The 144,179-nt window shown below is 32.9% G+C and overlaps 3 protein-coding genes across 7 annotated transcripts in view; 2 read left to right on the plus strand and 1 right to left on the minus strand.

Annotated features, from left to right (window-relative positions):
- LOC111064293 (basic-leucine zipper transcription factor A) overlaps positions 1–16,522 on the minus strand; it is a 58,531-nt gene extending 42,009 nt beyond the window's left edge. For 2 of the 5 annotated variants that reach the window (XM_022352004.2, XM_039441750.1), the window contains exons 1-6: positions 7,745–8,303; positions 6,060–6,178; positions 5,220–5,293; positions 4,513–4,603; positions 3,792–3,964; positions 2,660–2,770 (exon numbers count right to left, since the gene is read on the minus strand). The gene's annotated coding sequence lies outside the window, so the exon portion shown is untranslated. Of the gene's footprint in view, positions 1–2,659; positions 2,771–3,791; positions 3,965–4,512; positions 4,604–5,219; positions 5,294–6,059; positions 6,179–7,744; positions 8,309–9,500; positions 9,650–10,311; positions 10,448–16,124 lie in introns of those variants that run through there. The other 3 variants (XM_039441751.1, XM_039441752.1, XM_039441753.1) reach the window with 3 other exon arrangements.
- Positions 16,523–22,704: 6,182 nt separating this feature from the next.
- On the plus strand, positions 22,705–30,238 carry LOC111064292 (ubiquitin-conjugating enzyme E2 L3). Its single transcript, XM_022352003.2, has 4 exons — positions 22,705–23,120; positions 24,869–24,964; positions 26,373–26,559; positions 28,503–30,238. Exons 1-4 carry the CDS (start codon positions 23,094–23,096, stop codon positions 28,655–28,657), a joined length of 465 nt encoding a protein of 154 aa, XP_022207695.1. The 5' UTR covers positions 22,705–23,093; the 3' UTR covers positions 28,658–30,238.
- An 8,713-nt stretch (positions 30,239–38,951) lies between these two features.
- Positions 38,952–102,761, plus strand: LOC111064287. Its single transcript, XM_039441754.1, has 10 exons — positions 38,952–39,278; positions 46,567–46,632; positions 59,236–59,397; positions 66,470–66,616; positions 71,370–71,540; positions 89,811–90,008; positions 90,210–90,280; positions 94,540–94,712; positions 96,200–96,383; positions 98,170–102,761. Exons 1-10 carry the CDS (start codon positions 39,162–39,164, stop codon positions 98,312–98,314), a joined length of 1,434 nt encoding a protein of 477 aa, XP_039297688.1. The 5' UTR covers positions 38,952–39,161; the 3' UTR covers positions 98,315–102,761.
- Positions 102,762–144,179: the final 41,418 nt, after the last annotated feature.

Genomic DNA, 144,179 nt, shown 5'->3' on the forward strand with positions numbered 1-144,179 from the left:
GACACTTAAATCTAATGGACCATTGAGTATACGTTAAATATATAGAAACGTTACTGATCATACGTTATACGTTAAGTCTATAATTATAGAAATCTCATAAGCAGTATTTACTACTACTTAGGACAAAATTACTTGCTTATAATTGAATCTAAATTTCAATTGAGTGAATACTTCAAATTCATTATCAAAATGTTGCATGATTAATAAAGCTATATTAATGTTTTTGTAGTCATGGCAATCATTGTTTTATTATATTGTGTCAAAATATTCTTCTTAGATACGCTTATTAGCTTGTATTTCAGTTCTAAAAATAGGATGTGTATTAATAATGGACTGAATCAATCATAATATCACGAATCTTTACAATATCACGATCACAATATTACTAAATCACGATTTATTATAATCAAGACTTAGTTTAATTAAAATGTGCAACATACTTTGAAAAATGCACATCTAATCATCAACATACTCAATCCTAGAGCCGCTGAGGGCATCGTCAGCAAAACGTAAATAGGTGAGCTCCTGTCGCTTAAAGACACATTCCCACAGATCAGTATCAGTGAACGTGTCAGATACAGTGAAAATATTCTCCCCATGGATTCATACTCGCTCGGCCGGGCTCAACTAATGGCAATTATATTTTCACTGTACTAGTCACTGACTCTACCACCGTCAAACCTTGCTTGTATTGTACACCAAATCTCTTAACAGACAGTGCAGAGAATGACAAAAAATTATTGTTCGATAAAATATTGATATAATTTGTTCAATCAATTTGAATGAGCATATTCATAATCATCTTGAATTCATCAACTAGGAAAAGCACAGACCTGACTCCGAATACATTAAATATTATGTCGATCGTATGGTTGTGTATTATATCAAAACAGAGTGTGTGTATACAGAGAGCGGTCAGGCGTTCCAAGTCAGGTTGTCCAGTTCTTCGACACGATTTTCCTGACAGTCAATTAAAGAAAAAGTAAACTGGTAAATTTTAGTTTGAGACACAATACGGTTGAACCGTATTTATACATAGGTGACGAATGTGTTAGCAATACTGACTCTGTTAAATTGCTTGGCTTACACTTTGAATCCAAGATTATGTGGGATGTGCATGTGGATTCACTAGTTACTAGGCTGAGTAAGGATCTATTTGTTATAAAAAAATCGTGAAATTTGTGCCATTATCGGTGTCAAAAATGGTATATTATGCTCTTTTCTACTCCCATGTTGTGGGGAGGCACCGCTGATTTTCATTTCCAAAGGGTTTTTAAACTGCAAAAGATAGCTGTACGATACATGGCTGGTCTCAAGTATAATGAGTCTTGTAGAGAGACATTTGTTTCTTTGAATGTTCTCACCTTACCTTCTATTTACATATACAAATTATTATTTTTCACCCATAAACATATCTCGGAACTGGTCACGAATGCAGAAGAACACGATCATAAAACTAGAAGTAGGAACAATATAGCTTTAAGAAAGCATAGGTTGAAACTGTATGTGAAAATACCTTCTTACATTGGTGCTAAAGTATACAACAAATTGCCTGCCGATTTGAAATCTTAAGGTGCGTACAGACTTTCGCTCTGCTCCGCAACCGAACGTCACTCGAGCAGATCGATTGATGATCGACCGGGGAGCAAGAGTGGAACGCGAGAAGAGCTAACATCTCCCGTAACGTTCATGATCGGTGCGACTGCAGAGCGGGGGCGGAGCGTGCGCAGAGCGGGTTGGAGGCGCGTATATCTGTACGCAGCTTAAGTCAATAAGCATTTTCAAAAGTAGTTTATACAGCTTTCTTGCTGCAAAGGCCTACTATAGAGTTATAGATTTCTGTGATAGCTAGTAGATATTGGCACTTACAAGTTGTATATTAGCACTTACAAATTATTGTATAAATACAAGTATAAACGCATTGCATTAATTATATCGGTATAATTTTCTACAATTTTCATATTTAATTGTTGTATGGTTTCTTTCTGTATCTTATTTCAAATTAATCTCTATGACGATGTCCAATTGTTTATTGTATTACATGTATGATAAACTGTGTTGATAAATTGATATCTTATCTTAAGTTCCAGCGGTCTTAGAAGGGTATGTATTTTGAACTTGAAATTAATGACCTTTTGCTTTAAATAATGTTAAAACCAATAATAATTCCAATCACCCGTAGCTTTCAAGCTTATGTACGGTATAATTACAATATTCTATTGTAAACTATTGACTTAATAATATTTTAAATTATAATGAAAACAGTAATTGTTAGATAATATACGACTTCATTTTAGATTATAACAAAACTTGTCAATTTGATGTTGCTCATAACATGTATGTAAAATATTTTAAGTTTTTAAAATGTTTTAACAAAAGGGTACTACAAGTGTTTATATTGTTTTTATTAATTTGAATGAAGTAGCCCATATAAGTGAAGTGATTTTCAATTCTTAAAATGTATGAATTGTATGAACGTACAATGTATGAATTCATTTTTATTTTTTATTATATTTAATTATTTATGAATATACATTTGATTCTACAATAGAAATTTCTCTAGGAGTTTTTATTTTATTTTTATTTATCCTAAAAATTTAATATACTTCCTCGCCCATCATAAAACATTGAGAAATGAAATATTGTTAAAAGCACTCACATTTGGTTCCTATCACTATCCCCATCACGGAAATCCCACATCGGATCTCTGGCCATAATCCTCCCACTACCGATGCGGCGAACTCCCACATCACGACCAGTGTACGATTCTCTGTTCAAAAATATAATGTGATTAGTCATATATTAAAATAAAAATAACAGTTGATTGAAAAAATATAATGTTACTTGTCTTATATTAAGATAAAAATAATAAGTCTGATTCAAATCTATTCACTCAACATTAATTTCCTATTCAGATGGATTGGATTTGTAAAAAATTAATATAATACAAAAGCTCAAACCAGATAAAAATTGATACAATAATCATTTTTAAGTTGTAAATTATTCACCTTTTATAAATTCTTGGTTATAATATCGAGTGACCAGACTGGCTCAGGTCTGGTGTCAGAGTTTTCAGGTCGCAACTGATCAATTTCAGGGCCTCTGACATGACCTAATGACTGCTTTTTAGGCAGCCGGGACCGACGGCTTAGCGTGTCCATACATTATCAACCATTCTTGGTGTTGATTATGATTCTATTTTTTATTAGTTTTATTCTCCATCAACTATTTCAAGTCAATAAGAGATACAACTGGAATGTCACATCAACTATAGTGAGGTCCACAAAATAATGGCAGTGTTTGATTAGCAATTGTATTGCTATCCTTGTCTATCATCCAACAAAGCGGATAGTGCTATCTCTTTCTCACTTAGCTCTGTTGACAGATCGTCTTTTAACAATGCAGAATAAATAATTAACAAAATTAGACTAAATACAAAAAAGACAATTTCATAGTATTTTTATTTAATTTAATATTTACAAAATATTTCATCTTGATTATGAAAATTCATTATTAAAATATTGAATAATAATTTCTTGCTTGATAAAATATAATTGATTATTTTAAACGATAATGAACAGTGAATATTAGATCAATAAACCTGTATCAGCTACCTTCTATAGAAGGCATTGACAAGACTGAGAATCGGCAACGTTGTTCTCCTATCTTTCTACACTGCCATTAAAACGTGGACTTGACTATAGAACGTATTGCAATAGATAGTAGGCCTATATTCAAGAATGTTTAAATATATCTAGGATTCCATTCCCAGATTGAATATAAAGAGAAACCTTTCTTTTGGCAGTGTTGGACTTCCTGTGCGAGAGGATTTAGTATTGTCACTAGAAGTCGAATTCCGATTTTGTGATGGATTTGAACTGACATAGCAACCAGAATTGAAACTTTTTCTCTGTGGACATAGGACTACTTCTTGCTCTTTCTTCGCTTTATCTGCACCTTTCTTCTGCAACAAAAATTAAATTAAACATAATTTTTGATTATTTTTGAAGTTATACATTTCAGACTGTCTTGAAAAATAGTCTGCAAAAAATTCGAAATTTTTGTAGGTTTCATTTTCAAGGTGATTTGTAAATTGAACCGTCTTAAATAAATTTTAAAAATTTGAGTTGAGATGAAATAGGTTAAAAGTATCGAACGGGAAAATAGGTTAAAATTGCATCAACTGCAGTGCAGGAATGTATTGAATTTTCATCAGATTTTTTATCAAAGTGAAAAACCTTTGAAACAGCGCAGTTAATATAGAAGATCAAAACAGAGAACTGTAGCTTCTTTGATAAATTTTAGCAATTTGTGTCAAGATGAAGTAGGTTATGAGCCACGAACAAGTGACCAGGAAAACTTTGAAAGATACTTTGGTATTTTATTAACTGTATTAACTGGATTGAATTACTCTGATCCATTTTAATAATGTGTTTAAAAAATATTGTTATTCATGTTCAAATGGTATTTAATGTGAATAATATCATACACAATTCTAGAAATTAAACTTACCTTATGATTTTCACCGTTTTTCTCATCTTCCGTGTGTGAGTCACTACTCTGTTCCCAATTTCCATTTTTATTCCGATTACACGCAATTGATCTAGAAGTATCAATTTATAAGATTTATTAGAAAGAGTATACAAATAATGATAATATAAGTTCTTGAACTGAACTGTTCAACTTTCTCATTTTAATAAAGTCTCAGAATAATCAACGTTTATACATTATTATTGAGTTAATAGTTTAATTGAATCATACTATATCTATAAATTCAGTTTATTTAATAATCGTATAATTTTTTAGATTATTAATTATAATTTATTCATATCAAATTCCTCAAAACTGTTACATGGAAATACTGGTGACTTAGTAAGATGAGCACAATATAAAATAGATATGAACATTTGATAAAACCGTAATCAATGTTTCATAATAATCGTCAAACACATTGACCACGTACAAAATTATGATTACTCATCGTCAACACAAAACCGTTTCGAAATAGAAAATGCACAAAATAATGAGTCACGTCATATAAGTCCCATTATGAAAATTCATAACACATGTTTTTGACAGTAAAGAAAATAAGAATGGAGAAAATATTGAGTTAATATGCACTTTTACACTACAGTATTTAAAGAAAAAAATTATAGAAAAGTGTTTCAAATTATTATACGTTAGATGAAAGTTTTAATGAATGAGACAATGAAAATTACCTTAAAGAAGACGAATCCAAGCATTTTGGCTTTTTCTTCGATAATGGATGATTCATCAACTCGACTAGTATCTCCTGTAGGATAACAATAGTTAATTGTTTGAATATTAAATATCTAATTGCAATATTTCATTGTCAAAAAAACATTATCAGTGGAAATATTCAAAGCTCATTCTCAACATGTGAGTAAATCTGAACAGAATAAAATCAATATTTAAAAAAAAAATAAAATGTTGAAAAATACTTAATATTTCAACTTGACTGAAAAGAATTATTCATATAAGCTATGCTCCTTTAGGACGGACTTACTGAGCAGATAATTATTGAGAACAAAATTGCTGCTTGTGCAAAGTTCAATATTATGATTAAATAAATCAATTCTGGAATAGATTTAAAAGATTATCTTTCATAAAATTAAAGAGCTGATCTAAAAGATATGAGTAGATTATAGCCGTTAATGAATTATCTTTTAAACTATAAAAATTCGTTGATAAATTGAAAATGGGTTGCTACAAACTTGTATGTTACAAAAAATCCATAAATTCTGTACATGTATGAGAAAATTATCGTAAGAATTTATTGAACACATCCATCTCTTTTTCACATTTGACACTTCAATAGTGTTTTATCTATGAGCTTTCAAAAATACAATTTTTTATAAATTCGAACTTCTTAATCCAGGAATTGAAGATAAATTTATAAGAGTAACTTGAATAAGTTTTTAAACTTCCTAGACATATATAAAAAGCACATATTGGAATAATTATACTCTGATATAATGGTGAATGAAAAGTGGTGGAACTAATTACTGTATGTTGAAAACAGGAAATAATATTCTTACCCTTGAGTATTGTAGTTCAGGTTTTGATTTGGCCATTGGTAGACAATCAAGCCTCTCTTTCGACAAAGCAGTCACCTTCCTGAACAGGGCATTTATTGTAATCCCTCCATCATTGCCAACTGTAAAAATAAATAAAATAGGATTAAAATTTATGACTTTCGAATAATTGAAGCTCAAACAACATAATTACATAAATTACTAAAATAATAAATCAATTTTACATCATTCATCATAATTTCTTATATTATATTTCATTATCAGAATAATTTATGAATCATTCACAATGAAAATCGGAAATTTTAATTGGTACATCATATTTGATTTTAAAAAACACACACGTTTCATCAAGTTATAACACCTATTGTAAAAACATGTTTCCAGCTCGGTTTCACTTCAATACTGCAGAAACTGAAAAGTTTATGAATTTGTTTTAAATAGATAAAAAATAATTTTAAGAATAATAGTAGAATGAAATTTTCCAAGATCATAAAATGTTAATATATTTATTTTTTAGGAAAATTACATTTACATTTATAATAAATGGATGAAAAAATTAATAAATGGGGACAAGTGAACAAGTCTCCTTAACACAATGCACTTTACAATAAAATTAAACGTAGGCCTATCAACAGATGTAATGAGCTGGAAATACAATGACTCTATGTTAATTTATTATAGAAAAAATAAGCGATAGAATTCACTAAGAAATTTATTATGAATTTGCTAAGCATAAATAATATTGTTTTTTTTATAATTTCACTATAGTTTCTTCAAATTCTGCTCCGTATTTTTCGCCCACTAACACTATGAATTTAGAGCTCAACACTTAGCGATTTGAATCGAAGTTTGAAATAAGGGTATAGAAAATCAGGGGTTATAAGACAAGGGTATATCAAATCATAGTATAGAAAACTCTCAAATTCTAAGTTGACATGCTTACTAAAAACATAAGAACGATCATTCATCTACTAATTCATAAGCTTCTACTTACAGGAATCAACTTGATATGTAGACAGGTTACAAAATGATTTACACAATAATTGAAATTATAATGAGCTAAAAATATAGACTAAGTTCATTTACTATTAAAGAATTGGAGGTGGGATTCATTAAGCATTTTTTAATGAATTCACTAAGCATGAATTATATTATTTTCTATATCGCTATAGTTTTTTCAAGTTCTGCTTTGTATTTTTTGCCCACTAACACTGTGAATTTAGAGCTTATCACTTAGCGAGTTAAAACAAAGTTTCAAGGAAGGGTATAGAAAATCAGGGTTGGAATGCTCACTAAGAACGATCATTCATCCTTTAATTCATAAGCTTCTACTTACAGGAATCAACTTGATATGTAGGCAGATTACACAATTATTCATACAATAATTAAAGATAATCGTCAAATTATGGAAGTCGCTTGATCAAAAAGAGTTTTTTAAAATAATGAATTAAATATAAGAGAACAAAAATTAATCAAAATCATGGGACCACGAGGCAGTTTATCAATTTGGAACAACTTTAGACATGTTGGACTGGCCATGTGACTGACTGGAAAAAAATTATTGCTGCTTCTTGAAAATATTATTATGATAATTAGATTACGATGAGAATAAACTAAAAAAATAAAGATATTAATCATTATAAAGAGAATAATGAAAGATGAAAAATATTTGTATAAAATCAGCTCACCATTATTCTTTCTCGAATTTGATCCCCTCCATTTCTTTCCAAAAAACGTATTTACAGATTTTCCTTTAGAGCTGAAGAAGCTATCTCCCATGTTAAACCACAAAAATCCAATATTAAAAATCAAACCAGAGCGTTTTTCGATGAAAGCTTAAATAATGAAACTATTAAGCAACGGAAAAGGCTTTATTTTATTAACAACACGTCAATTTGAGTAGTCTATTTTATTTAATTAAAATTAAGAGTTAAAAATGTAATAATGACTTGAGTAGTAAAATTTGAAGTAAGATTCGATACAACTGAAAAAGTAATAACTTTTTCTTTTTACCCAGGCAAACCGAAAATTAGGATTCTATTAATTCTATTAATATATTAGCTAGATTCTTTTCTAAAAGAATGTCCGATATTCAAAAAAATTAAATCTATTAATTCCCAAACCGAATAACACAAATGTTAACGTTTTCAATTTAAAATTGAACGCGAAGCCTTGAAAGCAAATCTACACAAATCACAGTCAACGAATAAACTTCTTCCTACTCCTTGAACGGCAGAAAGAATGAGATTCAGCCCAGGCAAGGCAGGAGAGCACACCTCGCTCGACACCTTATCAGATAGAGATTACAGTAATCCTGACAGTGCTTGACAAAAATTTGAACCTCTGTCAAAATTCACTAGTCAGGCTTCAATTGCTATCACTGATAGAACCGTTAGTTTGATATCAAGACCGGGATGCTCAGAGAATATGCCTTTGAACAAACAACCCAATCAATTTCATCAATCCAAAACTATACTTGTTAATCATCGAAATATTTCTTCAGGGATACAAGAATGTGGTTGCGAGTCTCCTCATTTCTCAATGTTCCTCACTCCATTTCTAAATGTTCTTCATTTCCACCAATAATTAGATAATATTTTATTAGATTCACACCAGAATAAATAATTATTCAACTAAAACTCAGAAAGCAACTTAACTAATTGGAGCAACTTTGAAAAATTCAGCTATTCAAGTAAACAGCTCAACAACTTGAAAAAAGTTCTACTTCTACTTCTAAAATATAAAATACAAATAACGACTGGTAAAGGAATGTGATTTCACAAACTTCTTAAATTGAAAAAATATAATATTTTTTGAACTATTGTTCCTCATAAGATATCGACTCAATTCTGGAAGAGGAGCTGAATTTTAAATGGCTTAAATCATCATGAAATATTCAAAGTGAATGGATATAGCTCAAGTACATCGGATCGCATTCTGAATCTAAGTTGAGGGCCAACTATAATTATTACTTACAAAGGGAATCATGTCTCATATAGACTACACTTCTGTGTACAACATTTATAGCCTACTCTTCTGTGCCTTAACATAACAACAAAAATTTATACTGTGATAGCCTACCAATAATAATATGAATGAGTTGAATTGTCTCTTCCACTGGCATAATATTTTTTTCATTGATTAATCATTTATTAATTGTGAGCTAAGGTGGATTCCACATATCAGAATCAGTTGGTAAAAATGTTATTCACATAAGTCCTAATGGAACTATTCATACTGGTTCGGTCGAGCTGAGTAGGAATAGTCCCATTAGAACTCATGTGGATAATATTTTCACTGTACATAACCCTTACACTGATATTGATGTGTGGCAATCCGCCTCAAGTAAGCAAGGTTTTGAACATTTAAGATAAAATCCAGGTATTATTTGATGAAACAATATTGTACTGTACTACATACGTAAAATATAGTTCTAATACTCACTAATACAATATATTACACTCAATAATGAGTATAAATCATGGACTTTGAAGATTAGCTCGGAATTCAAGAACACTAAATTGATTCAGTCTTCTTAATGACGAAATCAAACGCACTGTCTCTCACTCTTCATTTATGCATCGTTTCTTATACTGGAATAAAATAAAATTGTGGATAGTTGGAAAATTAAAGCTAACACTAACGCATTGAGAACACATAAAGTCTTTCAAATCCAATCTATATTACACTTAATAAAATATTATGGACATTCTTTTTCGATTTGATGTAGGTTACTTATTTTTCCAAAGCATAACGGACTCTCTTACACAACGACTAAACTTCAACTCACAAGTCATTCAGTTGTAATGTTAAATTAATTCTATTGGAATCACAATTAATTGGTTATTTTTTATGCTGTTTTACATCTTTGATTGAAAGTTTTCACATTTATTTACTGTTTGTATAAAAGGAATATTTAAGAATAGGCTACAGTAATTTTCTCAGAATAAAAAATGTCCAATCACATTTGTTCGCAATAATCATGATAAATGACAATGGATGAATGGATAAATTTCTCTGTGATTCTAAACAGCATACATATTTGGTAGAATTGATTTTTTCAAAGAAGATGAAGTCTTGTTTCACGCTATGAAGTATTAAGCTATTTGGGCATAATTGGATTATCTATCCAATAGCAGGAATAGATGGAATACGAATTTTATTCAATGGAAGAAAACTCGTCAAGCTCCAGATTGCAAGGTTTTTCATAAAATAAAGCAATAAATTCCATAGGAATATAATGATTTTAACTCACGAGTTTCAAATCGTGAAATAATGTCCGAATGGTAATAATTGACATGCTTCCTACTTGCACCTGCCTCAATTTTCCGTATCAAAGCCATAGCATAAAATAATTCATAGATGCAATCAGTTCATTGGTTGTAGTTGGCCTGAAATATTCCAAAGTGTCAGTATGCGTATTGTATAGCATCAAAAGCTATAGCAGTAGTTGAAATAACAGGAAATTCAATATCCATTTGGCATTCCTACTGCTAATTGTTGTTTGAGAACTAAAATTGTAGTTCAAACATATAGAATATGATTCCATGTGATTGAGTGAGAGCTGAGTTACTAAATAATGTTCCATTTTTAATTATTAGCATGCCATGTTTCAAATCACAAGATTCTAAGTTGAAATTACTCTCTCTAAATGGACTTAATTGTTTCAGTTTAGCTGTCTTCAGTATGTCTTCTTGCTTAGCTGCTATGTTTTTGTATAATTTTAGTTTAGTCTAAAGTGTAAAGTATTTCTTGTAATAAATATTGAAATGTTAAACATCTCTCCATCAAATACATTTCATACTCTTGCTTATTAATTTATCCAGACTGAAATGAACTGAGAATACACAAGGCTTATGCCTCATAATAACCTATACTGTAATCACTTTTAAATCCTCTAGTTTTGGATTTTTAGTTCAGATTCATAGTTCACTGAGAACTATGAATGACTCGCAATACAGAGAAGCTTTTTTGAACCAAAGGAATATTCCTTTACGGAGTTCTTAATTCTTTACAATGATTGAATTGAAAAATCTTTATTCATTAAACATGTACAAATACATAATGAATAGTGCCACAGAATTTTATGTAGCCTAAATACTAATTACAAACAAATGTCATACACATCTATTATTATTACTATTATCAAACTCTTGTAACGAATACAGTGATAAGCCTACCAAATATTCCTTTAACTTGATACCAAACTTATAAATATTTTCTAAAAATTTTAAATTGTTTGGCAACTTTGTAAAAAATGACCTTCCCCTGAAAACTGTTTTCTTCTGGAATAGATCCAATCTATGTCTCACAGCAATTCTGCCATAACGGGTGTATAGCAATTGTGAGTAGGATTTCTCATTTCTGAAGTGGTCTTCCTAAAAAAACATGATGACATCAAATATATATTGTCAAAATCCCAAGCTGAGAGAAAAACAATCTTACTGCTTCTTTTTTTGCTTGTACTGCCATAAATACAAAGACCATGTGCCAAATGTGCATGAATTACCGCATGATATACATGCATTTGCCTTAAAGCATAAAAACCAGGGGATATCTTTCTCATAACATGGCAAACATGATTATTTATCCCATGTGAGATCACAATCTACTAATACGCCCAAAAACGTTGTACTATCTTCTGTTGCTAAAATTTCATTATTCAATGACACCCTAGGATATAGATTTTGGTTTCTACTCTGTTTTGTCATAAATGGAATGGAATTAGATAAACTAGATAATTTTGTAATAACTTATACTATTGGCAGTATAATGACTTGTAGCATTTAGTCATTATTTTGATTAAAAAAAATGCATCCATCAGCTCAGGCTAGTTACATACACATTGAGTTTTGGACGACTGATTTTTTGCCGATTCTATTGGATTGAACATAGATTGCCACATCTATGTATCTGCACACATCATGAGTTTATTGCCAAGTTCCGTTCAATCTGGTAGAATTTATAAGGATGGCAAAAAATCGGACGTCCAATATGTGTGCAACTAGACTCAATGAAAATTCATTGAGGTGAAGATCCATTCTTTTTCCTTCTGATTAAATGTAAAACGAAATACTATAACTGTTAACTATGAACTGTCGGGTGCGTGACGATCGTTTTGAAGATGAAATCAGATGAGTGAGCACACAGTAATAAAACTCTCTTCAAAGGTATAAACTGCCGGTTTAAGTAGGAAAAGTTGTTCATTGTTAGGAGTCATTTAGATGAAACAGAGCTGATCAGACTCAAATATAATCTAGTCGGAAAATAGTTAATTCACAATTAAAATAATGACTACAGACTGTAATATGGAGTAAAAAAACATTGATGAGTGATGACTATGGAATCAGTTATGATATAATAAGTAATTAAATTCATAATTACATTATTAGAGCTGTACTAAATTTTTCTATAACAACGTGTCAAGGCTATTTCAAGTGTAAACGCTATACACACTCAACATTTACAGATTCAATAGACTGTAAGGAATTTATTGATACATAACTATAAGGAGCAAGCTATGTTTTTTGTAAACTGAATAAAAGAGTAATACCAAGCCACCACCATTTCCAAGAATATAATTTATAACAGTGGAGGCTGGTAATTGCCAGAGTAGTATAATGTTTTGGATGAAATAGTAAGATTGGTTTTTAGTGTATATTCTATGAGGTACCAAATAAATAAGACAGACTTAGATTCCATGTGTGAGACAAATTATTAATTGTTGGCGTTTTATTTGAAGTTATGTTATAGAAGTGTGCGTTATTATTTCAACGTATCAACGTGTTTCTGTATCAAAATATGACCACCTTCCCATTTAAAAAATGAAGTTGGATTCAGAATGGCGGTTCCAAGATGGCGGACCAGAATTTTGATGCGACAGAAAAGTAACAAGAGTAATTAAGGAAAATCCCCAGTATAGTTTAAATGACCAGATTCATTTCAACCAGTACAACACTACGAATTTAGTTTTATCATAAACATGTAAGCATGCATTAGTCAATAGTTTTTCCATTTACATATTTATTTTATTATCTTTCACATTTGTTTTCTTGGTTCTTATTTTGTACTGAAAGTAAATTTTATTATCATGGCGATTCTGTTGCTTAAGCCGCCATTTTGTCACACCGTGTAGGAGGAGGAGACTGTCTAGCTAGGCCAATGGCAGGCGTTCATGCCCTCGACCAATAGCAGTACTCGCCTACTAGTATAAATTCTGCTGCTCTTGTATTTAGTTTTAGTTTATCAGAGATTGACAATGGTGTAATAACCGAAACCGGTCTTTCTAATTATCAATAAATCAGTGGTTTTTTGACAATTTCTTAGTCTTTTTCATTCGACAGAAAAGTAGTTTTTTTATTTAAATAGGATCCTCAATCACACAATCGTCAAATTTCACTTTTATACGAAGTGTTCGGCTGTTCCATACTTTTCACCAACTCTGTATATAGCATAGATATGGAAAAGAAGATATAGATAGAAGAATGAGAAGATAGAAAATGAAACCGTTGAATACACTATTTTATCATCTAAGACCATAAGACCACACTCAAGCAAAGTATAACAAACAGGAAGCATGAAATGCAATTAAATACTTGACAAACTGAAACGTTGACGTAATAAAATATTGTCGAATTGAAAATAGGCAGCCTATAACCATCCTCGGTAAATCAAGAATCTATACGGTATGCAAGATTTCAAGTTAATCAGTTCAGTAGCTCAGTAAGCCAATTCTTTCCTTATTATATTATTAGTATAGGTTATGCACATTTTTCATTCATACATATTTTATTCCCCCCAATCACAAATTATGCAATGTGACCTACGTTTGCACGATCTTATTTATTGTCAATGTTGCAGGGTGCATTAGTCAGAGTGTAGTTTTATTCTTGTATGTGAATATCAGAAGTGTCAGTCTATCACTTATCGATTTAATCAGAGTAAAGATGATTTTTCAACAATAAAAGCTATGGATAGCATGCCACTCTCTACCAATTTTTTTCTGTTAGTTCCACTCTTAAAAATTCTGAAGTAATTTTAGTTCATGGTACCGTTTTCAGGGAATCTTGTCTCCTGTACTGTTAGTATTTGGATTTTTTGTTTCTTAAATTGCTGTAAATGTAAGTAAATTTGCCGGCTGTAATGCCTGAATGTTTACATTTGCAATGAAAGATTTGTTTGGCGTTCACAGTGCTCCGATTCGTTTTAGCAGCGTGCAGGCTGTATGCCCGGTTCCTTTCTATTGGTGAGTGCATTTTACCACCTGCGGTCATTTTGTCATAACATACACAATGCATGATTTTGCTTGAATTTGTATCTGTTATGACGATATTGTATCGTTGTTATTATGAATTAATATTTAATATTTTTTTCTAAAATTATTAGATTTTCAGAATTTAAATTTCATTCCGAATATATTTCGCCACAATCCTTGCAGACAGCGCCTTTGCCAAGGAGAAAAAACATATGAATGTTATCACTGTTTTTTATGTAGTTAAATTTTTGTAAAAGTTGATCAAAGATTATTTTTCATTATTATTTATTGTACAAGATTGATAGGATGCCTGCAATGAAGTTTTCCTATAGTGATATCCACATTATAACTTAATATCAGTATTTGATTAACATTAGTGTTGCTATCTTTGTCTATCATTCGACTTGGAATAGTCACTTATGTTAATCATTCTTATTATTTTAGTGTGAGATATCAATGAACTTGAGAGTCGTTACTATAGTGAGATCCACGTTATAATGGTGGCATTTCATTAACATTGGTTTTGCTATCCTTGTCTATCATTCGACAGAGCAGATGACTCTATCCATCTCTACCTCCGCAACGTTGCTTGATTGTGTTTTAGCAATGTAGAAATGTAATAATAAATCAACAAAATATTTAATCTCTAATTAATCATTGAGAAATATATTTTCTTAAATAAAATATAATTTATTATTTTAAACAATAATGGACAGTTAGTATTACACGAGATATACCGGTATCAGCTATCCTTTAGAAGGCAACGCTGTTTTCCTATCTTTCGCCATTATAACGTGAACCTCACTATAGCATTTCTATCATTATAATGCACCATATTGAAATGACTGGCATAAATAATTTTTGAGTCAAGTAGTGAATGTTCATAATTGTTTCTTTAATATTTGCATAGAATTCGAGAAACTTAATCATGAAGAAAATTATTGTTCAACCTTAACTCTACATAAAGTGTATAATAATTTACACACTCCTTGAATTCTCTTGTACAGTTCTCTACTACGGTACGATATCAAGATGTTTTGATAGCAATCAAACTGGATTATTATTTTTCATGATTAAGGAGTTTCACTCACCACAAAAATTTGTAATTCAACTGTTGAGTTAGAAGGTTGAGTTCAACAGTTCACACCTCTATTACGAAATGAGCATTAGACACTTTTGCTACTCAAGAAAGTTTTCAGGATTATTAATTTTTTATAATATCATTTTTCCGACAAAACCTTAGTAAACCGCTATGCTAGTCGCCGTAATTTGACAGTAATTTGAATTTTCCATTCATAATATTTCAAACTTGAAATGAGTGAGCTGCTATTCTGACAGAGAAGCTTTTACTTTCACATCAGAGTTGACACATCTTACTGAATGAATCATTTGTTTTAATCAAGAATATTTATGCGTCAAATTTTTGTTTGTGACAAGAGAATAACGGGTTTAAAATGAAACCGAAGTGAATGACACACATAGATCATTCAACTTATAGATAGGAAACTAGATTGATTGAACTAGTTGTAATTTTTTTAGTAGTTCATTAGGTCTCAATACTTTAAAATATGTTGTTGGCTTGGGTATATTTATATTATATAGACAATAATAATTTTATCGTTCAGGTAGCTCAGGTCAGCTCCATTACAGCTGATATAAATAAAATCCCTGGTGACTGACATTATTTGAATGACCTCAAAGCTTTACTAATATTTGAATTTCCTGCTAACGTTTACAGCTCATCAGAAATCAATCGAAAATAAATCTTAATAAAATGTGTGTAAAGATAGGCTAAGTTATAAGACTGAACTCACCAAAAATAATACCTGTAGGCTAGTATGGTAAGTCAATTGTTGTTGAGTTTCAAGCTGGCGACACTCAGGTTTTAAAATAATCACGTAGCAACGGATTATTCGATTTTTTTACAATAGACTTAACTATTCTGGTGATTCTCGATATGAAATTGAATGTGAATAAGGTTTTGAATAATTTGATCAAGTGATTGAGAGATTATATACGGTAGGTAAACACTGAATCGGGATAGTTCAATTCTAGATAAAACAAAACTCCAAACAGCAAAAACTTGCTGCATTCGAAATACAATTTGATAGTATTTTTTAATAGAAATAATTTGGTGATCTACTTTATAATTATTTACAATTTCTATCATAAAATTGGCATTCAACCCCAACCCTTACCCAATACAAACACAAATGACAACTGAACTGATACTGAGAGGATGGAAGCTTTCTCCAGTTCAGGTTCAGCAGACTTTCAGATGTTCCGTCGTCTGTATCTGTATCCTTGATTTTTATTGAAAAATATTTTGTGTTTGGAACTTTTTCTTCATCATGTATGTAATCAGTATATTCTAAATATTTCAATGACAAAGAAATGCGTTTCTAAATAATAATAATATCATCGTTTCATTTGACATTGAATCAATACAATAAATCTGCATAGTCATTTAAAGAAATAAAAAATTATATTGTTCGATTATAGATTGAATTATTTTCATCAAAATCATAGATAAAACATTATATTTCTATAAGAAATAATAATACCCATCACTGAATTGTTGGATAACGTTAAAATCAGAAAGGCAGTGCAGAAATGGAAGGAGATTACTCTGGTGTAAAAGTGGATAACTTGCTGAGGGGTACTTGACAATGTTAAGGTACGTTTACATTAGTCAAGTTTACTTGATTTTTTTAATTAATAATTGTAAATATTTTGCAAACTTGATGTCACGTTTACAAAAGCAGGAACTTGATGATGTTGAATCCTTTAACGCTCGATGCACACTTGCGTCATTTCTAGTCGCGGTTTTACGACCAGGGCGAAAACTAGCTTACTGGCGTTCTAAAAGTTGTTATGGTGAGGTTCACGTTATTATGGCAGTGAAGAAAGATAAGAGAAAAACGTTGCCAAGTCTCTCCATTTTGTCACTGACTGTACACAGCTGTTACTCAATTCATCCCATTAAATTTAATCTGATAATAATTATCATTTCCTTGATAAAATAATCAATTTAATGTCAAATTGATCAAGAAAATATAATTTTCATAATTTTATTCAAAAATTTGCTTTGATGACTGAGATCAGATTTTTATTTTTATACAAACCTGAAATGGCGGCTAATTTAAAAAGCTGTGATACAACAATCTGAATTTTAAAACAACAGAAATTGAGTTATTTGGTGGGTATTCTATTCCAATTTCCTTTAAAAATAATAGAAAAATGGAAATCCTATTTAAAAATAAGTAATTTTAATGGATTAATTCTGAAAAAACTTTTCAATATTATTTATACTGTTACGAGTAGGTCTAACCTAAACTTGTGGGCTAACTGAAGGATAAAGTCTAGGATGGTTAGTTATCAACTTTTAAAATGTTATTTCAGGTATTTTAATTTGTGTTTCTCATACGGTAATTTCTAAAAATTATTTCATTGTTTCAAAAATACATTTTAAATCAATTATATGACTTGTGTACCAAAGTATTTTGATAGAATGAAGAAAAAAATGGCAGCTGAGAATATGGTTTGTTCAGTTTTGTACAGTCACTGTCAAAAGTAAATATAAAATATTCTGGCAAATAGACAACACTGCAAAGCGAGAGAGAGATAGTGCTATCTGTTTTGTTGTATGATAGAAAAGGACAGCAACAGTATTGTCAATCGTACACTGCCATTATAATGTGGACATCACTATAGAAGTATATGGGTTCCGGTTCTTTACATCACAGCGGACAATCATGGTGGGCAAGCTGCGTTTCATTCTCTACTTCAAAAACCTAAAACGTGTAAAAATGGTGATAGAGAAATTGTGATTTCAGATTCGGATTCAGCACTTCCAAATTAGTCAAGTGGCCTCGTGGCTATCAAAAATAATCATGATTGAAGAAGTTTTGGTTCTACTGGATATTAAGCCATTCTATATGTACAGTACTCAATATTTTTCGATTTTTTTTTTTTTTTGTCAGAGATTGATGAAAATCTATGAGAAGTTATATTTTTTAGAAGCTTAATACAATAACATACTTTGTTATTGCATTGAGGTGAAAGAAATGGTCCAAGAATAATTGTACTATTATTACAGTACTTGTTGATCAACATCTTGCTCTGAATTAAATTCTAAGAACTATTATTCATGATCTGTATGTGGGTTCAAATAATCCAGCTGAACTCCAAGTAGTTTCCCATGATTTTTTATGTTCTCATTGTTAACTTCGTTCTTCCATTCATACTTTGACTTTCTGTTTCCTCTGATCATTATCATTATTATTATTAAATATAGGAGCTTTAATCTAAAGACTAATTGGAACAATAGATCGTTTGAAATAATATATATGGTAAATATGTACCTATAAGAATGTCAGCTTGCAGTCGGCTAGATTGATGTTTACGTTGAAATCCAACACTTCTTGGTAATGTATGTCATACTATATAATAGGATATGGTATTATTATTCAACACAATAGTCTAGCTCTTTGAAGTAGCAATATTCGACATCGATGTAAAATGAAAGAATGTAATGTAAACAAAAAAGAATGTATTTGCGACACAGTATTCAAAGTAATTTTTATGATTGTTCTGCCAGTTCTTAAAATTATTGGTGTTCTTTCATCTCATGTTCTGAAGGCAAATACAATACTTATTCTATATACTGTATATACTGTTAACGTACTGTATATATGTACTGTTAATTAATAAATATAGAACTGGAATAGTACTGTACCATTTTTCAAACAAACAATATGGCTTTTTGAATTATTATAGAACAATTGGCAATTGATGATTTAAAGCACTATACATTTCAGGACTTTTTTCTGTCCCATCTTCAGGTACATAAGATGTCATATCTTCCTTGTAGTTGTCTTTTTGAATTCATCATTTGCTTGTAATTTTGTTACTTTGTCTTGTCATTTTTAAAGATTGAGATGTGACCTAGTCTCCGCAATTTCATTTATTTTAGTGGTTTGAATAAGCTCTATTTTCTTTCTATTGACTTGTTTGCAGTACCTAGTAGTTCGAACTCACTGCCGGTGCACAAGTAGTATGCTGGTAGTGCCATTATGTAAGTTAGAATATTTATTTTATTGATCTGTATTATGTTGTGGCAAAATAAAATGAATTTGAATCAGTATTGACTAATTCAATATTATTAAAACAATGTCTATCAATTTGTTGATTATAAAAATATAATATAAGGTTTTTAATGTTTTGAATACTAAGTCAACACTGATGTTTATTCATTTAGAATTTTCACCTGGAGATGAGAGTAAGTGCTTTCAAATTATTTTAATGGTTTTATAATTTTGAGGTTTATTGTATTAAAAGAAGTAAAAGGTCTTTTTTAAAATTCTCTACTATTTCTTCTACATTTGTTTTATCTCTGTATTCTAGTTATTAACCAATAAATTCATTGATTACTACCAACAAATAATTGATTCCATCAATAATTGTGATTTTTATAATAATTGCTGACATCCAGTATCACAAAAAACTTTGAAAATTCGAAATCAGAACTTTCCTATCACAATTAATGGCCAAGTTGCCAACAGAGAGTCGCTGCACTCGTAAAAACGCTACTGGCTACTCTCACAAATGTGCATCAAGCCTAAGAGTTTTGTTGTTTCAAGTACGGTAGATATTGAATATGTTTGACTTGTGGATTTAACTTGAATCTTGAAGGTACAATCCAACCTACAAATGGGAGATGAGATAAAAGATAAAACAGTTGTCAATCATTATGGAATGTAGAAAAACAACTAGTAATAGAAAAGTATGATGCAAGAAGAGTAAAAAGAAAACTTTGAAATTCATTAGATTTTCTAAATCATAATTATATAAGCCTACTATTATTATAAATATAAAACATAGTTATATAACTATTTTGAAGCTACGAAAACTTAAATTCAAAATAGGCATTCAAATTTAGACTTTGAAACTTGAATTCAAGGAAACTTGGCTAATCCAAACCCCACCTCAAGGTATAATCACATTGGAAGCATGAATGTTCAAGTGCATGTCCGACCATGCATGAGGTTGGGAAAGAGAAGTGTCATTGAACACAATCTGTTGATCCTCACACTGAATGCATCATGCAACCAGCTGTGCAAGCATTCAATGAGGCACTGAATACATACAGAATAGAAACTCGGCTAGTACTCTGTCACAAAATCCGCCATCTTGGAAGAAAGTTCAGCATTGTAATATAGTGAGGTCCACGTTATAATGGCAGTGAAGAAAGATAGGAGAAAAACGTTGCCAAGTCTCTCCATTTTGCTACTGAGTGTACACAGCTGTTACTCAATTCATCCCATTGAATTTGATCTAATAATTATCATTTTGTTAGTAAAATAATCAATTTAATGTCAAATTAATCAAGAAAATATATTTTTTCATAATATACTTCCATAACTGAGATCAGATTTTTATTTTCATACAAACCTGAAATGGTGGCTAATTTGAAAAGCTGTGATACACCAATCTGAATTTCAAAACAACAGAAATTAAGTTATTTGGTGGGTATTCTATTTCAATTTATTTCAAAAATGATAGAAAAATAGAAATTTTTTAAAATAGGTAATTTCATTGGAAACAATTCTGAAATAACCTTTCAATTAATATTTTTACTGTTACGAGTAGGTCTAATCTAAACTTGTGGGCTAACCGAAGGATAAAGTCTAGGATGGTTAGTTATCAACTTTTAAAATGTTATTTCAGGTATTTTAATTTGTGTTTCTCATATGGTAATGTCTAAAAATTATTCAATTGTTTCAAAAATACATTTTAAATCAATTATATGACTTGTGTACCAAAGTATTTTGATAGAATGAAGAAAAAAAATGGTGGCTAAGAATAATTGTTAGTCTACTTTTGTACAGTCACTGTCAAAAGTAAAAATGAAATATTCTGGCAAACTGACAACATTGCAAAGCTAGAGAGAGATAGTGCTATCTGTTTTGTTGTATGATAGAAAAGGACAGCAACAATATTGTCAACTGTACACTGCCATTATAACGTGGACCTCACTATAGTATAGATGGGAGGTTCGGATCACTTTACTGATCTGGGTCAATTGGTCTCGTTCACGCCGTGAGCAAATCAAAAGATCAGGATTTTAATTTCTAACAAGATGGCGCAGTCATGTGACGTGTCTTGGTGCACTCAAGTATTTGTGACATGTAAAAAGCATTGGTTGGATAGGCGTTTGATTGATAGTTCCCATTCTGTAAGTAAGATCCACGTTATAATGGTAATGGAGAAAGATAGGAGAACAATGTTGCCGAACTTCAGTCTTGCCAATGCAGAGTCGAGGCATCTGGTCATCTCTGGATTCGCCGTCCGGTCATCTCTGGATTCGCCAATGACTGGACAGAAATTGATATGTAATGTTTATATTATCAAATTGAAAATAATTAAAATAAATACAAAAAAGATGAAGAAAGAGAAACTTTTTTCGAGCGCGCCAAGCTTGAATAAAGTAGACTACTGCATCATCATTTCCATCCATTCAATGTGCTTCTCAAAAATATGCGATTCCAGTAATGCTATTTAGCATTGGTTACCACCACTCTTCTGCATCATCACTCTCCCTGTCCCCGTAAACGATGGTGGAGTAAACGCTCAAAGACATGGCTATTTTCATCGCTATTTTCTGCATATCCACTGTTCTGCGCCAGTGTTGCAAACCGTACAATAATTATTTTGTTTGCAATTTATTGATAATAATTATTATTATTCTTTCTTCTATGTTCAGTTTTTTAAAATTTAGTGAAGTGAACAACTACAAGACTTAACCTATTTTGGACTATGTATAATCTTATTTAAATTTGGGAAAAGAATAGCTTAAGGTTACCTTATTTTTTCTCTCCCTGTCATTTCCGATGATGTACTTGTTGTATGAATCAATAAAGAATAAAGAATTTCATTTCAATTTTTTTTTAAATTTGAGGGTTAGTTTCCGAGTTTGAGATTTAGCCAAGTTCTAGTCTTTTCAACTCTAGGATTTTGAATAGTAAGCCTATCTTATACTACATGTCATCTTTCTCGATAAATAATCATCCAAAATTAAACATGATCTTCAAATTGGGGGAGGGGGTGCAGCTTTCATTCAGACTTTCAACTGAATTGTTCCTGGAGATGACTGAGCCAAAAAGTCACGCCTCGCCCCTGTGCCAATGCCTTCTATAAACGGTAGCTGATACACATTTATTAATGTAATATCAACTATTTTAAATAATCAATTATATTTTATCAAGCAATAAATCATATTTTCATAATCAAGATAAAATATTTTGTTAATCACAGTCACATCAGTAGTTGACATAATGCCCACCCGCAGCTCTGCTAAAATTGTGATGTACAGTGTGTACTATTGTAGTTGCAGTGGCAGTCGTCGTGTCGTAAAGCTGGTAACGCCAACTGAATTTTGCCACTATTTTATTCTTCGTTCTCTTCTAGTGATCAGAATTATAAGATAATCAGTAAATTTTTTTTAAATCGTTCTTCTGTAATCTTCTCCAATATTATGTGTCAGGATCTCCTATGTAATCAATAATATTGACTCTCTTGTAGTGTAATTAGTGCAATAACACAAGTGATTTTATAAACGATAAAGGTTAGTTTTGTAGAGCCCTTGTCCTCTTGTGTCTACGTTCGTTCATTGCACATTTTGCGGTGGATGGTTTCTCTTAATCATTCAGCAAGATCTTAGTTTCATTTTCAATCAATTTATTGCTGATTCGTCGTTTCTTTTACTTATTCTAGCTTCGAAAATGACTGCATCAAGACGCTTACAAAAGGTAATTGAATTTTTATCTCTATTACTTAATCTAATTTCTCAATGCCAAGTAATAGTTCGGTTGTGAGGAATGACAAATTCATGAATTGAAATTTTTCCTTATTATCTCGAATTAAACCTGTTTGTGAAATATCGTTTATACTAATATACTGTATGCTTTATTTATTTTTAATTACGAACAAGATGACTTTTAGATTCTCTATGAGATTTGTGGACCTTGACTTTCATGGACTGCTCAAGATTCAAGTACTGTAACTGGAATTTAATTTGTAATTCATTTTTCAGCCATTATCAAAATATTCATTTATTATCTGTGTGCATTAATTAATTGTAACGAAAAATCTAGTTTGAAATTATAGGTTAATGAATCCAAACAAGGAACAAAGAACTTTGCTTCCTGATCTCAATAATTTTACTACTACCGTATATACATATAATCAACTTTGCAGCCAATTTTTTTCAATCTAATTCCGATTTGGATCTTATTTTAATCAAAAGTACATTTTATTTAGAACACAACATAACCTCTATTTGCATAGAATTTTTTTCTTGGAATACTAGCGGTTCAGATTGCAATGAGTCATTATTCATTCCTAATCAGCATTTGACTAGCATTTATAATGAATGGTTTCTTCCAGTAATAGTAATTAATTTGTAACTTATTGTTATTTTTTCTTTTGTTTTTTCATTTACATTAGATAATTTATTCTCAAATATCATACAGGATGCTTTACTAATGTAATAAACTAACCTAGCTTGAAAGTATTTCTGGTTATAAGCGTCCTACTACAACCATTCTGGAATACTAATAAAAGGGAATAGATGTAATTTAGGCTACTGTATTATTTAATTCATAATAATTATTCAATTACTCCCTAAAGAATATACAGTTTGACTTTATTCGAAAAGGGGCTTATGTGATTTTACACAAATGATCTCTTAGTGTTAAGTAAGTTAACTTTGTTCTTTGTTGTCTAAACAAACTTGAAAAATTATGAATGGTATTGAAGTTATGATTCTACATTAGGCTATTTGAACTCTGAATGAGAATAAATTCGTATTTCTCCTTTTTTACGCGATAGGCTATAGGGTGTTGTTTGTGGGTTAAAAAGAGACTATTAACTTGAGTCTAGACCGGCCTTAAGGTATGGAAAACTTATCAAGTTTGGGAGTCTTCTTGTTGAATTTTAGTAGTATTTTACACTATATTTATAATTTTGGCGCTCAGTAAACTTTCTATTTAATATTTTTTAGTTCTCATTGTTATCTTCATCATTGATGGCTTCACTCAATTTTTGGGCAATCCATGCCAACCATTCAACTTTTTGTTGTAGAATATTTTTATTTTATATATTGTTTTCTATTGTTCGACGGTTATTCTTTTCAATGAGTGTCTTATTTGTCTAGTTTTTACGGTAAAGTAATCTTTAAATTTCTTGTGAACGTCCTTGATTCCATGCACTTTAGATCATTGGGTAGCAGATCTTTGAATGTACTTGTATTAATTTGGGCAAATCTTATCTCAGTTGAATTGAAGTTCTCTAAAAATTTGAACCTCCCACTATTTAAGCCGAATCGCAATAATTATATCATCCGAGATTGTATGGGTTTGATAGTGCCAATACTAGCCAATTTGTTTTTTTTACAAATATTCCTTTGGTTTATGATACTTATATTCCTTTCGTTTATGGCCCTTATCAATTCTTATATAAATTATTGTTTATTTGAAAAAATGTGTTATTCTTACAGGAACTCATCGACATTCGTGCATCAGGAATGAAATCATTCCGGGATATTCAGGTCGATGAATCAAACGTGCTTTCCTGGCAAGGACTGATTGTGCCAGTAAGATCTTTTTAAATTATTACCTATATTTATAATAGATTTCGCATGTGCTCTAATTCTCATCTTTTGGTTTGGGTAGCAGTTTTATGTTTCATCCAATGAGAATAGTAACATCTCCATGTTACTATTCAATAATGTTATTAATGATGTTTTTTCAAGGGCTACTCAATATATTTCTTTTATTGGATCATAGAGTACCCTTTTATTTTCATTTTGAAGGCACGACATGTTTCGGCTTTGCCAAGATTATTTGTTTATTTCCTTATTATTTTATTTGACACTTGAAAATGGTATCATAGCCGAAACATTACCTCATGTGGGCACTATTCGCAATAAAAAATCGGGCTAAATGTTCCAGAAAGTCAACAATATTAATTGAATTTACTTGATAGGCTAAACTACGCAGCTATCTGGACAGGAAGATGATACTGTTTATTATACATCCAATTCAACGATCAATAAACTCTCTTGATAATAAAGACACTCTTGATGATATAGACAACAGCTATCGTTGATAGTACAAGTAAAAATAAAATAATTTATCAATGTGAAGCATTTCATTCGAAATCACTTGTTAATGTTTTCTTGTTGATAGTTGCATTGAAAATCGGTTGAAGGTAATCTGAAATGAACTTTTTATTGTTATAATCTCATCAAATTCTGGCATATTTCAACTTGTTAGTGCTTGAACATATTCAATCTTTGAACATATTGATTCGTGATGCACACGAGGAATCATGAAAACATATTCACTTTAGTTTTGCTATGGATTCGACGAAAAACATGCTATTATCTTGTGGTTTAGTTGGTTAAGAAAGGAGTGAGAAACTGAAGTTCTGGATACGTCCCTTAATCAGAGATCGGCAGTACAATAATTGTAAGCGTATTACTGGCATGATGACCCCGATAAATTCAAGGATTTCTTAGAATAGCAAAGCTGTTCTAAAAATTGAGCATACAATATTTTACTGCCGATCCCGCACCAAAAGATAAACCAAGCACTTCCTTTTCTCACCTCTTTTTTTAACCACTACAACAATTTCATGGATGGAATCCATCGTGATATCGTGAAACTGGAGTAAGTTTTTCTTCAGTGTGCATGCGTTCCATGAAACGCGTTTCCTCTGTGTGCATCGCAACTTACTTTCTACAAATATTGATAAATTTACTTATTCATTCTTTAGAAATTCATTTATTTATTTTTGTAATATATAGGACTTGTTCTTAATGAATATTTTTGTTTTGTTTCACAATATTCTCAATCATGATCTGTTGAGATGTACAATCATCCAAACGAATATTATCTCATTGGACTAGTACAATATCATCTCTAATCATATTTCATTGAACAATGTACTTACGTACGATTCGTAGACAAGTAACAAGTTGCATTTTCAATTAATTACAGGATAATCCTCCATTCAACAAGGGTGCGTTCAGAATTGAGATAACTTTCCCGGCTGAGTATCCGTTCAAGCCACCCAGGATAAACTTCAAGACAAAGATTTACCATCCGAACATCGATGAAAAAGGCCAAGTCTGCTTGCCGATCATAAGTGCTGAGAATTGGAAGCCTGCTACTAAAACTGATCAAGGTTGGTGGCTGATTTCAATATATTCCATAGATTATATAGAATTTAAATTTATATTTATTCTTGTAATTTTTTTGAGGTACGGTAGGTATTGTTAGTTATAGGACCTTCGGTGCAACTATGAAGATAATTGATGATATAGAAGAGGAGTGATCATATCTGGCTCTTCTAGTCGTTAAAAAGTACGGATCGTAGGATTCACAATGTTCTAAAACTTGGCAGAATTTTTTATTGTACTTTACAGTATAATAAACATTGAATCTAGAAAAGACTGATTAGAATATTATACTGTACACGATAGTATAACAAACTTTGTTAAAAGAATAATTTGTAATTAACATCTTAATTATTGTGAAAGAATTTGTAAAACACATCTCACACCAAGTATTACTTTGATGCTGAGCTAGTTGCATCCCTTAAGTCCGATGCACACAGGGACTATAGTGGCGTCCACTAGACCTGGCCATTAGTGACGGCTACTCAAATTGCGACTATTTTTCCTGTGAGATGTGGTTCGGACGCTATTAATGTCCTTGTTTGATGGCGTTTTGACACTTCTGTCATCTACTATAGTACGCCTCTAGTGTCCCTGTGTTCAGAGGGCTTTAAAACATAGTAGAGTGGTAAAGGTTGATTGTAGCTCCGCTTCAAGCTAGGATATTCTTCCAGATTGCTTGGGGTCACAGTTGTGTGTGTAAGCTATTATGACTAAATAATTGAGCAGAGAGGCTATAGTGGGATTCATTAGTGAGTAATAGTCAGTGGAAATGATGGTAACTACAGAGTTACAAATAATTGGTAATAGAAAATTCTTCTTCGTTTAACTGCCTTCTATATTAGATAGCTGTGATTCAAGTTAGTCAGAAAATTATAGTAACTACAGAGTTACCAATAATTTATTGTATTATTCTCTGTGGTACACCGCCTTCTATATTAGATAGCCGTGATTCAAATTATTCCAGTATATCTGATTTAATATTAATTGAAGTCTATCTCAAATATAATGTGTTATTCGTCAAGGAAATATTTTTTCCTACAGTTACGTTGAAAAGTGGCCATTGCTGCACTGATTACAGAACGCAAAGAATCACTTTTCCGCTCTAGTGCGGGAAAATTTTTTCCTGCACTCCAGATTTGCAACATGGCAACGCAAAATACTTAGTAGGTTATATGGAGCAACAGTGCAGCAAAATCAAAATGAAGTTGGTAAGAGTGACTGGGCTGCTAATAGTGAGCAGAGGTGCAACGAAGCACAACGAGCAAATTATTAATTAGATATTATAACCAAGGACAACGAGGACTTTGGGATTTTAGGATTAAGGTTTTTATCAATAATAAAATTACACAGAAAAACATTTGATGGATTTCAGGCAATTTTACCCATAATTACCCACTTCTCATATTCAATGGTAACTATAGGAAAAATTTAATGTGAAATACGTGCGCAAAGTTCCTCTGCTGCACTCAACCAACCATTCCGCCCTCGCCTACGGCTCGGGCGTAAACGTTTCTTTCGGTGCAGCAAACTGTTACTTTGCGCACTAGTTGCACAAATAACTATTACCTATGATTTGATAATAAATGTTCATAATTGATAAGATATATTTTGGTAGTTGATTATGTTTCTTCTTAGTCAACAATCGATTTGGCAACACATTTGAGGTAGAGAAGTATAGAGCTTTCTGCTTTGTTCAATGACAGACAAGGATAGCAACACCGATGTTAACCAGATGCAGACTTTTATAACTATAGGTTGTCTAGTGAGACCAACTTTCTGCTCTTCCTACCCGCTCAGCTAGGCTGTCATTAACAACATTTATCAACTTATGAAAGGAAAATATTAACAATAATTTCAGTTTATACCATGTATGTTCTGTTCATAATAAAATATATGTTCTTCTGCTAGCTGAATAGTTTCTTTAGTAAAATAATGATTTGGTTTGCAGTTATTCAGGCACTTGTGGCCTTGGTTAACGATCCGGAGCCAGAACACCCTCTGAGAGCTGAACTGGCCGAAGAATATTTGAAGGACCGTAAGAAGTTTGTCAAAAATGCGGAGGATTTCACAAAAAAGCACAGTGAGAAGAGGCCGTCTGATTAGTATGCAATTGAAAGAGCATTTGAACTGAGCTTATCTCACCTTAAAAAAATTGTGTATATTCTCATCATTACTCTCTTACATTTTAGTTTATGATGTTCGAAATAGTTCATTATGGGGTGATTTTTACTTTGTTAGTAGGCTCGAGTTCAAATTATATCCTGATGATTTTACATAATCATACTCATGATGATCATCATCATATTTTACTAATGTGCAGTGCTTTTAATCTAAATTTACTGATCCAGTCATCTGCATTGTTTTATCATCAAATAATTATAATTCTTGGAAAAACTTTCTATAATCATTTTCTACCTGTTAAGCGTGTATTTTTCAGTTTATCAGAATCAGAAGGAAAATACTATAAAGTTTGAAGATATTTATAAATTAGGTGTGCTCTATAAAGACTTTCAGACTATGAGTTGTAAAAAATATAAACATTTCAAACGGTTTTATATGACTTTCCAAGTTCCTCTATGATTGCACACATAAATCATTTCAAGCAAATTAATTCAATAAGTTACAGAGTTCCTTGAAGATTGTTACTGAGCTTATTTTGAATTGAGTGTTGATTATTTTTGATTTCCAATTATTCCTATACCATTTTCAATTTTGACATTTCTCAGCATTACAGTTCAAACCTCCATGCAAATAACTTCATTAATCTTCTTTTTTAATTCATTAATTTCTTTAAACTTTGTCATCAAACATTTCTCAGACGAGCTTTGAGCAAGCTATTATGTCGGGCATTCAGTGAATTTTCTTGAAAAATGTAATCAAGTTTGAAGATATTTATAAATTAGGTGTGCTCTATAAAGTATTTTTATCCTTTTATTCTGTAAAATGAATACATTTTTTCAGTCAGTTTCATCACTCTCCCATTTGATGTAATATCCTAATTTGAGATGTTTAATACTTACTACTAATTTGAGCCTACTATTTTCTTGATTATAGTAAACATTCTTGATATTTTCGCATTGAAAAGTTTTCGAATAAGCATTTCTTATATTAAGTTTAACATCGTTCATTATATCTAGATAATATCTTAAATATACATTTTTTTAGAACTATGATTTCTTGAAACTAATACATTTTCATGTGCAAGGTCACAATAATTGATATTAAAAGAATTATGTTTGATATTTGAGTTGATGTTATAGAATTATTGATGGCTGAGCAATATAGCTCCATTTCATAATCTACTATTAAAAAGTTTTGTACGAAAATGTATGGAAATATGATAATTAAATAATCCAAGCAAGTTGTTTTAGTTGATAAGGGCCTCTTCAACCTCAATAGAGTAATTGACCAATCAGGTGAGATAAGTTCCAATTATTTGTTGAAAAAGTGTAAAATAATCATGAATAAAAATTCATAAATCCGCGGTTACTATTATCATTCTTTGAATACTGGAAACAATATTGTATATGAGTTGGTACATAAATTCTTACTTATCAAAATATATTCATGATATTGTATTTTTTCAGAGATTTGATTTCCTTCGATTGTGTAACGATAACTCAAGATTGAATTGTTCAAGTTTTGTGTACCATGTTATTTAAAATAAATGTTTAAAATATTGTACTTGGATTCTATTCATTGAATTTTGACTCTAAGGTTTGTGTGAATTATGACTCCTCTCCCAAGTCGTTTTGTTCTCAAATTATTTAGTACGGTACTCAATAATTTAATGGAAAATATTTTAGAAAATACATTGAAATGGTATAAAAAAGTATTATATTAAGAATTATTTATAGTGTAGCATTACTGATGCAATTTCTGTAGTGGAATTCAACAAGTGGGATGTAGTTTTATCTAATCGACAGTTTTATAAATTCCATTGCTGAATCAGAAGCTCGTATTTTTCTTTGTATTGCGCAACATTAACTCTATTATTCTTTGTTCAAAATTCATACCTTACGTTTATATCATACCTTGAGTAAAATTTGTACTTCTGGTGATATGCCAATACGCCACCTATTCAATTCCTGATATAATTGCTTAAATGCTAGGGTTCATTTTTATGCTTCCATCGAAGCAAATTGTTGTAAATTAATCTTTTTCGTTTTAAAGATTTCATTAGTTTTAGTCGTTCAAGTATACTACTAGCTCACTAGTCGCCGAGTTAGGAAAGTGAATTTTTTTCTTTGTCACATATTTCTTGTTTTAAGAACTATGTTATTGGCAGTTATCACACTTACCGATTGTCACTCAGAGAGAACTATCCTGGGAATTAATAGCCAATTGGAGGCTAATTAAGTAGTAACTCCGATTTCACACGCATTCATCAAATCGTACCTGATTCACATCCAACTCGCTTGGTATTGCCGAGTAGCTAGATGCAAATTATTCACAGATGGAAATTAATTTGGATTTTCGTCTAATAATCATTGCATATTATTTGTTTGAGCTTTTCAACAAAACATTCTATATCAAATAAAGAAAAACTCGCATGCTGAAACATCTGGGGAAGGCACGTCACATAATTCGAGGTATGATGGGAATGGGAGTCGACAGTAAAATTGTATAATTTTGCAATCAAGGGAATAGTTATTATTATAAATTATTGATAGGCATAACGACTTAGAAATTGTAAATTAATAATTTAGCAAGATATAGTTTTTTTAAATCTTTCAGAAAACGTTTCTTGCTAGTTATGGTATGTTATAACAGAACTATCTTGAAACTGTTTAATGTTGTCCCAAGTACATTGCGTTAGGTTTGGAAAAATAATAGAACTCGAAACTAAATTTGGGCCAAATCAGGATAGTTTCAGTACCGTTACAATTCACCTGAACATTAATTCTCTCACTTATATTCTTTACTGTGATTCCCATATTATTACAAAACTTTGAAGCAATATAAAGTTCCCAACAGTTTATTTCATAGAGAGAGAGAGAGAGAGACATGGTGCGGCGTTATGCCTGTTATGGAACATGGTGGAGCGGTGAAGGTAGCTTCAATATAGAGAGGGTTGAATATAATGCATGTATTTCAATGGTTCGAAACATGACTTCACGATTCGTCATCATTGAATTGCATGCATTACAATGCAACACTTTCTATCTTGAAGCAACTTTCGCCGCTCCACCATGTTTCAATTTCAACTCTTGTGATCATTGATTATTCATATAGAAAGGTTTCAACTGAGCTAGCCAGAAGTTCTCATTGAATCGAAGTTTCTGAGAGCTGTTTGTTGCTGATAAAGTTCAATATGCTGTAAACATGGAGCAACGAATCATTTATCCAAGTAGGTATACTTCATTAACTCGATCAGCATCATCAGTGCAACAGTGTTAGGTTATATTCTATAATTTACAGTTTCCAGTGGAAGAACAGAAGTACTGTAGCAGAACTTATCGTAAGCACAGTAATGGTATAATATACAGTAATTTAAACATGCTTTCAGTAGTGTTTACGGGTTATAAGCAGAAAAGGAAAAACTCTAGCAGCAGAAATGTAGCTTATGAGAAATTTCAATGAATTAACAAGGTTGGAAATTATAGGGGATTTCGTTATTTTAAATCCAAAAAATTTAGGGTAAACTAAAAGGAGAACAATTATTTATTCAACAGGTAGGTTTCTGCCTATAGTAACTGTAGCCAAGGTGAGCACCCATTCACAATGTACAGTCATTGTTCATCACATACAAAGAGATTCAAAATCATCATTACCTATATGATGTTTCTGTTGTAATTTCTTGCAAAAAAATAATAAATTAACTCTTCACAAAAGCAACTTTATTTTATTGAATCGAAAACATGAGTGAGAACAAACTTGATTACAACAACTGACTATTGAAATTCTAATACCCTTTCTCAATGGACACAAATTAGTCCAAACCAATCGATTTTCTTAGTTCTCAAACCTTTAAAAACTTTAAAGTTTCGCCAACATTTTTTCCGTTGTCGGGAAATATTTGATCTCCAATTCATCCATGTCCTCAAGATTTTTTATGAACCTGAATCTGACATCTATGTGCTTTGTTCTTGTATTCACTCTATCTTGTCTTAATAATTTTATAAAACTTTGATTGTCGTCAAACAGGATCGGTTTGCCGCATTGAATAGAAAAATCATTTCTTAAATGCATAACCCATAATATGGGTTATATGTTTATGGGTTACTTATATTATAAAGTTGTCGATGAAAGCGATGCTTGCCCAGGAAACAGTACCACCTCCAAAACGGAATAAAATACCACTCGTTGACTTTCTATCCTTTTTATTAGCCCAATCAGCATCTGCATACCCAATCAAATGTGTTAAGTCTGCATTCACTTCACCTATAGTTTCAGTTTGACATTCCTCGTTCCTTTCAGATAACGTAAAGCTCTTTAAACTTCAGTCCAGTCGTTCTGGGTTGGGTTGCTTACTTGTCTTGCCAAAATTTAAATAGCCAGTGAAATGTCTGGTCTTATAATATTGGCAAGATACAATAATAAGCCTATTGCTTCTCGGTAATGATTAGGTAAAATTCTCAGTAGATGGATTAATATTTGATTTACAGGTTGCGCTTAGAAATGGAAGAAGCTCAAACGCTCATGAGGGGCTTTACAAATGTTCAAGGAATACAACAGTAATTTTATTAAATATTTGCAACATTAAATCATTACGATTTTCCAGAACTCTTGTTTGCTTTTTCCAACTTTTTCTCATTTATTAAATTATGGAAACAAACATGATTTCACCCAAAAATTGCATCGATAACACAATAATTACAATTATTCATTATAAATAAGTAGAATACAAAAAAGTAGGAATATAAAATTGAAACGCTATTAAGATTTAGAATATTATACAAAAAAATGTGGAATATGACTACAATACTATGAAAAAATCAAATAAAAGACATATTACTCCATAGTACCTAAAAAATTCTTAATTATTTCCAAGATTATATAATAACATAATATAATTAATAACAAAAAAGAAGGGGGGAAATGAACAAAGAATCAGTATTAGTCAAGCCCTCGAGGACCTGTACAAAAGTGGTTTCAATAAACTTTTGTTAAACTTAAAATTTATTACACAGGTCAACCTGAGTAATTTTTGTGCAGAATTTCGCAAACGCCCCCAAATTACGACTCAATTTTCTTGAGTAGGCTAAATTATACAATGTCCCACCAAGGTTGTAACAGCCGTTGACCATAGATTCTTCACAACATTTCTGACAAAAAATGTTCAGTAAACTTTATTCCTATCGAACTTAGTTTTCGAGATATATCGATTTTTCGATATTTTCAGAATATGACTACTTCCGGGCATTAAATACTCGATAACTCGAAAACTATTGGTCAAATTTCAATTTCAAGGGTATTGTTGGGAAGAGAAAAACATTTCTCAAGGGTATTGTTGGGAAGAGAAAAACATTTCTCACAAGATAAATGAAATTTTATTCGCTGTTAGATATTTTGTAGTTTTTTATTAGGGCTTAAACTTGAAAAATGTTATTCTTCAAATTCAAAGTCAAATTTCAAACAGTTTTTTCTCGATTTTTCGCCTGGTAATTATAGAAGTTTCAATATTTCAAAAAACTTTTCCTTTTCATAAGCTTTCGAATGAGTATAAATTCGAAAAGGTAAGTTCCATGATAAAGTGTTCAAAACTGCTAATATCTGGAACGAGCACCTTCAAAATGAGGAAATTCACAAACAGCATATGCATCAAGTGGTGATCCTAAGGGTGAAATCACCTGATTTCTCTCTGACAATATTCATAAGTTTCAATCAAAATTTCAACATTCTACAATGATATGACTTTTTCAATAACTTACATTATTTCCTGTACCATAAATCCTGAATAAAATAACAAGAAGTGTATATTTCAGCCTATCTTCAGTATAGTTTACAGTGTGCTTTCCAGTTAATTGGCATGATATGTGTCAACTTTGGCTAGTAGAGAAGTGTTCGTGTTCATTATCATGAAATTTACCTTGATTCAGTACTTGAACATGTTATTGGTGTATGGAGAGTGTGGATGCAATTCAGGAGAGGCAGAGAGTGTATACAGGAGACGTTTTCCTGACCGAAAACACCAATCTCATAACACGTCTTTAAGATTGACGAAATGACGATGTCAAGATGGTGAGGGTCTAGGATCAGTTTCAAGGTAGGAAAGGCCAGTCTTAATTTCTGAAGCTTTTGAGAATGAATATAATGTAATAAATACTTATTTTAAAGTATTTCGAGCAGAATCCTTGATCCTGCATCCGGCGGTCAGCTGGGATTGGATGTTTCAAGAATGATATGTTCAAAGAATATTGAAGAACAATAGCTTCCGACCATTTCATGATACCCCAGTTCAAGAGTTGAATGAACCTGATACTGTTTTAAGGATGCAGTTTTGCCGTTGGCTCTTAGCACAAGATTGTGTTTCAAAAATTTTATAGACGGATCACATATAAAAGAACATTCATGAGAACTGGTGCTGTAAATTTCCACAATACACATATACATGGACCTTTCATTTTCCCTGCAAGAATAAATGGTGAAGTTTTTATGGACTTTCTGGCCAATGAGCTTCACGAATTGATGAAAGGCGTGCCTCTCAATTTGAGGCAGAATATGTGGCTCTAGTTGGATGGCTGCCTCCCTCATTATGCTAGAAACGTTTGTGGGTGGCTTGATAACAATTATGCTGGGTGGTGAATTGGCCGAGGTGGAGCCGTAAGTTGGCCAACACGCTCACCTGATCTTGCTGCAATTGTCTTCTACTTCTGTGGGGTTGTGGAAAGTGAAGTTTACAGAGAACCTGTAGAGACCACAGAAAGGAACTGATTCTCAGAACTCAGAATTCGATTGACGTTTAAAGTAATGAAGACATGGCCCAACGAAGTGAGACGGGCAACTCGAAGCTTGATGAACGGCAGCAAAAGATGCATAAACAGTAATGGAGGCTATTTTGAATTCCTGTAAGCAGTGAGCATAATATGTAACTAGATTACCATCTGAATGATTGTCATCAATTTTTTTGATTGTCATTCATCTACTTTGAATTATTATGAATAAATGTTGTTGGATCTTGTAAAAGTGTCGTATGATTAATATATAGGATTTAGGCTATATACTACAGAAAATAATGCAATAATCAGGTGATTTCACCCTTTGGATCATCACTTGATGCATGCTGTTTGTGAATTTCCTCATTTTGAAGGTTTTCATCCCATATATTAGAAGTTTTGAACACTTTATCATGGAACTTACCTTTTCGAATTTATACTCATTCAAAAGCTTATGAAATGGACAAGTTTTTGAAATATTGAAACCTTTATAATCACCCGGAGAAAAACGGTTTGAAATTTGACTTTGAATTTGAAGAATAGCATTTTTTCAAGTTCAAGCCCTAATAAAAAACTACAAAATATATAACAACAAATTAAATTAGGTACATTAATCTTGTTAGAAATGTTTTTATCTTTCCAACAATACCCTTGAAATTGAAATTCGACCAGTAGTTTTCGAGTTATTGAGTATAATGAGTTTAATGACCGGAAGTAGGCATATTCTGAAAATATCTCGAAAACTAAGGTCGATAGTAAAAAAGTTTACTGAACATTTTTCGTCAGAAATTTCGAGCATAATCTATGGTCAACGGCTGTTACAACCTTGGTGGGACACTCTGTATATGATTAGATTACTACTATATCAGATATAGTACTCTGTACTATATATTTCATGAAAATGTACCTCGATCATGACACGTATCTGGAGACTGATTAACAGGTTATAGCAACATGAGTAGTCTACAGTACAGTGTACTGTGTACACGGTAGCCTACGATATAAAGAATTAATGAATTGATAAATTAAAAAAAAACTATTCAAAAAGGATTTGTTTTTCCTGCACCACAAAGTATCTTATTGTTAGTTGAGTGGGGGGTGGGGGTGAGACAAATATTTTTCAAGTCTCTCAAAATCTACAAGCTATTTACACAAAAACCTAAACACTAGCCTATAGGGAAGATTAGGAGTTATAAAGCAGCTTATACTCTGATGGAAGAATTGTGTAGACTATCACTTTTTGTGTAGTTGAGAAGTTGATATTGTGGTAATTATTCATATTAAATAAAAAGACAAAGAAATTGTCAAAAACCACAGATTTATTGATAGTTAGAAAGACCGGTTTCGGTTGTTACACCATTGTCAATCTCGGATCAAATCATTGTCAATCTTTGATCCGAGATTGACAATTTTGTAACAACCGAAACAGGTATTTCTAACTATCAATAAATCTGTGGTTCTTGACAATTTCTTAGTCTTTTTATTTAATTGTAGACTATATAAAAAAATGGTACGGATTTAAATTGGATGTAGATTATTCAATATGATGAATATATTGATATTGAAGCTGATATATAGTGCCGTAATTTTATAAAATATAATTTTAAATATATTTTAATGATATTTACTGGATTCTATAAACATTGATTATTTACCCAAAAAACATACTATATTCTATTCTCTGAATGTAAAAAATATAAGACTTATTAAAAATTCATGAGATTGGTAAAACCTACTGTAAAGTTATCGCTATAATCAATGTTGTTCTATTGAGATTTGTAATGAGGAGAAGTTGTTTCTTGAGCTATTGAATAGGTAATACATGAGTAATAAAGGTACCGGTAAGACGGAGTGACTTATTTGTACCAATCTTTTTGGGAGTTAAAATTTTAAATAGCTTGCAATCAATATCAAAGTTTAAAGAAATCACTAGAAATATTTTTTATTGTAGCGTACTCTGCAATGTTTGAAGTGTATTTTTGATTATAAAAAGTTAATTTTTTTCTTCACTTAAATACAGATATATTTATTTGAAAATAAGAGACAATGTCAACCAGGGGTTGAGGTGACTTTGTCTCCTACTTTGAAAAATATATGGATTCAAATTTCATTTTCAAGAGTTAGACTCAAAGTGAAACAAACTGTTAACTTTCAAAACAAATCAAATCCACTTCAAAAAATCACGAATTATTTATTAAAACATATTATTTCAGTTGCTGCTGCCCAAAGATCTATTGTAGCGTCGAGGCATGTTGGCTGCAGCTGCATAATCTGCTACAAATGTATATTCAGAACGTATATTAATTTTAAGCAGGGTGTATATTTCGTTTTATTGGATAGAATACATAATATTTATCATATTCTGCATTTTGCATAATAATAAGTCTATAATAATTTTATAAAAAATGTTATCATAAATTTTACTGTGACAAAGTAGCCCCAAGTTAAACCTAAAATAGTGACATTATTGTATTTAACTTTTAAAAATATATCAATTGAAAAAATATTGATTGTATTGAAATACAATAGAAAGGTAAAAAAAGAGTACCGTACTCACTGATATAGTCTTTTAGAAATGGGTTTGGGTTTTCCAATTTGAAGTTTTCTGACAACGAAATCACAGAATGCAACAGGAAGATTGGTTTTATGTTGATAGTTCAACTAATATATCGAGAGTCGACAAGATATCGATGCAGAACCTCGATAATGCTTAGGACTACTATACTGTACGTATTGATGTTGAACATCGATTTCGGATAACAGAGGTGGAACAAAGTCACCTCGCGGTAGGAAATTATTATCTCAATAGTGAAAATGAATTTAATTATGCGGAATATATTATATATTACCTGTATATATGAGGAATATATTATAAATTTAAAGTAAGTAAAGAATGAGGAATACACAGTAGGCTATTATCGTACCTGAAAAGTGAAAATGAATATATTATGAAATAATAATTATGCGGTTTGAGGATTGTGGATTAATATTGATTACAAAATTTTTACATACAATGTGGATATTTATCCTACAGAAATGATTCTACATAATATTTATCTTTCTCCAGATTCCAATAGGCCTACATGAAAAACAGTTTTTTACATAATATCAACCTCTTGGATCAATGAAGAAATGATTATTCATCATGATTATTTTTCATTAGAATAACATAAGCATCAAAACTGAGGATATTGAAACGAATAAAATAAGTGGACTTCTTCTTTGAATAATTCAGCAGACCTTATTGCTGAATATTAAATTTGCACTTCATCTCAGTTTGAATAAGCCGCTCTACAGGTCTGCCACTACAAAAATGATCGGTGCAAAAATACATTGTCAATATGTTTATTTGACCTCAAAAGTGGTTCACTTTGATAAAATCTGTTCGGATTTGACTTCATTCATCAATATATCGAGTTATTGCAGAATTTCATTCCAGATAAATAAATAGCCTTCAGGTTGGCTGCAATCTCTTTTCTGAGAACTTCTCTTCCGATCAGCTTGGAGCTTTCAGTGCTTTCATCTTCACTTCTTCATCTTCACTCTTCAGTAATACCAGCACCATCAACTAGGGTTACTCCTCTTGTCCCATGTTCCCTGTGCCTATGCCTCAGCTTATCTTCCTTTAGTTTTAAATTCAGATTTTACTCAAGATAGGAAAGCTTTCAAAATAATATGATCTTTTAGAATTTCCGTATCCAAAACTCGAATCAATATAAATCTTCAGAATGGGAATATCACACAGTACCAACAACAGTCGTGGTAGTGCAATGAAGACAACCTCAAATCGTCTGCAGGTTAAGGCAACGGAACTCGAGCTTTCTCCAACAGACATGTTGACAAAAGTGAGTATAATTTAAAATTACTTCAAAGTATTAAGTTAGATGACACTTTCAATTTTCACTTTAATAGAATAATTTTGTTCATGAACTGACAGTTGAAAGACACTTGAGTCTTACAAGCGTTCCAGCTTGAGACGAATCTGCCAATTTTTGAATTAAATGTTCCATCCAATTTCTTGAGTAAGAGATAAATAGATTGAAAAAATTACATTATGAAAAGCATTTGAAATTGGAGTGCTTGTACCATCATAGCTCAATCTTTAAGGTTGAAAATGATCGTTCTTGTGTCATTGGGTACTTACTGAATGAACATTCCCTACTCATAGCAATCAATCCAGTCAAACTTGGCTGACCAGTGGAAATCGTGTTTAATAAATAAATGTATTCTTGATTTTGCTGTTGATTTTTACATTGCCATAAGGTTTTATGGTAAAGTTACTGGTGACTGCCATAGCGTGCCATCCCAGCACTCACAGTTTTCCTCTCTTTGGATTCATCATCGTTCCAAAGCTTACCTGAGAGTGCCAATTGAGGGCATTTGTAAGACGCTATCAAGAGTCACATAATATTAAGGAAGTTGACACAGTTTGTGAGCAGGTCCTACATACTAGTGGTGTAGTGGTCTCATGCTCTTTCCCAAAGCATCCTGAGCTATGGGGGACTGCTGCTGTGGGGTCATGCTTCTGCATGTGAAGATATGTTTGTACTTATGATAGTTCGTATTATCACCCTCAGGTGTGACTTGTGTCATTGCAGACCTCTCTTCCAGTCTACAGATACAATGACCATACATACATTATAATATAGTACGGTACTTGTGTGCTGTGTTTATGCGAGAAAATCTTAGAATCTTTAATACAATGAATGGCTTCCGTGGTCAGAACACTACAAACCGAGGTCTTCAAGATGTGCCGTACGGTACCGCCGTTTGACAGACAAATACCCTAGAAGACCCGTGATGCATTTCCAACATTGACCTAGCGGATTCGCAATACAATACCTGAGGATTTGAAAAGGTTGCACCAACCAGCATTCAACTGAATAATCAAGTTCAAGGGACTTCAAGGGGCTTAAGGGAAGACCATTTTATTCCATTCAAGAATATTTTTTGGACGATTTGGTAGTTGCCCATTCTGCCTTCTCTATAATATTGATAACGTAAAAAATGAAAAATCAAATCAATTTTATTGTTCACTTCATTTGTAACATAAAAATCATCAGTAAAAGAAATTTTCATCAGTAATAAAATTTGATGTAAAATACAGATGACTTCCACCATGAAAAATTAGTTATAACTTGAATATTGAAAATGCTGCTGATGATGTCAAGAAATGAGAAACTCTTTAAATCTCGACCCTGCAGGTATTGTTATAGAGGAATTTAATTAAAGGTAATTCAAGATCCATTGTTGCCCTATTGGGGTTTATTATAACATTAATACAGCTTACGGAGAATTGGCTTACAGTGAAATTAACGTTATAAAGTCTCTAGTATGAATTTGTTTTCGGACGAAATTGATTGTAGATCTAAACACGTTGCAGCAAATTGCTTTCAGCTCAACTAGAACATCACCTAAATTATTTGAAAAGGTTGGTGAAAATTACCATGATAGAGCTTATAACACAGGTTTATCATTTTATATTGAGGCTTTGCAACAGGAAAAAATACTTTTTACTGGTGAAATTCTTCATAATTTTTCGAATTGTATACTATCTAGCTATCAAAATGAAAATGTTTTCTCAGGAAAACATTTTTCCGATCATTAATTTTTGAGGTATCAGTGCCTGAAGTTTAAATTTTTGGGACAGATAATTTCAAATTCAGTTAGAGATAAATTCATGAAATTATGAGGATGAATTCTTCATGGTATTTTCGATTGAATAAAACGAAAATTTTCTGAAAATATAATTTTTTGAATAAGTTATTCCATTTACAAAAAATAACCAAGAAAACTTTTAGTTGAGTTATTTTTGTAAATGGAATAACTTTTACAAAAATTGATATTTTTAGGAAATTTTGGCTTTATTCAATCCATATCATGAAGAATTTATTCTCAAAACTTCTCTTTCTCTCTTACCAAATTTGAAATGATCTGTCCCAAAAATTTATACTTTTGGCATTCATCTCAAAAAGTAATGATCGGAAAAAATCCTGAAAAAACAATTTTGTTTTGATAGCATGATAGTATACAAATAGAAAAACTTGTAAAAATATCACAAGTAAAAAGTTGTTTTAAGCTTGTTGCACAGCCATTCCATTCCAATGATTGGATGTATGAATGGAGAACGTGATGGTGAATTCTCCCAGCTGCATTGTGTCATAGAGCGATGCGTAATGTAGGTTTAGTACTCTAATACTAATGTACTAAAGTATGAATGTAGGTTTTATACTTGGAAATGATGACTTATTTGAGCAGCTGTGTCATCGTGGCTGAATATGAATACACAGATTATGATTAAGTTGACTTTGATTATGATTATGACCTACCTGAGTCAGCCAGGTCACTCGATATTATTATATAAGTTGATATTTTAACCCTTCAACTGCGTAAAAGTTCACAGTTCAAGCTGTACCAACCGTGCGTATCTAATAAGATCTCTAAAGCACTTCCCTTGGATATGGCCGTATGTGACCAGTTTCCCATATACACTTTCAAATTCAAATTATTTATTCAACAAAACAAACATATAAATTACAAACGTTTGTTAATCGCCCATATGGACCTCGAGGGTCTGTATTTGGGTCGACGAATCAGTATTCGATCAGAGACGTCTCAATGCTATTCTGATATTCTAAAGTACCTAGCCTGTAGGTCCTGAAATCGACGTTGTCTGGTGATTTATTTTTATTTCGCATATGAAAAACATTATCAAAATCTGTTACAGCCTGTTGACTTTTTTCCTGTGCTGTGTTTCAATAGCATAATAATGTTTGCTTCAAATGCAGTTGATTTCAGATCAAGAGAAGTTTGGGCCTATTTATTGTTATATATAACATAGCTATGTTATGTCTATGATTGATTGATTGATTGATTGATTGATTGACTGCCTTTATTAAAAAACCTAGGAGGGCGAAGTTAGGGCGCAGCCGGCCCTCTCTTACACTTAACCCTCCAATACAATTCTAAGTAAAACTAAAACACTGTACAACAAAGATTATAAGATAAAAAAAAAAAAAAAAACTAATTTTACAAAATAATAAAAAACTTCCAAATAGCGAATGAAAGAAAGAAAACAAAATTAAAATTTCTTTCTAATTTGAATCAGTGAAAAGAATACAATAAGAAGAAAGAAGAAAGTGGAAAGTGAAAACGGAAGAAACGTCAGTTCAAAATCCATAGATCATTTCGATAGAAGTAGAAAAGAGGAAAGAGAGGAATAAATTAAAGAAGGAAGAAAGGACACACATACACACACACACACACACACACACACACACACACACACACACAACACACACGTTAAGGTTCAGTGAACATTCCAGCCGAGTCCACCAGCTCTGATCCACCGCAAGACAGCCGCGCCGAACCGACGATGTCCCTCAACAAGCCTTAGCTCAGCAGGCAGAGAATTCCACAAACTACAGGCTGTCACAAGGAACGACTTGTTGTACATAACAGTCCTATGTGTTGGGACAGCCAGCAGATGGGATCCATGCCGCGTTCCTCCACGACCAAAATCACCCAAGTAACGGTACTCTACTGCCAGATACTTAGGGGTTCTAGTTTTCAATATCTTAAAGAGGAAGCACAAAGCATGATGTGATCTACTCTCACGCAGCTTCATGAGTTCAAGTCTGTTAAAATATTCAGTTACATGGTCGTCACGTCTCAGGTTAAAGATAAAGCGAACACAGTAATTATGTGCACGCTGCATCCTCTGCAGAAGTTGAACGGTCATGTCAAGAGTCACAATGTCACAGTAGTTGAAGATCGGGAAGATCAGAGTCTTGACCAACATAACCTTCGTTGAAAAGGGAATGAAGTCAGAGATCCTCTTCAATGTCATGATCCCCCCAATTACCCTGTTACAAGTCTCAGTCACGTGGCTGGTCCAGTCAAGAGTCCTTGTCATTGTAAGTCCTAGATTTTTCACGTCAGAACTGTATTGCAATTGTATGTTATTCAATTTTATAAATGGTCCGTTAGTTATGTCAAGTGTGTTTAAAAGTCTTGAATAACCTATCACTATTGATTTTGATTTAGTCTCGTTAATTTTTAGTCCATTATTCTCAGTCCATCGTACCAAACGAGTCAAGTCAGCATTAACTTCATCAACTGCGATGTCGAAGTCATTTTTCTTGCAGTGCCGGTATATTTGCAAGTCGTCGGCATACAGGTGATGTCTGGTCGTAAGTAGAGTGCTTGTCACGTCACTTATGTAGATGCTGAACAGCAGAGGACCCAATACCGAACCCTGAGGAACTCCTCTGTTCACTTCACGCCACCGTGAAGAGGCATCCCCGACTCTCACACACTGACACCGACCTTGGAGATAGGACCTCACCCATGCCACAGTGGAGTTGGAAAAACCTAAGTTTCTGAGTTTATAAAGTAAAGTAGGATGGAAAATGCTATCGAATGCCTTACTAAAATCTATTAGGACTAGAACTGTTAACTCTCTACCATCCATAGCCCTACGAATGTCGTCAGTGACTCTCAGGAGTGCAGAGGTGGTGCTATGACCACTACGGAACCCCGATTGAAAGTCACCAATCAATCCAGAACCATGGATAAATGAGCTTAATTGGGAGTGAACGATAATTTCCAGAACCTTGGACAAAACGGACAATAAGCTTATAGGCCTGTAATCAGATGGAGAGAGAGGGTTAGGGATCTTGTTCAAGGGAATCACTATGGATAGCTTCCAGTCATTAGGAAAAACGGACGTTAAAAGTGAGGTATTGATCAAATGGGTGAGAAATGGGAGAATAAAAGGAAGGATAATTTTGATGAACTTGATTGGGATACCGTCTGCACCAACAGCGTTACTCTTCACTCGATGAACAGCCAAGAAGACCTCTTGCTCCGTGACATTGGAGAAGTAGAAGTCCTCATTGCCTCTATGCCATGAATGATAGAACGTTTTAAATGTTATTAAATTGACCGCAGTCTTCGAATCGTTCGAAAAATCAAATACATTTTTTATAAATGGAGATATTAGATATTTTTCTTTCTTCATCTTCATTTCTGTTGAAACAAACAATCCATCCTGAGCAGTAAGATTGTTTCCCCCTGAAACAATACAGTAAATGTATAGTAGGCTACAGTATGAAATAATGTGAGTAATACTGAAATATGTTTGTAAAACAGACTTATAATTTCCTTTTTTCTCTTACTTTCTGTTCCATATATCATGGAAACTGAACAGAATATCATTATTCTGTGAAGAAACACTGCAATATTCAATAAAATTATCTTGTATAACAATGATAATTTACTATTTTTATAGATTAGAGCGGTGAGCTATGTTTGAAAAATTGGAAAGAGATGGGAATAAAAAGGCTGGAGCACTGAATTAAGGAATAGGTTATAGTGTGGTTTAACCGCCTTCATAGAATCAATTATTAATTATTGAAAAAACACTGTACAGTATCAGTCTGTGTCAATCAAATCCATGGCAAATCCACTTTCATCAACCTAATTGGACGACTTCAATTTCGTGTTGAATCCAACAGGTACATCCTCACCTTTACTCACCCGTCCTTTCATTCATCAGTATAGCTGAAGATGTGTTGGTTTGAACACTCCTGCAATTAGATTCATAAAAGTGGATTTGCCAACTTGAATTGTGTTTTTCAATTATTTAGAAGTTCCTATAGTTTATATAGAAGTATAGAAGTTATTATAACATCAATTTGTATTCAACTAATTATTAATTGATGAAGCACAATCTTATTTTGTTCTCTTACTATTCAGTGTAGTCATAATCTTAAAATTAACCACTCATGTACCTTCTTTTGAAATAATCACCGGAGAAAAGGCATAGTTCATCCAAGTCAAGCTCAATATTTTTTTGTATTTGTGTAGAAAAAATTATAATATTGTTTCCTAAGATGTGCTTATCAATCATATTGACCAACTTAAAAACTCATTCCACTATTGTTCTGTTCGGTTCTGTTTTTGGATCTTCCATTGACATTCTGGACCAGAAGTGTCTAGATAAACCAGATAGACTCTTGATTTTTATCATCATCACTTCAACTTCAATAAAAACCATTTAGTGTATAGATCTCTCAATTTGAGAGATAAGATGTGAATCATGGATTAAATATTTGCCTGCTGTGATGATGATTGAAGAAAACTTTGTTTAGTCTAGCCGTCATCCATGTGTCAATTCTCATATCTATTCTCCCATATCTGGGTTTATATTATAGAGTTTTGTTCATCAATGAAATTCATTTATTGATTATACGGTTTTATTGGGAAGAAATCAAATTTTTTACAACATTAATGTGTACTTTTAATAATATTAATAGTATTTATATTCAAACAATGCTTGTGTTGTTCACGCGGGGCGTGAAAGAAAACTGTGATAAGGAAAAACAGTTTCTATTTAAATTTATAAAGGTACCGTTACACTGAGTTTCCGCGCTGCGCTGCGTATTTGCGAGCACTCGCAAATGGGTGTTACACTACGCCCGTTTCTGAGTTACCATACTGAGGCCCTGTTGCTCAAAAGCTGGTTAAATTTTATTCGAGATTAATTTCACGAGAACCAATCAGAATGCTTTCCCGAAAATAAGGCTTCTCTGATTGGTTCTTGTGTGTAAAGATTTACGCGTACGGTACCTAGAGTAAAAATTTATGTAGAACGTTTAGAAAGTATGTCAATTCATTCTCTCATTTATTTTCAAGCGAAGCTTGTGTCGAGGGATGGTATGTGCTTGTACCTTGTATTATATCTGTTTAAAGTGGATACAAGTGAACAAAACTTTGAAATTTGAAAAACACAATCATTTCATTCATATTATAGAACTGCAACATACTCATATTATAGAATGAAAATTATGTCTATGTTCTATGAAAATTATGTTCTTCTCATGAATGATCTCATGTCATATTAACTTGAAAAATGTCTGTATACAATAATTGTTGGATTTAAAAGGCAAATACAGATCTGTGAAATTTATTAAAATTAATAAATATTCAATATTTTAATAATATTTAATATTATAATATTTCAATATTAATTGAAATATTCTTCAAATTCTTATCTATAAAAATATTTGGGTAATTCGAATTGTAATAGGAATGATACAATAACATGAATATTTATGGTGATTTTTTCAGGCTCTTATGCAAAAAACATCTGACGAGGAAGGACTACCCAGTGGTATTTCAAGCGGTACGTTCAATGTAAGTATCATTTGAAACAATGGAAATCATAATATAAGAAATTCTTCTTTGGAACATTAACATGTTAACAACTTGTTAGATTTACACAGCTATTAATCTTTCTTTTCTTATTACGTCTTGAAGACTATGAAAAGCAAGTACTCAATAATATACATCCCAATTTTAAACACACATAGATACAGAGTTTAAAGGAATTCCAGTTCTAATCTGAAAGGAACCTTGTACTATAAAAGGTTTTATTATGCATAAGGTTTTCTCGGGCCACTCCCGTGTTTCGGATGGACACGTTAAGCCGTCGGTCCCGGCTGCCTAAAAAGCAGTCGTTAGGTCATGTCAGAGGCCCTGAAATTGATCAATTGCGACCTGAAAACTCTGACACCAGACCTGAGCCAGCCATGTCACTCGATATTATTATTATTATTATTATTATTATTATTATTATTATTATTATTATTATTGTTATTATTATTATTATTATTATTATATTATTATTATTATTATTATTATGCATCAAGTATTTGATAGTCTTATTAGTATTGACTTAGTATTAGGCAAAGTAGCCTATAAATCCAATAATAAATCATGTACAAGTACTCAATTTACTGTATAATTAATAGTATAAAAGTATATAGTCTATTTATTGTATTAATAGAATAAGAAAGTATTTTTATTTGCTTTAAGTATTTCATTTACTGCTTTATTAATTTATTTTACGAATATATTGTTGATTAATATTATCGGTGGACTAGAACCAAAATTTTAATTCTAGGCGCTCATTCATAAATATGTTATTGTGGACTGCTTGCCAGCTCTGGACCAATTGAGTAGTATTGAGTGATTGATGACCCAAAATGCATACAAAAGTATTATGGATTCTAGATTAAGTTTAGGTCAATTCATCTCTCATTATCATCCGTCTCATTACCCACGCACAAGCATAGAGCTCATGTGGGCATCACACTCAGAAAAAAAGTTTCGAATTTGAAAAATATTTTCCTTAGAATCGTTCGACGATTGACTTATCGTTTGACTTATGTCGATCGTTCTTTTTGATTCAATCTTATTATTTTAGTGTGTAATATCAATATTAACTTGAGAGTCGTTAGTATAGTGAGGTCCAGGTTATAATGGTGGTACTTGATTAATTTTGGTATTGCTATCCTTTCGGCAAAGGCCCATTGAAGGCTTAAATCATATGTTCAGGCGAGGTGGAACTTCCGTCTGGAACTCCCCACCAATAAAAGCCGTACGATATGAATATACTATTCGACAAAGCGAATAGCACTTTCTTTTTCTAGCTCCGCAAAGTTGCCAGATCGTTTGTCAATAATGTAGAAATATAATCAAAATATTTGATCTGAATTATGTAAATTTTTCATTTCATCATTGAAAAATATATTTTCTTGGCGAATAAAATACAATTTTTTATTTTGAATAAGTATGATCAGTTAATATTACATCAGATATACCGGTATCAGCTATTTTGCATAGAAGGCAGTGGAAATGCATATAATCGGCAACGGTGTTCTTCCATCTTTCTCCACTGCCATTATAACGTGGACCTCACTATAGCTTGCTTTTCAGCAAGCACAGGGTTTATATTTCTACAAGTTTCTACATTGTACATCTGGAGCACATAATAAATCTGATCTATTGTAATCTACATAAGAATCTATTAGGCTCATTCATAAAAACCAATATCATCAAGATCACAAAACTTGAATTTTATACCTTATTTTAAAATTTAAAATTTTATTTCAAATACAAATCAGTAATGCATGTCTGTCAAATCACCAATTGCGTTTTATTTGGTTGAATACCAATGGTATATTCACTCATCGTGATCTTGATGATATTGGTTTTTATGAATGAGCCTAATAGATTATTATGTAGATTACAATAGATCAGATTTATTATGTGCTCCAGATGTACAATGTAGAAACTTGTAGAAATATAAACATGTATTTCAGGTTTATTAATTATTTGTTTTCAATGGAATAAAAAATATTACTGTAGGTCTGTTTTTAATGAGATTTTTATCGAATTCCAAATGTTGAAACTTTTAATATTGTCTTTGCTCTTTGCTAAATGGGGTTTTATATGACCCTCTAAATTCCATCTGTCCTATCTTTAAATTAATTATATATTTGTTCTTCTTTTATTGTATAAAGTAATGACTCTTGCAAAGAAAGTTGTAGGTTCTTTGCAAGTGTCAATACTTTCAATAGATAGGCTAATAACTGTAATCGCTTCAAGTTGGTATTTTTCACTTAGTTCGTCTTTATTTTCTACTAACATATTTAACTGACTATTATTATCAGCTGCAAAGTGTACTTGAGTTGAATTTAATTTGAAACCCACTTCCATTATCACTATTTCTATAACACACGCAAGGACTGTTTTGGCAGGCCACAAATTACAAAAACTGTATTTTAATGTTTAGTGTTTTACTATGTACTGTATTTTTAAACAGGCTGATATTCTGATCAGAATAATCTTTAAAATAGGGTCCGTATCACAGAGACAAGCTCTCACAGAGACAAGTGTCACAGAACAAGTTTCTTAGGAACAAGTACTTCTATAAATGGCATTCTCACAGGAACAAGTTCCCACAGAGACAAGCTGAGTCTCACAGAGACAAGTAGAGTCTCACTGGAACAAGTAGAGAAGAAAAGTCTCATTCGAACAAGTAGTGTCACTGGAACAAGTAGATGGATAAAGTCCCATTCGAACAAGTGGGAGCGTTACAGAGACAAGACAAGGTCAGTCTTACAGGAACAAGTTGGTGTGGTGTGTTGCCTACACATGAAGATGAAGGCATTCCATTTGTTCTAATAAATATTGGATGTCATCTGTTTTTTAATATATATATATATATATATATATATTAAAAAACAGATGACATCCAATATTTATTAGAACAAAAGGTATATATATATATACCTATGAGTGTCGCGAGTGTCGCATAAGGGGACAAATAATGATAATGATCTGAAACGCAGATTTCGGTTTTTGACACTAATATTATGCTTTAGTTAGATCAATAATGTTTCAATAGCCATCTGGAAATTACTGAGATATTGCAATCATTCAAATGCTGATGAATTTATTATTAATTAAACGAAAATCCAAATTAGATGCTGTAATTCACCCCGAAGACTTAAATATTGACAACAGGGATTTAATTTGATCTATAATTTATTATTGATATTTAGTTTGGATTTTCGATTAATAATAATAATTAATTCATTAGCCTAAGAAATTGTCAAAAAACACAGATTTATTGATACTAAATTGTATACTTTTTCTAAGTATCAATAAATGTGTGGTTTTTTGACAATTTCTTAGTCTTTTTCATCCAATATGAATAATTACCACAATATCAACTTCTCAACTACACAACAAAAAATTCATTAGCATTTGAATAATTGCAATATCTCAGTAATTTCCATCTGTAGACTGGCTGGCCACTATGGATTTGTATAAAATGAGCGCTGCTATCCAGAGATTGTCAGTTTGGTGTAAGGGTAAGCATTCCTGACCGGCAATTAGGAGGTACTGGGTTCGATTCCCGGGCTGACAAATTTTTTTTTTTGAATAGTAGCGCTCATCGAATTTTCATCAAGCTGTTTACCCTGTTGTCAATATTTGCAGTAGCAGAAGTCTTCGGGGTGAATTACAGCATTTAATTTGGATTTTCGTTTAATAATAATAATTAATTCATTAGCATTTGAACTAGTAGTTCTGTGAACAGTAGAACTCGCGCAGTTATAAAGCGCAGCCTCCTCTTATACTGTCCATCAGAGTAAATCCTGTCTGTATGTCGTGTCGGCGAGATATCGGTGTGAAAACGGCTAATCCCTGTTGGGGATGGTGTATCAAAAATGCTAACATCAAAAGCTAATCTCCTTCAAGACTTACTGGGAACAGGACAGCCCGAGAAATTTCAAAGCAGAGAAATTTCGAGAGACAATACTATGTTATTTTAGTTATTAATTGCTTGCGTTATTGCACGCAATCAATAGTTCATTTAATAATGCATTCAATGAGGTATGCAATTAATAGTCTACACAGCTGCTGATTTTTTACCAAGTTACATTGAGATATTGAATTGCATGCGTCATGGCATGCAATTTATAATCCACTCGACAGCTGATTTATGATGAATAATTCTATAGTCTGATTTTACGTTAATATTGGCGTATGAAGGAGGCTCCTTTTCCCTTTTATATTATTCTTGAAATTCAAAATTTCCATAAACCTTGTATATTTAAAAAGGAACATACCTGTCAAATTTCATGAAAATCTATTACCGCATTTCACCGTGAATGCGTAACATATAAACATATAAACATTTTTTGAAAAACATACATTATCCTTATATTCTATCTCTCTCTCTCTCTCTCTCTCTCTCTCTCTCTCTCTCTCTCTCTCTCTCTCTCTCTCTCTATATATATATATATATAATATATATATATATATATATATATATATATATATATATATGTATGGTATGCATTTGTATGTGTAGGCCTATACATGCATATGTGTACATATATGTGTATGTTTATTTTTCTTCTTAAAAATAATAATAAACTATTACACGGTGCAGTACTTGATCAAAATCCAATGCAACTCGGTCCCCGCGCACAGGCACAGCCCATGCGGGGACCTTCCTCCTATTTAACAGTTATTTGTGTTAACAGCAATAATAACTATCAATGTTTATTAATTTAACAGTCACAGTTTTGTTGATCATGGTCATGTATTTTTAGAAATTATATTTTATATACATTATAATATCAACATAGGCTACTAGGCTCATAGTCATGTTATAATTCTGTGTATATTTTGAGTTTTATTGCTGCTATAACATGTATTGTGTTTTTGTTTTTCAGGAATAAACAGTTTGATTTTGATTTTTTTCAATTACGTGCGTATTCTAGGAAAATTGAAACCCCTTTCTTAGCTGGCGTCTAGAAATAAGAAACATATTGACCGATAAATACAAACTATAGATTAGGCGATTAGGCCTTGTCTAAAGAATTCAGCTTATAGTCTGTTATGCAATAAATTAGCGATTCAATTCATAACATCTTAGTAGTTATTTTATGAATAGTGTAATCATTCATCAAATCAGTCTTATTAAGTCATAATATTATCATCACCCATTACAACTGAATAAATCAAGTCATACATTGAAAAAAAACATAAATTATTTATAAACTTACAGCACTGAATATCACATATTTTCAATTTGAAAATGAATTCACGGAATAATTCTTCATTCAGAATAAGATTTACTGCGTTTTTTGATTTATTTAGAGGCAAGTTTCTTATAATATAAGGTGGCAGATTATTGAACATGGAGTACACTAAATAGGAATAAATTTCAAGCTCTTACTCAATCTGACATTAGGAGTTACAATACTCTAGTAGTCCAGATAACAGTAGACCTCATTGAACATCCTTTGCAATGTGGTAACGAGAATATTCAGCCATCTACTAGAAATGCTATCTGCTAGAGATAAAGTCATTGTTATAATATCAGGGCTTTTTTAAAATGTTTGCCAATGGCCCCACTAAGAAATCTGATCAGGCTGGTTGGAGACTTCCAATCAACCATACGATCACATTTCATTACATTACCAGGGCTACCAGACATCGTTTTGCAGTCGTCGTCAATATACTATATCATAATGGAAAAAGTAGAACTTTGATATGAAAGTAATGAACTTACTTCGTTAAAAATAAAATCTATAGGTGTGCTAATCTAAATGTTGCACTACTTCAATCCTATAAAAATGAATACAGTTATAATACTTATTCTGAATTGATGGAATCCCATTCCCATTGCGCTTATGATAATTTTAAATGTTACTTTAGTAACTCAGTAAGTTCAGAAAGTTATTGCTCAGTTGAATCAGAGCTACGATTAAAAAGATGATTTGAGAATTATCAAGTGGCACTTTTCGTTTCCCTCTGGGATTTTCATTTTGTAACATGTAGAAACGCTTGTAGAAAAACAAACTGTTAAAATTTTTGTAGGAAAGATTTCATGAGGAAAACGAAGTTTTTCATTGACATTATTCTTCGTAACTCGGAACTCCATTATAAATCTTGGCATCTAAAGCTGCGTTTACACCAAAGTTATTAACAAAATGTTAATAACTTAATCCTTACAGATTCTTATAGATTGAACGGCACTTGAAAAACACATATGTTCATCATGTGTATGATAAGTTATGTTCAATCTAATAGAATTTATAGAATCTATTGGTGTTGACGCAGCTTTACTCTGTGACTGCCTAAAGTTAATACTATCAATTTGAATTTACAATTCGAGACCGCAGCTCGGAAAAAGAAGACGATGATTAGCTTATATATAATAAGATAATAATTATTTTTCAGGTGGTTATTGGTTGCTATGGAGATATTTGGATGTTTATCAAATAAATTTATAATAATTAATTATCATTCAAGATTGTTATTCCAGCTATCAAGTCTTTTCGGTTTTGATTCGGTTTTTCGGTAAGAATGGAGTGTGGAGAGTGAATAACTGTGATAATCGTGTTTTAATAATGGAGTGTATAGTGAGTAATGTGTAATATTTTTCAACCATGAGAATAAATAAAGTATTTTCTTCATTTGCAATACTCAAAGACCCACCAAACGTAGGTAACAATAAATGTGGGGACTTTGAACTGGAAAGGATTTTTTTGTAACATGTAATGTAATTAAAAGAACAATCAGTTGACATTTTTGGAAGTAGAAACTTATTTTTCGATAAAGTGCAAACTTGCAAAAGCAATGGATTGGGCTCCAAAGACTTCATTACAGTGGACTACAGTACAGTAAAGACTACATTAGACTACATTACAGTCTGGAGTCTAGATGTATTTCTACATTACAGACACTCAACTGAACAAAAAATCCATATTTCAACCTTTGGCTAGGAATTCGAAATACACCTATTTCGGACGTATTTTTGGTATAATTTAAAAACCATTCCTTAGCACACATCCAAGGCATCAACTGACCATTTTTACCAAATTTGAAAAACCGTTTTGGCCATGTGGTTTTTAAGAAGCGGTGATGAATAGGTCAGTGGTAGGCTATTTGGCTTTTATATATTCCATTTCATATTCATATTGATTATTCTTTCGGGTTGAAGGTCTAATATATACTCATTAGATATATTGGAATAGTTATCTTGGAGTTTGGTAGAAATATATTACATTTACATAGAACTCAATTTATTTATTTAAGTTATCTTCATAATTTTATCTATCTTCTAATTCTAATAGGTTACCAACCTATTAAAAAACAGCAGACTTTCAATTTACTAGAACAAATAATAATGGAATGCCTTCATGTTCAGATGTAGGCAACACGCCTAACTTCTTCCTACATTCGCTAACTTGTCTCTACGACACTGTACTGCTTGTGTGAGCGAGAACTTGCTTCGGTAACACTGCCATTTAAAGAGCTACTAGTTTGGACGGAGACTTGTCTCTATGAAACTGCTTGTCTCTGTGGGAACTTTTTCCTGTGAGACTGGCATTTATAAAAGTACTTGTTCCTATGAAAATTGTCTCTGTGACACTAATATCGTACAAAAACACTACTTGTCTCTGTGAAACATCCCCTTAAAATATTTCAATATCATATCCAGTAGCTAGAGGGAAGAATGCTTTTTTGGAGCGTCCCATTGAAATTAATTAGTACTAAGCTTCAATAAACCATTAATATTTATTTGAATATAATTTGCTTGTAGCTTGTAACCATTAGTCTTCTAGGAGAATTATCGTTTATATTCATTATGAGTGAGCTAGTGGTTTTATTATGATTAAACATTTTCACTGTTCATTCAATATTATTCAAGATTTTATCTGCTTACTTGTGTCCAAACACATTACAAGCAAAACGAAAAACGATTAGATATGATCTTAAAACTTATTGCAGTAGGCTTCTTCCATTACAAGGATTGTTTTAATATTTCTTTTCATATTCTAAATTCTAAATTTCTTTGACATTATTTCGGTATCAAATCCAAGATTTCGGGGTGCTTTCAAGAAACTGATGAATGATTGTAAAATTTCAAACTATAGATTAAAAATATTGAATTAATATAGTTGAAATCTTACTTTCAACACTAATAATCACCACTTCCAGGGATTTGCACAAATCACTTCATTCTTTGAAAAATATTACTGTGCCATAATAATTTAACCGTACTATAAATTTTTTTGAGGTTCCTAGCTATCCTAAAAATTATGATCTCTGATCTGCATTGTATTTTCCGGTATTAGAATGTACAATATTCACTGCAGGCCGAAAGCTTCAATAATAATAATGATAATAATCCGTTATAAATAATAATTTATAGTGAAATATCTGTTTAAATAGTTATAATTTAGGGATAATATTAATCATCATAATACAAGAAATAGACATCACATTGATTTTCCCCATAACATAATTAGGATTAGTTCAAAATTAATCTCTCAGGATATATTCAACGAGCTTCCCCTTCATGTGAGAACATTGATGATAAATTAGTGGTGCTTCAAAAGTAGATTGGAATATCCACTGACAGAAAATCCTCTATTCATTATATAGAGTATTTGAATAAAATACTCTATTATAAATTATATAGATTTGAATAAAATACTTAGTTGAATACCTGAGTATTTTAACTAAAGAAAAATCCAAATTCTCTCATTTCTAGCTAATAAGGAAATAGTGTGCAATTATTTGTATTTATAAATATCATATTTCTTATTGAATATGAAAATAAAAAATAATATTTGTTGGTAGAATTTCAGGAATTGACATTTGTAATTTAGTTTAGATCATCATTTATCTGCAATTTCCAACTGTACTGTCTATGATGTTTACTAAAAGGAATAAACTCTATTCTAAATTTCATACTATCTAATAATCTCTTAATAGTGTATCATGATTTACATACAGGGTGGGTGAAAAGTCCGAGACCGGCTTAATATCTTATACACAAAGATAATTTGACGGTGGGAATGATTGGAGATCAAATTGAAAAAAGTACTTTTTAATGACTTTAAAAATCTGGTCCGCCATATTGAATGCAACTCAATTTTTTTAAATAGGAAGGTGGTCGTGCGATACATGATTTCGATAGGGAATTTCAAGAAAAAATGAATGGTGGAACCGAATATCGATATCTCAAACCGTTTCGGAAATATTCACATTATTAATCAATGCTATTCTAAGCAGAAAAGAGAGAACAAAGTCTGAGAACGGCTTAGTATCTCATAATAAGAAGTGATCACAAGGTGGGTGAGATTAGTGATGTTACTCGAATTGAAAATACTACTTTACTATGACTTTAAAAATCTGGTCCGCCATCTTGGATCCGCCATTTTGAATGCAACTCTATTTTTAAATGGGAAGGTGGTCATGAGATACATGATTTCGATACGGAATTTCAAGGAAAAATGAATGGTGAAAACTGCACATCGATTTCGCAAACCGTTCAGAAGATATTTACATTATCAATCAGTACCATGCAAATCAGAAATTAAATACATGAGTGGTATTGATGAATAGTGTGAATATCTTCTAAACGGTTTGAGATATCGCTGTGCGGTTTTCGCCATTCATTTTTTCTTGAAATTCTGTATCGAAATCATGTATCACATGACCACCTTCCTGTTTAAAAAAATGAAGTTGCATTCAATATGGCGGATCCAAGATGGCGGACCAGATTTTTAAAGTCTTTGTAAAGTAGTTTTTTTCAATTTGAGTAGGATCCCCAATCACACCCACCGTCAAATTACCTTTGTGTATGAAATATTAAGCTCTGTATAGACCTAACATTATACTTTGTTGGATTCAACTGTATAAATTAATAAAAAATAAAAATCGATAAAAGCTTTAATTAAAAATTGATGAATTTGAATAAAACTTTAATTAATAATTTAAAAATAATAAAAGCTGCAGCAACATCCTCTTTTGAGCTCTTCTTTGCTACTGAATGCTGTATAGGGTCTGTTGCGAAAACAGGAAAACTCTGCAGTGAAACTTATTCGATTAACTTTGCTGGTAAGAATTCAGTGAAACTATTAGATAAGTTTCTCTGGAACTCCCCAGTGGAAGCAGTTGGTGACAGTGACTCATAAGATGTACAATACACTAAATATTAATTTTATAAATTAAAATATTAAAAAAAAAATATTTTAAATTATTTATCTAAAATTATTAAATTATTAATTGATAATTAATTTTATATTAATTTTAATTAATTATTATTAATTATTAAATTATTAAAAACTATTATTTATTTTTATTTTTAAATTTAAATGTTAATTTTATAAATTTAAATATTTTTATATAAGCACCCTTGGGCCCCTTGACTTTTTGTTTATTGTTCTAGTCTTCAGTTCACCCTGTTGAAACGTTATTCGGAATTTTTGTTGTTGGTTTTATCCTTCAAGGCTTTATTAAAATGGAAACATTGGCCAACTAATACTAGAGCCTGTTCTAACGGTTGATACCTTGCAGTTTATTGAAAAGTTGATGGATAAAGATCTACAGTGATATTGCGAATCTATTGATAATAGCTTGAAATATTGATACTAATAATTACTACTAAATAAAATTGTGCTTTTAAATTGAAGTAAAACTTTACTGGAAATCGTGAACAGATCTTTAAAAAATAAGCCGATGATTTCAATTCTCAGATCTGACGAGTGTGGTTTTATTGGTTCCAACGTTCCATAGCTGCAACACACTCCAAACAATGTTATTCTGTGATGAGAATTACTTACGTACCGTATCCGTAATAAATTCAAGCTATGATATACTATCTTGGTGGATGATAAACAATGTTGTTTTTGTCTTATTCTGCTTGAAATGGCTGAAAAGATTATTAAACAATGAGGTCGAGCTATGGAAATTTGATTGTAGAAATTGAATTGAACTTACATGAATTTAAATAAAGGCTTGAAACTGTGGTAATGTATTATTATGCTACTATCAAGCAAAGCAAAGTTGAAATGAATTTATTTTTCAAGTTTTCGAGAACGAGTCTTCTATTTGTCTGATTAATGGTTTCAAATCTAACATAAAATTCAATATGGAAATTTGTTATTTTACTGTATGTTGAAGATGAGTCTAATATTAGTATTGTAATCTTCTAACTCATTAACTCATAATTCATATAAACAAATAAAAAAAATCTTATATGATTTATCTATAAATTAACTAATATTACTCTCTATATTTTCATTTATCCAATACTTGGTTTAATTTTTTCACGTGTCTCTAATATTTCAGTTTATGAGGTTTGATTATAAAACTAATTAGGATGTAATGACAAATCTTCATTAATAATGATGTATTAATTGATTTACAGCAACCAAGATTATATCCAAATTGTGAATAAGGGACTCAATGAAGATTCAATATTGAAGATTGCAGTACCTGACCTTCACCCCCATAAAAAGAGTATTATCAATAATCGATTAAAACATTGTAACTTGAATATCATAAATTGCAACTGTGTTGATGTAGAAGCCTAAATATTCTGGTGTAATTCTAAAGAATTTCAATTATTACAAAATTTAAACTTTTTCTTATTTTCAATTCTTTCTATACGAATATAATGCTCTTCCCTAATCATCATTCTTATTAAAAAACGTTGCGTTTAAAATGATTGTTTGAATAGATTAATAAGTCAGACCAAAAATGAATAAATAGATTTTCATCCTTCCTTACTTACTTTGCTAGATATGTTCTACTCATTCGTTGCGTCTTGAATTCGCTTGATATAGTTCGGTTCAGTCAAATCGTTTAATTTCAAGTACCAAAAACCACAAGTATAGTGTTCTCTAGTAAACTATCGGAAATTTTTATGTAAAGAGAAAAAAAATTTTTTTGCCTTCACAGATAACATATCTAAAATATTTAAAAAAATCAAATTCAAATTTCTTTATACAAAACAAATCAAGCATATTGTTTACAAGAATTTTAACTACTAGCCTTTATGGACCTCAAGGGTCTGTAGGCATATTTGGGTCGACAAATCAGTACAGACACATTTTGACAAATTGGTCAGTAATATAATAAACTAATATTAGTTACAAAATATCAATAATATAGATTATGCACTACAAAAAATCAGTAATATAAATAATAAAATACAACAAAAACAATAGAATAAAACGTTTAATACATAACTACTAAGAAATTATATTATTAATGGAAGCATGAAAGTAGCTTTAATTAACTGATGAAAGTATAAGTATGTTGGATTAAATTTTTTTATAAATTGAATAAAAAAATATTTACATAAGAATAATAATATGAATTATCATTTAGAATGGTTATGTGTTTCTATACAGGAGTAAGAAATTACAAAGCGATTGCAGGAAGAAATATTGATCATTGCAATAGACAACTAAATGTTGTCTACTACTTTTCAATTTTTCAACTTTTATAAAATAACAGTTTCTTGACATACTCAAAAACATCACTCACAATCTTAATAATTATAACTATGATGTTCTTCCGTTTTTATTCTTCATTCCATATTTAATATATATTACTCTTTCAATTTTTCAGAAGTACCTTTTTCCACACTATCCGGAGTTAGGAGTCAAACTTTTCAATTACATTGCTGGAAAACCAAATTCAAAAATTACTACCTGTAGCAATTTCAAAAGGGAAATAGAAAAATTTCTTTCAATCCTATCTGATGATCAACAGAGACAAATCTATCTAGCGGTAAGTTGAAATTTGTTTTGCATTCTTGCCAGGATTGGTGAGTCATCATTAATACTGTTGTTTTACTCAGTGTTTTTTCAATCAGTAATAGTCTTATGTAGTGTTTTTATAATTTGATGAATTTTTTAAAAATTAATTCAGGTCAACTCTCAGATAACCGGTATGAGAAATAACTTTTTTAGAATTTTAGGTGATCATGATGGAGATTGGCCTCATAGTGTTGCGCGAAATATGATTTGCACACATGAATTCTTTCTCTCACAATAAATTCAGTCTCCTTCATCCAAAATATTTGGAATTGGTCGCATTCAAATTGAACCAAATACGAAGCAGCATTGCTTTTTTCAAGTATTTCCTGATTGCTTGATATTACTGTTAATTTTGAAAATTTATTCAACTATAATGTCCAAAACATAACATTGTTATACTTACTGTCTAAATTATACAACATTACTGTCCAAACTTCATAACATAAAAAAATTAATACTACTTTATGTTATACAGGGTGATTCATAATTATGGTAAAATAATTTAATACGTGATAGTAGAGGTAAAAATGAGAAAAAAAGTTCCTATAAACATATATCCATAGACGCTTCATTAGCGAGCTATACAGGGTGACAGATTTCGCCCGGAATTCAGTTCCTCTGGTGAAATACACCAATGCTGAATTGTTTGGGGACTAGTTTTTGAAAAACTTATGCTGGATTCATATGGAAAAATATCTGAAAAATTGAATAAAACTAGTCTGGAATCTGTAGTGTGAGTAGTTTTTGATAAAAAAGTTGAAATATGCAAAAAATCTAAGTAGAAAAACACAGATTTCTAAGTTTGATGCCCAATAACTTTCTTTAATGACCAGTAAACAAATAATTTTTCGCAATAAAAATTGTAGAGAATTTAATTCTGAAAAAATGATGTAAGCTGTGTGAAATAAGTAAACTCTTCATTTGTAGAGCTTTAATCAAATAAAATTGAACATGACTTTCTACTAGTAACGGATCAACAACATTTGATATTTATGAATGAATCAATGACAACGAAAACATATGGTTTATCATATCATTCTACCCGGCTAGATTTTCGTGTTATCTTAGGGGCAAGATGACGGAGCGACACAGTGGACTCTTGTCCATCAGGGCGACGAATGTGAGCATACTCTGGGTTTGCCTCAATCAATTCAACTTCTTCTACTGATGAATCTTGCTTTGAATTTCGGTTCATTTTCTTCAGCCAAACTGGTCCTGGGCTCATTAGCCAAGATGGTAGTGACTGTCCATTTGTTGAGGATCTCATGTGTAAGAACATTCGTTCATGAGGGGTGCAATTTGTTGTAGTACACAAAAGAGATCGAATAGAGTGAAGTGCATCAGGCAACACTTCCTCCCATCGATTTGAATCAAGTCCTCGTGATCTTAGAGCTAGTGTTATTGCTTTCCATATAATTCCATTATATCGCTCTACTTGACCATTCCCTCTCGGATTGTAAGGCGTTGATCTACTAGTTGCTATCCCTTTTGAGCCAAGAAAGCTCTTCAACTCAGTTGACATGAAGGATGTTCCTCTGTCTGTGTGAATATAGCTTGGAAGGCCAAACATTGATATTAATGAGACCAGGCAATTGATGACTGTTCTCGCAGTCATGTCTGGACAAGGAAATACAAAAGGGAATCTTGAGTACTCATCAACCATCACCAGTAGGTATTTATTTCTTGTTTTTGATTGTACGGGTCCTTTGAAGTCCATATTAATTCGTTCAAAAGGTTTTGTTGCCTTTATGAGATTTCCTTTTGTCTTCATATACTGTGGTTTTATTTCAGAGCAAATTGCACAATTGGAGCAAATTTTCCTTACATCATCTACAGTATAGGGGAGATTTTTCATTCTGAGCCAGTGGTAGAAACGAGTTACACCAGGGTGACAAAGTTCATCATGGTATTTTGCCAAAGCTGAGTTCAATGTTGAACAACCAGCTGTAATACATATACGAGAGAGTGCATCAGCTGGTGCATTTTCTTTTCCAGGTCTGTAGACTATGTTGAATTTGTATTCAGATAATTCTAGGCGCCACCTTTGTATCTTTTCATTTTTTATTTTTCTATTGTGTTGAGTGCCAAACATGAATGTGACTGATTTTTGGTCAGTGATCAAAGTGAACTGTTTTCGTAGTAAATAGTGTCTCCATTTTCTTATAGACTCCACAATGGCATAGGCTTCTTTCTCAACAGCTGAATGCCTGGTTTCACTTTGGGACAAAGTTCGTGAGAAAAAGGCTACTGGTCGAGAATTTTGTGTTAATGTTGCACCAATTGCAAAATCTGATGCATCTGTCTCAATTATGAATGGTACATTTTCATCAACAAAGAGCAGTACCGCGGAAGCAATTTCATTTTTCAACAATTCCAAAGTTTCCATCTGATCTTGAGATAGAGGGAATTTCTGTATGTGGACAAGGGGGTGAATCTTTTGAGAAAAGTTTTTAATCCATCGGGAGTAATGAGCCAGTAATCCCATGAGTCGTTTCATTTCTTTAGCATTTCTTGGGGGTGGAAAGTTCATGAGTGGTGCAAGGCGTTCTGGGTCAGGTTTAATTTCTCCATGTTTTATCTCATACCCAAGGAACTTCAATGATTTTTTGAAAATTTACATTTTTCTTCATTTATAGTCAAGCCATACAATTCAATTACTTGTTGAAATTTCTTAAGATTTCTGTCATGTTCTTCTTGATCTGAACCGCAAATGACAACATCATCCAAATAGGCAAAGCAGTCGTTCAAATTCTCTCTTTCTATAAGTCCGTTTATTGTATGTTTGAAGGCAGCTACTCCATTGGTTACTCCGAATGGTATTCGTTTGAACTGATAAAGTTTTCGGCCTACTTCAAAGGCAGTGTAATGTCGTTCATTCTCAAGAATCGGTATTTGATGGTAAGCTGACTTGAAATCTACAGTACTAAAAATGTTGTACTTGGCAATTGTGTTTACAAGATCTTCGATCAATGGGAGAGGGTATGCGTCTAAATTTGTGAATTTATTAATAGTCTGTGAATAGTCTATGACCATTCGTTTCTTCTGTCCATTGGTTACAATGAAAGGCTGGGCACGCCAACTGGACTGGCTTTCCTCAATTATTCCTTCTGTAAGGAGGCGATTGACCTCATTCTTCATGAATTCATAGTCATCTTGTGGGTGTCTTCTGGATCGGGTAGTTATTGGGTGGCAATCGGGAGTCAAGTCATTGAAAAGGGAACATGGTTTTATCATGGCCTCCACCAAGAGGCAATCTTTCAAGGGTGGTGTGGTTGTAGAATTATTATCTATTACAAGAGGCTGTTTATTACCATTGAATGCTAAACTTATTGTAGAGTGATTCATCAAAAAATCGTGACCAAGTATCACATTGCAACAGCATTCTTTCCTTTGTACACAATATTGCTATAAACACATGCTTTTGTAGCGGTGTTATGTTGAACAGATGCAAATCTTATAAAACAAGAATCTGATGCAGTTTTAAATTTATTTGTTTTTGCAAATTTTTCATCAATAAAACTGGCAACACTTCCGGTATCAATAAGAGCTGGTGTATTTATTCCATTCACCGAAACAATAATTGTAGCTTTAGAAAGATTACTGGCTATACCAGCTGCAGTAATAGTTGACGTAGTTAGTTTTTCTTTGAGCGTTTTACTTTTACACACATGGGAAAAGTGTCCAATTCGGGAACATTTATGACAAGTCTTTCCTATTGCAGGACATTCTTGAGAATTTGAGTGTTTTTTATATCCGCAACGTTGGCATTGAACGGATTTCTCTACAATTGCCTGTCGATTTTGGGTTACAGCATTAACATCTGAGAAAGATTCACTCAAGCTTATGTTTTTATGTTTAAATACCTACTGGTGATGGTTGATGAGTACTCAAGATTCCCTTTTGTATTTCCTTGTCGGCATTTTTATTTGATTAAATTGAAATAAGTAAACTCTTCATTTGTAGAGCTTTAATCAAATAAAATTGAACATGACTTTCTACTAGTAACGGATCAACAACATTTGATATTTATGAATGAATCAATGACAACGAAAACATATGGTTTATCATATCATTGTGTAAACTAAATTTAAATAAAAGTTGGATAAAATGTATTCTTATGTAGTACATTACACCACAAAATTAACTGTTTTATGAGGAGAGAACTAATAACTCATAGGTTGTAGCTGATTGCAAATAGAACATTGATTTTAAGAACAGCTGTTCCAAAACAGCTGATTTATTTTGTTTTAAATAAAAAATTATTTAAAAGAAATTATCAGCTGAAAATTAGTTTCAGAAATATTTTAGCTCACTGTTGAACAAAAAAAAAAAAAAACAAACTGTAAGTTAGACCTACTGTAGCTGCGCTGTGTTTTTTGTTTAACCTATTAACCAGTTATTCATAACCATTTCACTTTGCTTTTGTGTTAAGTGTTAACTTTTTAAAAAATGGCAGGTAATTTTAGACATTATTCATACTCCGAATTAGCTGACATGCATTTAATGTATGGAATGGGACACTACTGTAATAGTACTGAAGCAAGACGTTTGTATCAAGAGAACTTTCCTAACCGAGTATGTCCAAGTTCAAGGTTTTTTGCCACTATTCATCAACGTCTGTCTGAGACGGATTCTTTGATATCCAAAGAGCACATTTATGCAGGCAGACCCCGATCTACTAAGACTGTTGAGTTAGAAGAACAAGTTCTTAATGAAATTTATGAACATCCCGAGAAGAACACAAGAAATTGTCAGTGCAGTTTAATGTCAATCAATCTCTTATTTGGAGGATACTAAAAGAGCAACAATTACATCCATACCACCTCCAGAAAGTTCATACTCTATTGCCACGAGACTGTATTCCCGTGCTGGTATTTGCCGATGGTTTTTAGTAAAACTTGTTTACCCAAACTTTTTAACAACCGTTTTATTTACCGACGAGGCACCATTTACAAGAACAGCTATCGTTAACGTCCACAACTAACATATTTGGGCAGCTGAGAATCCTCATGCCATCAATCCCAATCTTCCACAACATCAGTTTTCAGTAAACATTTGGGCAGGAATCATAGGAGATCATCTACATCTGTTCGAGCTTCCTCCCAGGCTTAATGGCATAATCTACTAGTCTTTTGGTATAAGTTTAATGTCATTTAGATATGCTACTTTCATATAAAAAAACTTTTCATAAAAAACCGAATATTTTATTTGCAATCAGCTACAAGTTATGAGTTATTAGTTCTCTCCTCATAAAACAGCAAATTCTTGTGGTGTAATGTACTACATAAGAATACATTTTATCCAACTTTTATTCAAATTTAGTCTATACAGCTTACATTATTCTTTTCAGAATTAAATTTTCTACAATTTTTATTGCGAAAAATTATTTGTTTACTGGTCATTAAAGAAAGTTATTGGGCATCAAACTTAGAAGTCTGTGTTTTTCTACTTAGATTTTTTGCATATTTCAACTTTTTTATCAAAAACTACTCACACTACAGCTTCCAGACTAGTTTTATTCAGTTTTTCAGATATTTTTCCATATGAATCCAGCATAAGTTTTTCAAAAACTAGTCCCCAAACAATTCAGCATCGGTGTATTTCACCAGAGGAACTGAATTCCGGGCGAAATCTTTCACCCTGTATAGCTCGTTATTGAAGCGTTTATGGATATATATTTATAAGAACTTTTTTCTTATTTTTACCTCTAATATCACGTATTAAATTATTTTACCATAATTATGAATCACCCTGTATATTAGTTATATATAACGGCTCTCTTTCTCCTTCATGTATCACCTTCAAGCTGTTAAGCCCTCCTCAGGGTATGTCTGTCTGTGCCAACCTTCTTATTTCCTATCAAATCTTTTATAATATATTGTAATTCTTAGTCTTCTATATTATCTTTTGTAATATACTGTATATATAAAAACATATGTCAATGGATGTGACTCCACCAAATCTATAATATAATGATAAAGTCGAATTATTAAAAATTGAATTATAATTTGTATCTAGCCTAATTCTTTTTATAATATACAGTACTAGCATGTAATACACACATAATAATCCTGGTTATTATTACTTTTGCGCCCCCTATTCCTATTGTGACCTTCACATGTTTTGAAGCAACTGGGATCTCACCCAGGAAAGGCACAGAATCTTTTATATAGGATTGAATGGAATTCTCTTGCAAAGACAAATCCAGGAATCCTCCGAAAAATTTTCGAATTTCAGCACCTTAAATACAGTTTTAAATGTGTAATTGATTTAAAAAAAACATAAATGATGATGCTTATCATTTGATCATTACCAGCTCTATTATAAATTTAATAATGAGAGTTAGAAGAGGCCAAAATAAAAAATAGCTTATAATAGCATTAGATTGATTCCAAGGATAATGTTATAAACATTCAAGGAGTTTCTTGGAAACCCATGAACATGATCGTTCATAAATTAAGGGCCGGTTTCCGAGCTCGGGATTTAGCCAAGTTCTAGACTTTGAACAACTGGAGTCAGAATATTGGCTTTCCGAAACTGGGCGTAGTCGTAGTTTTTATGATAATTATTTTCTCATTTCTATAATTGGAAACGTTTTTCCTTGACGAAAAGAAACATTCCTAAATCATTCAAAATAGCTGAAACTTTACACTATTTTCTCTTTATTTTATTTTGTGTTCTAGTTTTTTGAAATTTAATTTGAACGTGGACTACGACTACGTCCCGTTTCGGAAAGCCAATTTTCTGACTCCAGCTGTTTAAAGTGTAGAACTCAGCTAAATGCCGAACTCGGAAACCGACCCTAAGAGTTAGAAGTGGCCAAAATAAAAGCATACAATAGCATGAGATTGATTCTAAGGATAATCTAATAAACACCCAACGAGTTTCATACTGAGATTTTTTAGAAAATGACCATTATATGTTAGATTACTACTTTATCAAAACCTCTTATGCTTTAGAACACTATACCTCTAGGTCGAATGACTATTGTACCAAAATCTCACAACTTCAAGGAAATGAATATTATATGCTTATTATTTCAGATGTTTGGTGATAATCAAAGCATATCGAACGAGCAGTTCCGCAATTTATTATTAGTAATTTACAAAATAGCCATGTATCACTATCCTGAAGGACCGCAATCCTGCAGGCAACTCTTCAGAACCGTTCAAGCTGTTGTGGAAGGAGCTGTGAGTGATCCTTCATTCAATTTTAAACAATTTTTATCATTGAAAAGTTGTTCAATTTTAATAAAGTATTGTTTTTCTAGCATACATTTCGAATTCATTGCATGTCAGAGAGTTATAATAGAATTGACATTCCTTACCCCTCGATGAGATTTATTTGACGGAAGAGAATAGTAAATCATCTCTGGATCTTGTTTGTCTAAAATCCTGACAAGTAGAATAGAATTGTGTTGTATGTGCTAAAAATGCTTAACTCCTAATGGAAGAACAAATGTCTGAAAATAACTCATTCTGGTCAGATTTGCTTCTCCAGTTACAGTATAATTTACAAAATAGGTCTATATTTTATAGATTCATTGAAATTAGTATCTGCCTATTACAGTAATAATAGCTCTGAATGATTGTATTATTTTTTTCTAATTTTCAAAAAATATAATCATCTCTGCTCAATTTCATTGATTGAAGCACACAATGTAGAATCTAGTAGACTTGAAGTCACTTTTAATTTTTATATGTTCATTTAATCTCACCATAGTTATGATAAATAATGGAAATACCACTTTAATACATTCGAAAATTTATTCATATTACAGACCAGGTTTCATGGTAATACCTACCACATCTTCAGCTGAACTAATATGTTTGTTGTTGTTGTTGAAGGAACAGGAAATTCAATTTTAGGTTATGTGTTGGGGTTGTAAATGGGAAGGAGAATGAAAATTGTTAGTGGGAATAGATATTCCCTCTAATCTATTTAGAATTTTCATTCTAAATTTTCTATTTAGAATGAAAATTGTTTGTGGGAATAGATATTCCCACTAATCTATGTAGAACAGGGTGTCCACCCGGCGGGAAACCGGGAAATCCGGGAATTGTACGTGAATTTCATTTGGGTGGGAAATGTACGGGAATTATGTCGAGATACGGGAATTTTTTGACACTTTCGTCAACTAGCTAATTGTTGATTAATAAATAATCATAATAATAATATCGAGTGACCTGGCTGGCTTAATTGTTTATTAATTAAGGACAGAGTTGCAATTTAGCCAGTGGATAAGTGGTGTATTAGTGATGGGTGATGCAGGTTGGTGTATCGATGTGGCGTTTTATAAATATAGTGTATCGATACGGCGTTTTATCGGTGCGTGTATGATGTATCGATTCTATGGGAAGGATGAGGTTTTTTTTCGATATTCATTATTAAGGAATGTTTATTTATGCCGAACCGAACCTCGAACAGCGCAGCGAACCGTGCACTTCGCTGCGCAGCGCACCGTGCAGCGAACCGCTCAGCAAATTCAAACATTGAAATGCTGTCAAGTGGTGAATCTTTTTCAATTTTAATAATGAAACATCTGTAATGTTGATTTATTTTACTAATTTCGGCTTCAAATCATCAGTTTCTGTAGTGTCAATGATATCTGAAATAATTTCAAAACCATAGTAATGTTCTAATCACTTATTTTTTTCCAAACATGATTAGAATATTAATTGATTTGGTTTCTCTTATATATTCTTGTGAATCAATAATTGATCATCCATTGAATCGATAATATATGTAATGATTTATGTAATTTTCTCATTACGTGGCCTATACAAATTGTAATTTGTCTTTGACAATGAATGGATTTTGATTTGATTGATAGGTACTAAATAAAAATAAAAACCAATTGGAGAATTCAATCAAACAGGCTCTAGGATATTATAATATATTTGGTAACAAAAGGATTTAGAGTAGTTATAATAATCTATCACGAAAAATTAATATTATCCACCTTGCTTATCCGGTTTTGATCAGGGTCGTTTCAAATAAGCAACATATTGGATAAACTGTTACCATCTGCTTAATGTTTTTGTTTTTAATTATGTATAGTCCAGTCAAGGAAGGGTTCTAGAGGGAAAAGTTTAGAGGACAATTTTCGACCCCGCATTTCTGTTTAAGGTAGTAAGGAGGTAAACATATAAAAAGTCCCCAACCTACCATCTGTGCTGGGGGTGGGGTGGGGGTGGTTCAAAGGTACCATTTTTTGGTTTCTCGCAAATAAATCGAAAGCTATAGGCTACATCTTACGGAGATGACTGTTCTATACAAAATTGCAGTTTACATAATTTCCTACAAACAACTTTTTCTATATCATCCATAGTTTTCGAGATATACGCTCTTGAAGGTGTGACATTTTTGAAAAAAGAACAAGTTTGCTTCCATTTTTTTGCTATTTTAGCTCTTATAACTTCTTAAAAATCGATGGAAATAATTCATGCTAATTATGAGCTCATAGAGCATCAAATTCTCTTCAATCTGATGTATAATTCCACACTTTTACGCATTTCCCTACGACTTTTGCAGCAGATTTAGTGTTGAATGTGAAATTTCCAGTTTTGCAACAATAGACCAATTGACAAACGAATTTGGGAGGAGTGTTTTGAACACAATTTTTGACTTTGCAGCTTTGCAGTACTTTGCAGTACTAGTTAGGAGGAGAACATGTCAAAAGTCCCCATCCCTACCCCATGTGTTGAAGTGATGAGGATGGTTTAAATGTTGCATTCTTTAGCTTTTTGCTTCCACGCTTATATCTTGGCAACAATGCGTTCAACCAAGATGACTGCTCTAAAATGAAGTTTGATAAATTCTCTACAATTCCTGTTAAGTGGAGTTTTGTGATATTCCCAACAGTTTTCGAGAAATCCGGTCTTGAAAGTGTGGAATTGTTGAAATAGCAGGTTTTTATATAAATTTTAGCACTTTCAGGTCTTATAACTCTCCAACAATGCATTGTAAAAAACAATGCTTATTGTAGGTTTGTAGAGCATTGAATTCTCTTCAATTTGATTCATTGTCTCACTATTTAAAGCTTTCCTCTCATTGCTATAGCAGCTTTGAAGTGGGGGGTAGAATTTTCAATTCTGTAACAAGTTTCAATTCAGCTGTTCCACATCTTTAACAGAGGTGATGAAGATGTCCACTTATGCTATGTTTAACTTCTAAGTAGTCCTAATTGAGCTGCAAAGTCAATTGTGTTCCAGATACCCCCTTCAAATGTCATTGTCAAATGATCAATTGTTGAAGCATTGAAAATTCAACCCCCTACATTAAAGCTGCTATAACAAACAATGAGGGAAAAACTTCAAATAGTGAAACAATACATCAAATTGAAGAGAATTTGATACTCCACAAACCTACTTCATCCCTTCAACAAATGGGGTGAAGTCGGCTAGTGGGACGACGAACGGTTCGGAGAACTGTTTGTTTAACAGCTGAGTGTTAAAATTATGAAACATATGGCTAATGTTCGCTGCAGGGCGGATTGTCTCTACGCTGTTCGAGGTTCGGTTCGGCATGTGTGGAAATACCTTTATATCCATTTGAGGTATAGTTCCGTATCTGTTGTAGGTATTATCGATGTTGAAATTATTGATAGTAAATCAAATTACACATATGTTTTTCAGAACCTGAAATTTTCTGTTTAATATTAGTCCAGTCAATATAGACACGAAGAAGGGGATGTGCTTTAAATATAATAATCTAGTTCTGATTCTTCAATATATTGTTTGGATACATAAGAGAAGTCCAGAACCAATTTTTGCATGCAAAATTTCCTTATGCTAGATACAGAATAGCCCAAACACCTCGTATTTTCGGTTCATTTTCTAGTTTTCAGCTTATTTCCGCCAAATCCAGTCGTCGGACAGTTAAATTTGTTCTCGCCTTTTTTCAGATTATAAAATTCTGAATAAAATTAAATCACTTGGAGCTCTCTATATGTAATGTGTTCTGAGTTACAAAAACGAGTAAAATTTCAACAAAATAATTAATTTTAATGAAGTTTAGTTTTCAATCAACAATATCTTCTGATTGCCACAATTCAAATGTATAATTCAATTAATCTCTTCGGGCGTAATTTTGTGCGCTCTCTGGTCTGAGGTTGAAGAGCACAAAATTATGCGCAGAGGGATTTTGAATTGTACATTTAAATTGTGGCAATCGGAAGATATTGGAAATTTTGCATGAAAAATTGGTTCTAGACTCTCGACTTCTCTAATGTATCCAAACAATTTACTGAAAAATCAGAACTAAAATATATATTGCAAACACCAATGTATATACCGGTAGTGACTGGACTATAATGTTTTAAAGGGTTGGTTAGGGAGTTTCGTTTTTTCTTCTAAATTGCCTTTTTTATATTTTTAGAAATACATAGTTGTAATTGTATAATGATGCTACATTTTGATGAATAAAATACTTTTGAAATTGTTATTTAAGAATATTATATTTTTCCAAATTGACCCCCCTTCTAAGTAACCCCATAACCCCCCAACCTATATTTTTACATGTGTTTTAACCAGCGAGGAAAACCGGGGAAAACGTGAAATATACGGGAAATGTACGGGAATTTTCTGTGCCTGATTCAGTGGACACTCTGTAGAATTTTCATTCTCCTTCCCATTTACAACCCCAACACATAACCTAAATTGAATTTCCTGTTCCTTCAACAACAACAAACATATTAGTTCAGCTGAAGATGTGGTAGGTATTACCATGAAACCTGGTTCTGTAATATGAATTAATTTTCGAATGTATTAAAGAGATATTGACAATATCAGTCTTATTCTTTCAATTATGGAGAAATACCACAACATCTCATAGCATACAATCAATTTATATAAATAATGGCGTTGAACATTGCTTTGGAACGCTTTGAAGATTATTGAAAACTGATGTAGAGTCTGTAGGATTTTTTCTTATCTTCCACAGTACCATAGGAAAGATGAACTTTCCATCGGATACATGAAAACTTGGACAGAACGTAATACTCCTAGACTGATCAATGTTCTTCATCGCTACGTCGTTCATATTCTCGGTACATCACACGTACACTTCAGAGACAACTTCTCGTGTCCTAGAGCAAGGTCTCTTCCTAGTCTTGTGAGTAACTTTATAATATTGTTATATTGTATTATTTAATTGTTTGTATTGTATTGTTTAATTGTATATATTTATTGCTGATAATGTTCTTTTGAGTTCACGCTTGAACGTTGTTAATGGGGTAAGTATTATATAATGTATTTATTCGATAGTAATAACTTGAAATGTTAATACACAAACATGATAAATAATATATGAAAAGTAAAACCAGCCTAGACTTTATTATTATCTGTGTTCTGGAGCAGTTCTTGAGTTATTTTGTGTGACGAGATAATTAGATAATTATGGATACATGAGATATACTTATAATCATTTTTCATAGATATGATGTATCAACTTGGGATAAAAACATTCATACCACTAGATATGAAGAGATTCGTCAGCCAGATTGACAGATAGATTTTTCTATCAAGCCAATTCCTAACATGTTTATTACTTATAGCTCAATTAGCATATATAACATCAACTTAATTAATTACTTATATAACCACTATGAACAACCGGAATTGTCAATCTCCATTGAAAAAGCAATGTTTTTCAAAAAATATTTTATACTAGCAGGTAACCCGTGCTCTGCAAGGGTCCAATTAAAAACTTGACAGATAGGACCTACTGAGCTCTTGAAGAATTTAAAATAGGCTTATAAACATCCTCGGTAAATTAAGAATCGATATGAAAAATTTCAAGTTAATCAGTTGAGTAGACTGATAATGCGTCATTCGTGAATTTTCCTATCCCGTACATGTATAAGCCAATTCTTTCCTTTATTATATTATAGATTTTTAAAATGAATGCCAGAAGGAATGGAAGTCGAACCCATGAATGGTGGTGCAATAGTAGCAATCTTCGCCTGATTTTAGCGATTATTATTTTATTGATAAATAAATAAAGTATAAACATTTATTTGTTTTAGGATTAAATGCTTTGTGTCTATGTCGTGATCGAACCAATATTAACTGTAGTCATTATGCTCTAGTATTTAAACAGTAGTTCTCAAAGATCGCAATGAATACACCATTATTAATCACAAGGCATATTTTATCAATAAACATGGATGCAGGATGATTGAAAAAAATAAAGAGGGATGAAAGGCTTTGTATAAAATAGTTTGAGCTGAGACTATCGAACTTGGTTGAATAAATATTTTATTGAAAATAGTTAACTTTAAATTTTTATATATTGAAATTGAAATTTATTCATAACACTGACAATTTACAAACAAAAGTAAATGAACTTAACAAATCAGTACAATAATTTTCAAAAAATAAAAAACTAAAATACATAATAAAATAAAAATATCATCTTCTAATTCTATTTATATAAATGAAAATAATTAAAAACTAACAAAAACATTAAGTAGCGTCAGAGTTATGATTAAGGTACTTCATAAGCTATTAGCTGAGTTGAAGTTACCTACTCTGAAAATTAAACTATTTGACCTTTGCAAGAGACAGAAGCCTCGAAAAAAAAATTAACAGAAAATCTTTGTCTATTCACAGAAAATGAATTGAAAGGAGTGAACATTACAGAAGTTATTTATAGAAACCAAAAAGTATAATACAATCCTAGGATAATAAATAAAGAAGAATTTGAGGACATATACATTTATATATTAATATATGAACTAAAGTCATAATATATTAATGAAAAAAAAATAAAAATCCTGAGACAGAAAAATTGTTAGAATTCTGGGAAGCAATAGTAGAAATTCTCAAAAGAATGTAAAAAAAGAATTCACGTGAAAAAGAACTCCTCAATCTCATCAAAATAAAAATTGAATAAAAAGTGTTTCAATTTCTTCAAAAATGTTATCAGTGAGCCCGTGGATGTAATATGTAGAGGTAACTTATTAAAGGAATTTTGAGCACTGTAATCGTAAAACCGTTTGAAGGCTTCACATGTAGGGTTTGCAAGAACAACCAAATTTCTGTCTCTCAATCTGTTTGAGAAAACTAAGGCATTCCCTGTAATCTGACCACTTCTTAAAAAGAATATTCTCAAGACCCTGAAAATATATAAATGCCTTAAAGGCAATATATCCAAGGCCTGGAAGTAGGGAAATGAATGAGCTCTCCTATGTAATGATGTCATCATTCTAATCAATCTTTTTTGTGCAATAAGTATAGAGTTTAAATTTGTTTTATATGCACCCCCCCCCCCAAACAGCTTAGCCCATATTGCAGCTTGCTATTTGCAATAGCGAAATAAACAGATCTCAGAATTTTTCCAGGGCAAGTGAATTTCAATAAATAAAATTTACGAAGCATCATATTCATGTGCTTCTTGAGTGATTGGATGTGAACCTTCCAATTGCAGTTCTCATCAAGCTCTAAACCAAGATATTTGATATTTTGCACTTGATCTATCTTTACACAAGATGTACAGAATTCATTATGATTATATAGGCAGACACCACACTTGAATAGTACGGGAACCTGCAGGATGGGCTTTGATCTCAAAGAGAAACGAACAAATTTGGTTTTAGTACTCAGAGCCAACCTATGCACTGAGAACCAAATTTTTTTCCAATCTAAGTCACTTTGCATCTTAGAAGTTTGCATCAATTTCTTTTTCACAATATAGCAGAGCCGTATCATCCGCAAAACAAGTGACTGTTCCACTCAGATTACTTGCGCATAATTTATTTATATACACCAGGAATAAAATTGGTCCCAATACCGAGCCCTGGGGTACCCCACATGGGATGGTCAAATAAGAGCTCAGAACATTCTCAACCCGAACACACTGGCTTCTGCCCACCAAGAAACTTTTGAACCAATTTAAAGCAATGCCTCTTATTCCAGCCTCCCTCAATCTATGCAAAAGAATGTTATAGTCCACAGAGTCAAAAGCTTTAGTTATATCAATGAACAGGCCCAAGACATTTAAGTTTTTGTTTAGCCCATTGAAAATTCCTGAACAGAAAGATAACAATGCATCCTCTGTACATTTCTTCTCAATAAAGCCATATTGGTTCTCACTCAGAAAATTATTTAAATTGAAGAATTTTTGAATTCTTGCTTTAACTATTTTTTCTATAATTTTCGAGAACACAGATAATAGTGAAATAGGCCTATAATTATTCAAATCCATGCAATCACCTTTTTTAAATAATGGGATGACTACCGCCCTCTTCAAGCATGCGGGAAATTCACCACTTTCAAAACTTAGATTGATCAAATGAGCTAGCACAGGACTTATGAATTCACTGGATAGTTTAACGATAAACGCTGATATACCATCAATTCCAGATGCTTTATTTTGATTCAGTTGAGAAATTATTCGTTATACCTCATCTACACAAGTTGGGAAAAAGAAAAAGGAGTTTTGCACAGAAAGTGGAGGAAACATTTTATTAAAATCAGAAGGGTTCATATTGCTAGAGTCATCGATTTGATCGATAAGCTTTTCTACAATTGTGACGAAAAATTTATTAAACTCCTCAGCCACTTCAAGCGGTTGCTGAACAGTCAAGTGCGGATTGTCAAATGTCCTAATTGAATCAAAGGCATTTTTCTTATTATTCGCTGTACCCAAAACTTTATTAATTGAATCCCATTGTTTTCGTGGGTTATTTTTATTCATATCAAACAAATTATGGTAGCAGGGGTGCCCACAAGGGGGGGGCATGGCGCAATTTGCGCCATCAACATTTTGGGGGGGGGCATGATTTTTTGTATATTTTATGTCAACATTTTGAATTATGATTAAAAAATCAAGGTATTAAATAGAGATATCCTAATGTAGTTAATTTTCCCACCTTTACAATGTTATATTTTGCTAAGTGTAACTCAATATAAAGCATAAGCACAATTGATAATATTTTGTATGCAGGAATTTTAGTAATTTTAAGCCTATGAGTTTGAAGGTAAATCTTTGACAAAAATAAATTATAACTTCATCATCCACTATTATTCTGATTTCTTTTGCTTCATTTTAATTTTTAATGGTCCTGTGTTTGAGTTTCCTTGCTGTTGCAAGAAATATGCGATATTTTTCTCATTTTCACAGTCACGCCAGTTTTTCGATATAAACAGTAATGCAAGATCAATTTAGGGCAACTCAGCTTATAGAGCATGACATTTTCTCTCATTTAAGACCAATCGCAAGTTTCTATCATGCATTGTACTCATTTTAGAGACTCTTTAATAACAGTAAAATCGCAAGAAAAATGAGAAAATAAAGATCATCATTCAATTGGCTGTAACTTTTGAACGGTATTGAAAACAGAAGTATATTTCATGGGAGTGAAAAGAGAAGAAAATTCATCACAACCTCGACCACTTTTTGGATTTTCATCTGAAGTGTTCCACAAGATACGCAACGTTGCATATGCCAGACTGTGAGAATGGGGAAAATATCACAAATTTCTCGCACATTCAAAGTTGCGTATCTTGTGGAACACTTCAGATATAAAATCCAAAAAGTAGTCCTGCGCGACCACTCAATTCATTGGAAATTTATTATCTTTAATATTATATAGAGAATGCTTTTTCTCGAAAAATTCAAGGTTCTCGAGATTAAATGGAAAACTTAAAAAAATCCAAAATTTTGGGGTGAAGTCGCCTTCTGGTGTGTCAGCGAATTTCAGATTAGAATTCAGCGCCCCAAAATATATATAGGACCATCGAAAAAAATTATTTCGGGGCTGTTTCCTGAAAAACGACCATTTGACTGGACTATAAGTTGTTATCCTATTATAATAGCGAGCAATTTATGTCCATCTGTTTATATTTTTCCATTTCTATATCTGGTTATCTGGCTATCTGGTTATTTATGTTCAACGGATCTCGGAAACGGCTCTAACGATTTTCACGAAATTCGGAATATAGTAGGTTTATGATATCAAAATTCGATTGCACTAGGTCTCATCCCTGAGAAAACTCCATGAAGGACATGAAAAGGATAATTCATCCTTGGAATAACAGATGATGATTTCCGAAATATATTTTTCGTAGTGAATAAATCAAACTTCGGGTAAGTAACAGTTTTGGGCTGTGCCTGTTAGTACTTCCCCAATCATTTTAAAGAAATGATTATCAATGAAATAAATCTGTTTATCAATGAATAAATAACGAGCAAAGCTCGATGCCCCGATATTTGGTATTAATAGATAGAATTAACAAAATGTACTTGTTCAGATCTTTATTCCAAAAACCAAACCATTTAAAGATACATTTTGTTCGACTTGTGTTATTTACTCCTGTAATGTTAAAAAGTAAATACTACCAACAACACAACATCAGTGACAACCTATTCCAATTCATGATAAATATCGGGGCACCGAGCTCCATTCTAGAGTACCTACAAAAGCATATAAAAATTATTACGAAAGAAGAAATTATAATAAATATTCATAGTTCATACAGAAAGGTTCTATCTAATCACAGTGGATTGAGATTAATTCGCAGAGGAATGCAAAAATTTCTCTCACAAAAGCATGTTAAATTTTAATCCTGATTCATGTCACGTGAACCAAATCACAGAAGACCATCTCAAAAAGATAGCTTATCTGATTGGTTCTACTGGAATTGATCAGGATTAAAATTTAACCGGCTTTTGTACAACTGTCATTAAGTACCTGATTGAATTATGTACAAAAGTTCAACAGCTGAGTCATAATTTTGTCTCAGTCCCACACACATGCACTCGCTCACTCACTTCCATCATCAACAGACGCCGAAATTATCAGCTGTTTTTCCAAGGATGAATAAATTCTTTTAATGTCCTTCAGCAAGTTTCCCCAGGGATGAGACCTGGTGTAATCGAATTTTCATATTATAAACCTACTATGTTCTGAATTTCGTGAGAATCGTTAGAGCCGTTTTCGAGATCCGGTGAAATACAAACATATAAACATCTAAAAATTTAAACATAAAACATCTAAACAGAAATTGCTCGTTTAATAGTATAGGATTTAGAATACCTAAACTTGCCGACATTATAAAATATTGTATGAATAAGATCGTTCCAAATTTGTATGAATGTTTACCAAGATTGCTATGCAATATTCTTTTGCAATAAAGAATTATCAATGGTATTATTATTCAACTTTTTATAAGTAACCTTAACATTTAAATAGCAAAGCCTCCCTTACTTATCTTTGTGCACTGCTAGTCTCAAAAATAATATCAAAAAAATACTTTATTTCTATTTTAAAGAGATAAGAAACGATGGTGTATATTTTTACAATATTATGAAAACAGAAAGAATTCCTCACAAGACCAAAGGTAAATAATGTCCTTTGGAAGATTAGAATGTAGAGGTGCGTACAGATATACGCGCCGCGAACATGAGCAATTCACTTTCAATCAGCTGATTATATCTGTATTTTTACAGAAACGGTAAAATACAGATATAAAAAGCTTGGCATCAGCTGATTAAAAGTGAATTGCTCATGTTCGCGGCGCGTATATCTGTAAGCACCTTAAGATGTGAATTTTATTGTCATACACTGACTAATGTTAAAAACTAAAGAGTTGGGAGTTGGGGTACTTTGGGGGGGGTCATTACACATGGATTGGGGGGGGGCATTACACTTGAATTGGGGGGGGCATGCGCCATTGGCCTTGGGGGGGCTGGGCACCCCTGTATGGTAGTATTGGTTCTTCCTAGTTGCCATATCCTGTTTCAATTTAAATGCAAAAATATCAAATTCTCTTTTCAATCTAAAATTTAGTGGATTTTTCTTTACTTTTTTATACAACCGATTTCTATGATGCTGTCTCTTACATAGCTCAACCGTCATCCAGGGTTTCAAAATCTTGACATTATTTATTTTATTTAATTCACTACTCTCAATGGAGACTTTATTTACTATTTCGTGAAAAGTTTTTAAAAATATATCAAATCCATCAGACACATTCATTGTATTGAAAACTTCAGTCCAAACTGCATTTTTCAACAGATTAGAAAGCAAAGTCCTATCAATAATTTTAGTTTTCTGATTTGTATAATAAAACTGTTTGACATTTGATAGAAAATAACTTGAATCCAAAAGGCAGATAGTTGCATCATGATCACTACGACCAGAAGATAATACATGGGCCTCAGATAATATATTGTCTCTTGACCTGAGATAGATATGATCTATACATCGATTACCACGTGCAGGAGAATTTAATAGTTGCGTGAAACTGTGGCTACTCATTAAAGTCTGGTATTAGTCTACAATTCGCGAAGATTCAAGTAAGCATAAATTTATATCACCTATTAGCATTAAATTTCTATCATTGAATGAAGGTAAAATATTGTTAAGCTGCTCAATAAAAGTTGACACAGATACTGAATGAAGACGATAAACAGCGATAACAGAGAATTTGCGACCAGAGGCAAATCAAGAGTAACCTTGATTGCATCGGCTGCTATCATATCTAACGGTATTGAAGTAACCGAATACCTTTTCGAAACAAACACTAATACACCACCTGATCTGTACGTATTATTGCATTTCGTATACTGATTGTAACTGTCCAATTGATAGGAATCCGTTTCAAAATCCGATATACAAATCTCTGATAAAACAATGACAGCTGGTTCAGTTATTAAAGAGTGTAAGTAAATGGAAAATCGATCAAAGTTTTCACGTAAACTTCTAATATTTTGATGGAAAGTGCTAATTTTGTTTGGAACCTCCAACAGATCATTAAACTCTACAAAAGAATCATCACTCATCGATTATAATGACATTTGAAGTTGTTCGGACGAAACTATCAATGTTCCTCTTTGTTGTCTGGTGTTGTGTGGTAGAGGGGGCGATTGAACGGTGAAGCGCATAGCATAATCACAGCCAGTTGCCAATTGACAGCCAATCGAACAGCTCACTTCTCGTAATGTCGATTTTTGCAAAGTGATCTATTGATTATTTATTGTGATTTATTACAAGTGTCATCTCGTCTCGTATCGTGATCTGGACCCGGGATCCTAGAAGCAAGGAGGATTTGGACATGAAGTACTATGTTATTGTGCACTTAGCCATTTAAATTGTTCAACTTGCTACCCAACGCCAGACAACCCCAAAAAGTTCTCGATGTAATTGATAAATCCACTAACCAGAGTGCTGTTTGAGCCAGCCTCTGTCGAATATACATGGTCCAACCGTCCGGGATTGATTTCTTAATCGAATTTGAATAGGACATATGTTTGAAATATCGTCTAATAGGTTTGTCGTTTTTTATGCCTATTTTATTCTTGGTTTTTCTGTGTATATGGCTTGTTTTTGTCATCGTAGATGAATATACACTTTATTTGTGGTATTCTTAAGAAATTTGGGCTCAATTTAAGTTGGAAATTGAGTAGAACAAGTAATATTTTCGTAATTAATTGTGTCGTAGTTTTATTGCGTAAGATTGTTGCATTGGCGCCACAAGGCTGGACTGGCAAGTTCGTGTCGATAAGTAGAGAAAGACTTATACGTCGTCTAGCTGTAACAGTAACTGGAACTGTTACTTTTTTCAAAGGATACTTGCAGTTATTTGCATTGATTATTGTCGTTACTTCGTTATTAATAGCAGATATTGTTTGTTCCAAGAGTATCGATACGGTATTATTAGCCTCGTAACCGATCATTTCTACCGAGCATAAGTTGAAATACTGGCTTGGGTTGTATGATTAGATAAGCTAGCCATTGTTCATTACACTACTTCATTGTGTCGCCTGCTCTCGTGTTTTCCCTCTTATTCTTGTTTGGCTCTTTGTCTTACTCTCTCTCTCGATGAGCGCTCACTGTTATCGCCTCACTATGGGTGTTATCGAAGACTTGACGTTTCAAAGAGATGCATTAATCCGTAAAATAAAACGGATTAATGAAATTGCCGAAGCTGTCCAAAAGGATCCGAAAAATAAAAAAAAGAAGAATTTATTGAAAGTTATGGGTGAGCATATCGATCACCACCAGGTGGAGTTCAATGATATAATAGATAAGATGCAGAGCTACTATAACAAACATAATCCTCGATTGGAAACAACTGAGCTTGAAAATTTGATGAGTTTTTTTCAATGTCAAGGCTATTCTCGAAACCTTACCATCCACTCAAACAAATTTGAATATTAGTTCTTCCAATGTAGCTTCTTCACCTACAACTGGAAATATCTCGCCAGTTGCCCTACCTAAGCTTCCTTTAATGACTTTTGACGGCGATTTGAAAATTTGGAGTCAATTTAAAGATTTATTCGAAGCCACGGTTCATAATAATGGTCAAATTGCTGACATACAAAAACATATGTATCTTCGGTCTGTACTGAGAGGCGATGCACTGTCAGTCATTTCTGTAGTCTCATTGACAAGTGATCATTATGCTGAGGCATGGAAAATATTATTGAATTGTTACAATGACTCTTACAAGCTGACTGACGCATACTTGCAAGCAATTTTTGATATGCCAGCAGTTAATAAGCAACCAGACTCGCTACGAAAATTCATCACTCATTTAGCTGAGTATATTGCAGCACTAAAACCAATTGGTCATTCAGTTAATGACCGGTCGATTCCGTTATTATTTGTCTTACGTAAAAAACTGACTGAAGAATTGAGAGAGAAGTGGCAGAGACTGCTAAGAAATGGAACAGTATCCGATTTGAAAAACTTCCAAATATTTTTGAATGATGAAGCAGTTATTTTAGAGGCTACCAAATCCACTGATTTATTGGGATCATCTACATCGTCAGAAGCCTCCTCACATAAGCAGTTTGGGAAATCGAAGTCCACTATGGGAAATTACAAAGCTTCAGCTATGATTGTTAAATCGAAATCGGACGAGCTGAAATGTATTGAATGTAATAATTCTCATGAACTGGAAAATTGTGAAGTGTTCTTGAATCTCAAACCGTCTGATAGATTAAAACGTGTAAAAGAATGGAAACTATGTATATGCTGTTTATTGGCAGGGCACTTTATTAGAGATTGTAGAAGAAGGATGCCGTGCAGTCACTGTAATTCGCGTCATCATTCGCTCCTCCATTTAGAACCGAGACAGCCGCCTGTTGAAAACACCAACACATCGGCTGGTAATAAACAAATGAGCAGGGTAGACGTGCACGACGTCGCTGATCAAAGCCATCAAACATTTGTTACTGACTCAGCTAAGAAAGTATTTTCGAATGTAAATAGTTCCTTAGTATTGTTACCAACTGTTAAATTGGGAGTTCGAGGTAATCAAGGCAATTATCATAAGGTCAAAGTATTATTAGATAGTGCAAGCACCGAGTCATTCATTACAAGGCGATGCATGAAAAAACTGGGTTTAGTGGTACAGAAAACACACAGTTTGCCAATCTATGGATTATCTGATACTAAACTGGAAGTGACAGATGAAATTGCTAACTGTGAATTTGAAACACCGAACTCCCCTTCATTAAAAATCACCGCGTCGGGAGTCAACAAAATAGCAGCTACAAATCAGATAAAAAATGCGTACTGGGCACATATTGAAGGACTGGAGCTAGCAGATTCTGAATTTTTCCTTTCAGAGGAGGTTGATATTTTATTGGGTGCTTAATACTTCCCCTTCATTCTGACTGGAAGAAAGGTGATTGGTCCAGCGGGTACACCATCTGCCCTAGAAACTGTATGGGGCTACTGCCTGATGGGTAAGGTATCAGAGGAGAGTTCTACTATCTCAAATAATCTGTGCATGTATTCCAATGCTAATTCAGAAGAGTTGGTGAAGCGATTTGGGTCGTAGAAGAGCCACCTAGGACAAAAAAATTATTGGAAAGTGAAATGGCTTGTGAGGAGATATACAAATCAACTGTTTGTCGTTTGAATACTGGTAGATACATTGTAGAATTACCATCCAAGGAAACAAATACGAGTGAGATATCGGGATATCTTGAAGGTAATACTAATGTCGGAGAAAATGTTTCCATGATTCGAGAAGAAGAATTGGGAGATATTTTAGAAGAAGTTCCAGGTAAACAAGGTATAGCCTTCAACAGTTATTTACCGATCAACGGTAATTTAAGGAAAGAGTTGAAAGTGATTCATAGTCCACATGAAATCAAACCAATGGGAAGACCCATACCGAAAAAGGAAATTGGAGAAGATGTTTTTGAAAGGGAGAAACGAAATTTGGAAGAGTTAGATGATGATAGACAGGATAATGTTGAAATAAAATGGGCAAAATCCGAAAAGGGAGAAGAAATGAAAGAGTATACTCTAACAACTATGTCGTATGTTGTATCATCATCGCCATTTCTTGCCATTTGTACTACGCATCAGTTTATTGAAGATGAAGAAAAAATGTTCCCTGCGGCTTCTGAAGCCTTACGGTTTTTTACCTACATGGATGATATAGTTACATCAGTCTCATCAATGGAAGCAACCAAGCAACTGCAGCTTACTGAATTGTTAAGCAAAGGGAAATTTGAATTGCTAAAGTGGGCCAGCAATCATTTTACCATTCTATCAAATCTCCCTCCAGAGCATTGCGCTATTGATGCAAAAGATTTCACCTTGGAGTCTGATAAAACCATCAAAATTCTTGGCTTCCAATCGAATCCAATTGGTTACTACCTCTTCTACAGGGTGAAGGTTCCATCCAGTCTAGCTACAAAACGAAATGTTTTATCAACTTAAGCACAAATTTTTGATCCATTAGAATATTTGACACCTTTCATGCTTACCTTCAAGAGTATAATTCAATGTCTATGGCAATCGGGATGTGACTGGGATGATATAGCATCCGTGGAGGTAGTGAAGAAATGGGATCTTTGTGTGGTTGTCCTAGTAGCTAGATTATTACATGAAGTTCAAGAAGTGCTTTCAAAAATCATAAACATAGATTATATTGCAGCTTGGACTTATTCAACTGTGGCAGTGAGTTGGATTCGGTCTTCACCTCATCGTTGGGCTAGGTTTGTGGCAAATCGTGTAAGTCAAGTACAGGAACACCTGTCTACAGAGCAATTCAGATATGTGTCAACCGAATGTAATCCAGCCGATTGTGCTAGTCGAGGACTATTGCTCAATGAATTAAGTGGTAATTCTCCGTGGTGGAATGGTTCTGATTGGTTGGACAAACCACTGGAGTGCTGGCCACACCAACCTCACGGTAATGATGATGAAAATTCCAAACAGATTGAATTGGAAGCAAGAAAAATTACTCTAGCAACACAGAGTAAAGACTCAGAGGAATCAATTCAATCGGTGAACTTGAGAAATCGATGGAGTTTACTCAAAAGAATTGTATCCTCATTCTGGAAACGTTGGCAATTGGAGTATGTATCTAGCTTGCAAACCCGAACAAAATGGTACAGAAAACATTAACATTGGAGGTATGGTTCTCTTAAAGGAAAGTAACCTACCCCCTCTACACTGGAGGCTTGGCCGAATAACGAAGACATTCCCTGGACAGGATGGAGTTGTGAGAGTGGTGGAGGTACAGACTGCAAAGGGAAGTCTAACTAGGGCCGTCAATAGGGCATGTCTCCTCCCTAGTGATGAAGATTAGGCCTTATTGAAGGGACTTCAATAAGTTTAGTGGTTAGTTTTTTTTTGTTTCTCGTTTTATATGTGGGAAAGGTTCCCAAGTTGCTTTGTTTCTTGTTTTTATCTATATTGGTTGTATATAGTCATTATTTCTCATCCCATCCTCTCCTTTCCGTGGGCCTCCTACTCCTTTTCTATAAGTCTCCTCTAGGGCCCCTGAGGAGTGAAGATATTTTCCTTTTTTTCCCCTAGTTTCCCTAGTAGGGTTCGTTATAGGTGGTTTTTGTTTTTTGTTATTGGAAGTTCTTCCAAGGTGGGCGAAATGTTCGGACGAAACTATCAATGTTCCTCTTTGTTGTCTGGTGTTGTGTGGTAGAGGGGGCAATTGAACGGTGATGCGCATAGCATAATCACAGCCAGTTGCCGATTGACAGCCAATCGAACAGCTCACTTCTCGTAATGTCGATTTTTGCAAAGTGATCTATTGATTATTTATTGTGATTTATTACAAGTGTCGTCTCGTCTCGTATCGTGATCTGGACCCGGGATCCTAGAAGCAAGGAGGATTTGGACATGGAGGTAGGCCTATGTTATTGTGCACTTAGCCATTTAAATTTTTCAACTTGCTACCCGACGCCAGACAACCCCAAGAAGTTCTCGATGTAATTGATACAGTCCACTAACCAGAGTGCTGTTTGAGCCAGCCTCTGTCGAATAAACAGAAGTAATACATAATATGATCAAGCAGTAATTCAAAAATCAAGTAAATGTTCATCAAAAAGTTCTCGACACTATAAAAAAATCTGTAAATAAAAAACAAAAACGAAAAACATACCAGGAAACAAAAGAAATGAAACAAGAAATAAAGCTGTTATCAATTCCTTTATAAGTCGGTCTCAAAGGGAATTTAGAGTGTCCATAGATGTTATTATTTTCACCTGTGATCCCTGCTCCTTTCTCATAAGGATGTGAACATTCTGCACCCAGAGATATGCGTATCCTTTATCCTTCTTCATCTGTCGCGCCGCTGTGTAAAGCTTCTTGTTACCTGGACTCAAACACTCGTTTATATAAACTGGCTGTTCTGGAACCTTGAGACCCAAGTGACGAGTAGAGAAATTTCTTTTCACTTTTCTCTTGTGAATTAAGTTCATTTTATCCTCTCTCCTAACAAATTTCACTATGATACCAGCCGGACGATTACTGCCTTGCCTCTTTTTCAGGCGATGACAGACATCAATGTTCTCTCGTTTTATATCTAAATCTAGAGCAGTACACACACTTCTCACAACTTCATAGGTGTCTTCTTCGGTCGTTTCAGGAACACCAAAAATTTCAACAGTGTTCATTCGCGTATACTGTTCGACGTGATCATCCCTATCCTCTAAATCCTTGACCTTTTTTTTAAATTCACATTTTCCTGCGTAAGACTTTCAATAACCTTCAAATACTCAGCAAGTTTACTCGATTGTTCCACAATCAATTTATTTTGGTCCTCAATTTTATTATGAGCGAACTCGAAAGATTTGTTGAACTGTTCTTCCATCCTCTTACGATCTTCTCGAGCCTCCTCCAGCATGAAAATGACGTGAGAGTGGTTAGCTTTGCCATCCTCGGCCGCCGATAATGCTGCCATGCTTTTCCTCCTAGACTCCGAGCATGTTGGGCAACGCCAAATTTGTTTTTGGGCTGATACATACTCGATATCCGCTTTGGACATATTTACACAGTTTCCATGACACGGTTTATTACAATCACTGCAAATAATTCTAGCATTACGTGTTGATACTGAATTTTTACAAACAGTGCACTCAGACATACTGTTAACTTGGGAAAGCAAACTGAACGGGGGAAAATGTTCACGTATTTCACAGAAGGATGTTTTGTCGAAAAAAGTCACGTATTTCACTGAAAGATGTTTTGTCGAAGCGAGTCACCAGAAATAAACACTCCGATTGATTTGAACACAAAGTGACAAAGTTCAACTATTGATAAGGGAGCAACTGTCTCTACCGACCGACTCTTGCAACGTCTCAATCATCACTGATTATATATATATATATATATATTTGTCAACCTTCCTGGTTGATTGACAAAGGAAGGTTGATTACTGGGGGCCCAGCTCCCGAAAATTCTCGGTTAAATGTAAGTTTTTAAGTGTTTTTAATCTATCCGTGTCGTGTGTATCCTGTTTATATATATATATATATATATATAGAGCACATAACAGAAGACACTTTAAAGTTTGTAATATGAATTAAAACAGGAGACATAAGACATAAATAGATTGAAAACACTTGAAAACTTACATTAGAAATGGGGGAAATTTTCGGGAACTGAGTTCCCTTCCTCAACCGAGCAGACTGCAGTTTGAAATCCAACGGTCGTGTGACCACAGAGTACGCACGGAGAGTCAATTGTAGCAGCAGAGACCACAGATTACGCGGTGCAGACGAATGGAGAGAAAAAGGGTACAGATTCAGGGGACATTATGGGGTATTTAGGGGGCGGTTACAAACGGGATATTTAAGATTTGAGTGGGTTATGAATAAGGAAAGGTGTAGCTTATGAATTGATAGAAAAGAGGAGATTTAAAATCAGAAATTAAAAAAGAATTAGACTAAAATTGGAGAAAGGAATTGTAGAATTGAACTTGAATGAAATTTATTTTTCATTTTTATTGAACATTTAATATATATTTGATAGCTGTGAAATTTATTTCAATTTAATTAAACAGTTGGTAGCTATGGTACTATTGCTGTCTGTTGAGACCAGGACTGGAAGCAGCTCCAAGCACCCAAATAAAAGCCAATTCTTTCGTCTTGACATCTATGGAGGGGGCTGTGGGAGGGAGGGTGGCAAGGACTTTGACTTTGAAGCATTGGTCAAAGTTCTTGTGCTCAGAGCCATGGGTAGGGATGGGTAGGAAAGTATTATTTTTGAAGGAAGCCCTGTGATTGTTGATCCGGAGGTTTAGGGCAGTGGTGGTTTCACCTATGTAGAAGGCAGGACAGAAGTTGCAGGAAAGAAGGTAGATGCAATTACTGGATTGATGGATTTGGTGGGTGTAGTTGGTGATAGGACTGGTAAAGGAGATGGAAGAATCAGTGATAGGACAGATTTTACAGCGGGGGCGTTTGCAAGGTAGGGTACCAGGTGGAGTTGGGATTTCATCAGAGGTGAGTGATTTGTTTTTACTGAGAATTTACAATTGCTACAATTGACTCTCCGTGCGTACTCTGTGGTCACACGACCGTTGGATTTCAAACTGCAGTCTGCTCGGTTGAGGAAGGGAACTCAGTTCCCGAAAATTTCCCCCATTTCTAATGTAAGTTTTTAAGTGTTTTCAATCTATTTATGTCTTATGTCTCCTGTTTTAATTCACACACACACACACACACACACACACACACACACACACACACACACACACACACACACATATATATATATATATATATATATATATATATATATATATATATATATATATATATATATATATATATATTCATGTCATAATAAAACTTAGACACTCATTGCTCAAGGACTTTGCACTTCAGTATTCAGTACTTAACTAGATAATTACATACGTACTAAAGTACTTGTTCCAGTAGTACTAAATCCAGAGGTATCACTGGGTTTACTTTGAACTTAGATGCTCTCACCAAGTAGAAAAGTCTATTTTCAATTTTTCAAATCGATAGAAAGTTTCAAAATACAAATTGTAAACTGCTCACTTGGAACAGGTAGCATTTGTTCTCTTACAACCATTGACAAAAGATAGCATCTTATCATGTTATCTATCATACAACTCTCATGTGAAGTGGTCTAGTAGGATGAGGGAACGCGACTAGGTGCCACCCCGACTACTTGACACACCGACTACTTGACACCCCGACTACTTGACTCACCGACTACTTGACACACCGACTACTTGACACACCGACTACTTGACACAACGACTACTTGACACACCGACTACTTGACACACCGACTACTTGACACACCGACCACTTGACACACCGACTACTTGACACCCCGACTACTTGACACCCCGACTACTTGACACCCCGACTACTTGACACACCGACTACTTGACACCCCAACTACTTGACACACCGACTACTTGACACACCGACTACTTGACACACCGACTACTTGACACACCGACTACTTGACACACCAACCACTTGACACCCCGACTACTTGACACACCGACTACTTGACTCACCGACTACTTGACACACCGACTACTTGTCCCCTTCTAAAACCGGTTTTTAGGGTACAAGTAGACGTGAGCCATCCCCGTCTAGTTGTATCCTTTCTGAGGAGGTGATTCATAAAATTTGTTTGAACAGTGTCTGTGAGTGTAGAAGACACAGACACAACTTGAAGATTCTCATTGACCTTCTTATGGTCTGATTGTGATCTGAGCGCAAGTGTGTATAAATAATTATTTATCCTCATATTAATTACCAGACTTCATGTAATACCTCAGTTGATAACCAGACTGATAGTTTCATCTGCCATATCATTGATGAATGAAAATTTGACTGTCCTAGCATTAGGCTCAATTTACTCGTAAACGGTGCGTCTGACGGTAAAATATAACTGAACAAAATGTGTTTAGAAATGTGTTCTACATCTGGTTCAGTCATCGAAAGGGCTTATTATTCATTTTTTCTGTTTTCAACCAACTCGAAAAAATTTGTCCTAAAAATAGCAAAGACGGCGAATACCGTATCTCCCGAACCGTGCGTTCGACGGCAAAATGTTACTGAACCAAAAGTGCTTAGAATTCAATTCTACATCATAACCAGTAATAAAAATTGCTTGATCTCTCCTCCCTACGCCGCGGGGGTGTAAGTCGTGGCAACTGGTGCTCTGTAGGTGACAAGTAGTCGGGGTGACAACTTGAAGCCAGCGTGCAAGGTGTCATGTAGACGTGAGCCATCCCCGTCTACTTGTCTCCTTTCTAAGGAGGTGTCAACTAGTCGAGGGGACACCCTGACGCGAGGGTGCGAGGTGTCAAGTTGTCGTTTACGGTCATGACTAGTTGGCACCTTTGGTCCAGTAGGTGTCAAGTAGTCGGGGGGACAACTTGACGGCAATGGCATATTTTTACGAGGGTACAAGTAGCCAAAATGACCAGGTGTCAAGTAGTCGGGGTGACAACTAGACGGCTACCCGTAGGATGGTGCTACACTATTTTTTGTTATTTTCCCAATGTTTAAGTATGGAAAAATAGAGCCTATACTTGTTTCCTCCTTTGTATAATGATTGTTATTCAGTCACTCAATAGTTCACAATTATTATTCTTTTCGTATTTATTATTTGAATAAATATAATAAAATGAAAAATGATGTGATAAATTATCTGAAACCTTCCCCGTTACATACTCTGGTCGTCTCAAAAGTAAGTTACACTATTTTTTATATCCGTGCAGTTGGCAGGGAACGTCTGGAATTCGCAGGGAACTATAGTCTGGGTGTTGTAGTTCAATTCCTTAGAAGCTGCCATGACTTATTTGTCAGCTGCGATCAAACCACTAAGGAGCTACCACTTACTCCTACCGCCGATTGCGACATACGCAGTGTGATACGGTTTTCAACGGCAAACAATAAAAATGCAACTCAAATTTGTCGTGAGTTGTGCAGTGTATACGGTGAAAACGTTATGTCGAGACCAATGGTTTCTCATTGGCGCCAACCCATTTGGACTTCAATCCATTCTTCTTGATTCTTCAAAACTCCTCCATTAAACTCTCTGCAATAATAAACAGTATATATATTATTGATTCTTTTGAAATTCAATGAAAAAATGAATTGTTTGATGCACAGGAGCTGGAACTTTCCACGCCAGTCCTGGAAAAGGACTGTAGTCATTTTTGGGAGTCGTCCGCACATCCGTTATTACCAGTGTCGCAAGTGTGGATTCTTGCCTCAACTTTACCAACTTTGTTCACGAAACCATCACACGAACTCAATCAAACACACTCGGCCAGTCTATTGCAAGCTACCAACCACATTGCAAAGTTTGTGAGTAGAACAGCTTTTACAATATTATTACATTCAGAGATTCTCATCCAATATATGATCGTTTGATTGAAGTTGATATTTTTTTCTACATTTCTTTGCATGAAATTGAATTAGCTGATATTCCTATTGAGTAAATCTATAGTAGAAACTTGAAATTGAAAAATAGATTGACATTTTTCAGTATTTTGTTTATTTTTGCAGCTGGACTTGAACTACCCCAGTCATTGGACTCTGCTATATAATAGCAACCAACACGGACTTGGTCCCAACAGGTGAGTTGTGTCAGCTTTCAGCTTAGCTCTTGAAATGAAAAACTTGAACTATTAGTCTGGAATCTATTGGGAAATTGAAATTGTGTTTTTCTGTTTTCGGAGCACTCCTTGCTTTCTGAAGCAAGCCGTGATGATTGACAGTTTTTGAGGTGAGTGAGTTGTGTGAACTATTCGTTGCTGTGGTAGATGTCTTGAGATCAACAACTAATTATTTGCCATCTTGTTCTGACCAAATCTTGTGCTTAGTGTTGATTTGTTGAACAGTATTATTTCTGTATAATAGTGATAGATGGTTTTGTATGCAGTGTTATTCGTTTTGTAAATACTTTGAAGTTTTGTATTGTACTGTGTTCTATAGATGCAGAAACTTGAAAAATAGTTCTATGGGTATTAAGCAAGTCTAAGTTGATTCATTCGATGAAATAGGAGTGATTTGTGATTGTTTCCAATCACAGCGTAAGCACTTCATACTTTCATTAATGATGATTTATTTAAATTGTACCTAGAACAATATTCTGAAAATATTCCCTACTCCATTTAGTAGTTCAATGAGCTGCTATTTGAGTTACTATGTTTTGAATTCATTTTATGATTTCAATTATCAGTCGTTTATTTCTAATGTCAATCAAAATTCAGGAGGTACTTAGCTTCACTTTTGTGCTTTTTAATAATAATTGTATTTTTTCTCATTTAAATTAGTAAAATGTTGTATAAAAATTTATTAATTCCATTCTCCTTCCATTCATTTATAAGATATCGACCCAAATATCATGCAATAATTCAATATCAATTTAATTCAGTTGATTACATCCTCGAATTAATAAAATAAATTCCATATCAACTGACAATTTGGGTTTCTTAATTTCATGTTTTTTTTGCTGGATGATAACAATATAGTGTGTGTGCATACAGAGAGCGGTCAGGCGTTCCGAGTTGGAGCGGTCTTGAGAGGATATGATCATCTTTATCATTCTAAGACCCCTCTGACTGCTGACCGCTCTCTGGGTGCACACACTAATAAGCTTTGAATTATTGTGCGTATTTAAATTATTGTAATTATTAATTATATGAGTTACTGACATGAAATCATGGTGGGACTCGATTCCACATTTTTTCCAGCATTATCAATTATTAATTTCAGTTTATGAAATATTGATGTCTCGGTATTGGAAAAAAAAAATACAGTCTAGCACTTTTGTTCATACCCTTTCAAATTGTCAGTCATTCAATAAAAATCCAGTATTATAGGAGTGCGCTTCATAATATCCTTTGTTCTACTCACACATCACTGCGTCTAGCACATTTCACATTTTTTTTTGCATTGCATCTTGTTTGTGTAATGGTTTTCTCCGATTATAGAAATTGATTTTTTGCTTGTGTTCCAAAATGATATCGTATTCCGTTCAATTTTGTTTATTTTATTGGCTTTTCTTCTGTCTCTGCGATTTCATTTGTTAGAATTGATGTGTTCCGAATATTAATATTCTATAATCAAGTCTATTCTACTTCTCCGATAAGCATGATTCAGTTCAGGCTCAGTTCAGTTCAGGTTTTGATAAGTTTCTAGAATTGATAATACTTGTAGTTACTCAATTTTATCGATTTAATCTTCATCTTCCCGTATATTTTCAACTATTTTATTATTAAACTTCCGGTAGTCGCGCCCTACTCAATCACACGAGCAGTTGCGTGTTGTATTTTGTACAACATCTAATTTTCCAAGTGTTATGTACTCTGTTTACTGTCAAAACATATTAATTAATTGTATAATTACTTTTTTCATCTTGGATTATTTTACGCCTATGAACATTTGGATGATTACCATTTCATAGCCCAATAAGGTACATCAAGCAAAGCCATCAATTCTGTGTTATTGGTTCGTTTACAGTCCCCGTATACAGTCTTTCCCTATCTTATGCACTGTCGCGACTAAATGGCACCTAAAGACTGAACCATTGCTCGGTTGATACTGCAACTCAGTGGAGTGATGGGGGGAAAGTTTTTGAATGCATAGGTGACTCATTCACTGACACTACCCCATTCAATAGATTTGTGCAGCAAAAAACTAACACTGTTGTACTTTTTACAACAGCGCGACTGCCGGAAGGTTAAACGTCTTCAGGTATAGTCTAATTATTTATAAATTCAATTTATAGTTTATAATTCGATAAACAATAACTAACTGATTACGATAAACAATAGCCTATAACATTTTGTTAATTTATTACATAGTTACCCAAGATTCATTTTAAATCTACAAATAGAGTAGCCAATTTTTTGTAGTAGCTATAAATAATAATTGCGTCATGCTGTTGTGACCTGCTAGTGCGTGAATAATACTACAATCTACAATCAAAATAATTATCCAGTAGAACTTGTGTTTGTTCGTTTTATCAATTTCCATATTTAGAGTGGTAAACTTGTTAATATTAGCTGGCCACTAATAATGTGGAGTGTAGAATGTAATTTAATTTATTGTATCTAGTCATCCAGTAGTGATCGATTTCCGAAGTAAGTCATTACTCCCAGAACATCCAAAATTAAATTGCCTTTTCTTGGTTTTCTAAGTAAATTGATATAGACTTATGTTAATTTAGTCGTAGCCCATGGGTAGGCTAAGTCGTTTCTCCCCCGACTTTTGATTTATACACTATAAATATTCCAAAAAGTAGGTTATGTTCCATACACTTGAATTCAGGTGAAATTTTCAATCCAAATATTTGAAAACATAAAAGTTCTAATTTAGATTGTTTACATACCAAATTGAATAACAAAATAACGCTCACTAATCACTTAGAACTGTAAAATAATGATTAACTTTGAATATTATCATATATACCATCTCATGTCAACAAATCAGAATACTGTGTTTTTTTGATCGAGTCAATTAAAATTTCTAGATTTCTAATTGATTACACAGCTGATCTCCCACACAGGCACACGCATCTTCTGTTGTCGACAGACGACGAAATCATCATCTGTTTTTCCAAGGATGAATTATCCTTTTCATGTTCTTCAGCGAGTTTTCCCAGGGATGAGACCTAGTACAATCGAATTTTGATATCATAAACCTACTATATTCCAAATTTCGTGAAAATCGTTAGAGCCGTTTTCGAGATCCGTTGAACATAAATAACCATACAACCAGATAACCAGTTATAAAAATAGAAAAATATAAACAGATATACAGAAATTGCTCGCTTAATATAATAGGATTACGGTTCTGAGAAAAATGTCGAAGTCTCAGACTCGCTTATGATAACGGATGATTTAAATTTAAAGGACATTAAATTCATGTAGATTACAAAACTTTATTGCTTAGTTGTAAGGTATCATTTTGAAAAAATGTGAGTATTGGTCTAAGAGGCATTGATATGATATGAAATTCTATAATGGTACTGTACCTTTGATTTATCTACAATATACCGGTACATAAACAGTGAAGTTTTAACATATCACCGTTTATTTTGGGTTACCTCAAGGTAGTATGCCACCAACAATCCAGCAAGATTCCCGTTATAAAGTCAATGAAAATGAGAGGAAGGCATTGTGCCAGTTTTACTTTTCCACTGCCTCCTATAGTACTCAAGTGATTCAAGTTATCTCAGTAAATTTGATCAGATAGTAATGGTTGATTCTTGTTAATAATGATCAATTTTATTTTAAATATATCTTCCATGATCCAATTATAAATTTCCGTAATTGATATGAAATATTTTGGTAGTTCATCATATTTCTACATAGTCTACAAACAATTTGGCAATTGGGTGGAGTTGGAAATGTGATTAAACGGGATTAAAACGGTAGGGGTCATGAAATGTGTGCCAGCCAGCCATGCCAGCCAGCTAGATTGCGTCATCGCCACCAACCGAGGTTTTCAACACCTATTGGCAATTCAAGAAACTTATTTGCTAAAAACAGATGATTGGATATAAAATGACGTCAGCTACACCGGAAATTTAGCACAAACATGCGCGTGACACCTACCGTCTTCTTCTATATACCGTGGATAGAGCTATCTGCTTTGTCTGATGACAGACAAGCAAACAAACCAATGTTGATCAGATGTTTACTTTATAATTTTAATGTCACTTTAGACTAAAATTGCCATTATCTACTTATTATTAAAAAAAAGTGATTTTATAAGCTCACTAACTTCAACAATACCGCAAAATTGTTCAGCCCTTACATCGAATTATCTGTAAGTTTTGTAATCTCGAGATTCTCTGTAGTATGTGTAATGATTTACGTTTGTTAAGGTTTCTGCACCATGTGATGAACTACAAAGGACCCACGTTGACTTTCCTTCGTGCCGAACAAGACCTGGAATTCTGCATAGGCTCCACACATGAGTGGCACGAGACACAGTATTATTGGGGTGGAGAGGAGTGTACCATCATCCAGATTCTTCCCAATTACCATGTGCTTGAACGTGAGTAGAATAAACACTAATCAAATTATCCTATCATTTAACATGTTTGTTTCAAAAACTGCAAAAAACTTGAGAAAATGAATTGCTAAGCGCAAATGGAATTTGAGGTAGAGAGCTGAATAGTTTTAATATAGGCCTACTACTCATAACCTTTCACAAATTATTATGATTTGATACTGATTGAATTGAGCCGAATAAAAGTGAAAATTGCACAATAAAAATGAAACAATTCAGCATTTAATTCTAATGCTTAAGTAATAAAAGTATCCTAACAGATATAACAGTATGTTATTATGAGAATGTACACATCAGCACATAAGATAAAACTTGGATTGCTGGAGTGAGTCAAACCGTAACTATAAAAAATATTATAAGAAGAAATAGGGCCTACGAATAATATCAAAAGAGTAAAAACTGGAGACAACATTTTTGTGAGCGGATGATGGGTAGTGTTGAAAGGATAATAAAGATTGTAATAAAGTGAATTTTACCGCTTTGTTTAAAAACAAGTGATTATTTACTTTTGTAGACTCATTGCTCAACATGTGCTAAAAATACCGTTAAAAAGTGCCACCTACATTTTGACTCAACTGTATTTATAATTTTCACACAATATTTTTTAATAAATAGAAATTGCACATAGGAATGTTAATCTTAGTTTTGGCTATCATTGGTTTTGCAAAAATCTTCCATAATAATTATTGAAATATAATGATTGAAGTTCATCTATGTTTGATACAATTTTTTTTACATACTTTTTAACGGTATACAATACAACATAGCATCAATATTGCGCATACATTACAAAGTAAAGATAAAATAAAAAATAAAATGATACTAATGACATTTTTGTAAACAAATAAATACGAATATCAAACTTCTATCAATTGTAAGGCAATACTAAATAATTCAGCATTGCATTTTAGCCTTGACCATTTTATAGAACAATGTTTTTGTGAACTTGTTTGTAAACAAACAAACCAAAATGTAGAAGATTTAAAAACCTAAAGTGGCAGTCTCACGCTTATCTCCTTCCATTTATGATATTTTCTCATTTATCGTTTTTCCAAATACATATTTCAACGTACCTACTCATATTATCTAAGCTTCGCTCGCTCAACTGTTTTCCTTACAAACAGAGAAATGAAGCACAGAGTGCTTCATTGAATCAAATAGCATACTTCCCAGAGTCTAACCACGTTCCGTGTGTCCAATCCTAAGCCTAACCTCAACCCAACTCTTACTAATCGACCAACTCATTTTTGGTTGTTATTTATTGAAGTTTTTCCGTTTATCTGATTGATAATTTGTCACCTTGTGAGACCGGACTCCCAATATTATTCCCGGTATTAGCTGAATTTTCAATAACAATATCACACATATTGTTACTATTCAATATTACAGGAGAAACTAAAGTAATAATCTTCTTTAAATACTGTTGAATTCTAATAAGTTTTAGTTTTTTTTCTTTATTTGTGCTGCTGCAGGTGGAGCAAAGTCAATGTACCTCAACTTTACCATCCGTGGTTATCCCCATGGGATCAAAGCTGGAAAAGATCCGAGAGCTCCAATACTTAGTATTGATGAATCTTTCGTCCTTATTCACTTCTGCAAAGTTCCTTACAAGCTGCTAAGTATCGAAGTTTGGGGCTGCGGCACTCCCAAAGAAAGGTAAATAACACTATATTTTCATGAAGGAAAGCTGTTTCCTTATCAAATCAACAAAAATCACTACTGTCCCTGCTCATTATATATTTTATTTGGCTATCTTATTGGTTACAAATCGACTCCAATATCTACAGTATTACAAGAGGTCCAAAAGTAATCTAATAACAGAGGTCCAATAGCAATCTAACCTTATTGAACTACAAATCAAGCTCTTAGCATATTATGGTTCGAAAAGTCCACAAATCACTGACAACCCAGCTGAATGAAGCGCTATCAGCTAGTATATTGAGATCAATGCTTCAAAACTGGTCGATGCTTCAAGACTGGTCAAAACTGAAATACCAAGTTCAATTATGAATTTACGTCATTGTGGCAAAAAAATGTTTTTTGTCATACTTACTCAATTGCAGCTGTTTTCCATGCATTGAATCAAGCCGGTGAACAGCTGTTTGCAGAACAAGAAAACATATGGTTTTCATTACAGCATACTATACTGTAAAGAGATCATATGTTCTCTTTACAGTCGAGTATGTTAGAACTCTACTGAGTCCTAATAACTTCTGAGTAAAAAATATATTAACTCAAATATTAAAAAATTCATTTAAGTAGTTTCAAGTTATAAGAACTCATCTGATATCTTATAATTTAGGCCTTTATTATTTTATTTGAGCTCGAAGGGTCTGTCTGTTATGAAGTAGGCGCTACGGGTTAGGTCATGTTTATAGAATGCAGTAGCTCGAGCAGCAGCAGGTAATGGTTTCTGTTTCTCAGCAATATTATTCTTTCTCAGATAAGTATGACAAAAAATATTGTACATAACTTGTACGGTAACGTATTTACCGCATTCGTATGATAATTCTGCCCTCAACTACGTTCGGGCAGAAACAATCATACTTATGCGGTAAATTATCGTTACCGGACTTGTTAAGTAAATTACTATTACAACTATGTAAAAAGATATTTGAAAGTTAATATTCATGACAGAAAAAATAGTTTTAAAAAGATCTATAAAACGTTTTAATGTAACTTTGATTGTATTTCAATGCAATTATTAGATATGAATGAAATATTGGGAGTAGTAGGATATTGCTCTGAATGAACGTCTTTTAATTGATTGTTTTACAAATGAGAATTATTTTATGTTCAAGTGTTTTAACTCAAGTTTCTAATGTTTAAATTGTTATGCCTACTGTGAATACTAAGTGTTGAATAGCCTATGACTTGAATAAAATTATTGTTTTGCGGATGATGCCCACAAAAGCTTCTGGATTGTGCGTGGGTGATAGATTAGATGATCATAAATCATGATTATCTAAGCTAATGATAATGAACTTGATGTATCCATGCCTACGGGCGAGATTCAAACTCAAGGCCAGTGCTGAAGGGTGTAACGCCTTATGCTGGATTCCCACATATCAGTATCCAGCCAGTGACCGGTGACCGGTACAGTTGAAATATAATTCCCATGAGTTGCAATGAGACCATTCCCGCTCAGTCCGGCCGACCGAGTATCAATAATCCCATTAGAACTCCTGGGAAGAATATATTCACTGAACCGGACTCGAACTCAGCAATCCAGCTTAACTGTTTGGCCAACCGGGTCGGCATTGAATTGAAAGTCCATAGAGCTGTACTCAATCTATTTGTATTTTACAAATTTACACTTTCTTCAGAAATGTTGTGGAACTTCTCCATGGTGAAGTAATCACTTCATTATTTTTGTAATCACTTTTTCACCTCATTATTTGTATTGTTAACAATTTGTAACGATGAAGTTTTTGTTTTGTAGGGAAGTTCAGCTGGACATCCGTAAATGGCAGGTGAAAGAAGCAGAGAAACAACGAGTTGTGAAGGTGAAGTCATGTGACTGGGGCAACCACCCTGACAGATACCTCCTCGAACTTGCGCGAACTCCGTCTTCAAACTTCGGTTAACAAGCAGCTAGTTCAATTCCCCTTTTCCTCACAAACACCTGCCTCATTTTTGACTAGTTAGCTAGTTTTATTTCAGAAAAGTAACCTCCAAATATAACTCACATTACCACTACGATAAGTTGAAACCCTTCCAATTATTATTTTTCTCTACTGTAGTACTTAACAAAAATGTTTCTAGTTCTTCCGGAATATTCTCTCTCCTCAAACAGTATATAGAATGACTTTGGATGGAATGAATTTTGCATCTGTTGACGTGACAAAGTTTGGACAATAATGTCCTCTCTAGCACTAAAGCACTTGAGCCAATTTTATTACAAATACCGAAGTTTAAGCCAATTATTCTGGGTGCTGTAAGAAGTACTGGTTTTTAAATGAATGCAGTATTAAAAGGACTTGGACAGCTGAGCAGACATTATGTGGCTGACACTGTCACCAACAATGGTCTGTTTCACTTCACTTCACGTTCACTTCAGTAGTTGACTAGAATTTTCATTTTCTTGAGAAGTGAAAAAATACAAATACGGTACTTTTTATTTGCTTCTAATTTGCTTCTTTTGAGCGAATTTTCTATCTACTGAAAAGAGCAACTAACTACTGTTATTTATACTCATATAACTTTGTAACAAACTAATTTCGTACACAGAAAATAAAGTGTTGAATAATTATTGTTCTCTTCTAGGAATTAATTGAATAAGCATTTTTAAATTCCATGTCATGAAATGAGACAAATGAACGTTTGTTGATACATGAGTTGCAATGCCTAAAACTAATGAAGCTAAGCTGAACCAGTGAGGAAGGAAAATTGCCAAATGTGACTCCTTTGTCTATTTACTTTACCCATCTTTGAGCCTCATGCTGTTGAAAGGGTGTCTGCAAAATTTGTTACTCATTTCCCCTAGGGATGAACAACATTGAATTATTTTGGTGCTAAAAATATGAATTGAGGGATCAATATTAATGGATTAAATTAAATCATTTCAAAGTGTATATTTGTTTCAAAAATAATTTAACAAGTTCTGATCGGAGCAGATGTGCAGACATTCTAGACTGCAAAACTAGATTTTTATCATGTCTGAGATAGTGATTTATAATAATATTTAAATGTTCATGATGAACCAAAATTCGAATCTAATCTGTGTTCAAAAATAATGAATAAAATTGCGTTTCTTATTCTAATTTCTACACCAAACCACGCTCTACTGGTAGAATTATTAGGCAGTTGAATTGTTTTTAGTTCTTATTGGTGATGTTATCATCCAATTATCTATCCAAGTTTCGAAGGGGAGAGAATTTCTATGGAAGGTAGATCCATTACGGTTTTTTGCCATCTTTAAAGTACATTATTAATATACGATTAGTTAGTTTACGGCCAATTTTCAAACGAATGGCTATCACAGCTTGTTAAATACATGCAACTTATTGGAGACTGGGTAGGCTTCCCTCATACGCAATAAATTATATAAATAAAATTACAATAATAATATGTTCCTACTAGCAGAAAATAATTTACAAGAATTTTAAAAGAATATGTAACCTGGCTGCTGGCTCTCAGCTTTAGTGCTGACTTTCCTTTTCAATATTTGATGCATTTAATAAATTTGTGTATTAACAGAAACATACAACGTATTGCAATTGAGTTGAAGTACGTTTATATTTATATGTACCTACTACAAATTCAAATGCAAATTTTTATGAATTCTTTATTTCATAATACAGTTACACTAAAATCTCTGTATGAATGAAATACTTTTCACACTTTTGTAAAAGTAGGTACTTGTTTGTTTGTTTAGTGTATTTTGGCACTACCCGCGAACACGAAATTTTTGTTCCATTTTTTTCATATTTTCTATATTGTCATAAAAGGCATTAATAATTTATTTTCCAAAGTTGTGATCTCCATGTTCTTTCTAAGATTGTATTATAAAATTATGTGATGATAGATTAAATTAGTAACTTGTACCTTTGAAAATATTAGGTTCTCTTGAAAAAGTACTTATTTAAAAATTTAAATCGGCATTATTTCTAAGATAGTAATAACTTGATAAAATGCAAAGTTTCTGTAAAGATTCAACTCAACTTACTTAGTGTAAGGTAATAGTTAACATAGTGTAAAGTAGACTTGAAAATATGGTGCCATTAAATAACAGAGTATTACAAGAATAATTTATTGTATTACTTGTAATGTGGAATGTTAGCTGTTTCAAAATAGTTTGAAAATAATGTTCTGGAATTGTTACTCTTGGATATGTCGTTTTCAAGATGTTTAACATTAATCAAAAATAATTTCTGATCATTTTATTTTACACGATTCACCTTTATTTGTCTGGATCACTAGGTCACAATGCTTAACAGCAAAAATAATTAAGTAATAATTTTCAATATTTATGAAGTATTTTTTCAAATATCTATGAAATCGTCTCTTTGAATTAGCTGATAAAAATGTGTTATCCATTTTTAAAACTGAATTTTTCTTGAGAAATTTCAAATTTTCAGGTTTTAAACATTGTATTTCTATTTTTAGTCATTTTGACAAAATTTTTAACTATCAAGTTGTGTTTTCAAAGTAACAACTACATTTTTCAACTACGGCATTTTCTAAATTTTACAAAAAATTAAGTGTACCGTACTTCGGAGTATTGACGTTTTGTTGTCGCTTTCAAATATTTGTCCCGCTTCATTGATAAAGTTTGCAATGAACGCATCCATCGAAATATATCTCATCTACTTTAGTATCAGCTTTGATAAGAAAATTTCATCATTATTATTATCATCATCATCATCATGTTCTTATTTGAAATTTAAAAATGAATTTAAATTTTCACCTATGCCCACCTTGTAATAGCTTTCAAAATGTGGTTCAACTTCCCTATTGATGCCTGAAAAATTTACTCTTTAAAGTATTAATTTATGTAAACATCACAAATGCCGCTATTGTTTAAACAGAAATCAGTTAATGTACTTTATTATTATTGTACTTACCAAGTCTTAGAATTATTAGCTTCACTGAAAAATGCTAATTTTTTAGTTTGATGTCCATGAATTTTTCGGTAGCAAACTGTATTTTTCTATGATATTTCTCAATGTAAGTTTGTCTGAACTACTTGATATTGTAATTAGAACCAATATTTAAATGTTATTGCTGAAAACTGAGTACACAACTAAGTTTAACCTTATAATAAATCTACTTATTAGTAAATGAAGATAGATAATAGAACGTCCTTTTTTGAGGTGATGATATTTGAAGGATTGCATTTCTACAAACAATCCACGATGATAAAATAAAATGTTGGAGTATAATGATATTAAAGTATTTTAGAATTAGTTTGAATTTGAAAGTGATGAATCCAAGAGCTCAGAATCGAATGCCGCTTGTTGCGATGCATTTGATTTTCTCGAGGTATTATAACATTTTCAATTTAATATTTTGTACCTGAGTCTAAGGGTTAAATTCATTCTACTTATATTCCAAGTATTGAAAGCAATAAATAATTAATTAGCTGGTGATCTGTGATTCGAGCTCATATATTGTAATATTGTTTTCCTACCAATAGATTCACATTAGGTGTAAACATTTAATTCACTACTAATTCTGGGAAATATTAGCTATAATAGAGAGATAAATATATAAATGATATGTATCGCAGAGATATTATGTTTTTCAACTGTCTTACATGTAGCGTTCTTCCATCAAGTAGAAAATCAATTATTGATAACAAATCATTATAGCAAAAATAATTGTAGAATCATTCCTCATTGTATTTTTATGTTAATAGAAAATGAGTTTTCATAACACGTTCACACATCACAAAGAAAGTTATGACTCAACGTTTCTTCATGTATCCTACTTTCTTTTTCTATAATAATTGCATATTTTTCTCTAACATATATCAACTTGTTGAACGAATTTTTATGATTTCTTTTCTGGAGTATATTTGATAGCTAAGTTTATGTGAATTTGTGAACATAGAATAACGCCGAATAACATTTGAAAGAGATGATCTAAGTTGGTGATAATTCAGTGGTATGATATTGATGAGAAAATACGATTAATGAAAAAACGTTGGAACATGACTTGAGGTTTCACTGGTTCAGTTATGACTTGTTTTATTCAGTTTATTGCAAACGAATTTGCGTTACATTTGCAATTCCAAGTACGTTGAAAGTTTATAAAATACGATTGAAACTTAGCAAATGTTGTTTAATAATGTTAAGGTCAAAATACTTTGTGATACGTCTTTGAAGGGAATTTCAATTGGTTAGTTTATATGTTGAATGAATTCCGTTGGAGGAATTGTGGAGAATGTTGTTCCATCAGTATTCATTATCTAGATATGACAATAAGAATCCCCTCATCGACCATTGTAAGAAATTAGAGAAGACTTGATTAGAAAAATGTTGAATTCAGAATATGTATTTTATTTAATAAAAATATTAAGTATTTTTAAAATCGAGTTTTTCTTGTCACCAGTATTATTTTTATGAAATTATAGTTGAAAAATATTTTTTATAATACAATAGGGTATTTAATAAGTGGATCTATGCTTGTCGATTTACCACAAAAATGTATCGTTTACTTGAAAATTATAAATATTTTTAAATGACTGAAGTATACAAACAGAACACTACTCTAGAATCATATTGTTTTATTATGCCAATGAATTTTTGGTACAATTTCCAATATGGGAACAAGGATTATGGAAAATATGGTTTCGAAGATGACATAATTGGGTTCGAGTAATTGGTATGATATAAATTGGTCAATGAAAAATAACCAACTTGTTTATATAAGCTACATAGATTTTGCTCTAACTATTCTAGTGTGGTTCTAGATTCTGCCAGATTCATGTTCTGCAGAGAATATTTATTCTAGGTTAACAATTATGATATTTTGTGGTCAGATTGAGTTTCTGCTTATCGTGTTAATCCCAGCACTTAATTCATTTGAAGCTGAAAATATTGACATCTGAGTAGTATAGTAAGTTATCAATAGAGGGGGATGACGTCGGGAGGGGGGTTTAATATAATCCCAAATCTTGAAAAATATTTTGATAAAATGACAATATCTGCGTTTCTCTGTATTATTACCTTTTTCATGTTTGTTAAACGTGTATAGTGTTTTACTGTAAGGTACCTATAGAAATCTGGTGTTCAGAGGATTTCAGAGTAATGCCAACAAAATGTACAAAATTAGCTTATTGCAGAATTTTCTGCGTTCCTTTTTATCGAGGAAATTTTGACAGAAAATGTTCTAATTAAATATGTTTGCGTTATCTCAGATTTCTCAAATATTTGAGAACTTGATATGTTTGAATATTCAATTCAATTCAAAAATTGATTTATATTGGACAGTATTCTAATAAAAAACTCAACTAAAATATGACGATCCACATAAGTCATAAAGTTATCATAGATTGCTCTTCATGCTCGAAAAAGTATTTTTAATCAACTCTATCAATAGAGACCGATATTTAAATCACTAAATTTAAATCAGAATACTCTTACGTTTGTTTCAGTTATTGTGATAAAAACTCTGTTACTTCGTACAAAATTATAGCAAAAATGTCGTGCAAAGTATGTTCGAAGTCTGTTCGGGATAGTGATGCAATAACCTGTAGTGACTGTTATTTCAGTGTGCATAATAAATGTGCAAATATCACACCAGAGGATTCCAAATTCATCAAATCCAACAATGTTCGAAGGAAAGACGTGAAAGTATGGCTTTGGAGACTGCTGCGGAGGACGGCGAGTTGACTCTGAGAGACGTGCTAAATATTCTACGTGCGGATAACAAGAGAATGGAAGAGGACCTTGGTGCTTCAATTGAGGTTTGTCACGTTGCGTTAGAGGAACTGAAAAAATCCTATGAATCACAAAATGAAAAGTTGGACTCTTGCTTCAAAACTATTGAATCAATTACTAGTGAAGTGACTCAGTTGAGGAGTGAAAACGCGATTCTAAAAGGACAAGTAGAAGATTTAGAGCAGTATTCAAAAATCAATATGATTGAGGTAAGGGGAATATCGAAAAACGCAAATGAGAATTTAGACTCGATAATATGCAAAATGAGTGAGGTGCTTGGTCACAAAATAACTCCCGATTCTATTGATGTTTGTCATAGGACTGCTGCGAGAAATGAACGTCCTGAAACACTACCAATCCTAGTGAAGTTCGTTAGGAGGAAGGATAAGGAGGAAATCATGAAGAAAAGAAGAATTAAAAGATACTTCTCTACCAGACATATGGACCTACCAATGGATACTCCGATTTATATAAACGAATGTTTATCGCCGAATAGAAGAAGAGTTTTTGCTACCGCAAAAAATGCTGTGAGAGAAGCACGTTTGAAATTTTTGTGGATAAGGAATTGCAAAATTCTGAAACGAAAGGAAGAAGGAAGCCCAGTCATCGAATTGAAGACAGAAGCGCAGCTACGCAACATTACTACTAAAAAATAAATTCCCGCTGAAGCAAGTTCCAGGTTTGTTAGTCATTCCATTTAGTCACTTTATCGGTTCTAAATCAATTTAAATTTGTATTATTTTCAACACATTTTAATGCAAGAGTCATATGAAATAGTTATTATACAACAGAATATTACAAGTTTGAGGAAAATTATGACAATTTGATAGTGAGTATGTTGCAATTGGACTTCAAACCAAAAATTATTATTCTAACAGAAATATGGATGAAAGAAAGTGAAGTAAATTGTTATCAAATTGAGGGTTATACTAGAGTAGGTGCTTTTAACAATGATTATCGGGCTGGTGGAACCTTAATTTATCTAAGTAATGATATTAAATACGAGGAAACTAAGATTGATCTCAACAATTTCACTTTTTCTATGCTTGCTGTATATAGATTACAAATGTACTCTTCAATGCTATTTATAAACGAATTAAATGAATACCTGCTTGAAAAGGATGAAAAGCCTTTTTCTATCGTGGGGATATGAATCTGAACATTTTATCAAATGACCACAATGTAGATGAATATAGGATGGTAATTAGTAAATATGGATTCGAATCACTTATAAGTGAGCCCACTACAGAAGTTAACGATAATGGTACTTGTATAGATCATGTGTTTGTAAAGTATAGAAATATTAGTGTAGCTAAACAAAGAAACATTGAAATAAAGGCGAATATTATTAATTTAGATATAACTGATCATTATATGTCAAAAATACAATTAAAGTTTGGTGGCATAAGTTTGGAAGGCAATGTGCATGCAAATAGTAAAAATAACGTAAGCAGAATTAATTATCAAAAACTTAACTGTATCTTGTCTACAACAGACTGGAGAGCCGTATTGGGAAATGAGAAAAATCGCCATGTTGATTATAAATGGGATAAATTCATAGAATATTTACAGGTATCTATTAAAGAATCCATCAAAATGAAACAAGTCTAACATATAAGAAAATTGAGACCAAGATCGGAATGGATTACAGAAGATTTGATGAGGAAGATCAATTTTAGAAATATTTTATTTAAGAGCCATTGCAAACAGCCGAACAATATTATCTTGAGAACAGAATACATCTATTATAGGAATTTACTTAGAGATGAAATTAGAAAAAAACAGTATTATTTTATGAAATTGTTTGAAACAAATAGGAATAGTATTAAGGATGAATGGAAAACCGTCAATAGGCTTCTGGGCAATATCAAATCCAAGAATAATTTGGATGAGATAGTGCTACAGAATGGTGAAATAGTAAAATATCCAAAACAAATTGTCAACGACGTTTCTAATTTTTTTCTTACAGTTGTGCAAAATAGTAAATCAAACATGGAACATTTTAGAGCAGATATGGGTGAGACACATGAAGCAATTTTCCCAATTGTTAGTCCAATAAATTCTATTTTCTCAAATCCAATCTCTATGAATGAACTGCAAAATATCATAAGAGAACTTAAAAATAATACAGCACCGGGAGTGGACGGTATAGCATCCTACACAGTTAAACAATTAAATGAATCCACTTTGAAAGTTCTGGTAGGGTTGTGCAATCTAAGTCTAAGCCAGTGTATTTCCAAAATATTGAAACGATCAATAGTTGTACCCATACCAAAAAATAAAGGCATTAAACAAATAGATAATCTAAGACCAATTACATTGTTGTCTGTGTTTGCAAAAATCTTAGAGAGAGCAATGAAGAATCGTTTATTAATTTTTTTCAACCACATTAGTTTCTTTAGTAGGACTCAGTATGGATTTTTGAAGAACAAAGGAACTGAAGAAGCGATGAAAACACTACTAACTAAAATAAATGACAGTTTCAATAAAAATGAGAAATGCGCATCTATTTTCCTAGATATTTCCAAGGCATATGATTCAATGAGCACGAACTGCTCTTGGAAAAGTTGAACAAGGTGGGAATAAGGGGTGTAACAAACGACTGGTTTAGAAGCTATTTAGGAGACAGATATCAGCAGGTCCGAATTAATAGTTATGATGAACTTAGTGAGTTGGGATTAATACGATTTGGAGTACCTCAAGGGTCGGTACTTTCCTGTATCCTGTTTCTGGTATTTGTGAATGATCTGTGTAATGGCAAGACATAAGGTGACATAATATCGTTTGCAGATGCTACTGCTATATTTTATGAAGGAGACAACGATGCTATTCTCAAAGAAAATATGTAAACCGATCTCGGGCACAAACATTGGTGGTTTTGTAAGAATAGGCTATTGTTGAATGCTAAAAAGTCAAATTTCATTAGATTTAGACTTAATAACATTTATTCTGATATTGAGTATAGCCTCCATTATCACAAATTCAGCTGTTCTGAAAGTCAATTACCCTGCCAATGCGATGTGATAAAGGAAGCGACGTGTGTGAAATATCTGGGGCTACTTATAGATCACAGACTCTCTTGGTTTGATCACATTCATAAAATAAAAAAAGAGATGTTTGGTTTGATACGAAAATTTTATTTCTTAAAAGAGTTGTGACTTACATTTTTTTCTGGTTCAGCTCTATCATGCCCTTGTGGAATCGAGAATTATGGTCTGATCTGCTATGGAAGTGCTTATCACCAATTTGAGACCAATCATAGTTGCACAGAAACATATTGTCAGATTAATTTGTAGAAAGCCAAGATACGAGCATTCAATGCCACTTTTCAGGCTCCTAAAAATACTACCTGTCAGGTACTCTTTTTTACATAAAGCAATTGTACACATTTTTAAGAATAAAGATAAACTCATTCAAATTCATCAGCGTCCAACATTGTATTCCACGCGGTATCAGAATAATATAAGTTTGCCAATGCCAAGATTAGAGCATAACAGAAGATTTTTTAATTATATTGCACTAAAAATTTACAAAGTTTTACCTGTAGAAATAAGAGAGCGTAATTTTAGTAGGGCAGTGAGAGCTAGTTTGAAAGATTTCATTTTATCAATTGATAATATTTAAATGTTTTTCTAATTGATTCTGTATTATTTTGTTGTTTTTTTTTCTTCAATTTTTTATTGCAGTGAAGATTTCTTTTGTTTTTTTAGGATAAGAATATAGAATGTCTATAATTTTATCGATGGTTAAGCACCTAATTAAGATTTAGTTGATTTAAACAAAATATGTACAAAGATTGTATCATGAATGCCACCTGCATGGAAACCAAACTCATACAGTAGATTTTTTTCTTTTGATGTTCTACTCGAATATTTTGATATTTCTTATTTATGTAATTTTCTTTCCTCTTCTATTTATATATTATAAAATATTGTTAATGCCCAATACAGGAATACCTTTAGGGCATTCAATGTTAAAATTTTATTGATTTCTTTATGTAATATTGCATTTTTCTTTTTTCTTTTTCAATAAATTTCAATTTCAACTTCTCATATTGCAATAATTTGATAATATTCACAAATCTAATCCTGAAGACTTTCAGCAAGTTTAGAATTAAAGTGGGGGAGAGTTGTTAGATGTGTGCCCTTACTCTATAAGTATGGAATTCTCATAGTGTGGAATTCTTTTTGCATTGTGAAATGCACAGAATTAATTGGGAGATTGATAATATGTGATTTGAAAATCATTGACAAATCCATAAACCCCTTACATGGGCGATCAGTAGGATTCAAAAATAAAATTATTAATATTTCGGTATACGATTTTTGTATTAAGATTTTAAAACCGCTGTAATTAATAACAATATCTGAATGCTTTTTCATCAGTAAACTTTACTGCGGATCCAATTCGAATTGAGAAAACAAATTTTCTGTAGATTAAAAATTTTGGTCCGCCATCTTGGACCCGCCATATTGAATTCAACTTCATTTTTTAAATGGGAAGATTTTGATGTGATGCATGATTTAAACACGAAAAATTAATGGTGAAAACCGCACATCTATATTTCAAACCGTTGCAAGGAAATTCACATTTAAAGATACTAATAAAACATACAGAAATGGAGTAATTGAGCACATTAAAAATACGACAGATAAATTCATTTGTTCAAAGTGTTAAATATGTGAGTAGACGCTACTATTAGTGTTCACTAACATTTAAAAGAGTAAAATTTGATAGTTTAGATTTTCAATGTGAGTACTCATTTATTCAATGTACTAGCAGGTAACCCGTGCTTCGCAAGGGTCTATTTTAAAACTTAACAAACTGAAAACTTGACGTACGGTAATGAAATCTAGAAGAATTGAAAATAGGCATATAAGAATCCTCGGTTAAGAATTTATATGCAAAATTTCCTCTAAACGTGTATACGTGTATAAGTCAGTTCTTTCCTTCATTATAGTGTAGAAGATTATAGATAGATGAATTATGTATCAGTACCTTTGAATTATAATAACTTTTGAATGGTTTGAGATATCGATATGCGGTTTTCACCATATTTTCTCTTGAAATCCTGTATCGAAATCATTTATCATATGACCACCTTCCAATTTAAAAAAATGAAGTTAGATTCAAAATGGCGGTTCAAAAATGGAGGACGAAATTTGGGTACGACGGAAAACCTGTTTTTATTATTCGAATTAGATTCCCAATCAGACCTATCTTCTAATTTCCCTTTTAAAAGAAATGCTCAGCTGCTTCCATACAACAATTGAAAGGATGACAAATTGAAAACTTGACAAATCGAAAATAGGCCTATAACCATCCTCGGTTAATTAAGAATCTATATGCAAAATTTCAAGTTAATCAGTCCAGTTGTTAAGACGTGATTATGTGTCAAACATAATTTTCCTATCCCGTATATCTATAAGCCAGTTCTTTCCTTTATTATAGTATACATTATTATGTTGCTTTGGCCTGTGATCTGTATAAATGTCCTGTTCCTGTAGCATCTAAAGGTGCGACCACACATGCTGAACCGAACCTCGAACCGCACAGCAAACCGTGCATTCCGCCGAAAATCGCGCCTTTCAGCGAACATGAGCATGTTTCATAAAGTTAAAAATCAGCAGTTAAACATTCGCCGTACTCCAAACCGTTCGTCGTGCCGCTCACCTCTGTTTCAACTGTTCGCCATACCGCACTTCGAACGCTGAACTTTTCAGCCAATCGAAGTCCTCCATTACAATTCGCCATGCAGTTTGCCCTACAATTTTGGCTAACCATCACAAGTGTAAACATGCGATGCGAACACGTTCTCGAACATGAATACAGAAGTATATTGGGCCTTTTTTCATTTGATTAAATTCATGTTTTTAACAATTCATTGTTATGAATGATAAATTGATAGGACCTGATAAATATTTTCTAATTCAAATAAAATAACTTCTGGAAAAATAAAGAATGGATAAATATCAATTTTAAAATATCGTTGACCAAGAAATCAGTACAACGACAGTTCATTCAACTAATTCTGTACTGATAAAATTAGAATTTTTTTATTGATAATAAATTTCATTAACTAACCATAAAATGACTGAAATTAATACTTCAATTTCCATGTATTTAATTAATAGAATTATATAAATCTACAGTGTAGGTCATATCTAAATTCACAAAGAGTTCTATTGTTGTTGGCAAGGAACATTTTATTCAATGCAGAAATCATTGTTATTTTACTAAAAGATGGGATACGTTGAATAGTTTCCCTTTCAGGGGGAATTTTGACAACCCACAAAACTCATTTTTCATTTGAAGAATTATGACCTAGAAATATAAAGAATATAAAAATAAGAATAAATAGGACCTAATTTTTGTGTTCAGCTTGCCAAAATATCCCTCATTTCAATATTAAAATTTTCGACTGACTGTACAGTCAGTCAATCATTCTATCAGGACTTGCATAATTTTGGAATTGTAATTAAATAAAAATGGAAGAGAATAATTTCTTTATGTAAAAATATCACCTTTCAAAGACATATTAACTGCATGCGTATTCATATTGCCGATACAGCATTGATAAAACTGTAGACGTTTATTTAGCACTTTGTCTCAAAAAACTGTTCTAGCTGAAAAATAAATAATCCATGCCACGTGTAGGCATTCATACACGCATTCGTACATTGCATCAGGAAAACGAAGTTTCAATCCACAAGTTGACATGTTTTGATGCGAACAAACGAACACATGAACAAACGAACACACGAACAAACACAACCCTACTCTTTCTTATTATATAGATTAGTTACCTTTAAATGTGAATATCTTTGTAATATATCGATGTGCGGTTGTTGCCATTCATTTTGCCTTGAAATTCTGTATAGAAATCATGACCACCTTCCCATTTAAAAAAATGAAGTTGAATTTAATATTTTGAGACCAAAATTTTGTAGCTACAGAAAAGTTTTTTTTAAATTCGAATAGGATCCCTATTCCCTATTTAGTCTATTGTGAAATTATTTTTTGAAAATAAATTTTAAGCTGTTTCTATAATTCTCACTTACCCTGTCTGTATCTATTTCTGAATCCATAGAACTTTATAGTTTACTCTATCAATAAAGTTGGATTCAAAATGAAGTTTGATTTATATGGCGGATCCAAGATGGCGTACAACATTTGAAGTGACAGAAAAGTGGTTTTTCAATTCGAATAGGATCCCCAAAGAAACCTACCGTTAAATTTATATTTGTAAAAGAAATAATATTAAGCTGTTTCCATAATATTTTAACCAACTCTTTAATTACAAGTTTCGGATTTCAAAGATCAATACAACAGTTCATGAGCGAGTTCTCCAATCCAGGAGGTTACTAGTTATTTAAACATTGAAAAATTTATTTCCTTGAATTAAATTTAATTATTTTGAATAAGAATCAACAGTTAATATTACATCGCTGATAAACCAGTATCAACTATCCTCTATATAGAAGGTAGAAGAGCAAGGCAGAGAGTTGGCTACACTGTTCTCCTATCTTTATCCTCTGCTTTTATGTAACGTGAACCTCAATATAGTTGTACTTGTCGTCACAACTTCAAACTGGAGGGCAATCGAAGGGGATCGATTGGTTGCCTTCAAAATCGATATAAGCAGTCAGTGTTTCAGATGAAATCTGTTATTTTTTCATAAAAAACAGATGGATTGAATTTTAAATGGTATGGTATCGTAATTTTTTGGTTTTCAGTTTAAGGGTTCCCTGCTGCCTTATTTCTAATTAAACTACTCATCAACCCACTCGTCCCAATTGCGCTGGTTTTGACACATATTTTTCAGAATGTAAAAAAAGTACGGTTTTTTTGTAACAAGCCAACAATACTCTAATAGGTACGACCTTGTCAAACAAATTTTTTGTTATCTTCCTTCAACTCTGGAATTAAATATCTAGTCGCTGGTTTAAAATACCTAGTCTCGCGATACTCCTGTACACATTTCACGACCAACTAAGGGGTTTAGGTAGCCCATTGTTGGGAAACCGATTTACTGGTTTGTATGAATTAGACCTAATGAGTATACTATCAGGTACTTCTATTTTTTTTTGCATTATATGTGAAATAACATTTTTTGGATATTTGAAGACGTGTAGTTTTTCACTAATGCAACAATGAACCGAGTACCATTCAGTTTGGAGACTTTTGGTTGTCAGTGAATTTCTATAAATAACTTGTAAACAGAAAATCAAAATTCAATCAAGAGCAATTTGGAAATATTAATTGACCAATTTGCATTAGGTAAGATAATTGATTGATTCTATACAAACATCAGTTTACAGCCTATAGTATCCGACAGCTAACTTGTGATAGCCCTAATCTTTTTCATTGGTTTTTTACGGTAGTCAATCTGAGTTAATTTGACCAGGCTTACCGAATGTTTTTTCAAAGTGGTCAAACTAATCCAATTTGTTCAGGCTTATATCGTACTTTTAATGGGCACCATTAAGCTATAATTTATGTAATATCGAATCAACCTCGTTCACTTTGTTTCAAATATTAATGTAAGCTAGTTTACGCGCTCAATCTTCAATCATCACTTTCCCTAATGAACCAACTTATTTATTACAAGCTTATTAGTTTTTATGTAACCTACCGTAAACGGTTGAGGTATTAAGTCGTAAAAGTACTTTAATGGTTTTCAGCCACCTGAAGTCAATTTTAGAATTCGGATTCAATTTAATCGAATTTCAGGATATTATTAATAAGGAACAAATTAGGCCTAATGCAAATTCAATTCAGGTTCCCACTAATAAATTTCAAATCACAAATTTTCATACAATATTTATATGTTTAGCCTGGATCCCTTGTTGGATTAGATCAACCAGTTTGCTTTGGTTGCCTGCATTTTTCATCTCATATGCTTGTTTTAGCCATATTCGTCAATAAAGACCCTCAAACATTATTCACACTATTCTGATTAGGACGAACATTCTTTCCTAGAGAGGTTTTTAATTAAGATTGGAATATACTAAAAATAATTGCATTTCTTGTGAAAAAAAGATTTTGTGAAAATATTAGTTCGATGATTGGGTATCCTTAAAGTACTTTCTCCGGTTCTAGTATGAGAAGCATCTATCCTCCTACCTTCAGAGACAAATTTGAAATCATCTTTAAAATAGTTCGGATTACCGTACTTCAAGATATCTCTAACAAGCTTGACTATTCGAAAAAGCCTTTGATCGGGAAGCTTTAATTTTGAACTAGCAATGTGGGCTGGGGTGATATGATCATGACGTTGAAGAGAGTAGACGAAACGAAGACAATAATTTTGGCAACGCTGTAGTTTATAATTCAGAGTGACTTGCATATTGTTGAGAACAGAATTACAATACATCAAATGTGGGAAGATAAGAGATTGAACCAATAATAATTTAATGTTTCTAGGGAGGATATCGTGCATTTTCCTCGATGGCTGAGAATACCTTTTTACAAGTTTTGTTCACTTGTTCTGACCAGTCAAGAGTATTATTCATAATGATGCCTAAATTTTTGACTGAGCTACAGTAAGGAATGTCATTACCGTCTACACTCATTTTGTGAATTGATTCAAGGTCAATATTGTTTACAAGACGACAATATCCAATTATAATGGGTTGTGTTTTGATGGGATTAAGCTTAAGGCCATTTTTCTTCGTCCATTCAACTATCGAATTGATATCCTGATTCATTATTCCAACTGTTTCATTAATTTTTGTTATGGGACAGCTTAAATAGATTCGAAGGTCGTCTGCATAAGTATGGAAACTGGAGAATTTGATAATGGAAGAAAGGTCATTAGCATACAAAGTGAAGAGGAGAGGGCCTAAAATTGAACCTTGTGGTACTCCATGCATAATGTTTTCCCAAGTTGAATTTTTGTCACCGACAGATACACATTGTTTCCTACCTAACAGATAGGATTTGAACCAAACTAACGAGTTGTGACTGAAACCAAGAATAGCCAACTTATTCAAAAGGAATGTATGATCAACAGTATCGAATGCTTTAGAAAAATTAAATAGGGTGAGGATGGTACATTTTCTTTGGTCCATTGCTAACTTTATATCATCAGTGACACGAAGCAGAGCTGTCTCAATTGAATGGAATTTCCTAAAGCCTGATTGAAAGTTATGAAGCTTACTATTGTTATCTAGAAATTTTAAAACTTGAGCATGAATGAGTCTTTCTAGCACTTTGGACAATGCAGGTAGAATACTGATTGGTCTAAAATCTTTAACTTCATTGGGTGATGGAACTTTATTTAGAGGGCAAACCAGAGCAAACTTCTAGTTTTCAGGGAAAATGCCTTCTTCAAGTGACTTGTTGAAAATGTATGTAATGATTGGTAAAACAGCAAATAACATCTTCTTGATAAATTTAATAGGAATTTGTCTACACTCATAGCATTACTGTGAATACATTGAATTGCTTTGAAAGTGTCTTCATCTGAGATTGGATGGAGATGGAATTGATCAGTAATTGGTATTATCTAAGTTTGTAACCTACTCTTCAAGATCATTGATATGATTAGCAATGACAAATTCGTCGCGTTGGTTGGAGTGTGAAACGAAATGGTCATTTATATTGTTCAATGGTAAGTCAATTTGGGGATTCGATTTCTGTTTGCCAAGCCCAAATTCTTTTATTCCCTGCCAAAGTGATTTAGAGTCTTGTCTATTGTTTGTCATGAACGAATTCAAGTACCTAATATTTGAGTTCCGTGATTCCTGTTTAACTCTATTTCTAAGGCTCCTATACTCTATCAAACTGTCCAAGTCAAATAATGTCTCTTTAAATTTTCTATGTGCTTTGTCTCTACGTCGTTTTCTATTAATCCTCCTTGTCACATAAGGTGCATGTTTGTCATACAAAGTCAAAGTCCAATTCTCGAAAGTCTTGACCATGTCATCAACTCAGGGTAACGCTTCAATTTGATGCCATGGAGTCTGAGCCACATCAGTCAGGAAGGTGGCTTCATCAAAGCTTTTGAAGTCTCTATAAGTGATAATTTTCTGTTCTGGCTTAGGTATATTATGGGAAAGTACACAGTAGATCAAAAATCATGTCCAGAAATAGCTGGGACTGGGACTTGGCCTGTTTGAACAACCTCGTTGGGATCACTAACAATGAGAAGGTCAATATGAGTGTGTCTGATTCATTAGTATGATGAGTTGGATCGAGAGGTAAAATAGTAATGTTTAGGCATTGGAAAATTGTAGTCAGTTGAAAGTAGTCAAAGTTACGATTTGTCATGTTCAAGTCGGTGTTCATATCCCCCATAACTAGTATACGGTTATAACAAGGCAAAAGAGAAAGCAAGGCATTTTCGAAATCTGTAAAATGACCTATTTTTGGTGGCCGATAACAGATACCAACGAGTAACTTACCAGTACTAGATAAGGATAATTCAAGTAGCATAAACTCTGGTCTGGAACAATACTCTTGTTTGAATGTGATTAAAACTTTTGTTTCGATACCATCTTTCACATAAATTGCTACACCCCCACAAGCTTTATTTAATCTATCATTTCGGAAGAGATTATATCGAGGTAATACAACAAAATTTGATGGAATACTAGGCTTCAAAAATGATTCGGAAATTCCAATTATATTGAAGTCCTGGAAACGGAAGATTGCTCTGAGTTCATCAATGTGGCAGCTGAGGGATTGGACGTTAAGGTGAGCAGTCTTGAAAAGTTTTTTGAAAGAGTGGAGCTCATTTGCTAGAAACATACCTGCGTCATTATTACTATTATTGAAATAATCATACCTACTTGAGGGCGAGCGAGCTGACGTGTCAGTGACGAGAGGCATCATGGAAGCAGCAGACCAACCTTGAACCGACCTCAGAACGACACATGACGGGGAAAATGGGGATGAAACTAATAAAACTCAACCTAAATGAAAAAGTCTCTTGATTCGAGTACATTCTGTATGCCTTGACAGCTCGGCTCCCTTCACTATTTTTAAAAACACTTGTTCTAAAATTCACTAAACACAATAAGATGTACTGTAGATGTTGTGATCTATGGAGCTCCAGTGGTGGATAATCCTAATGGTAAATAAGGTGAAAATTGTGGGGAACAGATCTAGGTAGTGGAAGATCGAGACCAAGTGGAGATAGAGAGAGATGGAATCCAGTAGTGAAAGATCAAGTCAGGTCGAGTCAGGAGATAGGGCGAGATGTCCTGTAGTGGAAGATTGAGTCCAAGTGAAGATAGAGCGAGATGGAATCCAGTAAAAACTGCAAAAGAGAAGAAAAAGCCAGAAGAAAAACGAAAAATCTTTGAAGAAAGTTATCACATGAGAAAAGATACATTATACAACTGATAATAAATAATATTTTTCTATAATGAAATAGGAATAGTATGATTTACTGTGAGAAAGAATCGAATATCAAGATATCAGACCATATCAAGTAGACCATAAATCAAGATATGGATATTGGTAGAAAGTAGTAACTAAGTAAATGAACATTTGAACATGCTGGATATCTAGTGGAAAAATCACAATAACAAAGAAGAAGAGAAGAGAAAGAAGGAATGTGCACAATTGAGATGAACTTTTGAAACTAAACTAAAGAATAAGAGATTGCATATCATATTGTGATGAAATTAATCAAGGAAAGAAGAAGAAGAAGAAGAAGAAGAAGAAGAAGAAGAAGAAGAAGAAGAAGAAGAAGAAAAAGAAGAAGGATTAAGAAGAATAATTATCATCATCGCAACAATCACTACAATCCCAACAGTTATAATAATAATATAAAAATAACAACACTATTCTAGTTATCATAATAACTATAGAAATGAGGAAGATGAGAAATGAGAAAGAAAAATAAGAAGTAGAGGAGACGATTGAGAAAGTGCTAGAGATTATCTTAGATGAGTTTTAAATAGGATTTAACGGTGAAGTATGAGAACAAGGATAAATAATGATTGGGAGTTGCAATAACGATTAAAGCAGCAAATTGAGTACTGTAATATTTTAGTGATGAACGTCTGAGATGACGTTAAATGAAACACTGCCCCTATATAAACATATGAACTGACTACCTATCTTTCTGCTCTATCAATAATTCTTTACACATTGGCTTTTATTGTTCAAGCTCTGACAATAGTAGATGTTATCATTTATGTTCACCTAATATGGAAGAGATTACATCTATACCCATAACGCATGTTAATCATCCAATTCATTTGAAATTCAGCATTTTCAAAATTATGAATTAAAATGGAACTGATTTTGGCGAGTGATGTAATTAGTAAGAAATTTTTCTAGTACCCTCTGGAGTATAGCAGTTGAATGATGGAATGTAGATTTGAGAATTTATTATAGAGAAAAATTATTAATGAGTATTATCAAATGTGGATTTCCTTAATGAAATAATTACCGTATATAGTAGTGGAAAGATTTAATATAGAACAGAAAGTCTGCTCATAAATAATGGCAAGGTATGTCTACTGTGAAATTTATAAATACTATTTTCCTATGATTGTAGTAAAGGGCACCTTAGTCATCGAATGCTGAAATGATTCAGTTTACCTTTAGTTTTAGGAGGTCGGTCATCCTCTCGACAGTGTGGACCCTCTTGGATTCTCCCTCGCCGAAGATAGGATACAACAAGATAATATAATGTCAAACAGTATCATGTCGGAAGAAATAATCATGGAGGAGTTAAAGAGACATCTCAAACCACAATATTATTGGCTCAATATGTTCAAAACTGTGAATAATGCTCAGAGTGCATCTGTGCATGCGAAAAAGTTAAATATGAATAGACACCTCTATAGTTAACACCTACACCTGAACGACCCTTCTATAAAATGGAAGTCGATGTTTTCCATTACAACAAAGAAAAATATTTAACTTCAATTGATCGGTTCACTAAATTTGCCACTGCTTGGCCTCTTGAAAACAAGACAGATAAATGCTTAGTAGTTAATCTGATAAGACGTTTTGGGTTATACCAAAGTCCACAGGAGTTAATTTTATGGACCGAGTCCACAGGAGTTAATTTTATAAACCAAGGGAAAGAGTTTTGCAGTAGTTAAGTGAAGGCAGTATTACAAGAGTTTGGAATCGCAAATCATTTCACAACAGGACACCCAAGATCACACGGCATCATTGAGACATTACATAGAGTTAACAGAACATCTTCATTTCTTAGAGGCTGATAAATCAATAAAGAAGCTATAATAAATGGAAAAGAAGCTATGGCGAGGCAATATTTGCTTACAACAGCATTCATTCAACAACAGGCCTTACGCCTCTGCAATTAATTCATCAGCATGAGATGCACAAACCAAATTGGGAAAAGATGTGTAAAGAGAAGAAAAATAGAATTGCACAGCATAATTTGGAAACCTAACAAGTGGATAAAAATATTAAAGTTGGTGTAGTCTTCAAAAAGAACCATTATAAACGGACTAAAGCAGATCACCGTTTATAGGACCTTTTATTGTCCAGGAACTTTTCTCAAGTGATTGAAGCTTAGAAAATTGCAATGAATGACAAAACGTTCTGAAATAGCACATGTCCTTGAGATAATAAGAGTCAAGAGGCGATCAACATATTGCCAAACGAACTAACGTAAGTTAGATAAAGATATCAATGACATCATAATATATAATATATTAGTCATATTTGCATATTCCAAACTGTAGTTAGATAAAGATGTTAATGACATCATAACAGATAACATATGAGTCATATTTGCAGATTCCAAACTTTGATTAATGTAATCACTTGTTATTGTAAACTTAAAAGATAATATGTATTTACTAATGATAATGAATATGTGATTCTTATTTGCTCATTCTAAACTTTGGCCAATTTTAATCACTTGTTACTGTAAACTAGAACTTTCTCCTGATTATGAAGCAATAAATATATACTTTTAATTAAGGAATAGTTAGTCTTAAGTCAGATGTTGTAAGTGTAACATTGTTGTGCAGGCGATGCCTGAATAAAGTCTTTTTAAAAACACATCGTTTCCTTCTAAACCCATAACTGGCGCCCGAACTCGGTTGTTCTATATTGTGAATTATTTTGTGTACTGTGATATTTTCCCGGACCGATTGCTCTCAGCACTTCGCCGAGTTTTCACGATACGAGCAACGTAACCCTCTGAAGAAAACGTTGAAAAATTCAGCAGCCAGCCACCTACACTAAGCTTTTCATTTTGTGAAAAACTCGCAACAATCTCAAGAACTTCAATTCTTCAATACCTCGGAGAACGAAACCAAAATTGAGGGCCACCAACATAAACAATTTCCACCAATTCGAACCAAGGTCCCAGCAAGAAAATTCCTGGAGGAATTTCCAGACGAAATTTCCGTAAGTCCTACTGACGGACTGACACCTGCCGTGTCCAATCTACAGGAGCATCCCGTTCCGGTCCAGACCCAGGCATCCATCGGAACTTCGCAGCCACCATTGCAGCCAGGTCATCCACCACATCAGGAGCTTCTTCTGCGTCAGGGACTTTGCAACGTCAAAAACGGTAAAATGACTTCTAAAACTCTTCCAACTAATGCTATTAATGCTGTACCTTCTTTTGATGGGGACATTCTTGAGCTCTCACATTTTATCATAGTCTGCCAAGGACTTTTTGATGAATACTGTAACGCAAATGTGCCAGAAAGAGAAACCAATGATTGGCTCCTATTCAATCATACATATAACAAACTTTCAGGGAAAGCTCGTACAGCTGCCCGAAGTAGTCGAAATCTTCCTGATCTTTTAACAGCACTAAAACAGCAATTTTGTGATGAAAGACCAATTGCCGTTCTAATAACAGAGGCAACAATGCTACGACCTTTCAGAAATGAATCATCTTACGACTTTATTGACAGACTCAAGTGTAAAAAGATTGTAATAATGGATAGGTATGGAATGGAAAAACTTTCAGAACCCACATTAACTTATCTCAAAAGTCAACTTGATTGCACCCTGATTACACATTTGATCCGTAATGTACCAGCTGACTTTGCTGCTCACCTCAGAGTTCATAAAATTCAATCAATTGAAGATGCCCAAAATAGCCTGTTGACTGACTTTGATGAATCAATTGATTTCAAACATTTACTTTATAACCCTCGTACCACTTCCATAACAACACTGCAACGTACCTTCAATCATAACAACACTGCAACGTACCTTCAATCATAACAACACTGCTAATCGCAACGCCCATTCTAGTGAAGGTCGCAATAACCCCAATACCCGTAATAATCGTCACAATGACCAACAAAGAAACGTTCACCCCGGTTTCACCAAACCCAACTCTCCAAATTTCGAGAATCCTCCCAAATTTCAAAAAAACGAACAATATGGTAACACCAAAAACAATTCATTTGCTAACAAACACTCTGACTTTAACACTGTTTCCATGCGCACAGTTTCAAACAGAATCTACCAGAACAATCATCACATTGAAGAAGAGCATGAAGAGAGCCTTTCAGTTGAAGATCAGCTTTCTGTTCTTACAGAACAAATGAACATGCTAACCGATATAATGTCCTCCCTTACCGATAATTCTTTAGAAAACCAGGCAAAGATTCGAAGAATTCAACTTCAATTGCACAAATTTTTCGAGTCTTCCTTATTTCATTGATTATAAAAATCGCAAACGGCTTGTAGATACAGGTGCGGAAAAGAACTACATTCACCCGCGGATTATTACTGAAAATGATGAATTAATAAAGAAAGATTTTGTCATATGTACGGCAACAGGAACACAGTTAGTTCACAATTTTATTAAATTTTACACTTTCAAAACATTTGGTACTCGACTCGTAGTACCTTTACATGTATTTCCATTTTCCACCGGATATGATATGCTATTAGGTTGTGAAACACTTCAACAACTCAAAGCCTCTGTTAAATTGTCAAAAATGGTACTCAAACTAAATAATGGTATCACAATTCCCCTGAAGCGTGATAAAACTAAGATTAATTTGAAAAAAGAATTGCATAAATATAGAGTTCCGGTAAAGAATAATCTCCAACATGGAGTTCTCAATAAAATTGAAAATGAAAATTTTGTAATTGAAGATTCCCTTGTAAAAGTTGATGACCAGGCAGCGTATTGTCTAATACATGCCAATCAGGACAAGACCGTTTATCTTGACATTGATGAAGTGCATCATATACTCAATCATGTACTCATATACTCATGTACTCAATCATGTACATCATATACTCAATTGCCTAATACAAAAAATATCTCGACCTCTAGTCTCGATATTCAAGAATTGTTCCATTCTTTTGACGAACATACATTAGATGAAATACATAATGAAATACCCTCTTTAATTCGTACATCTCATATGAATGAGGAAGAAAGAGAATTTATTGAAGAATTACTATCCGAATTTCAATATCTTGGATCACAGGTAACATGTACGCTAATGATAAAGAATTTTTCGCCCCACTTGGATGTAATGAGCTGGTTTTCGTGCGTCATATGGAGGCCGAAAATGATTGTTTTCTGACCAGGCCGGTAAAAGTTTTACGGCCCTAGGGCTGTAAAATAACCTTGAAGTCAGCTGATTCTGATTCTGATTCTGATTACAAAATGGTTTATGAAACGGAATCAGTTTATGCTTCTAGAATTGAATAAGTATTCTGCAATAAGATACTATCATTTTATTTGGATGAATAAAAACAGATAAGATATATATTATAAACTATTAAAATTCGATTTTCAGAGTAACTGAAAAGTTTCTGATAGAACTTCTAACCTAAACTTCCGAAGTCAACGACAACAAGCATTGTAGACGTTGACATTCAGATTGGCCAAATTTCAAGTGTGCTAAGACACAGCTGATCAGAAAACTTTTCATTATTTGTGTTTATTATTCAAGAATTAAAACATTTATAATAATATCATCTTATTGTTATTTGGAAGAATAAAAAGTATAAACTCAACCTCTTACATAATTGAACATAATCTTTGAGGTTATTTAGACAAGTCAGAATAAAAATACTTGGACAATTTCCTGATATACAGATTACCTCAGATTTGCTAGACTTATGACCTTCCTGTTTTGCTTTCGGAAGTGCCTAATAAACAATTATTCTCATATTTATATTGTTTATTTTTCTGTGTGGCGAAAAAAAACGTTCTCACCATGGGCAAAAATGTTTTTCCGGCTCTCAGTCTTTTCTAGTCCTCGGCCTACGGCCTCGGACTTGAAAACCGATTTCGAGCCGGAAAAGTCTCATTTTCGGCCCTAGGTGCGAAATATACTATTATAATTCAGTAATTCACAACATTGAAAATAATGAACAGTTCAGAAAAATCTTAAGACGCAACTTATCTATAACCATGACACAAAACGGTACAGCAAAATTCAATGAAAACTATTCAAAGCAACAACGCTATTTTACAAAAAATTTTGCTGAAAGCATCAAATGAAATAAATGTAGTTGAACGTCTTCAACAGTATTCTCTTTATTAGCAACAGTATTAGCAACTGTATCTTAACTTGAACTTCATGTCAATGATATTGTAGAAAGCTTAGACTTTTGCAGAAGGATATTTTACTCTCCAGCATCTTATCTCACTCAGAAATACACTCTATTATGTTAAATACCCCTGATAACTTGGCGTCACGAAACTCTTCTGTACTATGACAAATATCAAACTTACATTGTGCACTTAGTAACGATATGTTGACATATTTCATTTAGATACCTGTGGAAACCTTGTTATTAGATTCTTATTTTATTCTTTCTTATCCAATTACTCCAAACACCGATCCACGGGATCACAAGGAATATACAATGAAAATTACCAAGTCAATTTTGTCATACTAAAAAGGTGAATTGTGTGTTTTAGATTATTGTACTCTAGTTTCTAGCACTAGATACTGTAATACGCTTGATATATTCAATGATACATGTATTTCAAATTTGTTTAGCAATAATGACTTGGAAAATTACGAGTTAATCTCCTTGAAGGCAACTTATGGTTTCATAAAATACATTGATAAGATTGGCAGCTACTTAGTTTATAAGGAAAATAATGTAAGATTGTGTGTTAATGGTAGTGAACTATTGATTAATTTGCATAGTACCGGTACATTACATGTTTACATGTTTTATCGAGTGAAAAAATGTGTGATTTTAATACTCCAACAGTAGGCCTACCGGTATACAAGGACACTTGGTCACTTGTCATTTCAAAATCTCCAACTCACTTGAAAAAGCTCCATGTTCAATTTGATACAGTTCATTTAGCCAACTTAGAAAATAAGAGCTTAGAAATACAACTTGACCCAATTGCAGTTGATAATTCCCATCAAGTTTATGTTTTTGTAGGAATCGGTCTAACTATAACGATTGCAATACTCTTGTTGATAAGTTATTTGAGAGAAACAAGAAAAAAACGCAATGATGTAATTGAACTTACACAATACACTCCACTTAAGGTTTTACCTAGCAAATTAGTCATACCCGTTACAGGACTTTGAACTTTACAGACCTTTCCGGGACATAAAGGACTTGGGGAGGGAGGAGTTAGATAAAGATATCAATGACATCATAATATAATATATTAGTCATATTTGCATATTCTAAACTGTAGTTACATAAAGATGTTAATGACATCATAACAGATAACATATGAGTCATATTTGCAGATTCCAAACTTTGATCAATGTAATCACTTGTTATTGTAAACTTAAAAGATAATATGTTTTTACTAATGATAATGAATAATAGTATGTGATTCTTATTTTCTTATTCTAAACTTTGGCCAATTGTAATCACTTGTTACTGTAAACTAGAACTTTCTCCTGATTATGAAGCAATAAATATGTACTTTTAATTAAGGAATAGTTAGTCAGATATAGGAATAGTTAGTCAGATGTTGTAAGTGTAACATTGTTGTGCAGGCGATGCCTGAATAAAGTCTTTTTAAAAACACATCGTTTCCTTCTAAACCCATAACTGTAGGCTTGTTTTCATTGTTATATTCTGTTTTTATGTTTGTTGTAGTGATAGTGAAGACTGGGGGAGAGCAGTTAGTAAACCCAGCTGTTACATCAGCTTCACTATCCCTATCATTATCATTGTTGATTTTACAGAAATAAACAGTTCAGTATTAGAACCAATAGGAACCACATTACTTAACTTATTTGAAAGGAAAGGAGCGCTTATGAAATGTTATGTTTCTCAATTCAGTCTCTAAGTGATTCTTAAAATATTAGTCTCTTATGGCTGCGTGCAAACAAAGTGCAACTGAGGAACCAATACAGCAGAGCCTGGAGAAATTAGACGCATTTATAATTACATTACATTCAATACTGTATGTTTTAAAAGATCACTTTCAAATTTGCTCTGCTTTACTATCATTCGGTTACTTTCTGTAGGTACCCATTCTTACAGATGTTTTTCAAATCAAGCAATTTTTTCAATATTTCTCCAAATTTTGGTAACTAAACAGGTGTTAAAATCTTTTTTCGCTCGCTCATACTCTCTGTCACGTTTTCAACAGATTATGAAAAACTCTTTTTCGATGAGCTGCTACTCAAAGGAAGAATAAATCCTATTTTCAAAAACCTTTCACAGAGAGTTTTCACAGAGTTGGGACCAGCATCACGAACCTACTATACTCCAAATTTCATTAAGATCGATAGAGCCGTTTTCGAGATCCGTCCGACATACAAACATACATCTCCAGAAACATTCATACAAACAGAAATTGCCTGCTTAATAGAAATGTATGATACCGAATGCATATAAATGACGAAGTCAATATTTAAATCTAATTTCAATGTAATCCAAAAGTAAATCATGTTCAAGTCTTGACCTACTAGAATCTGCAAAAACGGATTGAAAAGGCTAATAAAAATGTGGACACGAAACTCTCTAAACCAGCACTTTCAATATCTCAGCTTAGCCTTTGTATCAAGTTTAAAAATTTCTTATTCATTCATTCATTTTTTCGAGCTCAAAATTTAAGTGATTTTATTCTATATTTTGTGAATATTTGAAGTTTGGTTTTTGTTTTAACGGAAGTTTCATTATCAATTTATCTAAATTTGAAATTCTTTGTTTTATTCTGATTCATAGTTTCAGATTGAAGATTTGGTGTTGAAATTGAAGTGAACATAACCTACATAATATTTGGACGATTTGTGACAAAATCAGGAAATTGAAGAAGTTTTGGGCAATAGCCTGTTTTTTCTTTTCCGACTATTGTATTGTTCGCTCTATCTAATAAATAAATAAATTCATAACAATTACTTAAATACGTATTGAGAACGCGAACAATTCTTCCCCATCGTTATTCTATCTTGAAAGAACAAAAAATCTTAAAAGTTACCTGTACGTTTAAGGCTGTTCGGTAAACTTTTTTCATTTGAATTGGATAATCTTTCCAATATAATTGTTAAGATCATTATACGAGTGAGAATAAGTGGCAACTGGAATTTTTAAGTGGTCTAATAAGCGAGTTATGGGTTTTTGAAGTGCTAACTCCGTTTCGAATTTTCCATTGGAGTTTTCTTAATACATTCAGTATATCATTGGCTTTGTTCTAATATGCGTTTTTTCGCGATAAATGCCAAAATAAGTTATCGAATTTACAAAAAATGTTACTTTTTTTAAATAAGGCAATTTCTGTCGGTATGAATGTTTCTGGATATGTATGTAACTTTTTTATCTATAAACGATATGGGGAATAAAATAATTTAGTTTGGAAAGATACATTTTTTAATTTTTAATAGAAGTTCTGTTAATATAGTCGAACCGTTTATGATCTGGAAAGAAAACGGAGGTAGCACTTCAGCAACTCGTAACTCGCTTATTAGACCACTTAAAAACACTTAAAAATTTCAGTTACCACTTTTTCTCACTCTTATAATGATCTTAACAATTATATTTAAAAAGTTTACCCAATTCAAAAAAAGTGTACCAAACAACAGTCTTAAAGAAGTTCCGTTTATTTCTATTTTGACTCTATATATAAAATGGGAAATATTCATAATTCCTACTGGGGTATGTGTTTCATTCTCCATTTAAAACCTAGCATTAAATTTGTAGAGATCTAGAAAACATCACAATTCAATGAAGAGAAGGTAAGTGATAGTGGTAGAAGTATCAAGAAACCAAGGATAATAAGTTGGTCTGTAGTCGCTCCATCAATCAACGGTTCGCTGTGACACTTATTATAAACGTACCTATAGGTAATAGGTTCGATTAAAGTCATAATTATCTATTTGATCAATGTTGGAATAGACCACAATGTTGGAATACTGCTTGATTCATTAATATACTAACCGTTCTGTCGTTACGCTTGTCATGGCCTGCCTCATTCATTTATTAAATGACTCGGCTGCTTCATATATATGTTGTGCAGTACGGTACTGAGCATAAAATTGATATATTTTATTAAGTTTCAATTTTCATTGTAATCGAATAAATAATAATCGCGATAGACTCGGCTAGGTCGCCTCACCCTTCGTTAGTAAATAATATTATACTTTCCTGTGAAGTACTGCTGAAATAAATACAAATATTAAATAGCAGAAATCTTCATGTTCTAACATAGAATCCTCGAAAGTGCGACTTGAATATACGTTTAAATGCTGCCAGATACTCAAAGGGCCAAGTCACATGAGGCGTTTTTCAGACGAGTCAGCAGGGCAGGAAGCTCTCCGATTGGCTGATTGGGGGTTGATGTTCGGGAAGCAGCTGATAATCAACTAATCAGAGAGCTTTCTACCCTGCCGACTCGTTTGGAAAGCACCTCATGTGGCTTGGCCCTAAGAATTTATAGGAATAATGCGTATTCTAATATCCCCCCCTTAATGAACGTTGAGGATTAATCTCATCTATATCACTACAGTTTTAGTTTTCTATGTATCTTTTCATTCATTAAATTTGTAATGCATTATTAATTTATTTGCTTGACTGAAGTTTAAAATTATCATTTTATTTCGTTTTGCATTGTACAATGTTCATGATTAAGGAATATTATTATTTTATTTAACCAATTACATCGTGGATTAAGTGGAAGAGGGGGCTCTTATTGCCTCAACTTCACCCACATCACTTTTAATGTTTGTAAAGTGCAAATAAAAGGTATTTATCTATCTATCTACCTATCTACAGTAGGCCTATTATGCCATTAAATTTTAACTCTTATCAAGATTTATCTTCCAATATTCACTTTCCTAAATAATTCCTAATAAAAACAAAATAATCCTTAACTACACTACAAAAAATTTTCCCTTATTTCTTATATTGGTTTTAGAAGCTCAATAAAGGTGAACTCCCAAATATCAGTAAGTGTACCCGGTAAGTGTATCAGTATTCCTATGAGTTTGAATGGGACTATTCCAACTAAGCTCAGCCGAGCGATTATGAATAATGAATAGTCCCTTTAGAATTCATGGGAATAATATTTTCACTGTACCGGGCACGTACACTGATACTGATATGTGATATAGTATCCGCCTAATAATTTCAAGATGTTGCAGCGAAACACTGTTCAATACTCACTCTTGTCATGTGGCTCACAATCTTCTCGTGTATAAATTATAAAAGCATAATGTAATTTGTATGTTGTTACCAGGAACATGGAGTATGAGCACCCAGTGTTAGAGCTCTAGTGTTAGTTGTCCACTAACACTAACGATGATTCACTAACTAGTGACATGAGCGAAAGAGACATTTTTCAGACCACACAGACATGCAGTGATTCTCACAGCAACATTGTTGAAATGCGCCATTGCAAGTGATACGTGGTCTTGATGTCTGTGAGGTGTCAGTGTCAGTGTCTAGTCGTCGTTGAGTGTCCAAGTGCTTTACACTTCTTGACAATAGCTCATCATTTGCGATTGTAAGAATTGAACAGCCAATGTTGTGTACACTGTTTGCATACTAAAAAAGCTTCAGCCGCGGCAGCTCACTGCCGTTTTATCTGAATAATCTTGTAGTAAAATTGTGAACAAGTATAAACATCGAGACATAGCGATAACATTGTTAGGAAAGTAATAGTTTGCAGGACAGATAAAAAAGTAGCCATGCCAAGATTTACGTGCATCTTTCGGTTTAACGACTTCTTTCGATGCAGTTGGAGTAATTGATGAGCTTGAATTTTCACAACACTACTCCCTCGCTCATTCTATCTCTCAATGTTCGGCCATTTTGAACATGCTAAGCTTACGCACTGACCACTTCAGTAGGTCTACATAGCATACATTCACATTTATTATTATAGTCTCTATTTTCAATGTGGTATCCCACATAGAACTTGCGTTTTTTGGCTGATGATGAGTCTACTTTGAAGCAGATGTCGCCAGTTCCTAGCATAGACACATAGTCATTTTCAAAGTGGGCAATTGGTGTGAAGGTTTGTTAATTTCATTGTAAAAATGATTATTCCCAGGGATGCCCCATTCTTCCCAACATTGTTCACCCCTCTACCCTAAGCAAATGACTTCTTTCCTGTTCACAGCATGAACGGTTCGCCACTTTCCCAAACTTAGTTTGCCATGCTTTTACTTGGGTACAAAGTTTCCTACACATAAATTCATAATATACCTATTACACTTCATACATGGAAGAGAGATCAGATCGAGTTGAACATATTTTTCATTAAAACTCCTTGCATACTTACTGTATAAAGTAATATCACTTTTAATCAAATCAAAATCATCAATCAAATCAAATCAAATCAAATCTATATACTATAGTGGCATCCACGTCATATAATGATAGTTAAACTGTTGAAAGTATAACTCCGCGCCATTAGAACAGTTATTCTATATTGTTTCCAAAGTCTTTAAAATGGTTCCTGAAGTCGTTCCTTTGTTTGACCTTTTTGAACTTTGTAGGAGCGTTCAAACTGTTTGATATTTGGCTTTGAAATCGACGAATGCACTTTTTCAACTTTGAGCGGTCATAACAAGTTCAAAAGCATCAAAGAATGGGAAAAATATATAAATCTTATTGGAAATCTCTTCCTCTTACCAACCATATTATTGGAATTGAATTTTGACTGATAGTTTTCTAGTTATCGACGTTTTTCAAAAACATCAGAAAACCTATATATCTCGAAAACTTGGGTCGATATAACAAAATTTTACTGGTCATTTTTTGTTGCAAATTTGATGTAGAATCTACAGTCTTCGGCGGCTGTTACACCTTTCGTAGGACACTCTGTATATAACTATAAACAATAGGCAAAGCTAATAACAATTGCGAATGATGTTTATGATGAATAATAAATAAAAGTGAATTCAATTGATAATTATTCAGAGAATAATAACAAATAAATAAAATATTATGTTATGAGCAATCATTTTTAAATTATGTTATTTTCACAGTCTACCAGCCTATTAGACAATGGAATTGATCAGTGTGCATAATCATATATTTGTGTGGTTCATTTGATATTGACCTGTATATCAAGTTTGGCATGTAGATAGCTGTGGATATGCTTGGCATAGCCATATGATCACTCTATACGCCCGATAATGGACTAAACTGAAATAGGGTTCAAACTAAGTTTTTTCACAGAAAAAAACATCAGATTGAAGATGAAAATAATTTGGAATAAAATTAGGTTTAAACTGATTGAATAAATCTAGTTTATATGTTGAATAACATGAGTTACTGAGCTCAATGTTTTAAATCTATAAATCTCTGCCGCCATCTTGTTTTTTAATTATGCAAAATATATTTGCGATCTCCATCATATGCATTTTATTCTACATGTGATTACAAAGAGATTGATGCCATTTTCGAGTCGGTATCTCTAACGAGTCATAAGATACACGATTTTCTAATTGTTAGGTTCGGCTTAGCCTATGGTGGAAAAGCGTGTTTTTTCTATTGCGCTGCACTTTTCTATCCTTTTCTGATGACAATCCAGCCGTCGAAAATTGACATAAAGCACAGAAAAAAGAAAGAATAATTTGTTTTTTCCTCGGTGCCAACAGCCCCTTCAACTAGATGTCATTTCAAAGCTTTTGGAATAGTCTACAACACTGTGCCAATAAACTAATATTTGTTCACAATGAAGAGATTTTCAGGATGAATAGTAAAATCGAGTCCCCCCCCCAAAAAAAACAGATTTACAGTTTTGAAGTAATATTAATAATGAAACAAGTGGTTTAAATTATATATATGTATATTTTGAATACTATGGTATGAATAATTTGAAATCACCAGATGGCTGAATTGATCTGATATCCTCAATATTGAAAGAATCACGGGCGACTTCTTGAAAATCAACATTATTTTGTTGCCATTTTGTTTTATTAATGATGAGAAATATATTTGGTATAGACATCATGTATATTCTACACATGATTAGGAAGAGATTGATACCATTACTAAGTCTGTACCTTCGAGGAGTCATGAGATTCACGGTATTCTAATTGTTAGATTTGGAATTGTTAGGTATGGTGGAATAACGTGTTTTCTGCTGCACACTGTACTTTTCTCTCTTTTTCCAATGACACTCCGGCCGTGGGAAATGTACTTACAGCCTTCAACTAGATGTCACTTTTAAAGCTTGGGAGAAATCCTACAATTCTGTCTTAATAAATTAGTGTGTGTGAACTGCAAATACCTTTACTGGGTGGAAAGTGAAATTTTGTCCCCGAAAGAATTATGTTTCAAGCTTTTATATTGAAGTTCTTTCAGTCATGAAAGAAGAACGAAAATGGGACGAATCTCTCGAATTTTATAGTTTGGGTAATTTAAATACTTTGGTGGTAGAATCAGTCCGATATCTCTCATTATAATTGAATAGCAATCGATATAAAAAAGTTATGTCAATTGTGGCTGCCATCTTGATTTTTTTAAGATGAAGAATATTTTCGTTGATTCCATCATAATATTCTCATTCGGCCTGTTATAACGGATAGGTTGAGACGATTTGCAAATCATTATGATGAAAAAAATAGATTTTATAGTTCTAGCCGCTTGTTACCTCATGCGTATAGAGAAAACGCACCAGAAAATATGCAAGGGCGCTGGAAAACACATTAAATTTATTGACGTACAATGCGTGAAGACATACAATTTTGAGCCTGAGTAAATTTCATAGATTTAACATTTCTCTATATCTCTTTCACAAAAAAGTTTTATTGAAGAGAAATTTGAGAAAATAAGAAAAACAATTCTTGTAGGGTTTGGGAGGGTATAACTAATGAAATTATATCTTCTAGAGGAAAACTTCATGTGATGAGAATTGTAGAGGAATGTTTTCCAAATATTTTCAAAGCTTTCAACAGTCTAACAAAGTGCAGTGAATGCAAACTGCCAAAAACTGTATTGACGGATGGCTAATGAGCTAACTTGAAGTTACTGAAACGCGCAACAGTGCAGAAAATTCACACCAGTAATCAACTCGTTATTTATCACTGTGGGGGTCTCAAAACACTCCGCGTTAGTATTTAAGAGTTTACAAGAATGGTCTTCTATAGAAGGCAGAGGCAAAGCAGAGAATCGGCAACGTTGTTTACCAATATTTCTCCACTCCCATTCATTATAAACATGGACCTCACTATAATAGCTCTGTCATTTTTTTCAAGTTACAAAATACTAACAGTTCCATGACTGTACATTCATCAAGTGGCGGTTTATCTCCATTGATTACAGAGTACATTAATTAGAGCTGACATTCTCCAACAAAACACAAAGCACAGAAAACGGAAATTCACATTTAGAACGGAGCATCATGAGACAAATTTGCACGAATTAGGCTTCACCCCTGAAAACCCAGAATTTGGGACTCTTCCAAAAGAAAGCATACTCTACAAAATTAAAGACAATAAATTAAGTGGTCGCGCAGAATTCGACGATTTCAGTTTTGGAGCTAATGATTTTCAAAAAGGGTATTTTTCAAGGTTGTTTTTTAAAATTCAGGAAACTCACCACTTCCAATCTTTTACAACTTATATAACTTATTGGAGTATCATAAAAAAACACTTATCATGCTTTAAATATTGAATTTGGCATTTTTTTTGTATGGAGTATGATCAGGAATGAATTTTTCATTCTTTGATCGAATTTTAATAATGATACATGATTTTGAACGAGCTAAGAAGAATGAGTTGTAGTACGAGAATATCCGATATTGTGTCAAAAGTTAGGAATGCACAAAATTTTGATCCTTAAGGTGAGCGCCTCCTCACTAGGAAATACTGAAATTAAGTATCTAACAGGTTATTCTGATAAAACATAACCCTTGTATAACAATATGAGCAAAAATATTGATTTGATTGGTCAGGATGGCCTTGAAAAGATATTACAATGGAAAATTTGTATTTTGTGCTGTAGGACAAATGATCATTTGACTGGAATATAATAAAGAATGGGTTGTCGGTTTGCGCACGTAAATGAAATGAATAAATTTTCAACAGCTCATATACAATGCTATTATGATGGCATGACTCAACTTGTATTAGCTAACGTTTGCCTGGTGCTAAGTGATGTTTGTGGAAGGGGTGTTGAAGGGTGGGTAGAGGGTTGAAGGGGGGGGGGAAGAAAGCCGATTGGTTGTTGCAGGATGAAGGAAGATTGCCGCTGATAATTGCTGTTATTTGGGTCGCGTAACACAGGTAGCCGATTGGTAAATTACAGTCATTTCACGGTTGGGTTTACGATCTTCTCTCAGTGAACTGGGCCAACACCTCAATCATAGTTAATGGCGTCCAAATTATGCTTTTCGCTTGTCGAGGTGTGACTGACCGTCCAACATTGGAGTTGGAGATACCCAACGATATCATTACTATCCTTTACCGAGAACTCAAACTCATACTTCTCCAAACTTCTCCAATCCATTTAGATATAACACAATATTAGTCTATAAATTAGAATCATTAAATTACAGTCCTTCTTCACATCCTTGACTTATTATTATTTCTCAGTCCTGTGTGCAAATCATTACTATACCCACTTCCGAAAACACACATGCATGTGTCCAAATGATTCCATTGCAATCAGATATAACACACTATTATAGAACACATTTTAGGTTACATATTTTTGTACCTTATTGCATGACATGATCGATCTCATAATAGTCATTATCAAATGCAACGCAAAAAAATAAACATAGTTGAAAGAGCATCAGTGGTATTCCTATATAACAGATTGTTTATTCAGAATATTACAATCATTATCTTCACCAATCTGAATTTCTTCTTCACATCATTAAACGTTTATTATTCACTTCTTTGTAAATTCAGGACATTGAATGTTGATCTAAATATGTATTTATGTATTATATGTACCTGTTCCATGTTGATCTATTTTGTTTATATAAACTAGAATCCAACCCAGCTTTTTCACCAATTTCATTATTTATAATAATAAATTTGATTCTATATTTTTCAAGTCTGGTCAATTACATAGATGTATTTGAACATTAAGTATTTGGAGTTTATCTTTATATACATCACCTGAAGTTGCAGAAATATAGATTTCTCATTATGGAAAATTGATGTTTCTTTTCTATATACGGAGAAAACAAGGATTTCGCTTGAAAATATAAGACAGTGTCACTCAGAATTATAGTAAATATTTCAGTCAACAGATTTAGATTAGACACATTTGAATTTCATATTTTATGGTATTAAGAAGATTCTAGAATATTATAAGATGTTGCAATTATACACTAGCCAGTGAATTCATAATAATAAGCTAGATCGATCGAACATTTTGGTACAGAAATACTCATTAATGAAATTTCTAGTTCTACGTTCTATTGTATTTTAAAGTTTGGATGAATACATCAATCATCCAATGCATTAATGCATGTGATTGGGAGTTGAGTAGGCATTCTTATTTGGCTTTGCCATGGGTAAAAAAAGTTGGAGGTCTTGTTCGAGGCCCGTACCTATCAAAGACTAGCTTTAATCAGTTAATATTGAAATATTGCCTTGCTCAGAAATATGTGTAGTCGACCGCAGATAAATTTCTATCATTAAAGTTTGATGCTTGATGAATGTTCCAACTCTCTTTGTAAGGATACCGCTGTATCACTCCTTCCTTCAACCAAGTATGCTTGTTTGTAACACTCCTGCCCAACTTCAACCAGCTATAGTTTATTTCAACACTTCTATTGTTTAGTTATTTTATTCATAATTGCCCATGACTGTAACCAAATCAGTCATTTTTTGGCATTGCTAATGATAATTTCTAGCAACAGGGACAAGTGAGTGTTTTACTCGGCGAATCTCATTCATTCATAAAACTCTTTATGCTATAAGTCAATTTATAATCAAAGGAACTGTGATACAGATATATATGTCTTGAGGTGTCTCAAGATTCACCTTACAACACGATATGGATACGATTTCTTTAGAATATGACTATATGAGCAGAGTTGAAATTATATAGGGGGACTCCCAGTAGAACTGTGAACTGTAGAATTTGTTGTAGAAAATATAAGTAATGGTTAAAAATCGTGTCATTTGAAAAAAGATGAACACATAATATTGAGGTCTTAATCGTTTAAATTGTGTTGCACTATGAAGCTTGTATTTATTTAACTGCAGAATGCATGCAGTAGAATGTGACAAAACAATGAATTTTAGCATAGACAAAATAGAAACTACAAATAGACCACGGTAGTCCTTCGACTATTATATCCTCTTCGATTCTACATAGTCTTCATACAAATGAAATGCATGAAATCGTTGTGGAGAATGTATTCAGGAATCTCGGAATATGCATTGCATTGTGTGTCTGAAAGATTCTGTTTTGTTGGATGTAGCTTAGATGCATCCTGATAAGATAAAACATTAAAGACTAATAACTAATGTCAATCATGAACTAGTGGTTTTAGTTATTCGAAAAATGCAAAATATCATAATGTGACCGTTGAAGAATGAAACATTGATAAGTATGCTTGAAGACCTGTTACGAATAGAGTTAATTCAAAAATGTTAACTCTGTAATGAATTTCTTTAATAAATCTTTCAATGATGAAACTTACAGTTTATTCTTTTGAACGAAGCAAATAGCTGAAGAGTTATCTGTCCATAGATCTCAGTTCATATTATCCTACAAGAACAAAGGAATAAGTTTACAAAATATTATTTTTCAGCTGCTTTACATTGTTTTGGGAGAGCAGATGAAATGCTAAAAATAAATTTCTTCTTATTTCGAACAATTTGAAACATCATGACAGTGATATTCCATCATTATTGGATAGGTCGCAATCGCATTATTAATGCAATAAAGGTAACAGGCAATACTTAGCTAATGAAAAAGACACGATTTGACACATGACTGTCGAACACAAGTACACAATAAATCTATCAACGAGAATAATCGGCAGGATTTTCTTCATCCCTTCCAGAACAGCTAATAAATAATTTAAGTATATTGCTACTTAGCTGAGATGTGCCAAGCAAAGGTGAAGTCATTGTATATTAGCAAGACCGCTTCTTGTTTTGTGGAAACGTAGTTTTTTGTTGTCAAGAGAAGTCGAAGAGAGAAGAGTCAGTTGTTGTTTTGTTTGGAAGAATGGAGAGATGGAGAGACGATTAGAATAGTGGATGATGCTGAATTGGTGACTCGACTCCGAACAACACATTCATTACCGGTAGAGGCTAGGGCTCACAGCTGATTGAGTGCTTTATTTATGTGGATTACGATAAATATATACTTTCTTATACACTTAAATACAATAGTTCACAATACAGCAAAGTTTAAGATGAAAATACACAATTTAACCAAATAATTATTGAACAGAAAAGACAATAATGATATGAAAAAAGCAATTTAGAAATAAGATAATATTCTTTTGCATCTACATAAATTGGCGGAGCTTTGAACATTGATATGTCCATTCCATGTGTTCCATGTTTTCTTTGGAAACAATACTCAGAATAACCTTCCCAGTAACTCTCTACCAAAATAGCTAACGCTGAGGCTCACAGCTGAAGCTGAGGAACTTGGACAGCGACAGCAGAAATCTGCAAGATCAATTAATAAAAATGCTCGTAATAAGAATTTAATCGTTTTTGTCTTTCATTTGAGTAGAGTTTTGCATCCGGTAACATTTCGAGTTAGCTTCTTTTCTTGGACGAAAAAAAGCCGAAAACCTCATCGAGACAGCAAATCAGCATTCCGTTGGCATTCCGATCGCTTGTAAGACAACAAAGGAATTTTAAATACTCTAAAGAAGCAGCGCATCCCAAAAAAAGCGGCGACGAACAATGATGGCCGCCATGGAATGTCCTAATGATTGTTTAAGTTTTTAATTGCAAACGTTGTCGGCGATATTTATGAATTCCTGCTTTCTGTGAAACTGAGATTGATTAAAAGAGCGAACCTTTGACCTACGCTTGAGTGACAATATCACAGAAAACTAAGGCCGAGTTTCCAATCTGAATTATGTTCATTCAAATTCGCTCTGTTGAAAATATGAACAGGATTTACATACTGTAGATACATTACAATTTTGAAAAGGGAAAATGAGCGTAAATAGAACTGAGTATGCATAGCCCAGTTGGCTACTGTCAGTTCAGTTGACTTTAATAATACCATAGAGAAAAGATAGCATAAAAATATATGCCATAGTACAGTATATGGCGTTTATGTTTCAAATTTCATCGATTGATCAACGCGATAGTCAACTTAGCTTTCCTCTTTCGTTAAGCTATGTGATGATGGTAGTCTTATACACTTTCACCTGTCCAAGACAATAATAATGAACAATAGTCAACAATAATCGGCTTGACATAACAGAGGAATTTGGAACACAAATCATATGCTCCACCATAGCGTATCTTCTTATGCTATAATGATAACACTCTCATAATAATGAATAATCCGTATAATAATCACAATAATCCGTGGACTTATGAATCATTAAGTGTAGACTTTTCTAAGAAGTAAAATTTAACCGTCGACTTTCCGACGAATTTGCATCTGTTACTGTAATGTAACAACTGTTACTGATTTCAAATACTTTAAAATGAAGTTTATTTTTCAATCCACGTGACTCCATGCCAGGTAGATGCTGGAACAGTGGTTTGTGCTTGAAGTGTTTTTCTTTTTTTTGAGATGATCGAATCTCACCTTTTTATTAAGGATATTCAACTTCTATTAGCATTATCAACCTAATTCTTAGAAAGCAAGGTGTTTTATTTTCCGCACATTTTTTAATCAATCCATTAATTGAAGATTTTTTGTTGATCTTAATAATTATTATGGTAACCGTTTTCATTTTCAGCTGAATTCGAGTTCCATCCAATTCTGTTTTCATCCAATTTCTGTTTTCTTTTTCATCCAATGCAAATTTATTCTTTTTAATACTGATTTGAGGAGCACTGTTGCAAAACACTGCTACATTTATTATTGACTGATCGATCCAATTATACACAATTAATTAAAATGATTGAAAAAGGAATAACATGCACAGCCAAAAACGGTTCCCCATCAGATTTTTGATAATACTAGAATACCAAAAGCTCACATGATGAAGTAAGAATAAGCATGGCTTAAATACGTGGAAGATAGAAAGAAAATTAGAAAAATGGATGAAGCATTTACAATATAGAGAATAAAAAAATATAAGTTCTTAATCATAATTCTTCATAATTTTTCTTTCCCTCGAATTTTCTTCGCTCCTCTCTTTTTTTCTTAATTTCCAATTCCAAATTCCTCAATTATTTTTCCTCTGACAGAGCTTTTTGCTTCTTTCAGTAGGAATAGAGCAGTTTTCAACCTGTTATCATTTAATTATCAGCCTGACTATCTATATTTACATCTGAACACGTGTTGGGCATTTGTGATAAGAAAATTCCACGCTTGTAAAAATAGTGTGGAACAAGCCATAACATCTGTATACTGCCAAGATATTTGTGAAATTCAGCATCAGTTATCGTGACTTTATTACTAAAAGGATCAATCGCGCCTTTAAATAGCCATTTTATTATGACTCACTTCAATTCGAATCCGATAGTACAAGTCCAGTTTTTTCGTCTATCTTTTAATGCGCGGCTGGTTACAATAATGCCTAATCGAACGCAAAAGCGACAAGAGAAAATCAAGTTTGAAGCAAGGATCAATAAAAAGATAGAAGATAGCGACAAAGCATGCGAGAAAGAACAAGCTTCCAATACATCGGAGCAACAAGGACAGAGTGCCTAGCATCTTATATATCTGAATGAAACCAGTTTGGCATTGCATCGACCATTACATGAATAAATCAGCAACATTTACATATAATCGTGACTCTCAGCTCTCGCGCTGACTAATGTAGAGCTGATCGTCAGAGTAATAAAGACAAATTCTGCAAAACTCTCAGTTGCAATTTGCAAACCTCACAAGCTGCTCCGATTTACTTGTTTTTTCTAAATAGCAAATTTTGAAAACGAAAAACAAGAAGACATTGATATTATCAAGATATGGAGCTGAGTAGAAGGAAAATAACTGGACAGGAGTGGATCTTTCAGTTTGTCGGATTTATTTCTGTTAGTTACAACCTCCCTCTCTGGATATATATTGTTTCAACATCGTATCATCTCACCTCAATATAGACTATATACTGCTAGGGACTATCCGATTTTCTCCATTGTCAATTTCTTGTCATTCTATATTTTGTGCTTCTCTTCCCCCTTTTCAGGGGGACACATACTAAAGTTTTTCAAGGTTATGGTATGAGATGAGGGTAGGTAAAACAGCCCGAAATTTTAATAAAATATTCAAATAGCAAACCAGAACCATTGAACCTCCCTCACCCCATTCCACCTTTGCAGAACACATTATCTCCACTGATCACTCTCCCCCTGAAATAAGCAATAATCACGGAATTCACACACTTCTCACACAAAAACATGGAATTATTTGAAACTAGCAGGTAACCCATGCTTCGCAAGGGTCTATTTAAAAACATGACAAGCAAAAAGCTGGACGTAATGAAATCTAGAAGAATTGAAAAAAGGCTTATAAGAATCCTCGGAATTTATATGAAGCATTTCAAGTAAATCAGTCCAGTAGTTCAGACGTGATGATGCGTCAAACATAATTTTTCTATCCTTTACACGTGTATACGTGTTTAAGCCAGTTCTTTCCTTCATTATAGTATAGAAGATAATAGATAGATGGATGATATATCCATCTATCTATTATCATATTTTATACTTTAATAAAGGAAATGAATGAGAATAAATTTTGAAAGGCTTGAGATATCGATGTGCAGTTTTCACCATACCTTTTCTCTGGAAATCCTGTATCGGAATATGACCGCATTTCAATTTAAAAAAAGAAGTTGAATTCAAAATGGCGGAAAAAATTTGTGTGCGACGGAAAATCTGTTTTTATCATTCGAAAAGTATACCCAATCATACCTATCTTCTAATTACCCTTTCAAGAGAAATGTTCTGCTGCTTCCATACAACAACTGGAAGCATGACAAATAATTGAAAATGTAATCAAATCTTGAAGAATTTGAAATCGGTCTATAACTATCCTCGGTTGAGCAAGAATCTATATGCAAAATTTCAAGTTAATCAGTCCAATAGTTCAGACGTGATGATGTGTCAAATATAATTTTCATATATTTTACACCTGTATACGTGTATAATACAGTTCTTTCCTTTAATATAGTATAGAAGATAATAGATGGATGGATGATCATTGGATGATATTTACCGGCATTCATAACCTTAAACAACCTTCAGCTTCCACTTGGATTTGAAAATGTGTAACACCAGCACGAAACATAAGAAACGTTAGAGTTATTTTTTCATAGAAGTATTTTACTTCCAACTTGTAAAAATGTTTTAGACCTTAATAGAGGCTTACTCCACTAGCACATCCACGTTAACTGAACACTTGAACAGTGGGAAAAGGCAATCACAGGTTCAAAGGTAACATTCAAGATGAAGGTTTACAAACAGCATGAAATTATCAGGAAACAATTACATAAAAAAGATATAAACTATTCAAACAAATCTGTAAATTTCATAAATGGTAAATAAAATGTTCATGAAAATAACATCAAATGACGTCAACTTGATAAAATTGTTAGGAAGAATCTCAACAATTGAATTGTCTGAACAAAATCAAAACTAAAGTTTCCTGAGTGAACAGGTCCACATCGAAATCGATGTTGATATAGGGTGTCATCGTGTTTGTTTGCTAGCAAATTTCCTGGGCCTTCCTGGCTGTTCAACCCTAGAATCATTCAGGTTAAACATGACAAGCAAGCAAAGGTGAATGTGGATGATATGAGTCTTGGAAAATGGAGCACACTGGTGCATGTGACTTTTGAGAGAGCCTGAAACATAGGTAATTCGACTTGAACCAGCGACAGATATTTTTCCTCAAGCCTGTCATATTATCCTACTATACATAGCTGCCACTCAGTTGCTATTGGTGAAATTTCTGCTACTTGTCAACTAATACCGGTCGAATTCACTTTTGATTGCAAAATTCAGTCGCCAACACAATAGCTCTATCAAGTCATTTATATACTCTATCAAGTCATTTATATACTCTATCAAGTCATTTATATACTCTATCAAGTCATTTATATACTCTATCAAGTCATTTATATACTCTATCAAGTCATTTATATACTCTATCAAGTCATTTATATACTCTGTCAAGTCATTTATATACTCTATCAAGTCTCTGATATCGAAGGCTTTTCATAAGAGTGTAAGTGCGATCTAATCTGTATGTAGTAGGCTACTTTGATGAAGATTCTTTTATGAGGCTTCCCTTGTCGCTTTCCTCATCCAATTTTTATTCCAGTCGCGATTCGCATGGAATGCCTTAATCATTATTTGAAGTCTACCAATTTTTAGCATACAGACACGAATATTCATAGTTCAATTATGGGTTGAGTTTGTGCTACATATTTTTCATTATACTCATAAGCAACAATGTGTGACATTGCAACAATAAATGGAAATGCTCATTCATTGAGAAAAATACTCAATCAAAAATGGAATAAATGCTCATTTATTGAATGCTTCACACAAGTTTTGTATCATTAATTGAAACAAAACTTCTGTGAATGATACGTTAAATTCTTGTTTTGATGTGTTCTTACTTGCAGACGAAATCAGATCCAATTTGAGGATTTCCATTCAATCTACCACCTTGATTGTGGAATTGTATATTTTTCGTAAGAGTTGGATTCACTGTATGAATTGAATTCAATTCCATTTTAGGATTTTGGCACAATGAAAAACGATTTCGTTTAAGTGAACTGGTTACAGAAAAGCACGAACAGAGTATCGAGTATTGCAGTCAATGCAGCATAATTTGTTAAAAGATCGGATGTCCACATTGCCTGTCGGTTGGAAACAGTCCATGTCATGATCACAAAGGCTGCCAGAGACAATAGATAGTCAGTGTATAACCAACAGACTATCCAAGCTCTACAACTGTACGACAGTGAGAAGACTAAAAAGAAAAAAGGCTGCAGATCTTGTGTGATGAAAAATAGCATGATTATACTCTTGCAGAAGTAGGAAGGAAGGAGTAGGAGTTAGGCTACACAGTAGGGAGTAGTAATGGCAATGGGAGTAGTGTATGCTAGTCAGAATATGAAAACAATATTTAAGTAATAATTGATCAATATTTGTGTTAGACTGTTGCTCGATTGAGAAGTATTGACTAGGAAGCTCTTTCAATGTGAAAACCCTTACCGGATGATGGAGAGTATAGGAGTTCTCACATTGGAATTCTAGAGCTCTCTCAAAAGAAATATAGTGACATTACTGATATCCCACTGGCTCATCATATTACGTTTCCAACACACGGTTTGTTAAAACTTTTGTTTAGATGGTATTGAAAAATGGGGAAGTTTACTTTGATCATAGCAGTATATTAGACAACTGGCAACATCTTATAGGTCAGTCTACAGTCGACTGGAAAATCGGTGGGAAAATTGATGATTCAAATCAAATTGAATGATTATAACAGTAAATACGATTATGTTGAGCATATATTAAGCTATTTTGTTGCATTGTGAGTATAACAATTATGAGGTTTTCATGACGACGAAAAAATTATGCTCTCAATATTCAATTTCTATAGGATATGTTACATGAAAACTCTCATTGTATTGTAAGTATAAGAATTATGAGGTGTTCATGATGACGAAGAAATTATGCTCCCAATATTCGATTCCCATTGGCTATTATACATGAGAAACTGCATTGTTCTTGATTAATTTGAAATTGGTTGAATTATGATTTAATTTTATAGTAAACTGCTTGATTTCGCTTCACGATTTGATTATTTATTCCAATTGAACAAGCAACTCCCATTCACAAATTAGGTTGAAGTTGAATTACTATAAAGATAATCACCTAACCATTCTCTGTCACTTGCCAGTGTCAGCTCACTTTTTCATTGTAATACTCTCTCATGCAGTTTCTCTTCTCTTGTCTTCGTGTAAATACATTCTCTCCGGTTGAACATACACTCCCCTTGAAGAGAGCATAGGCCTACTGCAACCTTATCCCACATCACTATCCCATGCAGACACCACCAATTTCTTTTTCTTACACTCTTGGTCTTCCTCTATCATTATTTACTCAGTTATACGCCCACTGTATTTGATGGATCTTGGTATAGTAAAACATAACTTGATCGTAAAAATACCATTTCCAGAATGCCAAAGAGGTGTAGAAATAAACTCACAATCGTTATTTTATAAGCCTATAACGACCTTTTACATCTATGGCAAGGGAAAAGGAGGATTGAGTTTTCTCAATGTTATAGAGAGCATAAATCATAAACATGGACAGTTAGCGGTTTAGCAGCAGCAACATAAATGGGAAACAGCAAACACCAGTAACATAACATAACGATGCCATTGCAAAATTGCTTTAGTTATGCTCACTTGTTATGCATTGCAATTGAGGAGTGCACACTTCTGTTATTCATCAAATAATGCTTGATTCCGAATTTGATTCTTTCAAGAAATGTTCAGTATTCATAGATTCATGCGAATCGGAAGCATAATGTTATAAAGTCCAGTCAATATAGACATAAAAAAGGGGGTGTGCTTGCAATTTATATTGTAGTTCTGATTTTTTAATATATTATTTGGGTACATAAGATAAGTACAGAACCAATTCATTCATGCAAAATTTCCTTGTGCTAGATACAGGTTGGCCCAAAAACCTCGTATTTTCGGTTCATTTTCCATTTTTCAGCTATTTCTGCCAAATCTTGTAATCGGACAGAAAAATTTGCTTTCGCCTTTTTTTAGATTGTAAAATTCTGAATAAAATGAGATCATTCGGAACTCTCTATCTTCAATGAGTACTGAGTTATGATTTTTCAAAAATGAGTGAAATTTCAAGGAAAAAACTATTTTGATGAATTTTAGTTTTTGTTCAACAATACCTTCCGATTGTTAACATTTAGATGTATAATTCAAAATCCCTCTGGGCGTATTTTTGTGCTCTACAATCTGAGGTCAGGGAGAGCGCTCTATCTCAAATAGATTTCCAGGTACACCTGACAACAATGCTCCTTGTATTGTGGAAAACACCTAGTTTTCAGCTTCAACCATCATCACCAACTACATTGTCCTCACATTGATATTTCGCACAATGACATAAATTCATGAGATTATGTTGTATGAGAATCACCCATTAATGCACTTCATTTCAGTATTTCCTAAAGGAAAGGCGCGCTTAAGGACACCTCAAGGATAAAAATTTCAAACACATAACTTTTGACACAATGCTCAGATTTCATCGTACTACACTTCATTTTTCTCGGCTCGTCAAAGCGGTCCAAAATTATGCATCACAAGTCAAATTCGGTCAAAAAATGAAAAATTTATTGTTGAGTGTACTTAAGCCCATATTCCAATACACAAAAAATGGCCAATTTCTATATTCAAAGCTGCATGTCTTGTGAAATACTTCTGATAAAATTTCCAAATCTAGTGAGGATGTGAAAATTGTCCTCCTCTACCCACTCCGATACTAAAATTCATCGAAATTGATTTTTCCTTCAAACTTCACTCATTTTTGAAAAATCATAACTCAGTATTCATTGAAGATAGAGAGTTCCGAATGATCTC

Source organism: Nilaparvata lugens, chromosome X, assembly GCF_014356525.2.
Source record: "Nilaparvata lugens isolate BPH chromosome X, ASM1435652v1, whole genome shotgun sequence".
Lineage (NCBI taxonomy): Eukaryota > Metazoa > Arthropoda > Insecta > Hemiptera > Delphacidae > Nilaparvata > Nilaparvata lugens.

Coding starts and splice junctions, on each gene's coding strand:
- LOC111064287 (XM_039441754.1), top strand. CDS start 39,162: ATGGGAATATCACACAGTACCAACAACAGTCGTGGTAGTGCAATGAAG. Junction 90,281..94,539: donor CACGGACTTGGTCCCAACAG/GTGAGTTGTGTC, acceptor ACGTTTGTTAAG/GTTTCTGCACCATGTGATGA. Junction 96,384..98,169: donor TGCGGCACTCCCAAAGAAAG/GTAAATAACACT, acceptor TTTGTTTTGTAG/GGAAGTTCAGCTGGACATCC.
- LOC111064292 (XM_022352003.2), top strand. CDS start 23,094: ATGACTGCATCAAGACGCTTACAAAAG. Junction 24,965..26,372: donor GGCAAGGACTGATTGTGCCA/GTAAGATCTTTT, acceptor AATTAATTACAG/GATAATCCTCCATTCAACAA. Junction 26,560..28,502: donor TGCTACTAAAACTGATCAAG/GTTGGTGGCTGA, acceptor TTTGGTTTGCAG/TTATTCAGGCACTTGTGGCC.